Here is a 144,179-nt window from a genome sequence, read left to right as displayed (position 1 = left end):
TTGCTCATTCAGTGACTTCATCTACATTTAATCATGTCTTCTTTTGAGTGTTCGCTCTAACATGAGGATTCTAGTAAAATGACTCTTGGTTAGATAACCACCTTGGCAGTGAACAAACTATCAATACTTCTTTGTGATTGGTTCAATTCTGTTGAAGCGATAAGAGCATGCAAAGTTCAAAAGCATTCAAATTTTGAATTTGTGACACTGACGACAGATGACTATTTTAGCACTATTTGGTACTTGGCAGGTGCTGTTATTGATCCTTTATAAACCAATGTCTGTATTCATATACACACCATAGTGAGAGAATTTTCAAATTTTTTCACCAAGCAAAGACTGGTTAAATGACATTATGTCTGTGATCTCTCTTTTCAGGCACAGTAAATGAGTGGCCTGGTCTGTTGGACGGTTGCGATGGTTCTCTGGACTTGTTTGTTTTTTCTGTCAAGAAATTTCCTTTTTGGCTTTAATAAGACAAGACCATGGTTTACTCATCCACCCACACGTTTTCTATCTCAAACCTCCTTGTTTGTTTTTTAAAGTCAAAATTGAAGAAAGGGAAAAGGGAACACATTTTGCCCATGCGTTGAACAAAGCACTAAATAACTTCTTGGGTTACTATTCAGTTTGCCCCTTCACCTCACCCACACCTTGTAATACATCTGATAGTTTAAAAAAATGTGAAATAAGCGTTTTTGCTTGTAAGCTAGCACAACAGCATCTCAACATTGACTGATTCACATTTAAGGGGTTTTCCCTCCCAATTTCCTGAGGGTAAAAACTATCAAGCAGTATTTTGAATATACTCAGAAATTATGTTTGTAAGGAAGAAAATTGCAAAGTTTTCTGTCTTTTCTTTTCTTGTTCTTGGTACTTTTTTTTTTTAACTTTCTTTTTAAAAAACCATTCCCAGTGTTTAAGTTGCAGATACATTTTTCCCTGCTACCATGATTTCTTATTTTAATTTTATTCATTGTAATTATTTTCCATTGTAAGGGGGTTGTGTGTGTCTGTATACAGTGTATGCTACTGAACAGAAAAATGTGTGTAAGTTGGCTGTAATAAGGCACTAACTGACCTGCAGTGTGTAGGTTGGTTGTGTGTGCATGTATGTGTTTGTGTGGTTGACAGCCCTCTGTTTAATTTCTACAACTTAATCGTTGGAAGATTCCTCCCCCCTCAATAGGTTCTGTTATTGTATGCTAATTTTTTTAATGTTATTTTTTACAACTTGTTTTTAAATACTTAAAATAAAAACATTCAAATTACCAGTGTGGTCATTATCAGCATTGTGTTTTGGAGTTTGTTGTTACCCATTTTAGATAAAATACCACAGTCAGAAAAAATAAAATGCTATTGGACTGATATCACGTTTCATATCTGATACTGGACGTAGCACTGTTGGAACAGATCCTAGTTTGGGTCTTTGTGGTGGCCTCCTGCAGGATGTCACCTCTGCCGTGGCCTACCTTTATTTTGGTTTTGATGGATGTGTCCACAGGCGAGTGAGGGCAGTCTCGTGCTGGCTGTGGACCAATCAGGGCGTCTCTGGCTCCTACGAAGGACAACAGTTCTGAAGGAGATGGCGCCCAGCTCGAAATCAGAAAAGGACGACGGCAAACAGAAAGCTCAAAGAAAACATAAAGACCATGTCGTGAAGCTCCTCATGCGTGGGAAGGTAGGCATGAATCCACAAAATGTGTGGCACAAAAAGAGTGGCTTATAAATAATGTGAGGCTGCTTCAGTAAAGCTTACTTGGTTGGAGGAGCCTCTGAGGCTATCCAATAGCTCGGTGCTAACTAGCTCGGTGTCTAGCTAACTATCAGCTAATGGCTGGAAGGTAGCTAACAAAACATGAACACACTGTTTCCGTTTTTTTAGCGATGTTCCTCTGCATCTGTCTTGGTTTGCTAATACACAGACAAGCATCTTAATCTAATGTAACTGTGCTGCGGTAGTAGCATGCTAGCTGTTAAATCCAATGGTAAATGCTTGCAATATTGGAATGTTAAAGATCATTTGGCGTTAGCTGCTGCTAAATCGCAGCACCAACCTGCAGTGTCTTACTGCTCATAAAGGCAACCTCTGCTCTCGGACTTAGTGTGAAGCGCATTATTTCAAAGACAGTTGATCCGCTGTATGTGTGCTCAAAGTCATTAGAGACACAGTTATATTACTCAAACTGAATGAAACTAAATTTCTCTGCCTAGTTTGTGTTCAGACCCACCACATCTGAAATAACCATACCACTAATACTACAAATGTTAGATCTTTTACACGCATTTATGTGTTTCATGCTGCACGCTGTATGTGTTATTGAAGTTGTCAATCCCTGTCTCCGCTCTCTTGCCTGTTCTGCAGCTGTCAGGACAGTTTTCTCAGCGCCTGTTCAGGAAGCTCCCACCTCGAGTGTGTGTCCCATTGAAAAACATTGTCAGCGAGGAGTTCCTGAGAGCAGGGTCAGTGTGTGTGTGTCTGTTGTACTTAACCCTCCCGTTGCCCTTCATATTTTGTATACTTTTTTCTCCTTACTATTGGTCAAAAACAAAAGATAACCACTTCAGAAGCACAAATGTCATGCACAACAACAAATCCTACTACTACTACTACTACTACTACACACACACACACACACACACACACACACACACACACACACAAAGGCACATTGTCGGCCACTGGGTCACTTTGACCCAGAGGACAACACGAGGGTTAAGTGCCTCACACTCCTGCATTACATCATATAAAGCATGCAAGTGCACTTCAAACAGCATGGGATGGTGTGTGAATCAGGCCCATCAATCCTTTATCCAGATATGAGACTGCCAGTAGGGATGCATTGATACAACTTTTTCCTCCCAGTACAGGTTACCTCAATACAGGGTGTAGATCCATCTCCACTGTGTTTTTATGAAAGACCACATGAGACCAGGGATTGCTGCGGCACTGAACTGATTCAGCAGCCCCCATGACGGAATGAATGTAATTGATAGTGGCAACAAATAAATTTAATAATGCACTGGCTTAATAACTTTATTTACTGATGTCTGTCACATGGCTGATAACTGCACTGCTGATGCAGACCCAGTGAATCAGATTGGTGCATCCCTACCTACCAGTGACCACTGCATTCACAGTGGAGATTTATCATTATCATAATATTATTCTAGTTGAGACATATATTATAATTGTGCATACTCTGTCACCTTTATGGGTCCAGACATATCTTTCTTGGCTTCACCAAATGCGGCCGCTACGTACTGTCCTACACCAGCGATTGTGGAGAAGATGATGATTTCTCTTTCTACACCTACCATCTCTATTGGTGGGAGTTCAACCTGCACAGTAGACTCAAACAGGTAAAGGAGTAGAAATGTACCCCTCAGTGTGTTATATCTAGCAGATTCACATGCAGACATAAAACTAAAGCAATACCATATCCTCCTGTGAGAATTATAACTTGTCTTGTGTTTGCTTTATGTCTTTAGGTCCATCATGTACGTCTGTTTGCAGGTGAGGAAATCTACAGTGACCTGTACCTGACTGTGTGTGAGTGGCCAAATGACCACTCCAAGATTGTCATCTTTGGCTTCAAGTAAGCAACAATAAACACATCAATGAGCAACCATATGGAGCTGTTTAATTTTCAGCCAGAATAAGGTAATTGGAGTATGTTAGTAACGCTCAATAATTTTGTGTGTTTGTGTGGTTCCCCTGGCTAGTACACGCAGTTCAAGCTCTGTTCTGATGAACTTGATGATGAGTGATGAGAACAACAGAGATATCTACATCACCATTGCCTCCATGCCTCCCCCTAAACCTTGTTCTTACTGCTGCCCAGTTCCCTCAGCCACCACCATACGCACAGGTAAACACACACACACATGCATACCTCTACTGACCTCACTGCCTCCGTCTGTCTCTCATCCATCATCTCGGTCTCTTCCCAGGGAGCGGTGAGTGTCTCGAGCATGGCTATGTGCTCAACAGCAGGTACCAGGTGGTGTATCCGTTCCCCACTTTCCAGCCAGCTTTCCAGCTGAAGAAGGACCAGGTGATCCTGTTAAACACTAGCTACTCTCTGGTGGCCTGCGGCATTTCACTCTGCCCAGGTAACACACACACAAACAGCACATTTCTCTGTCCTTGTCTGTCTAAATATTAACTGTCTATGATGAGCCACATGCTTACCAGGATAGGGCGTAGGAAAAGGGTCAGATTGGATCATTGTCAGGAGGAACTGAGTTTGTTGGGATGAGGGAATACTGCCAGACATACATTGAAGATTTTAATATGCTAGTTTGTGTATTGTGGCTCTGTTATACATCCAAGCTACCAAATTAGGTGTCTTTCACTGTGTTACAGTGCTCAAGGTAAAATGACTAGTTGTTATTCCTGATGCATACGTGCCTTCTTGTCAGTTCACATCTGTGAGATTGGCTGATTTTCAGGCAGATGTTCAGTGGTGGCATGTCAGCATTCAGCTCTGTCTCTTTGTATGTCTTTTGCAGGTAAGCAGGGTCAGTCATCGCAGATCCTCTATACAAAGAGAGCAGCTTTGTCAAGTCAAGCCTCTGCGTTTCTTTCCTCCACATCCTTGGCCTCTTCTTCGTCACTACCTCAGGGATCTCCTGAAAGCCGGCAGCCACCCAGTAGGCCCGCTCCGATCCCCTCGTCTCCTAGCCAGTCACAGGCAGCCGTGAGAGCCCGGGAGTTTGCTGCCGACCTCTTCCGGCGGGCCCAGGGAGGAGGAGGAGGAGGGGGGAAAGAAACTGAGGGCCAGCAAGAGAGGAGAACAGCTGATGGTGGTGAGAAACAGACAATGCAGACACCAGGGATAAATGCAGAGAGGAGGAGAGAGGAGGAGGAAAGACGGACTAGTTTACCACAAGCATCAACATCAGGCGTGCGCCACAGTTTGCATCAGTGCCCAGAGCAAGTGATGTCTCCTGCATCCTCTTCATCATCACCACCGTCCCCTCCAACCCCGTCCACGTCCCAGGAAGTCGGCTCCAGCGAGCCTGGATATGTAAATTACTCACACCTGCACTACTGCCTCCAACAGCCAGGGACAGCAGAGCAGAATACAGGAGGTGAGGACACTGAGAATGAGTGATTAAACACATAACTCTAATCAGATCAAGTCTCAAGCTGCTGACTGGCAATTTGTCCCTCTGTGTCTGTCTCTAGGTTATGAAGACGATAAGGTCCAGCTGCCTTTCACAGTCACTGATCTGAAAGGACGGAACCTGCAGCTGGTCACTGGGCCACACAATGGACAGGTGAGTGTTTGTGTCAGTGTATCATGCAGCTTTAAATTCAGATATGTATATATTAAATTGTCAAACCTGGTCTTGAAATACTGGAATCAACAATTAATAGTCAGCTTAAGTCATTTATGTCAGAGCACAGCATCACTCTGGTTCTAGAGCTAATCATAGCACCTAATCGTTGTTTTTTCTAATATATTCCATATTGATCACCCTGCAGTCTTGAGGTAAACGTCAGTTCCTCTACACAGTTTATTTTGTTGACAGTTTGTTGGAGTCCAGTTGTCCTTTGTTGGATGGTTTGGCTGCAGTCATTCCCGCGTGATGGCTTTCTTACTAGTAGCCAAGAGTATTTTGAAGAAGTAGTTATGCTAAGCCATAAGTTTGTCAGGGATTTTGCCCAGGTTTATTTAACAAAAAAGAGCAATCAACTTCTACTCCAGAAATGTTCTGTATTTCTTTAGCGATCTCTTACGCAAAGTACGTTAGTTTACCTGTGTTGATAGTGAAGGACTCCAGAGTCAGCTTAGTTTTAACAAGTGATTTCTCTCTTGCAGACTGTGTGTGTTGAGCAGTTGACTCTAGACTTTGAGTATCTTATCAACGAGGTGATCAGGAGCGATGCTGCCTGGGCCACTCAGTTCTGCTCCTTCAGTGACTATGATGTTGTGATATTAGAGGTCAGCACATATGTGTAACTGCACAATATCATAGTAAATTATACACACTTCCCAACTTGTTTCACATTCTGTATTTGTTGCAGTAATGTTTATTTGATGTATAACAGGTGTGTCCAGAGACCAACACTGTGATGATCAACATTGGTCTGCTGTTACTGGCGTTCTCCAACTCAGACGAGGAGCACTGCAGGTATTTGTTGTCTTCTGTGCAGTTTAACTCTGAACTAATGAACTCAAAGCTTTCCTCCCAGTTATTTTTGATTGTCTCTTTGTCTTTGTCTTCAGCAACTATCATCACTAGGTCTGTTTTTCATTGTTTCCGTCCCCAGGCCAAACACCTACCATTCCAACCTGCAGGTTAGCTGGGACCTAAACACAGGTGTATGTTGCACCGTGGGTGTTGGTGACCTTACAGAGGTTAAGGGTCAGACCAGGTGAGGAACCACTGTCTCACACACTTCAGGGTTTTCCAAAAGTGCACACAGTGTCAAGTTGGGTGAAAGTAGACGGCTTAGGTTTTTATTTTTTTAAATTTTTTTCTCCCTGTTTTTTTTGTTTGTTGTGTTGTATAGTTCTGTTGTGTTAAAGTTGTTGATCTTTGTCTCTCTGTCAGTGGGAGCGTGTGGAGTTCTTACAGGAAGTCTTGTGTGAACACAGTGATGAAGTGGCTGGTTCCCGAGAGCAGCTCCCGCTACATCAATCGCATGACCAACGAAGCTCTGCACAAAGGTGAGTTATACAGTATACACCTTTGCACACACATGCAGTGTCATGATTTCTACCACAGACCCTCCAACACAGACCAAATAGTGCCTCAAAATGTTGGCCAGGTGTCTATGAGGTTTCTCATTCATCTAGGACAAAGGGCAAGTTAGAAACCAAATACAGCTAGATTCAAACAAACAGCTTCTTACTTTTACTTCCAGTGTCCACATCTGTAACAGCTGTATGGGAGTACAGTACATGCTGTGTTTGTTTTTATTCATTTTTAAATAGCTGAATATAAGATGATTACTTTGATTGCTGCACAGGACTGATCTTGTTTGCTGCTCAGTACTTGACCAACATACAACACACATACTATATGGGCCAGTGTCCCCTGTATGCAGAGTACCAGGGTTCTGAAACTGAAGCAGTTAAATGGAATTTAATCCATCCATTCTGTACTGCTTAGTCTTAAGGGTCACAGGGACTAGAGGCAATTCTAGCTGTCATTGGGTGAGAGCCAGTATGGATACCACCAGGTGTCCTGCCATGGAACACCTAAACTAAATCCATGCAAACTTTGTTTTGATTTGCGTTTGTGTAGATGTGTGTAAATTCTAATTTCCGATCTCACTCATCTTCTCACTTGTAGGCTCATCTCTGCAGGTGCTGGCAGATAGTGACCGCTGTACCTGGATTGTATTATGAAGAAAGAAGAGGGCCACAAGTGTCAGAGCAACAGGAACAAAAGTGTGCACATACATGTCAACATGGTCTAATCTTCAGTCTGGAGCCAGACCGTCACCAGAGAGAAACTGCACATGTTCAGTGACAGCGCTTTGGTAATATGTAGTTAAAACTTGTGTCAAATTGAAACTGAACCAGGACTCTAGAGGAAATACTGTAAAGATGATTTTTTTTAGGTGGTCTGTTTAATTTTGCAGGTTTCTTTTTTTATGATTGTGCACTGTATTATTGCAACCACCAAAACCAAGAGCTGGACTGAACAAAGTTTTAGTTTTTACCTTTTGTTTTTATACATAAAGGCATATTGTTATTGTGGTGTGAATGTTTTTGTTTTTTATGTGTGTCTGTAACTGAACGTATGCAATATCTGCAGCTGTGTGATGCTGACAAAGCGATTTCATCCAGAGAAGTGTGTGTGTATATTTGTGTGTGTGTGTGTGTGTGCATGTTTAATGTGTATGTAACATCTGACAGATTCTGCTGCTTCTGAACAAGTTGTTCCCTCATCTGGCCTGGACCAATTCAGTCTAGTTGTGTTCATTCATAAGACTGCAGTATTTAAAGTGAGACCAGTACTGCATCACTTGACTCTTGAATTGTTTTTTTCCCCAAACCTATGTCATGGAAGTAGGGGGTTGTTGGGAGTCACCTACTCAGCTGGTTGACATGCTGTATGTTTACCGGCATTGAAGTGAAACTGTTTTCAGTTGGATATTTTGTCAAAATAAAACATTTAAAAGATTTGTTGTGGGTGGGTGGTTTTAAAATAATTTAGCAACGTTGTACATTTTGATTGTACATTCATGTGGTTTTTGGTTCTTAGATTTTATGAGAACTTTTTGGGGTTTGAGAGAAGTCGGCACTGTGGATTGAACTGAATTATGGGAAATGTAGGAGCCATTGATTTTGGAACTTGATCCATACAAGAGACCAAATGTCAGGATATCTCCATTTATATGGTTTCTCTTTTTATGACTATCTTTAAAACCATCTTGTTTAGGTGTCCAATTTGATGGAGGTACAGTATCTCCATCAAATTTGGTTGAGCAAAGGCCAGCAACAAAAAAAAAATGTCACAAGTGGTCTCATGAAGAAAGAAATTCTGGCACATGTTTTGAGAGCATCCTTTTAGTTAACAGTGAGAATAAAGCTACAAATGTTGATCACAGATTTAAGTACAAAGGACTTCAGAATAACATCAAGAGGACCTCATTTATAAAAAGTTCAGCAACTCAAGCTAGGGACAGAATCCAAGTCTCAATATTTATGATAGTGACAATTGCAGTTACCAGTTGATTTTATTTTATTTATTTTGGAAGGCAGATTTTGAAGTCTGCCCTCATCATATGAATAAATGTAAATATACCTTTTTTTTCTATTTCGTGATCTTTGGTGGGATCTTGATAGTCAGATCATCCTGAAGGGACATCCCACTACAAGTATAATCTTTTCTATTTTTTCCTTTGAGTACCAAAGTCCAACACTTGATAAAATCAACATCTGCTCAGGCCATGTGAGAAACTGCTGGTTGAGCATGTGCTCTTTGGAAAGGGTCCATCTAGAAAGCCACCATGTTCACATGCTTGGTCCATCATCATCATCACAATAAAAATATAGCTCAATACTCTGGATGGTGAACACACCACAACATATTTCTTAAGGCAATAATGGTTAAACACCATACAAATAGATATATGACAGTGTTCACAAAAGGTACATAATATAGGTTATCTGCAATATATTCAACATAGAAACCCAGAAAATAAACATCTACTTTTACACTACAAAAACTTTGAGATAGCTGTAGCTGGTACATCTAGCTGGTACAAAGGTTGCCATGGATACAGTGTAGTAAGTGCTTCTGAATGAGTGCGATAAGCTTTGGCCTTGTCCTGTGGCTGCACTACAGCTATCAAAGTGTGTGTGTGGTGGGATAGCACTTGAGTAGTCAGTGTGTGCAGCAGTATATTTTCATGTATAACATCATGAGCTTGAAAGAATGAATGAATGATGAATGGATAAAAGGATGGATGGATGAATGGATGAAATACAGCAAACTAGGTGGACTCATCACAATGAGGCTCGACTGTCACCATCTCAGTTTTTTTTTTTTTAACAGCTAGCAAAAGTTCATGACAACACCAAAACTACTTCACATGACCTTCATTTATTAATCCACCGATACAGAATATATAGAGTACAAGCTTTTTCTTTTTCAGGCTACTAATCTCTTAAAGGCACAGGGTATCAGTTAGTTGGCCAAATTAATAAGAAATGACATTAAAAAATAAAGTAAAATATGGCATCCTCAAATAGCTGTAAATCAACATCCATGTGCCAACAAAATTCATGGTGCAGTATCATTCCAGATGCTACTAAAATGTATCAGACGATTCATTAAAGTCCAGCTCCCCTGCATAGTCATTGCTTTAAAGGCAATGTCAGTGATATTTTTGAGTTTAGAGTACAATGAAGAACGCTGGAGTCGTCTCATCTCTCCACAGCAATCAGGTCAGTGGTTAAGGCAGGGAAGGAGGGAGTGGAGAATATATTGGACATATTGTTTGTTTGGTTCAGGCTGGACAGGAGTGGCTACTGACGTCTAGCCACTGAACAGACAGTGGAAGGCACAGGGAAGGATTGTAAATGACCAGATGAAGGCTGAGAGAAAAAGAATGGCGGCACATACAAAGAACATACAAAATTGGCAAAAGGGGCTCTCCCACTTTCTCACATGCTAGCACACGCACCAGACAACCGCACGCACAATATCAAACGTCATCTGTTTGCAAACCAGAAGTAGGGTGACAGAATGAGGTGACATGATTTTGAAATGATTTTTAAAGCAAAGGTGGGTGGGATCATACAGACGATTGGCTAAGGTGTGTGCAGGTTTAAAGCTGTCCTGGGCTGCTTGGTGGGTGGCTCCATCGGCTCCTCCTCGTCAACCGCACTCAGAGAGCTGGACTGCAGCACGAGATCTCCGCTCTCTTCTTCGCTCTCCTCCTCATCGTCGTCTTCTTCTTCTTCTGATTGAGAAAGGCAGCGACACGACAATAAACAACCTGATAACAGACGCTAGAGCAAAACTATTTGTGAGGAGAATCACGCTCAATTTACCTTTATCCAGGTCTGGTGAGGTTCTGCTCTTGACAGTGCTGGCAAACTACAACACAGAGTAAAGATTGGACATTTATAAAGATACAGTCTAGCATCAGATGCAGGCTGTGCTGTGTAAGTGGCTGTATGTGTGGGGACATACTTCTCCCATCACCGCAATAGGTGTCTCTCCTTTAGCTTGGGCCACCCTGTGCTCTATCAGGTAGTACATATATTCATCATACAGCAAGCGGATCAGGTGAAAGGAGCCAAAACTGGCAGCGCTGCGCAGAGTCAGGTCCCGAATTACCATAGAACTAGTGAGAGAGCAAAATGTACCCTCAGTATAAAACCAAATATTTTTGTGCTGCATATTTATAGGTCAATTTTTGCCTTTTCCCACTCACCTATAGAAGGACCAGTTGAGCAGGAAGACCTTGGCAGCCTTTGGTAGGGCGGCAGGGTTGTGCTCGTAGGGTTTTAGGACCTGGGAAACGACACCATCCAGCCATGTAGCCCACTGCTCCAAGGAGTTTTGCTGCTGCAGAGTCATTTTAAAGTCTTGTTCCAGCCTCTGGACCACACGGTCTTCACACTGACACACCCAGGATGCCTGCTCCTAAGGGCGGAGACACGGGTCAACAGTGTCAGGGTTCTGCTCTATTTCACTTTAACACCAACACAGGAAAATAAAAGATGGGAGTGGGAAAGTGAGAGAGACGGCAGCACTGACAGACCTGTACGTTGGTGAAATCGACCCGGTTGAGGTCAGAGAGCATCTGGTTGATCTGGGCTGAGTTCTGGAGGACAGCACGGGCAGCCTGGGCCAGGTGGTTCAGGCTGGTGTAGCGACGCAGCGTTTGGGAGAAGGAACCTACACACACCACCTAAAAAAAGTTCAAACTAGTAAACTAAAGCACATCTTGGATTTTCTCATCTGAATAGGACATCACTGAAAACATGTATAAATGTACACAAAGACCAAGGATGCAGTAAGATCCCATCATTCACATTTGGAAGTGGAAATGTGTTTACTGGAGGATGACCTCAAATTTTGTCTTTCCCATCTTAAATTTTTGTGATTGTTTTAAACTGACGGCAAACACCCACAGCAACTGTCTTCTATAGTTGTATGATGAGATATGAATCTAGTTCTTTTCTGTTTAGTCACAGTTTCCAACAGCTGTGGGAGTGAGAGGTAAAACTGCATCAAGGAGTGACCACTCAAAACACATCTGAGATAAACTCTAATGCCATGTCTTTGTCTGGATGGATCTGAGGAATTATTGACATCTGATCGTGTTCAGGCGTGTAATACAAATATGTATTTCTCTGTCTTGATATCTAATCAGTGCATTAACATATAAATACCTTTGTGCGAACCATCTCCTCTGGGATGTTCATCATGGCACCCGTCAACCAGTTCTCCAGACTCTTGGCAAAGTTACGGATGGCCTGAGTTAAGGCACCTGGTGCAGGGGTGGATGTGATGTAGACAGGGGAGAAAGAGAGAGAATGTGTTAATGACATTTAAAACTGAAGGGGTGTAGTAGAGGAAAGACCCCCTGACCTTGCCCCCAGTTTGTCGGTCTTGACTGCCTCACTAAACACTTTTGTATACAGGGCACTTGCAGGCCTTAATAACTCACTAGGGATGGGTCTCAGCACATCAGGGATGAGGATCTCCACCAGAGTCTGGTACAGGAGGTTGTCACACTCTCTTGTCCAGCGCAGCACTGGCTCAAATTTACACAGGACCACCAGGCACGATTTGGGCAGACGCTTCTCTGACTCATTGTGCCTGGAGGAGCACAGGAGACAGACCATTCACAGTCAGTTACAGCAGTGTATTATTTCTTAAATCTGGTTGTTTGAGTGTTTTTGCGATACTTGCAGGTTGAGTGATTCCGTGTCATTGCTCTGGCTGAACCTCCAAAAGGATTTCCACAGTGTCTCCACAAGAGTGAACTGAAGGTTGACCATCACGTCAAGAATGGCCTATGGGAATCACATACACAGTTGGCTAGCACTTAATTTCTGACATGAGACAACTGGCTGTTATCAAAAATGAGTTCTAATAACAATGCACAAGAATAAGGACTATAATAATAAATGTGTGTGTGTGTGTGTGTGTGTGTGTGTTTGTATCCTTTCTCTGTCCACAGCAGCCTACCTCACAATGTTCTCTGTAGAGAGTTTGAAAGGCCTTGAGGTGTTCTAAAAGGATCCCATCAGGCAGGGTTCGATCTTGCAGATCCATGTCCACAAAGTCTGGCAGCGGCCTTGACGCCTCTACACAAGATCCAGCACAGGCAGGAAGAGAAAGAGAAGGACCATAGGAATGAAACAGTTAAGTCTTTCACACGTCACATGTCTTTCACATTTTAGACCCGATCTTCAATTCAAATCATTCCACTGTTACCACAGCTAATTATAACCAACAGTGCAATAAGAAATGAAAGCCTGGGTTTTATCATAGTATTCATTTCTTTTAAATAAAATAATATGATAAGAAACTGTGTATTGTTACAAATGATGTACATTATGCAGCCATTCCTCACCCAGAAACTGCTGATACTGTTGCACCTGGGCTGAAATATCACAGAGTGCTGTCGCCTGCTGTTGACCTGTCCCACCCGACATCCCATTGGTGATCCCCTGTGTCTTCTGAACTGGCTTTATCCTACTACACAGAATGTGCAGCATTAAGGGAGACACAGTGAAAGAGTCACAGGGAAAATGTATATTGTAATTGTTGTGTGTATGTTCTGTTTGGTGCACTCTAAAAATAGGCAACAGTAAAATCATAAGAAAAGCAACTGTTACATCTTGCTGTATGAATGGAGCTTTTACCACAGAGAGCAACATATAATGTGTATGGGTGATCTAATCATTTGCATTAACACACAAGCAAGCGTGTTAATGTAATCACAAGCTGCAGGCAAGTCATTTTTTGGTGATGTATTATTTAATATATAATTTCATACTACATTTACAAGATCTCAAAAGTAATGCTGAAATTACAAATTCATGAGTGGATACCTGTTTTTCTGTGAGAAAGGCTGCTGCCTCATCGCCAAGTGCTGTTGTTCATCCATCAGTCTGAGCAGCGGGGAACCAGATTTGATCCTCAGGCCATAATAGTGGTACTTAGAATTCCCTCTGAAACACACACAAGAAAAAGTTATGACAATGACCTGAGATACTTGTCTAATCACATCAATATATATGTATATGTGTATGTGTGTACCTGGTCCCTAATCTTCGTGTACGTAGCCCCATGAAGACAGATCTGATGAGTTTGCCGAAAGACGCGGCATTAACAGGTTCTAGTTTCTGCTCCTGGCAGTGCAGCAGGTAGTGGTAGTAGAGGGTGCAGCGAGGTAAACTCACCCCCTCGGCCCCCTCGTAGTTATCACACAGCCACTGCACCTGGGGAAAATGGTGGGCCACAAAATGTAATTTTCTGAACCCTTATGTCATAGATTATGACCGAATACATTTTTCAATTAAATACTCACAGTAGCAGGTGGGGCACGAGAATTAGGGCTAGAGTAACTCTGTCCTCCTCCTCCTCCTCCACCTGTTGCTGCTCCCCCCCCTCCTCCTAAAACATAACCTCCCTGAATGACATAGCCTGCTGCACCCGCAGCAGCTGCCCCGCTATTGGTTCCTCCTGTTGCCACAGAAACTGGCTGCGAGGTCACAGATCCAGTGATGTCTGACTCAGAGCTGGGTGTAGCCTCATAGTAGGTGGAAGAGGAGGTGGGAGGGGTCTGGGAGTAGAGGGGCGAGTCGGAGAAAGGGTAGTTGCTCGATCGACTGCAAAAGACATGAGAAGCATACAGAAACATAAATGCACAACAGGTACAGTGTTATCACCAGGAAAGTGTGTGACTGATTGAGACTTGCAACATGCAGCCAAAGCCGTTTGCTCCATACTCACATGGTGGATGTGGTGAAATTTCCATCTCCTGCCCCATCCACATACTGCACCTGGCCAGAGTACACATGTTCCACCTAGACAACAAGCAAAGAGGAGACAGCTCTCACTGATTTTATTTAGGGGAAACATAAAAAGAAAAAGAAAAAGAAACATAATAGTAGCATTTTACCACAGTGTAAGGTTGTTATGGTGAACTTGTACAGTTACAACTTGAACAGTTGTCTATTTACACAGTGGCGTTGTGTTTATGATGACATGTATGCCCAGTATTCACTTTGTTAGCACTGTCATTTGATCCATTGTCAATATAAAATAATAAATTAGAGCAGCTTTAAACCAGACATCTAGCTTGTAATAGCAGTGAGAATGTGTACTGTGCTCCATAAGTGGGTCAACTAGGGAAACAAAAAAGTTGCAGGGTTGTTGTCTGCCATTAAAGTTAGATGTAAGTGGTGTGGCATGACCAACAGCATGGCCAAAATAGCGTACAGCGCTCAAGTACGCCGTGGTGAGAGTAAGAAATGAGCATGAGAGAATGAAAAAGAAAGAGTGTGACAGAGGTGGAGAGACATGCATGGCTTGGGCTTTCTCTCCTACAGTCCTCTCTTGTACTTTTGTGTGTTTTTATGGATACCACAAATCCATTATTAATGAACATATGATGACATAACCCCTACACTTGAGCTGGATGTGTTTATTGTCTTTTCTAAAAATGAAATGTCTTGTTTATGTACCTCCTGGTTAATGTGCACAGACTGTAGGTTGTTGATGTGGCCTGTCTGAATCCTCTTGGCTGTCTGTGACACTGCTTGCAACACTGACCTCTGCTGGTGGGTAAAGTCAGATAAAACAGTGTCAGATAAAAATTAATCAGTAGTCAACCCTCTGTTCGTAACCTGCTCCTACGTGGTCAGACGACAAATTCGTGGAATGAGTAAATATGTCTGCATCTTACCTGTGGTGTGGTCTGCACTGGTTGGACCACCTGAGTAGGAACGCCAGGAACAGGCGGGCTGGAGTCCGACAGACTGTCATTGGAGTGAACAGAACCCTCTAAGGATGACATGACATGAGAGAGAGAGCTTTGATCAGGCAAGCAAATAAAACTCAATACAGTACAATGCCAGCCACCATCACCACAAGTTCAGTACTCACGACATACTGCTTCCAAATCGTAATAACTGCCACCACAGAACATCTTGCAACTAAGTTTCTTTTTTTTTCGCTTGACCGAGGAGACTGATAGTGAGGAGGGGGAAGAGTGTGTCTGCCCAACTCTCCTTTCATCCTTATATCTTGAATGCAGACGGGCAGCCTTGGACAGCTAATCTCCCCAGATGGAGAGAGAAATCCCTCCATCTTGTAAACATGCAGATCAGATGAGACAGGGAATGAGAGATACATGAGGGGTGAAGGATAGAGGGGGGAAACAGAAGATGGGCACAGGAAAGGGCAATATTCACTTTTTTAAATATCCTTCAGGCGAGAAACATTTTGTTCTAAGTATTTTGTACTGCGCTGCCTCATACATCTACCCAGGTTAACTTCTGTAAACATACCAGGCCCATACATTACACTTGGGCCAAGTCATAGCAGAGCTGGCACAATTGTTCACAATCAAACATTCAAATTTAACTTTGCATCAGGATAGCTAATGGAAAATGAGATTTGTACATTCTGGCTCTGACTGAACCTTTGTTCCTTCCTCACTTTCACCTGGCAGTTTGCAGGTTACTACATTTTTATTCATTCAACTTTAAATTCCTTCCATAAGACAATGCAAGAGCAATGATCATTTAATAAATTCATTTTTATTAGAGATTGCATGGTGTTTCCCACAGGCTGGCAGCTGACTAAATATCTTACTACTTACTTCTGTCTGGTGGCTACTTTTAAACCTCAGTGCCACTGAATTTCTGGATTAAAAGGAGAAAAGCCTAATGAGGCTACTAACTGAACAAAATAATGAGTGAACATTGCTCTGTGTAAGCCATTCTGGTCCATGACTTTGTTCAGTTTAATCAGGTTTATCCAATCCTGACAACTGCAACAGGCAGTAACAGGTGCAGACGGGACTTACCAGGGTAGATAACTTTGAAACACTCCATAGACATAGATACATTTTCTGTCAATTAACTAATTAATGAATTAGCTCTTACTTTTCAGTCACTTATTAATCAGCCCTCTATCACATAAACAAATAAATTATTCATCAGTTTTATCTGATCCACATCATTATCTATAGTGGGCCCTAAGGACAAAGCACATAAGGCAGGAAAAGCACAAACACTATGGGAACATTTTGAATGTTACATAACACTTTCTGATCCATTCTGTGTTTTTCCAAAGAAGAAGGTTGTTACAGTATCTAAACCTTGTGTATAGCATAACATATGTTGTACATCATGGACTGCAGTTTTACAGTTGCATCTAACTTTGTAACACAGCTTCATAAGAGAGGATACACTGTAGCATTTGTGCACTTCTGCTTTAAGTGGCCACATTTTTGATAGCAGTCTAGAGTAAAGTAAGTAAACATTTCCATTGAACCAATCATGTTGTACTACTGGTTCAATGGAAATGTTTACTTACTTTACTCTAGACTGCTATCAAAAATGTGGCCACTTAAAGCAGAAGTGCACAAATGCTACAGTGTATCCTCTCTTATGAAGCTGTGTTACAAAGTTAGATGCAACTGTAAAACTGCAGTCCATGTTTGAGATATGGGGGGAATTTTTAATGCGCACTATTATTCAACTAACTCAGTAGTCCTGCTCCATGAGAACGAGACAAGCCTCGGGCCTGTGACTCTCTCACTCTGGGTGAGGGTGCATAGTGTTACTTGATACTAGGAGGCAAAAAGATCCACGAATAGATGACCCCAAAATAAACATACAAATAGACTCCAGTGTTGGGGTCAATTCTCTTGCATTTCCATTAGTTAACAACATATTTTAGAATACATACTGGCTTCCTTAAGAGTGAGCATCTTACTTTTTACTTCAGGACACATTACACCAAAATGGCAATGGCCTGTTCTCATTTTAGCTAATATCTGGAAAAGGTCTAAAGTCTTAGAGCACACAGTTAACTACCATAGATACAATTTTCTGCACCACAAATTGGACACTTAAAGCCAAGTTGATGTAATATAATTATGATAAAAACATTATACCTCCATGTCTCTAGAACACCAAAAACAACAGAGTAAAAGAAAAGTCAGGCTCCATCCATCAGCCATCCACGCTCCCACATTTGGGACTATGCAGCCTAGCAACCGAGTCCATCAGCTTATTTTGTCCTCATAATGTATGCACCATCCAACCAGACAGCCAAACTACATCAGTGGTTTTTCAGTCCCTCTCTGCTGATCTTTATTCTAGCCATCTAATAAGGGACTATTTAAAAGATGGCATGTGACTCATGACCAACAAACAATGAACTAACTAAAAATCTTCATCATCATCATAAATAATAACTATTATATGCAGACTGTTATCCACAAATACAATTAATATTCCTAAAATGTCTGTGGATGTCACTTTTTAGTGCCAAATTGAGCTATTCATGACCAGCCCCAAAAGACACACATTTCTTTTTAAGACATCCTACTATTGACTATTCATAAAATATTGATGAACAAGAGAAAGCTAGGGTTAGGATAAAGATAAGACTATTTCATTATTATTATTATATTATGTTTGTTAAGTGAAAATTATAAACTGTGCAGTCTATAAAATGTATGAAATTGTGAGAAATATCTATTTGAGTTCCCAGAGCCCAGGGCAACATTGTCAATTGCTCAATCAACAGTCCAAAACACTAAAGATTTTATACTTATAATTCATAGAACACCTAGTCAAAAAATATAACAAAGTTTATCGTGACAGGCCCCGGAAAGAAACATTTATGGACAAATATTCTGCACTGATTGAGTTGCTAGAATGTAAAACTACGTGCTAGACAAGTAGCCAGTCTTCAACTAGGCTCGAGCCTGTGGTTTGCACCCTACAGACTTGTGGATCAAATTGAGGCTTGCTCAGATTCCATGGCATCCCATGCTGTCCTGCTGCTTACGTGAGCTAGAAAGTGTGTATTATATGGGTATATAATAGGTATATAATATGAGAGCTAGAAAGTATGTATTATATAGGTATGAGTCAGTCATTCCTGTGCCTCTTACCTGTAACAGTTACTATGATGTACTGAGGCGAGCCGCTCTGACCATTACTCTTCTGGACCGTGGAGTGCTGGATTTCCGGGGTCACATAGTGCTGCGTTGGAGTGGTCAGAACCACTGCCTTCTGGCTCTGGGCCTGGGTGGGCGGCGCTTGAGAACAAAGTGCATCCTGTCCTGTTTTTGAGGCAGTGGCTGATTGGTTTGCAGTTTCAGTGGTTCCAGAGGTTGGTGGGATCTCAGACAGGAAGTGTGCTGTCTTTGCGGATGAGGGTGTGGTGGCAGCAGGTGTTGCTATGGTTACTGTGTTGGCCTGCTGAGGCTGAAGGTCCTCTGAGTATCCGGAAGTTGCCATGGCAACCAATGCTTTGAGGCACTAGTTCTGTGGATTAAAGAAGACAGCTCTCATTAATGAAAGTGCTACAAACGTACATAGAATCACACGTTGTTGGCATATCATTTCAACATTCACCAGATTTGACCAGATAGAACTGGTATGTGTGCTCACGTGTGTGTTTGTGCATGTGTGTGTGTGTGGAACATAAACCAGAGGAGGAAGTAGAGCTTTTGTCTGAGACTAAGCAGCAGTCCAAAGCCTTTCCTGTTTGGTCCAGCATGAAACACAGTACGATTTTTAGAGCCACAAATGAATCAATTAATTAAATTTCAAAGATTAATTCACCACAAAGGTAGTATTTCAGGTTTAATCAAATAACTAAAAATTACACAATGTGCAAATGTGGACAGTCCCAGATATTACCATCTGGAAATAAACTCATGTTAGTCACTGAGCCCACTGTCACTCAGGACTTTAGGCCATCCCACTGGAAGACAAGCCACTCCTGAGTAAACCAACACGGCAAACAGGACAATCAGATGATCATCCGGCACACCGTGTACACGGGAGTGACTCGCCGAATCCAATGTCAGACCAAAAACTTTTTCAAAGTCACAAAACATTATAAAACATTCTACACTTAGGACTCCGTGTTTACATCTCATAAATGTTCTAGCTGAGTGAGTAGTTCCATGTGCTTGTCTATACCTAATGTTTCTGGATTGCTTGCTTGAAAAGTGAGTTGAGAAAACGAGAGTGATAGCTTCCCCCAGCTAGCAGCTCACGTTGACTTGTGACGTTAAAGCGAGCTAGCTAGTTGCTAGCTACTCCTGTTGGATAGTCTGTGATCTAAATCTATGACCGGGCCACCAATCTCGTCTCACTCTAATTTCAGCTGTGATCGTAGAAGTGTAAGAAACAGTCTGAACATTCTGACAAATGGGCTTAAAAAGTACGACTGGCACTACAACACACCCGCCATCTTGTGCTCTTATCAAAGATCTGACATCGCCATAACAACGGTCTGCGTTTGGAAATAAGCTAGCAACCACTTTCATCAACGACACGCTCGACCAATTTCACGCTCACGCTGACGATTGTACAAACAAGCATACGTATAAAGTTTACAGAAAATGAAATGATAATTCTAAGATATTTTACTTTTTCACCTCCAGTTTATCCAAGTATAGTCCTTTTTGGTCGTTAAAGTTTTTTTCCTTAGATTTAGGTTGTTGTTGTTGACCCCGTTGCTTGGTTCTTGTCGCCAGGACTACCGTGACTATGGCGCCTTGCCTTCACCGGGGCAACTGTTGCTACCCTCTCGTCATTGCCCCGCCCTACAGTAAATGCTTATTGGCTGACTTGGGAGGTGGTCGCAGCGTCATTAAAATAACCGGTCGTTGATTGGTAGACAGTCCCTGCCTGTCACTTTCGCTAGAGACTAACGTCAAATTACCACTTCTAGTGTGACTTTTTTGGGATTGTACAGAATGTCAGACAGATAGGTGGGAAATGATGAAATGACAATTAATTCATTTCAAATTAAAGGCTGATACCGTTGCTTATCTCTAGCCCTCTATACACTCACATAAATATATAAATATTGTACAACAAACTGAAGCTGATTTGTGGCAGTGCAGTATCACCAGCTGTCCTCATAAATCTATTCGCAGTGTTCATGTATGTGTGTGTCACAAACGCCAACGTATAGCACCCTAACTAACCTTGGAATGAATGGATAGCAATCTCCATCCAATGCCATGCAGAGCAGATAGCGAGACAGAGATTGTGCTGGTGACACACAGCACGCTCCAACTGATGTAAGGGACAGAAAGGGCAACAAAAGGTTATAGGTGATTAGATAGCCAAGAGCTCTATTGACATAAACTCTGGCATCATTCACTACTTAATCACAACTTTTCTTTTTCTCTACGTTCATTGTTGCCCCTAAAGGTCTCAGGTCTTATCTCTGGGCATGACGAAGAGTGGAGGTGAGTTGAGGTCCTTCTCTGAGATGCTGAGGCCTATATAAGCTGTTCAGAAACACAAACCACACAGACACCTCAAGCAATTCCCAGCCCTTGAGACACCTTTAGCATCTTTTAACTCTCACCATGTGGAAGGCAGCACTCTTGACTGTGGGCTTGTTGGTGGCACTTGTGGACAGGGTCCGCTCCAATGACGGCCATCCCTCTTTCTATGGGGTGAAACTGTGTGGAAGAGAGTTCATACGGGCTGTCATCTTTACCTGTGGTGGTTCTCGCTGGAGGAGAAGCATAGAGGACTCAGGTAAGACTGTGTGTGTGAGATCATGTGTCATGTTTTTCCTAGAGCCAAAATATAATATTAAGAAATTTACTGTGCCTTTTTATCAGCTCTTATTGGAGAAGAGGCCTTTGACCCATGGAACACAAATCCCGTCTCTCAACTTACCAGTGAGCAGGGTCCTGCAGAGTCCAAAGCATGGAAAGATCAAACGTTGGATACGGCATCTGTGGCTGCTGGATTCAGCCGCTCAGCTCGCTCAGCAATCTCAGAGGAGGTGCTTGAGGCTCTACGGAGTGCAGACAGGAAAGGACGGGATGTAGTGGTCGGACTGTCCAACGCGTGCTGCAAGTGGGGCTGTAGCAAGAGTGAAATTAGCTCTCTGTGCTGAAACTAGTTTTAAATATGCATCTGTTCTGTCACTATCACAGCTCTACTCTTTTCCTATGTGACTCCTCCAGTTCTTCACTCTTTTGAACCTTTTCTTGAAATTGCACGTCTCATCAACTCACTGTTCTTGTGTTGACTATTGATACAGGGATGTGAATGTGTACACAATATTTGTTTACTGTGATTATAACAGATTAATATATAATATATATATAATATATAATATGTTTAATAAAATTTTGTGTAGGTGTTACGAAAGTCTCTGTCTTACAAAATATGTACAAAAAAGATATTTCATGCTCACACTTCCACTTTTCCAAAACCTTGTTTTAGAAACATAGTTTTGACTAAGATTTCGAAATGGAGGAAGTGGCGTTAACTCCAAGTACACACAGTGTACTAATATTCTCTAAATAACATCTGGTTCCTGTGACTCTACAGAAGGTAGTCACCGTATATGGGCAGATTTACAAAGCACTGATATCCAGTGCAATAAAGTGCGATATAATACCCGTGAGGCTTACACTGCTGGAGTTCTGTTGTTTATTTCAAAATGGTCATGGTATCTTGCGCCTCGTCCACCCAAACCTGAATTATCTCAGTCATGTTAAGACAGGTGTCAACAAAACTGGCATAAATAAGCGTCACAGTAGTAGAATTTGCTGGTATGCTATAAGTTTGCACTGGTGTTCATGTTAATGTATCCACGCCCTGCATCAGTGAATACAGATCAATTACACAGTAGTTAGATGCTGCAGGAATTTGAAGCTGACACCACCTGGTGGCCAGAAATAAAACACATTGCAAAACAATGCACATATCACGTCTGTTCACAGAATTAGATGTAAGTGATGCATCTATATTAATTAACATAGTTCTCGATAACAGCATACGCTGGCACGTACGGTGTATAAACTGTATAATAATGGTGATATTAGAAGTTATTTATGTCACAGTATGTCACATACACAGTTCCTCGACTGTCCGTCCGGTACGGAAGCCGAACTCGATCAAACTGATCACCCGGCTTGATGATTGCAAGGCATGCAATCTCTGTCACATACCAACTAGCATAGCAACCACACAGATCTACTGAGATCAGAACTTTGTATTTGGGTACACATATCGAAGTCATATTTTATTTAATGTTAGTTGTTACAGTGTAACTGCACTATTGTCTATAGAAATATAGATCTACCACATCGGAGTGACCAGGTAAAACCTTTCGCGGTACTTTCAAGATGATGCTAGCTAGCAATGCTACTGGTAGCTGCCCGGGGTTGATATGCGACTGCTCTGTTATGAATATTAATGCACTCCATTGGCGTCGTCTTTGTTGCTTCAATTACAAATACATGTTTGACGGCGCAATGCGGTATCCTGCTTGTTAACGTAAGGTCGCGTGTTGCAGCTGTTTACTATGTGAATCTGGTGCGTGTTAAGTATTAGAGCGACGCTAAGCTAGCTTGCTAGCTGAACGAGCCAGACATTTGCGCCTGTACCGCCTGGGCCTCATATGGAAAAGGCTGGTTAGGTCGCAGTTGGTAGTTGCTGAGGCTACTTTATTTATGCAGCTGTAACTTACGAGAAGACGAATGCGTAACGGTACCTCTGTGTTCCATGTAGCCAGAAACAGAAAACGTTCACGAGCAGTATTGCTTGGAGCATTGTTTTGCTACATTGCTACAACCTAGACACATATTTATAATGAATGTATTTTGCCGAGATTTTAGATATAAGTAGCCACCGTGAGATTAACGGTTAGTTTATTGACTAGTTGCCATTAGTAGCGGCAGCATTCTGGTTGTTGGCCCCGTCTGTAATCGTTACTGCGCATCGCAATCGTTACTTCTACGTGATTTGAGTAGTTTAACGTACAGAGTGCTGAGATTACAGGCGGGACTGTCTAGTTTTAAGCGTCGATGTGTTTAGTACATTCTTCATAAACAATAATAATCTGTGTGTTCCTGTCGTTGTAGGATGGAGTGGCAGCCAGATGAACAGGGTCTGCAGCAAGTGCTTCAGCTACTTAAGGACTCCCAGTCCCCAGACACAGCGACACAAAGAGCTGTGCAAGAAGTATCCTTACATCTGTCACTGTGTCTGTGTGTGTGAGATAGTGAGGGTGAGAGAATAAGTTGTGAGATTTTACTTCCTCTGCGAGAGCTTGTGTGTCAGTAGTAAATGACAATGAAAACTGACTGGGTGTGTTGTCATGTGCTGCTTGCAGCAAGTGAACCAATGTGACTGATTGTGATTGTATATTAATTCACACTGCCTGAATGTTAAACAGGAGTGCAAGACATGTGAGTGAGATTTTTTGTGTGTGTATGGTTGGAGTCCTTAACAGAGCCTGCAGAAACTGGAGCAACTTAATCAGTTTCCAGATTTCAACAACTATCTTATCTTTGTCCTCACAAGCCTCAAATCTGAGGGTATGTATGTGTACATTAAAAATAAGAATACTGACCACAGAACAGGAGTGTTATGTACTGAATAACCTAGCTAACTTTGCCTGTCCTCTGCAAATATTTATGTGTATAGCCTTCTCTTTTCCATTTAAATAATAATAATAATAATAATAATAATAATAATAATAAATTGATCCAACTCTCTCCTGCCTTCCTTCTCAAGATGAGCCCACTCGCTCCCTGAGCGGTCTGATACTGAAGAACAATGTAAAGGCTCACTACCAGAACTTTCCTCCTAATGTGGCTGACTTCATCAAACGAGAATGCCTCAACAATATCGGAGACCCTTCACCGCTTATCAGAGCTACGATCGGTGGGTGTCTGAGTGAGAGAGGGAAAATGGAGAAAGAAAAAGCTAGTGTTAGCTGCATTTTCTAGCCAGTATGAGTCAGAATACTATGTAGGTGGGTGAATTTTTGCAGGTAATGTGGCTGTGTGGGAGCAAGCGCTGGATTTTCAAGATGTTTTGAATGATTGAATGCGATGGCGAGTTAAGTTAGCACTTACTCCAGTGTTTTTAAATCCTGGGTTATTTGTGAGTAACATTTTTATTCTTTATCATAAAGGTATCCTGATCACAACCATAGCCTCTAAAGGAGAGCTGCAGACCTGGCCGGAACTGTTGCCTCAGCTCTGTAATCTGCTCAACTCGGAGGACTATAACACCTGCGAGGTCAGGCTCACATACCTGCACAAACACATAGCTTGTATGATGTTATTGTGATGATTAGGTTTAAGTCTTCTTCTTTTGATCTTTTAGCTGTCATTATTTATGCTTTTCTCTATCTTTCAGGGTTCTTTTGGAGCACTGCAGAAAATCTGCGAGGACTCATCTGAGTTGTTGGATAGTGATGCTCTGAACAGACCTCTCAACATTATGATCCCCAAATTCCTCCAGTTTTTCAAACACTGCAGCCCCAAGATCAGGTCAGTGAAACACTAGTCTTCTGCTGGCTGACTCAGGTCTCTTCTAGCATTTTGTCTCTCCTCCTCAGCCTACACCATTAGAATCTCATGCGTTTGTCTTTTTCTCAGGTCCCATGCTATAGCATGCGTGAACCAGTTCATCATTGGTCGAGCTCAGGCCCTGATGGATAACATAGACACCTTCATTGAGGTGAGCACGTAAAGATCGTTTTCCCTCCTGTCGTCATGTAAAAACAAAAGTTAGAGGCATTTTTTCCAGCACCACTCCCTGGACTCACTTCTGTCCCCTTTCAGACAGCTTATGTAACAAAAAGGACAGGGCAATGCAGGAATTTATGTTTAAAGTAAAAGGAGAGCGATTGTGCACAGCAGCATGCTGCTAAGCTTTCGTTTCATTTCACTGATGGTGCAGAAGGAGAGCGGCCATGTAATTTTGGCATCAGACCAGTATTCAGCCATTTTTAGGAAAGCAGTGAAGAGTGGAAGTTTATTCTTGAAATCAATACTTTTACAAAAAAAAGTCCTCTTGCAAGGTTATTTTCACAGCTTTCAACTGCATCTTGTAGTATTCCTCAGTGGATGGAGTTTTTTCAGTTGTCATTAGACATCTTAATATGGTAATATGGAGTGTGTCTTGCTGAGTGAGTGCGTTGAGTCACACTTATTATGGAAATGTTTGATAGGTGAGGCACAGTGTTTTATTGTGGAATGCATATCATCTCACCTGGAATAAAGAGGAACTCCACCATCAATCAGAGAAAACTATAAGTAAATATTTTTATGAAATGTTGTATGTTTATTGAGGTTCAGGGACAACAAGCATTGCTACTATATCACACCTTTGTTTTTATTTTTGTTGGGGGATTAATTAATGATTAGAGCATTGTGTGTTGCACTGTCAGGAAAAAAAGGGTTTTTACAAGTTCAGTCAAGACATTCAATCCAGTCAGTCACAAGCCACCACTGCACTGCATGTTGGGCACCAAGCATAAGTTAGTTTGATAATCATCAGCTGGACACACATTTTACCCAACAGTGTCTGCATCAAATTGAAATTAGTTTTTATTGCCTAGCTGGACTTTTATCATTAATGGCTGTGATCAGACTGTGCGATGATAGATGGGGTGCACAGTAGTTACCACCTCTGCTAACCAATTTCCCACATCCAGGTTTTAGATGCACTGTAAATGTGGTAAAGTATGATGACTTAAAGTGCATGTGGAATCTTTTCCCACTCCCATTTCCTGTCTCCCTACATGTTTGTTCACCCTGCCCGTCCTTTTCTCTGTTCTCTCTGCCACCCCCCCACTTTCTCTCCTTCTCTCCTTGTCTCTTTCACGTCCAGAGTCTGTTTGCGCTGGCCGGTGACGAGGACAGCGAAGTGCGGAAGAACGTATGCAGGGCTCTTGTCATGCTGCTAGAAGTCCGCATTGACCGCCTCATCCCACACATGCACAGTATCATCCAGGTGAGGATGTGACTTGATCTAACACAACACCTTAAATGGACATTTAGCTCTCCCTTCCTCCTCCTCCTTCTCCTCATCACCTGTTAATTGTTTTTCACCAGTACATGCTGCAGCGCACTCAGGACCCAGATGAGAATGTGGCTCTGGAGGCCTGTGAGTTCTGGCTGACTCTGGCTGAACAGCCTATCTGCAAAGAGGCTCTCTCTGGCCACTTGGTCCAGTAAGTGCTCACATGCCAACAGGGGGTTGTGCTGGGTTAAGGTGATGCCAAGATCTCAGTAATAATGTGGTTGTCTGTCTCTTTCAGACTGATTCCTATCTTGGTGAATGGGATGAAATACTCTGAGATTGACATTATTCTGCTAAAGGTCAGCCACAAATGAAATGTTCCCACAGTCTGCCCTTTCTTCTTGTCTCTTGCTGTTTACCTGTGTCCGTTCTATATTCACCTTTCTCTCTGTCCTCCAGGGCGACGTTGAGGAGGATGAGACGATTCCAGACAGTGAGCAAGATATCAAACCTCGCTTCCACAAGTCTCGCACCGTTACTCTGCAGCACGAAGGAGGGGAGGGTGAGGAAGGGGAGGATATTGATGAAGATGAGGATGATGATGATGATACGCTGTCCGACTGGAACCTACGTAAGTTACAGACATGAAGACATTAGTAATCTCTCTGATCATGTGGCAGTCCACAGAGCATTATTGTCATTTTCAAAGTTATCTAATGCTTACGATGGCCGCCCCTTTCTAGGGAAGTGTTCGGCCGCAGCTCTGGATGTTCTTGCCAACGTGTTTCGTGAGGAGTTGCTTCCCCACCTCCTACCCCTGCTCAAAGGCCTGCTTTTCCACCCTGACTGGGTCATCAAGGAGTCCGGCATCCTGGTCCTGGGGGCTATTGCTGAGGGTAAGACTTGGCACAGACATGCAGTATACTTTTTATGCCTGTATTGGATAGGACAGTGAAGATAGACAGGAAAGGTGGAGAAAGAGTAGGGGAATGACATGCAGCAAGGGTCTGGCCAGATTGGGAGTTGAACTGGGGGTTCAGGGCATTAAGGCCTATGTGGTATGCGCTGTAATCATTCGGCTATCTGGTCGCCCCAGACATGAAGTGAAACAGATATATGTATATACATATGGGTGGGTTACATGGGTTACACGTCAAGTGGCAAAGGAAACACTGATTGCACATCTGTAATAAGTTTCTAAAACCTTAAATGTGTCTTGATGTTACTGTTGCTAGAAATCTCACTTTGAATATCTGTAACATCCTCCCAGGCTGCATGCAAGGCATGGTGCCTTACTTGCCTGAGCTCATCCCCCACCTCATTCAGTGTTTGTGTGACAAGAAAGCTCTGGTCCGCTCCATCGCCTGCTGGACCCTCAGCCGCTACGCCCACTGGGTGGTCAGCCAGCCCCCTGACGCCCATCTCAAACCCCTCATGACTGAGCTGCTCAAACGCATCCTGGATGGCAATAAGAGGGTGCAGGAGGCGGCATGCAGGTACAGCTCTTACTTTATCACATATGTTCATCTCTCCTGTCTCACTTTACGCTCATATATCCTCCTTACCCATCTAATCTTTTCTAAAGTGCATTTGCCACCCTGGAGGAGGAGGCGTGTACAGAGCTGGTGCCTTATCTGAGCTTCATCCTGGACACGCTGGTTTTTGCTTTTGGGAAGTATCAGCACAAGAACCTGCTCATCCTTTATGATGCCATAGGAACACTTGCGGACTCTGTGGGACACCATCTCAACCAGCCTGTGAGCCCAAAAAACACATTGGTACACAGGCATGTTTTGTGTGTAATATATTGACACGCCAAACTCACACACTTATGGTTTTTAGGAGTACATACAGAAGCTGATGCCTCCACTGATAGCCAAGTGGAACGAGCTGAAGGATGAAGACAAAGATCTCTTCCCTCTGCTTGAGTGTCTGTCATCTGTTGCCACAGCACTGCAGAGCGGTTTCCTCCCATACTGTGAACCCGTCTACCAGCGCTGTGTCACCCTGGTCCAGAAGACATTGGCACAGGCCATGGTGAGTGACACACACTCACGCATGGGCTTGCCTACTGCATAGGCAAATAATGATTTTGCTGCTTTACATAAACACTTTATACCTCTTGACCTTTTCCCTCCATCTTCTCCTCGGTTTGTGTGTCTCAGATGTACAGTCAGCAGCCAGACCAGTATGAGGCACCTGACAAGGACTTCATGATCGTGGCTCTGGATCTTTTAAGTGGCTTGGCTGAGGGACTTGGGGGCCATGTGGACACACTTGTGGCTCGCAGTAACATCATGACTCTGCTTTTCCAGTGCATGCAGGTGAGGAGAGCTTGTGTGTGTGTCTAAATGTATCTTTAAGTTATAATCCCTGGTTGTTTCTATGTGTTTCTAATGTGATGATTTTTTTGATCAACAGATATGTTGTATTTACATTCTGTAATTACCTCTCCATATAAAAGTTTTCAAAGTTGGTGGCGAGGTCCACCACTCGTGCACTGGTTTCATATTACCTACACATATATGGAGGATTCAGACGAAGCAGTGCATACATGTACTTTAGTGCCTCTGTTTAGTTATAGTGCTCAGGTTGTAGTTGTTTTTGTTGTGAAATAGCCACAAGAAATGCACTAATTTTTGGCATTTTCAATCCGCTGGTTGTCAACTTTTTGCACACAGCCTCTTAGATTTTAGGCCTGTTGATGGTGTGTGTTTACATTTCTCTTTGTCTCTCTGTCTCTTTTGTCCCAGGATACGATGCCTGAAGTAAGACAGAGTTCATTTGCTCTACTGGGTGACTTGACCAAGGCTTGCTTCCCTCATGTCAAACCATGTATTGGTAATTATCTCCTTGACTTACGCACATACTTATTCAGTGCACAACACAATGTCACACCATTCTCCTTTTTTATGTGTCTAATATGTTGATAACATTTTGTGTGTGTCCTGCAGCTGAATTCATGCCAATCCTTGGGACAAATCTGAACCCAGAGTTCATCTCTGTCTGCAACAATGCTACCTGGGCCATAGGAGAGATCTGTATGCAGATGGGTGAGCTGCAGCAAATCTGTTTTTATGTGATGCAGTTAAGTGCTTTGTGCAATTGAGTATTAGTTGCTGTGTGTCTCACTTTGAATTATCTGCTCTGTCAGGGGTGGAGATGCAGCCATACATTGCTATGGTTCTGAACCAGTTGGTTGAGATTATTAATCGACCCAACACCCCTAAGACCCTGCTGGAGAACACCGGTGTGTGAATACACAGATATTCTTATGCTTGTAGACAATTTTATAGTCATTTGTCAATACTGACAGTTTAAGATCAGAGTATATTCAGTCAAAAGGTCATTTAATGGTTCACAAGGTATAAGTAAGTGGAGATAGTGTCACAGTACTGCACGCTCATTCTTCTAATAACAGTCCTGACTCATCTCTGTCCTCTTCCAGCAATCACCATCGGTCGACTGGGCTATGTGTGCCCTCAGGAGGTCGCTCCCATGCTGCCACAGTTTATCCGACCTTGGTGAGAGACTGTTTACATGCTTGCTAAGTGTCTTGTTCCCCATGCTGCAGCATCGTTGTAGTGTCATTTAATTTACAATATCTGCACATACACAGTCTGCACTGGTAGTTGGCATATATCACACACTCAGCACATGTGCGCTCTCCTTCTCACCCTCTGTGCACCTACCACGTCACATGTTGATTCTCTCTGCTCCGTTTCCACTCTGGCACATACTTATGTGAGCTTCTCCTTACTTGCATGACACATTTGTTGCATTTTTTCCTCCTTGTCATCACATTGCTGCAGAACACAATCACAGCATTACAAGGACTGACATTCTTTAAATAAATTCTTGAAATGATTGGAATCAACAAAAAGTTGAGAGTGAAAGACTGAATGAAGGCTTTGAGTTTCCTGAAGCCTAAAAAAAAGGTTGTGACCATTTATTCACCCGTCTGAAACTCTATCTATAACAAATGTTATCTCATAGACAGGAAAGTGAGATTAACAGCTTCTGATTGGTGTATTATTGTGTCCGGCAGGTGCACATCTCTGCGGAACATCCGAGACAATGAGGAGAAAGACTCTGCCTTCCGTGGGATTTGCATGATGATTGGTGTGAACCCAGGAGGCGTGGTGCAGGTGAGACATTGCACGCTGTAATATGGAATCTGTATATTTGGCTGTACAGTAAACCCATCAATGCTTAAGGGCTTGATCTTATACTTTTCAAACCTCCTCCTCTGTTTTTGTTCAGGACTTCATCTTCTTCTGTGATGCAGTGGCCTCCTGGGTGAATCCTAAAGATGATCTGAGAGACATGTTCTATAAGGTGAGGGTCCAGGTCATACTGAGGAGTGAGCTCTTGTGTTTGCCCAACTAGTCCCATCCAAAGACTGATTTTAATTCACCATGAAATCCTCACATTCCTCTCCTCCCTCTCCCCCTGCTGTGTGAGTCACTGCGAGGTGTAGAGAGCTCAGGCAGAGCAGAGCATGTTCATCTTAGTTTTCTGCAATGCAACTCAGCAACGCAGACACTACTCTTGTTCTGCAGAGAATTTAAGCAAACATACTCCCCCCTCAGGAGCTCAGGACATAAAGGCCAAAATGCTCTGCCTACAAATTTTGAGTCAAGTTCACTTTTACAAAGACTTCAGCCTGGAGACAGAAGACATCAGGATCAACTCAGTGAACTCTGAAATTCATCACTGTAAGTGGGCCTCATTATATTTATTTATCATTATATATTCTTGAAGTGCAGTGCCAGCTTTAAGCTAAACTGGGTCACACTTCACAATCCAGAGATGCTTATATTGACAGTAACAGAGAATTTATGTAATATTCCTGTTGGGATATTTAACCATTGTTGACAGTGTAGTGAATCCACAGTAGGCCAAATGATCATGGTGATAGTGCCTGTTCTGTATCACACATCATTGTACTGTTTCTGAACACACCAACGCTTGGTTTGCCACAAAATGCTGCCCGCGTTGGTTTTATCATAAGCCCAGACACCCAGAAACCAAACAGCACTCTTATTATAGCTCCTGGCCACAGATTTTCTGGGTTTTATTAAATTTGTTGCAGTTTAATTAAATCCAAATTTATTAAAGCTGCACTGTTAGTCATGTTTAGTATGTTTATGATGAGCGAAATGAAATGTAATGTGAGAGTGGTCGCTCATACTCACAAAAAACAGAATTATCACCATATTCTGCAGTTCACTTCAGGTCTATGAAACCTTTCAAGTCTTTCATCTCATGTATTTGTTCATATGCCTGCAACGTCACTGTTTGGTTTAGTCTCTGATTCTCATTCTCAGGAGCGGCGGGTGCTCTCTCTAACAAAACAAACAAACAAAAACCCCCAAAACCCCGCTAAACTTGTTGTATATTACCTGATCAGTAATGCATTTATCTAAAGAGACACAGATTTCGCTCAGAGCTAAAAGGAGCCTTGAACATTGGACTTAGACTTAACTGGTGGCGAGAAATATGATGGCAAGTTAAATGTTGCTCCATGTCTGCTGCATGTTTAAACACTGTAAAAACAGTTGTTAACATGGTAGACATAACAAGAGAAGCTAATATATCATGTGTTTGTGGTGTTTTTTTAAATGGCTACAAGATCTATTAATGCTGGTATAAAGAATGTGCAACATGTGGGCACAATATAAACTGAAGTGATAAAGGTCTTGAAACTATATTTTGACATAGACACGAGCTAAAAGACAGGGCCACTAAAGTAGCTATTATTGCAGCACCTGCCTTAGTTGATATTGTACAGTCAGGATTTAATTGGAAAAGAAAACTCTTTGTGAACCTGTGGCTTTTTGGGGGTTCTGGAGTCCGCTTTGTCCTTATGGTGATTCAGCCTTGTTACAGTCAAACACTCAAATCGTCTCGAGACTATGTTGCTTTTATAAGGCCTGGTCTTGATAAAGAAACACTTCAGGAAGCTGTCAGAGTATCACATAGTTGATGAGGGAATTATCAAGTCTTAGCCCTAGCTGTAAGTGTATTATTTGGAAGTTGAAAGTTATGTGACAACATGCTTGAAATTAATTTTTCCCTTTTTCTACCCTTCTCTACAGATCCTGCATGGTTTTAAGGAGCAGGTTGGGGAGGAGAACTGGCAGCAGTTCTCAGAGCAGTTCCCCCCACTGCTGAAGGAGAGACTGGCAGCCTGCTACGGCGTTTAGATTCTCTACACCCACCCAAGAGGTAACCCCACACTCACTATCTTTTAAAGTAAAATCACAGTTATACAAAGTTTTATGCTGAACTTAACTTAATTGTGTCTGCTCTTCCTTTTATCCATCCTCCCAGGTGAGCCAGCAGGAGGAGGGTGAATGGGAAACTCATCCATCTGTGTATTGCACTGCCCTGATCTGGGGGGAGGGAGAGGGACGCTATTGGCCGCTCCCCCTGACGGACGGCCCCCACGCCCTATGTGTTTGTCCATAGAGGGAGGGTGGGCGGGTGGGAGGGAGGGACAGGGGGACACCTCTAGATTAACTAGGCAGGGACCCGACACAGAAAAAAAAACTAACTGGTAGGGACAGATAGAGAGGGACAGAGAGAGAAGGACATGAAGGAGAGATGGAGGGATAGACAAGTTGGAAAAGAGGGAGGCAGGGAAAGAGACCAGCACAGAGAAAGTTCAGGGAAAGAGATGGGGGAACTCAATAACAAGGCAGGGAAAAAAAAAGAGCTTCAGAACGGTCTGTTACTTTGGCTGGGAAGACAGGGACAGTGGAGATTTTAATGGGAATCTTAAACTTAAGAGTAGTAACCGATAGCTTGACCGACAGAGACAGACCAACGTACACAGACTCACACACATACACTTGCACATGCTGTACATGCAGTACATGGAACTGACTGTGGGTGGCACTATTATTTAGACTTTTTGAGACCTACTACATGTAGTTAGGGACAGACAGACAGGTGTCTAACCTCTGTTCATTTTCTGGGTGATATCTTTCTTTTCCGGGGAATAGGATTCAATATGAATTACTTCATCTGTAGTCACTGAATTCTACTTATCTGTAAAATAATCTTCGCTATCCGCATCTATGTTTCCTACCTTCATTTTGACCAGAGTGCTGCTTCACAGAGCTATCCATCTATCAGACATATTCCTGTCACATTTTCTACCTGATCAAACGAGAGGAAAAAAAAAAGAGCAAGTGTCTTTTCCTCGTGGCTTCACAGAAACCATTCCTCTAGGAAGGGAGGATTAGGGCTAACACATTTGTTTTCTCACCAGAGGGGAGGAAATCGTAGAAAGAAAAAAATCACATCCTTAGTTGTCTCTTTGAGGTTTTGTGTGTGTACGTGTGTGTGTGTGCGCGTGCATGTGCAAGTTTGTAAATCCTTACTTCGGCATTCTGTGTTAACAGTGTGTGAAATATGTTATATTGTTTTTGATATGGTACCGAGCTAAAAACTTGACTCCCACCGCAATGTCCTTGGCACCTGTTAACTGTGACCAAGTGTTTGTGTATGTGTGCGTGTGTGTATGCTTGTGCAAGAGAGAGTGTGTATGTGTTTATGTCTACATTCGTACTGATATCCATTTGATGCCATATTGATATCTTAAGTAAAACAGTGATTGGCAATGTCATTGTAATCTTTATAATGTTTTAAAACTGGTCCATTTTTTTCTTTTTTCTTTTTTTTTATTTTGCTGCTACTGATGATTTTTGTTTATATAATGGACTTAAATTCGCACAATTAACGCAATTTTTTTTTTTTTGAATTAATGCTATGTTCAGTGACTGTTAGGTTGTTTTTTTTGCACTTTTTATTTTATTTTACCTTTTCTTTTTTGTATGGACATTTTTTTTAACCTCACCCATATGATATGTCTTGACCCTAATGTCAGTGTTTGTCATACTGTGTTGCACTGTGAAATTAAGTGTCTTTGACTGGCAAAAATATCCCAATACTAAATGGCAAATAAAAACAACTTTGTGAAACTGCGACTAATCCGCACTTTTACAATGACTAACCTTGCCATATTGCTGAGGTGTATGTGTGTGTGTGTATGTGCGTCAGATCCTGCATGAGTATGCGCGCATGAGTACCCTCTTTTTGCCTATGAGCATGTTTTGGATAGTTAGATGGCGTTTATATGACATGTGCACAGTAGGGGTGCAAATTATAATTTTTTTGTTTGGAAGGGTATGTAGCCTGCCCCAGCCTACTCTGTGTGCATGCTCTGTGCCTGTGTTCTCACTGTGTGTGTGCGTGAATGTGTGTGTGTGTGTGTGTGTGTGTGTGCGCAGTGGCGTATGTTTTGACATACATTTCAGAGTAATATGATCGCCCTTTACACACCAACACACCACCTCAATTCACAATAAGAGGAGAGCACAGTATCGTACTAAAAGAATAAGAGCTAGGACACTGCCAAAGAGCAATAGCCACTGAAATTTAATAAAAGACAATACATTGAGACAAGCTGCTATTTCAGTATTCAGTATGTGCATCATGATGACGTGATAACTTACAGGCTCTGTAGGACTTTTAAGATGAATCATTGAATAAGAGTTTGCCAGCAAAATTGACTACAGGGATCTATATTTTTTTTCATTGATACTCTGCGAGTGTCTGTCCAGCATGTAGACATTTGCAAACAGACAGACACTGGCACTTGATTTGACCAAGACTGTGACCACTGAGATAATCAAACCAATCATTAATTGCTTCAAATACAAAGACAATCTGGAACCCAGGCCACTTCTATTTCCATAGTATCTTAGTTCAGAACTTGTTCGAGGAAATGTTTTTGGTTGCTTGTTAAATTTAATGTTGTTTTTTTTATTTGTATAACTGATGTTTGTAGTTTCATGAGCAGTTTTTTGTATCTGAAAGATCAGTGTACATTTTCTTTTGATGATGCTGTAGTAGTCTGCTTCAGTGACAGATTCATAAATATAATAAGTTTGAAGGAAACAAGGGTTGAGACATCTTTTGGAATAGGTGCAAAAAAACTAAGATGGGAGCAAAGGAGGGACGCAAGGAGATGGAGGAGGACTGATATTTCTTTTTCTAAATTATGTTTATATAATAAAAAGCATGATATTGTTGCAATTTGGCAGAAAGACTTTGGTACCTTTTGTTTTTCTGTGGATTACTTTTGCCAGTCGCGTTCCCTTTTCATGAAGGCACGAATGGAAATAAAATGCTTTCGAGTCTGTTATATGATTTATAGTTTATGTGTGTAAAATCTCTTGAAAATCCAGCCGGATTATGGATTCCTGAAATAAATCATGTTGTGCATGCTGAAGGCTGGGTGCTAGAGTTGCCAGTCTGATGTCTTTTGTCAGAGGATGGCAGGTTGGTATACACACCCTCGTGGTTAATATGAGTTTAATTGAATAGAGTTACATTTGACCTCTGGGATTTGACTATATGTATGTCAACATGTAAAAACTCTCTCACACACACACTTAACAGACACTACACCTGGATCATCACCTGCATCCACATTTTGAAATTTGATGCTGTACCCAGATCATCTTCACAGGACCTCTGGACTAACTGATTAGCTCAGTGTGTGTTTGATAACATGTCAGTCTGGAGTGGAGGAGGTCACTTCATGGGTTGTGAGTGACAAGAGTGTGAAGAGTTACCAGGATCTGTGTGTGTGTGTGTGTGTGAAAGAGGCAGTGACAGACTGCCCAGACTCCACAGTGCTGCAGTCTGTATTCTGTGATTGCTTTTCAATGTGCAAATCTCTAATGAAGAGATCTAAAGAACCAAACCAACCTGCTAAATTCTTACCTTCACACACATAATGCTAATACTGTGAGGCTACATACGCAATGCAAATGAGCTGCAAGTCTGACAGAAATCTGACTCATCTCAATGTAATTACTGGCCTCTGTTACAGTGCAGATCACCTTATCATACCTACCTTGATATTACTTGTTTACCCTGAAGCTTTGGGTGGAGCTGGAGCAGAGTGTACAGGAAAATCCCTGAGTTGAGTCCTCCTCATTTCTGTGACTCTGTATCCATATCACTATAATTCTCACCTTAGGTGAGATCTTACATTTTTTTTTTTTTATGGCAGGTCACTAACAAACAGATGTACTCAGCATGTTGACAAGAATCAAGTAGCACCAAGTCTTAGTGAAACCATGTTCTTTTCTTTCTTTGGTAAGATGCATGACAGAATCTAAAAAATAATCTGTTGGTAGTGTCTTAAGCTCACAACAGTATTTGTGTAATTACTCTCACTGCCAGAGGGGGGAAACAAAGCTTCCCCACTACAGGCTGTAGTGATACAATATCACCTGAGCAGATACAATATAGATGTAAGGCTGGGTCATGCCGCCAACTGTGTGTTTCTTGCTTTGTCAGTGTAGAATTCACAGAAGTCTGCATGTTTCAGTCATCCAGGTCATTGTTATCCAAGAAAAGCTGAATCAAAGAGGATGACACTTGGATGCTTTAAAGGCGCGTTACGTCCAATAAGGAAATAGAAAAGTTTTGATTGGAATTATGCCGTGTGTCAGACAGCCCTGTAGATTCATGAGAACACATCCTGATGCACGGCCCAGTGATATGCCAAAACATAATTGAGCACTGGACCATCATAGAAATGCTCAGCCACATCATAACTGACATTCTGTTCTGGCAATTTACACATATTCTGAAAGTTTATTTCACATTTCAACCATCAAGCACATTTGAGAGAAAAAATCCTCAAAAAGCTACAAGAAGTGATCAGAGGAAGGTGCACAGTTCTTTCTATCTAGTCAACAATTTGCCTTTTAAATATTTTCAGAGATCACTGACCTTTATGAGAAGCACTGAGGTGATCAAACAAACATCATAACTTAGCCTCTCCCGTATCATCTGTATTTACAGTTCAAGGTGTATGCTACATTACAAAACATTAATATTGAGACAACTACTGCAGGTTGATGAGCTCATGGTAAACTGAAAAGACATGAAACTCTTACTTTAAAAAAAAAAAAAAAAACTACAGAAGTTACAGCAGGAAAAGCATATCTACAGCATATATGGCCAAATGCTGATAATAATCACTGATCCTCAAGCAAGAGTGCATAGAGGCTGTGGACTCCTAATCACTACTCATGGCTCAGAAATGACTATGCTTTAATAAGGAGAAACACTGTATATTGACCATTTCAACTGACAAGTCTCTCAGCTGATGGTCTGCCAGTCATTAATGCCGTTGCTCTGCACAGTCTGTTGTGAAGGTTACAGATCCACACATGTTCTTGTCCTTACAGATACTGTAAAGTGAGTGTCTAGAGAATACTATTTGATCTATTGCAATATGTTATTACACAGAACAGAATTTAAGATCACTATAAAGTTACTACCAGACTCTCATCACTCTTTCCTTTGCCTCTGCAAGATGGAGGTATTGTACTTTTGATTACAGTATCAACAGTGAGGAATCATAATATCATTCCTCACTCTATGCCATTCTTGTGCTCCTTCTGTTTTGTTCTCCATGCATTCTTGGGTCAGAAGTTGCTAAAGATCTCTTGTTTCTTGCTCCAGTCCATGGGGGGCGCTCTCTTCTTTCTGCGGCCGGCGAGGGCCTTCTGTTTAGCCTCAGCAGCTGTAGGACTCAGACGCAGGCCACTGTCCATGAAAGGGTCTGAAACACGCCTGTCGTCCTCATCAGGAACCTACAATGCACACAGTCAACAGCTTCATATTTCATGACTGTTTTGTTGGCTTCCTACATCATTTCTATCTCAAACACACACACACACACACACACACACACACACACACACCTGCACCTCCTTGCTCACCTGGATGCTCATGTCTGAGCTGCTGATTTCTGACTGGGTGGTGGAACTTCTAGAAGACTGGGACGCTGAGCTCCCATTAGCGCGAGGTTTTGGAGACATCTTTGTGATCGGGGAGTCTGTCAGCGTGACATTTATGATCGGTGGATCTGTGGTGGGGAGTTCAGTGGTAGGAGAAGGGGTGGGTGGGGCACTTTCTGTGGCTGATTCGTCCACATAGACCTCTGCGAGAAAACAGAAAACACAACATTAAGCAAAAGAGTAAAAAGGGTTGTGTGTATCTGTCTTTATGTGTGTGTACTGTGTACCTTTGACATGGCTGGTGGTGGGTGTGATCCCCAGTCTGTGGAAGAGCTCGTCCGTCGCCTGGTCGACCATGAGGAGGTGGACCTCCCCCCCTCCTTCTCTTATGAGGGCCACCACCTCTGAGTGCCTCAGGCCCTCTATGTTCACTCCATTCACCTGAGTCAGAGAAAAAGGTGACATAAGAGTGGAGTAAAGTGAAGATGAAGGAAGGAAAGGATGCAGAGAAAATAAATGAGAGCCCTAATGAGACAGACAGGAGACAGGGCAAAGATTAGAGATTAGCCATAACACAACATGATGAGCAGGAGGTACAGTATTTTGTCTAAAAGATGAAAAACAGATAGAATCTGTGTGAGTAGAAGGGAAGTGATTTGCATGAATTCCATTCCCGTCTCCACACAACATTAACTGTACAGCTCATACAGATGGAAATGGAAACAAAATCTTGCTCATATCTTCAAGCCTGTGACACACATGTGGGCATGCATATGTTTTCTCTGTTTTCTCATAAAAAAAGACACAGAAACACCATCCACTCCTCTACACCTCCATTCAAGATTATCCCATGTCGTCTTTCCTTGTTTTTCCTCTTTAAACAAGACCTCTCTCTCCCGCCCACTCTAAGCTTGAGTCCAGCTAATCTGCTCTGATCCAATCACACCTCAAATCAGTGCACAGACCTGATTAATACGGGGAGTGGTGCTGCTGTTTTTCCCACCAATTCCCTAAAATGTTTACATGTAACGACTAAACTGTCGGCCAGATCCTCCACTACCTCCACTAGTCTGTCTCCGGGCCGGATGTCTGCGCTCTCAGCAGCTGAGCCGGGGTCCACAGAACGTACAAACTGTCCACGCTTCGTTTTATCGCTGTGCAGGTTGAAGCCATAGCCGTGCTCCCCTTTCACCAGGTGACATAGTCGGGGTAGGAGGTCAACTGTTGGCTCTGGTGAGGGCTCCACCTGCAGCTATGATAGGAGATAAGACAGAAACAAAAGATGAGAAAACAACAACAACAAAACACGAGAGAATGTGGTATTCAGATGCTCTAGATATAAATCAATCTAAAACAAAATTCCTGAGATTTGTCCATTGTAATGTATGTTTAATTCTGCATGCATTTGCCATGTTGTAAAAAATAAACTGACATAGGAAAGATATTCTTCTACAGGTGCACCTATTAAACTGGTTACTCAGTGTTTATTGGTGTGGCTGTACTATGAGTTAATCAGGAGAAAGTGGCTGCTGGGATGAGCCAGTGGTCTCAGAGCTAAGCAGAGAGGGCTAAGTGGATCAGGCTGAGAGACATTAAGACTGAGCCTAATGATCAATGACAAGAGTTGACACATTACATGACTCACCCGCCTGACTGAACCTATGCTCCGACTACTAGGTACATGCTGGCTGTGTGTGTGTGTTCTGTGCCTGGGCCATGCATTAAGTCCATGGGGGTAGTCAAGGATAGTGACTGCCTAGTCCCACTGCTCTGACTGTGCCTTCATGGATAAGTTGACCTGAGGGCTTTCTGACAGATCTCTCTGTTCTTTCTGCTCCATCAAGAAAGACTCCATGTGCAAACACACACACAAGACACACAGATGAGGCGAGAGCACCCATGGGGTTGTCTCTGTCCATCAGCCACAGTGCAAGCTGTAGTAATGGACCAAAACACCTTGGTGACAGATCACCATGGTGACAGGTCAGGTTGCTGTGGTGATGGGTCACCATGTCTCCTACTGGTTTAAAACATCTCTGTTTATATTGCTGGCCTGTTTACTATATTTACCATGTCGACCCAAATTAATTGACACAGACACACATATCCATGTACACATATCTTTGAGGGGCCCCACTAGTGGCATCATACTTTCCTTACCCCCTCACCCTAACCTCCACCATCTCAACTGAATGTCTAACTTAGAACTCCAAACCTAAGTGATAACCCTCAAATAGCCATTTAAATTTGTGGGGTCCAGTATTTTGGTCTCACACACACACACACACACACACACACACACACACACACACACACACACACACACACACAGGCTGCAAACCATGCTGACCTGGAAATATCTGAGCTGATCTATTTGTGGACCTAAGTGTTTTTTCCCCCCTTAGATACAGTTTTTCCATGTTGCAGTCCATGTTCCATGTTGCTTGATTGACAAAAAATGATAGACTACTCTTCTGGTGACCGATTAATCAAGCAAAAATACCTACATTTACTGTTTCCATTTTTCAATATTTTATAGACCAATCAATGAATTGATTAATTGAGACAGTTGTTAATCAATGAGCCAACACTTTAAATGCTATTACAAAAACCTGCTCTCTGTCTTAATCTCTTTTGTAGAATGGTCCCTAGAATTCATAGATAACTGAAATAAACACTACAAATTTAACAGGATATATAAAAATCCTTCCTATAAACATTTGAAGAAATCAACTGTATACATGGAAGTTAGTGGAAGGGTTTTGATGTGTGTAAGTTAAGTGTGTATGACTGTATCAGACTGCTGCGTGGCTGTGAGAGCAGCCAACATTGTTGTTACGTAAGTGTCTGCTGCCAAAATAACATCATGCAACAATGAAACTGTGTCTGTATTTACATGTACAATGATGTGAATGTCAGTCACAAGATGCAAGGCGCACAAATGAAGAGATGAGAAAGAGACTATATGTGTGTATATGAGTGTGTGCAACTTGTCTGATATGCAAGTGCATGAAAAGTACAAGGCTGCAATGGTGGCAGCCTGGGATTAATATGGCATAATGGCTCCCTAATCAGAGCTGCTGAATTAGAGGCCTAAAATAATCACTCACATGCTCCTCACTGAAAAGGTCTAGAAAGTGATGCCATCATTTGATGTGTGATCAGTACATTGTAATAGGTTTAGCGGGTGACAAAAAGTCTAAAATTAATGGCAGAGGCAAGGGAACTGCAGTAAATCCAGGGTACCTTAAGGTGCTCTTAGATGAAAAACATATCACCAAACAGACTTGTTCTTTAGACAATTTTACTGTTGGCAGAGCAAGGAGAAAAGGCATATTAAGGCCTTCATTTTGTCAGATAGATTAATAGCTAAGAGCATAATTCATGCCCTCATAGAGACTTTGTAACAATAGAAATAATTTTTAGAAGAGGAAGAAAAAAAAAACATCTGCCCTTCTGGGTGGTGTATTCTATGGACCCATGTTACTCCATGCAGAGGAGGTGAACAATATTAACATCTGCACAATATAATGAAATTAATCAGAACAGCCTTGTAATAAAAAATACATCTGTAAAACATTCAAAGTTAAGTTTTGGTCAAGGAGGTCAGCTTATAGTTGGGGCCACAGTTGGTGATGATGTAATAGATAGTGCTGAGTCATACAGGTGCTGCTGATGTTGCATATGACGTTGTTTTATCTGAACCTTTTACCAAAACTGAGAAAGAGATCCTTGATGGCCAGCCAAGGGGTAGCCTGTATTTACCCTGCCTATGGGCTAAACAGATGGCAGTTTGACGTGAGCTGCTGGTCCTAAGGATCCTGGTCCACTTTGTTTGGAGCCCAAACACTGAGCTCAATCTCTGAAAGCCAGTTCCCGCTTATTTCTGCAGCCAGACGTCACAGTGATGTCTGGCGAGCATACCAAGGTTTCTAACTACAGCTGATCCCTTTATTTTAAGGTGTCAGAGGTGTGTTATGTCCCACAGCAGGAGAGAGAGAGATTATGTGCCCCAAGCCCAAAATAAACTAGATTACAATACCCATGCAAAGTGTTTGATTGTGCAACATTGCTATCTTCAAATCTGATCCCTCCTTGTCTGTGTTCTTTCCTCCCTGCAGACACTCAAAGTCTGTTTTGTCAAAAGTCACTCAAACTAAAGTCGAACAGACAAGATGAGTGATAAAATCTGAACTCATGTAGGACAATCAGATGCAGTCTGTTGTCAGCTACAAAGCCCTCAGAGCACTGCCTCGACAGAGCCAACTATCAAAATAAGAGTCTGAGATTCTAACTTGTCAGATTAAAGACCAGACTGTTTTTGTAACTCTTTATCTCTTTATGGCTCTGTATACAAAACAGAGGGAACATAGTTTTAAGGCAAACATAACTCTCAGTGAAGTGAACATGTGGTTTACACTTCCACCTGGTGCATACACTCTCTCTCACACTATCTTTCCAAAGTGATCTTTCAGTTTGACTAAACAATGCTTATAGTGTTTTTGCAGGAAACACAGTCAGCTGAGCAGGGTTTTGTGTTTTGTCTCTGCTGTCTGTGGTCAGGTGGGAACAGCTCTACAGCTGATTGTGTGAGGTGTTGAATCTCAGTATGCACAAAGAGACAACTCTCTTGAATACAATATGTACTTTAAATATTCACACCTCTTAGAAACTACAGTGGCTTGTAAATGGATGAAACAGTGGGTTCAGATTATAGCGGAGTAGATGTTTGAGTGACAGGAAAGCCTAACAACAGGACAATTAAATCCACTGTCACACTGTGGTGGTGAAGAGTTGAGAAATCCTTTTAAACCTGCTGTGATTATGCTATTTTAGTCACTGTTTTATTCAATCATTCGCAATTTAATTTGTTTATTCTCTGCAGAATCCCTCTTCAACATGTATGCACTACAATGGACTTTACAGCTTAACTTTTGACCAGAGGAAAAGGGATTGTGTGATGTTTTGTGTCCATGCTGTGTAGGTATTAACTCTGTCCAGCTGAGTAAAACAGTGAATAATAAATAAAGCCACAAAATAGAGATTTGTTCTTGCCACCCCAGGTAAGTGCCTTGTTGTTTTCTCACTTCTCCTCTTCAGTGCACTTGAAGTCTGTGTTGGAATACCAGGAGCCTGTTTCTGTCCTGAGTTTTTTGGTGCCACCTGTTGAGAGAAGTCACCAGACTCTTTCTAAAAGCACTCCTGTGAATCCAGCCAACAGGCCGGCCAAGCACAGATCCAGATTAGTGCTCGACAGACATCAGGTTAAAGAGTGTACGCTCAGTGTCACACACAGCCTGAACACAGTAACACACTGGTTCACTGCTGGCAGCTTCAGTGACCAACTGACCATTACAACCCCAGAATTGATCTCAACCCTTACCTCTGCATCAGTTGCTGTGCTTGAAGTCACTGAGGACCTCTTGACCTTGTCTTGTGCGGCAGTGTGAGCAGGCGAGTCTGCTGGCAGGAGGGTGAAATGAGTGCATGTGGTTGGGTTTGGGCGACAGGGGCGAGTTCTCTCTGGGTATGGGAGAGGAGGACGGGGTGGGAAAGGGCGAGGGGCGCAGGGAGAGGGTCCCCATCTCGATGGCCAGCTCCTCTGTGCAGGCCAGGCCACAGCTGCGGAGGAAGTCATCCGTGTCTCTGTCCACCACCAGCAGCCTGGTGCGGTGTGACACCTCTCTGATACGATTCACCACCTGCAGAGAGGAGGATTAAGATAAATTAAAAAATGATCAGTGTGGTGTTATTTGGTGCCTGTTGTTCATCCTGAACCAACCTGCACATAGCAAGACAAAGACACCCAGTGATTCCCATTACACAAAGCTCACACTGACCCATTTTAGTAGCCCCCCCCCCCCGTCCTCAGGCAAAGGAAAAAGTGGTCTAACAGGTATAGAACTCATTGTTTGCGCCTCAGAGAGTTGATGTTCCTCTCCTGACTTCTCTCCACCACACAGGCACACACCTCTGATTTTTCAAATGTATTTATTGAGCCATCACTCACTTGATGGTGCGTTTCGTTCTCCACATTCTCCCCGTTCACCTCCACTACCCGGTCTCCTGGTTTCAGCCCAGCCAGGTCAGCAGAGGAGCCGGGCTCCACTTTACGGATGAACTGTCCGCCTTTATTCCGTTCACCGTGCAGGTGAAACCCATAGCCGCGCTCTCCTTTGGTCAAGAAACAGAGCCTGGGTCTCAGCTCACTCTCCATCCCAGCGCGTCAATAGGAGGAAAACAGGTCAAAGTGTCTCAGGGGAATAGACAGGTGCGAGGTCCAAGAGCTGTGGAAAGTGTGTGGCTCTTAATCCAACGTACGGCTGCGCGCTCCAGTGACCAAAACATCATCATCATTTAGCATGATGAGAGTCCATTAATAATTCACAATTGTTCAGAGAGCACAGACCAAAAACCAGGCTAAAACTAATGAGTGTTTAATCCATCATGCAAATGGCCAAGGGCGCAAGTATGGCCGCACAAAGTCGGCGCGCAGTGTGCGTAAAATAGTGGCCAAAAAACCACGGACGGGGGCTAAGTCCCGTCCATCGGAGGAATAATCCAAGAGATCAGAGATTAGAAAGCTGCTCCTCGCACGCAACACTTAATTCTCCTCGTCAGCTGGGCTTGTGTCCTCCTGTCCGACCCGGTGAGAGAGTGAGGAGGCGTCAACAACAGATGCCATAACGCCCCCCACCCACCCACCCAGCGCACACCTGACGACTCGCCTCAGCCGCGCTGTGCTGGCAGAGAATTGTTACCTGCAAGAGTAGCTACAAAGAAATATAATTTGTTTGGTGATGAAATAAGTTGACAGAGGGCAGCCAAGGTGCGCCTGAAATCAACAAGTACCCAACAATGAAATACCAAGGTCATTCGCTCCTGTTACAGCCCCTTTGGAGAGACAGAAGCTTCCCCCAGGAGGTGGAGGTGAAACCAGACTGACTGTGACCTGAGAACGGAAAGCTTCCTTATCCGCCCTCTATCCCTATCTCCACTGGAGATCAATGATGGGACTGTTGCGTAAAAGGGGATTTAATGTTTCATGAAATATAAGCTTTCCGTGTCCTTGTGGTGTGGTAGCACAGGTGTACACTCATTTATCTATTTTAAAAGGAGTAGCTCATGTAATTCAGGGCAACTGGGCGTGTGTTCTTGATATTCAGATCAGGAAAGATGAGACATGCATGAGGCAAATATTTGTGAAGACGGCAGTTTGGCTGCTCTACAGTTGGATTTATGTGACAGTAATCCTCAACACTCCTGATGTACCCTTGAGGCCTGCATTAGATCCATATAGATGGGTAGCTGCTTAAAGGCCAATAGTACCTGGCAGCTCATTGCAAATGTGTGTAACTTTGTCAGTGTGAATGCTCAGTCAGCATTATGACAGATTAAAAACCAAGCAGCTGAAATATTAAAATAGCTAAATTAAAACGTCTAATGTCTTTACAGAGGCTTGAGTCCATCGTCGGAATTCTTTGTACAAGACATTTTGTGGTAGCTAATAGGTGAAACTAATAACATTAACAATGGCTCTGTTCCATTTAAGTGTCCCAGTAAGCCATGGCTGTCAGCCAACATGCACAATACCAGGTGCCCTGGAGCAGGCGCACCTAATAGGATGCATTCCTTATTGTTATTAATTACTTCTGTGCTTTTCTGCTATAACATGTCTGTCACTCTATGGAGAAGTATTATGTCAAACAAGTATCAGCTCTGCATAATCATGCCATTGTTCAAGAAAAACTTCAGAACTATTACATAACAAAGTATTCACAATTCAAAAGATAGGTTCCCAATTTTCAAGGCTGTCTTAAAACAACAGTCAGCTTTAAAAACAATCAATAATCAATTTTAATATTTACTTGAAATAAACTTTGTAAAATGCGCTGAATGAGGACTATGCGTTTTGTCCCCCATCACTTACATTGGAAGTGCATTAGAAAGGGGTGTTTTAATGGCTAGTAAGAACAGGTTGAATGACTACAGCAAGCAAAACCTGTTCTAGTGTTCATATGGGCACCTGGATGTTGTTTTAAGACAGGCATGAAAAACTGTGAATGTATCCTTTAAGCAGTGCTGCTGAGTAGTACCATGTAATGCTGACACACTTAATGTATCACATCTTGCCCAGTTTAGGGCAGCCAAATAACTAAATTGATAAATACGACCAGTTTTCATGAGAAAGAAATTATGGAGAGTAACTACTGTCTTTTAGTGTATTTCTATGTTGTGTATTTTGTTTAAGTTTAATTTTAAGTACATTTCCAGGTACAGTATTTATAGAGGACTCAGATATTGAAATACTAATATGTGCATACAACACTAACAGAAGTGGTTTTAATGTAGATGCACTGAAATAACATTGTTTTTAAGTTTTTGTTTGTTATATTTCTCTAAATATGCAACAGGCAAACTCACCTTTACATCCAGTTTAAGTACATACATTTTTTATTTGGTAGAAAAGTATTAACAGTACAAAAATATTTAATTTCATATCAAATGTAAATTAACAATATTCACAGTGTTTAGTGTATATGCATGTTTTCGGTGTATATGTGTCTTTGTGTCCAACATCTGGTCACAGATCAGAGAAAACCTTAAGTGATGACTGACTCAGTGGTTAACCTTGGCTTTTGGCCTCCTTCTCTGCATGGCAGGGGAAACAGGAGTGGGCAGTGACTCCCTCTTTGTCCTCTGATCTCTAACAGCAGATTCCTTTTCACGTTCAGTTTTAAATGAAGGCGTTGGGCTTGGAGAGCGTGGGGATCCAGCTTTAGGTCTCTTTGTAGGAGAGCTCTTGTGTGCAGACGGACAGCTGTGCTGGTTCAGACACACTGAGCACAGAGGGTTAACGGGCAGACAAACCTGCTGTCCAAAACCCACCAGCAGCCAGTTAATCTCACTCCACAGCTCCCTGCAAAAGAGTGTGAGAGGAACATCTCAAGGCGACTTTAAACCTGCGTTAATTTATTTTTTTTAACAATTCAGAGGCAGGACAACCAAATCCAGGTGCTAAATGCTTCACAATACTCATTTTATCAGTCGCTTTGGTAGTGTAATAATACTTTATCTCAACTTTTTTGTTTTAGTTGCTTGCGACATCAGAAAACAGAGACAATGAGAGTAGTATAGTGTTTTGGTTAGATGCTACTTTTCATATGACATTACTGGGAGGTACAGACATTTCTGACTGTCTTGTCACCTGTCTGTGAACACATCATCATACTGTGACAAGTTCCTGTCAGTCACCAAAGTCAGCGATGTGCCATATGTTTCTGGGTCAATCTTGATGATTCAGATCTTTTCAATCAATCAATTTGTTGGTCCCTGCTAATCAGGTTGCACAGGTCAGTAGTGAATTATTAGTCATGCTGTTACCTGGGCAACCACTCCTTCCAGGGCCTTGCGTGTTTCCTCTGGGTTCTTAGTTGGCTTCCTGAGCCAGCCCAGCCTATTAGAGATCCGATGCACATGTGTGTCCACACCTACAAAAAAGATCAGTACCATCAATTAAAGCAGGCAGCACACATTTAATCTTACTTTTTTTTTACACTGCACCTTTATCAACCTCAAATTCCTTGAAGAAACATTACCAACCATACTTATACTGATTGTAGATTAATAATTCAAATCACTTTTTGAACCAAACCACCAAACGTTACTTCAACAAGTTAATTCACTGTAAGAATTTTCTGTTTTTCTTTGTTCTATGTTTATGTTTCTGTTGGGTTTGGGCCTCCTGGTCACACAAACCAAGCTATTTGAAGACATTACCTTGGGCTTTAGGAAACCTGTGAAAGGCATTTGTTTCTGTTTTCTGACATTTTATAGACAAAACAATCAATTAGTTGACAAACTAATCACCTGTTTCCTCAGTTGCTAATCTAGTAGTAGTAGTAGTGTAGGCAAGAGTTCTCCAGCAAAACGTAATAAGAGGACTTCTGATTTCTGTTTTTTCTAAATTGTTACTAAAAATAAACATGCAAACAAGTAAAGCAAATCTTACCTTCCTACATTAATATGAAAATGCTGTATTAATCCTGTAATATTTGCCAGTGTCCATAACACTGTGGTACAATAGCAGAGAGTGAAGCATTCTGACATGACCTCCTCTGAAAATATATTTTTTCCTGCCAGGAAAGTTTCTCCACATATATATAAGCAACAAGACTCATCTGCCAAAGAAAACTTGATAATTACTGACTGACTTGCAGCCTGAAGTTCAGTCTCCATCTATGTGAATTCTCTCTGCCTTGTTAGACATCACTAGACATTTATTTTATTCCAGTGTTTTGAGCAGCGTGTCCCTACCTATTCCTGACACCTGGTCCCAGGCGATGTCCATAGCTAGGTGAGCCATCTTGGGTCCAACTCCTGGGAGGCGGACCAGTCCCTCCACGCTGTTTGGGATGTCCCCTCCAAACTCGCTCTGCAGCATGGCTGATGTCAGCTTCAGATACTTCACTTTATTCTAGAAAAGGAGAGAATTCATTCAGGTGCAGAGCATGGATGAATGAATGAATGAAAGAGGGTGTGAAGGTGGAACTGATTTCATGTAGTGTAGTGACGTAACACATAAAAGGACAGAGAGTTATTCTGTGTCACCCTCCAGAAGCCGACAGGGTAGATGAGTTTTCCTAGTGTTTCATCGTCAGTGCTGAGCACATTTTCCACAGTGCAGCCGTGTGCTCGGAGCTTCTGCATAGCTGCTGCCGTCACCTGGTCTTTGGTCTGACTGGACAGCATGAGTGACACCAGCACCTGGAACCGTCTCACCTGCGCAGACAGCGGAAATAGCAGGGGGATTAATCTGACCTATTTACTTACGCAGACTTATGGAAAAATCTAAACCACACCTACATGTGCAGGGGCTTCTGTGTCATAGCATTTCTCTGCCCCCATGTTATCTACAGGTGCATCTCGGCCACTCCTCATCTCACGAATGAATCCTAACTGTTTCTTCCAGTCAGGGGGTTCCCAGTGTTCTGTCTTAACCTGTGAAACACTGTCATCCTGGTCATATTCCACCTTCAGCTGTCTCCTCCTGCGGCTGTGTGAAGACAGCGGGACAGTGTCTGTTTCTGTTTTTGGCTGCACAGTGGGCTGTTGGAGGAGGAGTTCATGGCACACTCCTGAATGAGCACAGAGAAGAGAGAGTGAGAAATGCCTTACCCAGCATAGGGATACAGTACGTCTGCATTAATAACTAAATTCAACACACGATCAAACAAAGCATGTGCACACCTCATTGACCATCTCATCCAAAACCGTGGGCATTACTATTCTGCTGTAAGAACCTCCAGTTGTCTGGCAAAGCTTCCTACTACATCCTGGAACCTGGGAGCAGGGATTTACTCCCATTCGGCATTAGTGGCACTGATGTTAGGCGACACGGCCTGGCTCACATTTTGGAATTCCAATTCATTTCAAAGGTGTTGGATGGGGTTGAGGTCAGGGCTCTGTGCAGGCCAGTCAAGTTCTCTCATACCCAAGTGGGAAAAGCATTTTATTGTGTATGTCACTTTGTGCACAGTGCAAGTAGGACAGGATCTTTCCACAAAATCTTGCCACAAACCCAAAGACACTTTGGTCTAAGTGGTTCCCAACCTGTTTAGCTTGATGCCCCTTAAATCAAAGCACTGTCTGCTGGTGCATCTCATGTTACTTTAGATTTGTCTTGCAACCCCAAAACCCCGGGGTGGGAACCACTGGTCTAAATATCATTGTATGATGCATGTCCCCTGGAGGGTTGTTGGTAGGTGAGATATAGTCTGCAGCAGCCTTGGAGGCAGCTTGCCTTGCTCAGTTATACTTGTACATTGGTGGCAGTGATGCCAGTCCCTGTTAAGATGTATCAGTGCTGTGTACAGTGAGCAAATCAAAAACAATACTGACAACTTTCCTAGTCTCTGCGCAGGCGTAACAGTCAGCTAGTAACTAGTTGAATGTGTGATGGTCCGTTCGTTTCTACACAGTGTTTTTACCAGTGTCTGTACGCAGCTGTGTGCAACATTACCCGTTGATAAGGGGGCCGAGGAGGGTCTCAGCTCAGAGATCCTCGCCTCCTCCACCTCCACCTTCACTGCCACAGAGGAAACTGGATCCACATTCCTCCGTCTCTTGGTGAGTTTGGAGCCCAGAGATGCCGCAGGTTTGCAGCCAGCAGATTGATTTCCACTCCGAGTGACAAGAGTCCTGCTCTGCATGAAGTAAGGAGAAGTCATTGTGAAACACTGCGCTACATAACAGACCCTCGTGCAGCTGCAGCGGACGAGAAGCATTTAGATGAAGCTGAAGTTGGTTTCTCATTCGTAGTTTTCTGGTCACGAGGGGGCAGAAAAGTTGAACTTCATTTTATTATTAACGAATGAATTCAATAGTTATATTAGAGATAATTACAATTATTTTAAGCCCAACTGATCAAAAATAATGCTGCAGCTATTAGTAGCAAAAAATACCATATAAATTAATATGTTGATATATAAAAAACTGAATTATAACTATCAGATGTTATGATATGTATCTGAGAACTTATAGAATAGTTGATATAATAGAGTTTAGGGGTGACTAAAAACCAATATCATTTTATTTATTTATATTGATAACAAAAACTGGGCTTTCTGGCTGTCTACATATCTGCTTTATATGAGTGATAAAAAATTAACGTATTAACTATTTTAACAACTGAATAATTGGTTTAGTTAGTTTTTTACACGGTCAAAAATGTTACTTGTCGCAGCCTCCAGATGTGATGATGTGATGTTTTCTTTATCATGCATGACTATAAATTGAAAATGTATAGAAATAGATGTTGAGACAAAAAACACACAAAAAAAAAACACAAATCACATTAAACTCTCTTCAAAATACCATCACTGAAATTAGTTAATCTAAAGATCAGATTCGTATAATTGAATATCTTTTCTGAGCCATGTGCTCCTATTGTAGTATGGTATTGACAGTCCTGTGTATTCTCTATCTCAGTATAGACAAAATTGTCCTTCACTCCAGCTTTTGCTTTGAATTTTTTAACAACATAACCCTATTCTTGTTACTCACTGTTTTCACCATCTTTCATTCAACTGATTCATCATAAACCACTTTTACTGTCTTCCTAATATTGCTGCCTTTTTTTTTTGGATAATTTCCACAATAAAAAGATGAAAACATAGGTTAATACTTTGTCCAAGTATTTGGATTTTTATATACCGTTAATAATAATATAATCATGTTAATATAATCAAAATTTCTTATCTACTCTCTAAGTCACTGTATTTTAAACTAATGCTTATTTTTTGCAACACAACTGCGGTGATTTTGTTTACAGTTCCCTAACAGTGTAACTCGGCAACACAATGAAAACCTAATTATTTAAATCCATAAAACCACAGGAGCTTGAACTTGTTTTATCCTACAGCTCCACTCACAGGCAGCAGGGCGAAGGTGCAACTCCCTCACCCCAATTAGAAACCAACTTCAGCATCGTCATCGTGTTCAGCTAGCTGCTAGCTAACTTTACCGTTGGGTAATGTGTCAGTTTCAGTAATATACATGCTTACATATGTATATGTGTAATATTATTCGACTGTTAAACACTTTTGCGAGGACTGTAAGGAAAATAAGCTTACTACAATGTAGATGTTTTGCTCTTTATTTGCCATAACACAGAAAACCAGACTTATAAACGGACTGTAGCGTAGTTTATAGGTTAGCTCGCTTAAAACTGCATTTCCCATCAGCGAGCGCGGCAAACGTGTTTTTGTAGGAAGTGCCCCTGTCACAGAATTACTGTGCCATCCGGTTGAGGAGTGGAGGACTGAGCTTGGACGAGAACAAGCTTTCAGCTGCGAATACAGAGTCGTTTCAATGCACAGACGCAGACGGCTCGGTGGGCTGCATGTGGACGAAGCTGTGACTGAATGAAACCGAAAGCAACTCAACTTTAGTAAGGTGAGGGGAGAGGGGGAGGATAGGAGGAGGAGTTGTTTTTTGAAGCTACCAGACCTTGAATGCCACAGTGGAATGCTAGTCCATGACACCCAATGTAAAGCGTCGCTAACGGTTCAGTAGCGCCATTGTGCATTTCTACCGATTATGCCTTGTTTATGCTGCATAGTGTTCACATATACAGTTTGCTCTGCTTGTCGTAGGCTACCTTGCACCGCCGTGGTGGTGGTGGTTGTTGTTGTTGAACTGAAACAGAACAGTCGTTGTCCGTCTGCTCACCTCCCCTCCCCTCTGTCTCTGTCTCTGTCTCTGTCAAGTCCACATGACAGCAAATTCTTCAAACCTGCCCCCCCGGGTTTACACATTTACAGGCTGGGACTCCGAACTTCACCGCTGGATAGCAGTGGCTGGGAGTTTTAAAGGGTCTGTTCACTGAAATGACATAAAATGACTTTCCCACATAACTGCTGTGCCATCCTGATGCACCAGTGCAGTTGTTATAGTACAGTGGTACACAACCCTACATTGAAATACACAGGTAACTGTCTTATACTGAGGTCCCAGGGCAGATAATTCCCACAAAGTCAGATTCAAAATATCTGTGGACGTACACAAACTGCCACCCATACAAGTGGATCAAAAAGGAAAAGTCAGGGTTTCGCTCAGTGTGAAAGTGTGTGTATCAAAGCCTGTATCAGACAACCTCTGCTAACGGCATAAAAAAATACACTTTTCCACAGAAAATGAGTAAAGGCAGTCATGTGACATGTAGTGACTGTGTCAGTTGTAAACTATATTAGATCCTGAAACCTTCTTAAGATATCTAGAAATCTTCACACTATTACAAGATTAGAAATAGACAAAAAGTAAATAATGCATCTGCATAGTGGTCTCTCACTATCTGAAGTCAACAGTTAGAGAAAGACAACCAAAGTAAAATAAAATACTTTAAAATAAATATTCAGCATCTATTAAATGTATGCATTTTATCATGTATGGAATAACTTCCTAGAATGAAGGACTAGAAAGTAGAAATTACAGTTAGCCTTGTTACTCTAACTACTGCTAATGTAGATGTACAGTGACATTTACTTTTGCCCCTATCCACCTAGTTACAGTAATAGCTCATTGTAAAGTGATTTAACCAGTTGCAGTGGGTTTTGCTGAGCATGCTTATGTACTCTTCCTACCATCCATCCAACTACTGGCTGGCAAACCACATCAACCACATCCATTTAGAGAGAGTCAGATGTATTCTCTGGCCTTTAGGCATGAAGTTTTGCAGCGTGATAATCAAAGCTAACCATGTGCTACTGTGTTTTTCAGGCCGCCATCAGTCCCAGCGTGTGTAGTCTATTACCGCTCCAGGCTGGGCCATGAATAAACAACCAAGCAAGGAGAGTCTCAAGGACAAGGTGAAGGGGATCTTTGGGCTGGGACCCCCGCGCCCCCCGAGCAAACAGAGTGACACCAAACTGTCTGAGTTTATCATTACAACTGACATCATCAAGGTGTGCAGAAGAGACCACGCACATTCACACACACACACACACACACACTCAAACTTGGCATGCTTTTGAATCTTTTCCCGTCATGTTTTGTGTGGCCTTACAACTCACTTCTCTGTGTTTCAGGAGCTCCACCCAGACTGTGGTCTGAGCAACCGCGTTCGTATGATGAACCACGTCTGTGATCTTGCCAAAACGAAAAAATTTGAGGAGGTGAGACTGTTCCAGTGTTATATTGTGATACAGTAGCACATGCAATCATCTGTGTTTATTAAACTGTGTGCACATATACATGCTCGTATGTGTTTTTCAGCATGCTGTGGAGGCAGTATGGAAAGCTGTGGAGGACATGCTGACGCTAGAGCAGCCACCTGAGGCCAGACATGCTGTCCTGCAGCTGCTGAGGGCCATTATACAGGGACAGGTAATGTATATAGACACAATGCACACGTAAGGGAATCCATAATGCAGATATAGTTCTTGTCTTAAAAACTATATTCTCTGTTTATGTAAAGGGTGAGCGACTCGGCCCTCTGAGAGCCTACTTTTTCAAGGTGATCAGAGACTATCAACCATCCAACGAAGATCTCTCCTGATAGGCTGGAAGTCTTCAAGGCCTTGACGGAAAATGGAAAAGACATCACATACTTGGAAGAGGACATAGGTAAAACTCCACATTAAAATGTTAAAGCATTTTTAAAATGGCCCTTGGTTATAGTATGTTTCTTTGGCATATTTCCTTTTTGTTCTGAATTGTAATTTTATTATTTGGATTCAGGATTGGGAATCTTGATTTCAGTGATGTCAAATGCAGAACGAATACAGGCTTAAAACTGACTTGCAAACACTTCATACTGCACGTCTTTGTCATGTCTCAGCTGATTAGTTTCAACTTTAGATCACTGTTCCCTTTTTGTTAAAAGGTCTTTGTGTTGACATCAACCAATTCTGTAGTTTACTTCTCACCGATGCATCTGCAATTTGGGCACAGACATGACAATTTTTATGAAAATTATACCTTCTTTTGTAGCTCACGAGTCCTGGTAATTGCTACAATGAGCCACCTTTGTTGTAATGTTTACTGTTTACTTGTTTTTTTCCGTTGTTGCTGTTTTCTCCTCTCCTCCAGCACGCTTTGTCCTCCTGTGGATGGACATAGGTCTCACCTCCGACTTTCTCCATGTTCTTGTAAATCTGGTGAAGTTCAACAGCTGCTACCTGGACCAGAATGTCTCTATCATGGTCCAGTAAGTCAGACAGACAAAGGGAGTTGCACTGTTTGGTTTTTCCTTTGTTTGGGAAAAGTTTGTAACTTGCTTTTTCTTGCTTGCTCTACAGAAAAATCTGTCTCCTGTGCAATAGAACAACATCCTCAACAGACATTGAGGTGGGTATTTTCACTCTGCTCTAACTGTAACTGCAGTGCAACATGTTTTCAGGTGTCCACTGAAGAACAATCAACACATTCTTTTGTTCAGTCATCTTGTTAGCATTCAATAGTACACGCTGCCCTGCGCAAAAGTTATAGCTGTTGTCTGCTGGTCATAGACACATAATTTAGTCATTAAAGACCTAAGGCATTCACTGGTTCATTAGAGGCCCACTGGCCCAAGAAATAATGTGAGAACTTTCCACATTTTCATCAGATGCACAAAATATTTGATCCACAGCCATCATATATTCAATAAATGGAAATTCTTTATCATACTTTGGAAAAATAAAACATATGATCTTGCAGTGTTTGCTAAATATGTATTTATAGGCACCATGTTGCCATAGCAGGCAGTCCTTAGGCACAGAGGAAAGTAATCTTATTTCCTCAGTCTTCCTCTGATTCTCAAATGTTACTATAGTTAGTTTGTGGGCCTTCATTATTGATGTGCAGTAACATGTTTACATCTTCAGTTATCTTTAGGTTTTGGAGCATAATAATTATCACTGGCAACACCATTGCAGACTCACACAGTTCTTATTATATTTATACTTAAGTGGAATACCTTTATATTTTATCAAGTAGTAGGAAAACCTCTACATTAATATAACAAAACAATAGGATGAAATAAGAGGATGTTTTAAAAGTGAATATATGACACTCGATTTTAATGAATCAACTGGCAGTCTGGTATATTTAAGTGTACTTTTCTCCTGTAATGATCTTGAAAAATGCAAATGGCTTTATTGTAAACAAACAACGATTATGTAAACATCATCAATAACCATTAACTACATAATTAGCATTGCCAAATTAGTGACATCTACTTTAATCTTGAATTTATGAACCATAGAGGGTTTTTTAAAAGACTTTTATTGTTTATTTCAAATGCTGTGTAAAATAGTTTAACTCCAGAAGTTAGACTGCAAGTCTCTGATGTGATCTGCTGCTGTGTGAAATATTTATATGTGTCATGGTCTGTCTGGTCGTGTATGTTGTGTCCAGGTGGCACTACAAGTCCTGGATGCAGTGGTATGTTACAACTGCCTGCCCTCAGACTCCCTCACCATCTTCATCATCACACTCTGTCGAACAGTCAATGTCAAGGAGTTTTGTGAATCCTGCTGGAAGGTGAGAGAAGAACACACAGACATACATACACACACACACACACACATTTGTCTTTTGTCTGAAGGCTCTAATTTGATTGAGCATAACTCATGATCACCTGTTCTGATCTTTTTCCCCCTTTGCTCTTATTCTCTCTTGTTGTGCTGCTCTCTGCTCCCTCAGTTGATGAGGAAGGTGTTGGGGACCCACCTCGGCCACAGTGCTATTTACACCATGTGCCGCATCATGGAGGAGAGGTATTATTCCAGTTTAAAACATATTTCTGAGTGTGTGGTGCTTTAGTAAACATATATTATTGTGGAGTGTTATTGTGTGTGTCTCTAACTACCCACAATCTTCACCAGGGTGTACATGGAGGATGCACCGTTGTTGAGAGGAGCTGTGTTTTTCGTTGGAATGGCACTTTGGGGCGCACACAGACTCCCCGCCCTCAAAAACACACCTACACTGGTTCTGCCATCTTTCTATAAGGTAACACACATACATGTGAGTCACACACACACACACACACACACACACACACACACACACACACACACACATACGCAGTACATGCATTCTTTCCCTGTAGGCATGTGCCTTACAGTAAAATTGAATATCTGATTACGGTATCTTGGTCAAAATGATTTTATTACTTATATTACAGGAAAACATCACAGAAACTTTTTGTTTTTTTTTATATAACTCACTGTATTATCTGGGGCTGCATTAATTATTATTTTCATCATCCAGTAATCAAATTGTTTTTTTCTTTATTGATCATCTGCTCACAATTTTCTGAAGACCAGTGTGACATTAAAATATTCAGTTTATAATTTGTAATAATTTGTTATATTCATTTTTGTTGCAGATTCATTTTTTCCTCAAACAACTTGATAATTTGTTGATTGCTTGCTTCTAATATTGTCAAAGTTGTGGGGAACAGGCTGGATGCCCCTTTGTTCCATTAGTGTAATACTATATTTTCTGTGAAGCAGTATCCAGTGGGACTTGCGGTTTGTCCACTTCTAAGGATTAAGAAGAACTTAGATAAACAAATAATCAGTAAACATACGTGAATAATGACTAAGCACAGGGTAGTCTAGAAAAACATGAGTATACTTGCTAATATGAATGCAGAAAAATGACTGTTGTTGTTTGACCTCTGCCACTCAGGCCATGTCATGTGCCAATGAGGTGGTGTCCTATGAAATCGTCCTCTCCATCACCAGACTGATAAAGAAGTATGGCAAGGAGCTGCAGGTAGTCACCTGGGACATCCTGCTGGGCATCATAGAGCGACTGTTGCAACAGATCCAGGTACACACAGATACATACTGTACATGTGCACTACAGTATGTAGTATGTATGCACCCACCACACACACACACACAGTAAAACACCAGTTTTTATTTGACCATTTTTTCATGCATCTTCACAGACAATAGGCAGCGCAGAGTTGAAGGCCATCGTCTATGAGCTGTTGACCACAGTAGAGGAACTGTATGAGCAGAACGGTTACCATGGCTCCACTGAGAAGTTCTTCAATCTGGTGGAAAAATGTGCTGACAAGAGACCTGTAAGTTCTTTTCTTTGTCAGTCTCTCTGTGTCTGCCTGTCATGTCATTTAGTCCTCTTACATACTGCTGCGTCTTTATTAATATCTTGCCTCTCTGTGTGTGACAGGATGCTTCAGTGCTGACCCTCATCTCATACAGGGCCCAGTCTATCCAGCCAGCCAAAGATGGCTGGATTCAGAGCCTTCACCGCCTCATGGAGAAATTCTTCAGGTAGCACGGGTGCATGCACACAGGATGATGATGATATTGAATACCTCAGAGTCCAGGTTTTGTTTTTTTGTTTTTTTGGTGTCTCTCTTTGTTAATCATTACCACAACCCCTCCTTTGTCCCATCCCTCCTGTGTCCTAATCTTTCCCGTCCATTTCCTTTATACCGCTGTCTTTCAAAAAGGAACGAGACTCGCAGTGTGATAAGGATCAAAGTGCTTCACATCCTGTCCTTCGTTCTCAGTACCAACCGACAGCTGTACGAGGTCTGTACATACACACACACACACACACGCACATTTTCATTCTTACTAACTGTCAGCGCCTCCATTGCTGAGATGCATGCCTATGAAATCTTGTTTTATCTGTCGTGTCATAGCTAAGATGTGTGTTGAACAACTGTTCTCTGGAGTGGTTGCCTACATAATTGTTAATTGTATGTCTGTCCTGTCTCTGTCTGTAAAATTCCTGTTCAGCTGTTTTTCTGTTGTGCACTGATGTGTGGTATTTGATGTCTGTATTGATGCAATTTTGTCAGATGAATAGACCATTAAAGTTCCTCAAAATCATCTTTCTCTTGTTTTCTTCATTGACTTATTCCAGGATGAGTTGATTGAAATGGTGGTAATTCCCCAGCTCAGTGGGATAGCTGAAGATCGAGACCTGGCCGTCAGAAAACAGGCCACTCAGCTACTGGTAGATCTCGCTGAGGGCTGCAACACGCACCACTTCACCAGCCTGCTGGACATCATCGAGCGGGTACACAGTCTCACTTTTACCCTTCAGTTATCTCCATTTATAGCCAAGATGAGATAATTGCAATGTTTGTTTTCTCTCTAGGTCGCCAGTCGCTCTCTGGTGTGCTCAGGGCCCCTGGAGGTTTCTGAGAGAGACCCCACAGCAGAGTCTCCAATGGAGGATGTCAGGACTGCTATTCTGGGCTTACTGGAAATCCTTCAGGTAGATATTATGGGCTAGATTCACCAATGTGACATAAAAGAGCAACTTAAAACCGAAATCTTTTTTTGGCTTCGTCAGTTCACTATGACATCATTGTTGAGTGTGGTTAGAGGTGCAACAGAGCTCAATTCTGACCAACAGTCAAAATTTTTGCCAAGAGAGAAACACTGTTATTGTTGTTAAGATTGATAGTGATAACAGAAAAAATAATATGATTTGATGATCTGAGGTTTGAGCGTTCACTATTTTTATTCACATAATATGTTTTGATGTTGTTTTTACAAACATTTGAAATGTACAGAAATGTTTATTTATGCAATTTAAAATTAATTTACATTAGTATTGACAGTAAATGTAGCGGGAAGGGATTAAGTATAATATAACTATTAATGACTAACAACTTCTCTTGATTTTTATCTTTTAACTCAATATTATCAAGTTATGCAAAAAACAGCAGATAAAAAATGTTTTTGTGAATCTAGTGGAAACCCAGTCTAGCATGAACCTTCTTCTTTTTCTATCTTGGCAGAGCAAGCTTTACAGCCTACCAGCCAGCCATGCTAGTCGTGTTTATGAGTTGCTTATCAGCCACCTGCAGCTTCACTACAAGAACAAGTACTGCTCAGCTATTGCTTCCAGTATTAGACTCCAGGTATGGGTAAATCATTTTTCTGCGCATATTTGTGTATCTTACTGCATTTGTAATGTGCAAGCCTTATTTCCTTTTAACTCTCTCTCTCCCTCAGGTGTTTGACTTCTTCCTGATGATGCGTGCAGACTCTCTTCACCGTCTTGGAGTCCCCAACAAAGACAGGGTCATTAGGTTCAGCCCTTACTGCTACTGTGACACAGGGTAAGAATGTGCACATATCACTCTTGCCACAGCTCTTACCTGCAGCTTTTTTGCTCATTATAATTCAGTCAACTAAATGATAAGAAAACTATTAACTGTGCATTTTGTTGTTTCAGGGAGCCAGAGAAGCGAGTCAGTGAAAAGAAGCCAACAGGCTCAACATCTCCTCCTGCTGGTAGCCCAGCTCCCCCCGCTGCTCCCCACCCTTCAACAGCCTCGATACGCTCAGCCTACCTGCCCTACGCACCTGCCTTCAGTGTCCTCCTGCAGTGCCTCAAGATGGTACACACACACACACACACACACACACACACACACACACACACACACACACACACACACACACAGATACAGATTTCCCTACTGTCCCTTAAGCTATCAGACATTTGTTGGTTTTTCTCCTGCAGGAGACAGATTGGAAGGTGCTGAAGCTTGTTCTCGACAAGCTGCCGTGGACGCTGCAGTACAAAGTGCTGCTGCTGACGTCACCATGCAGCTTGGACCAGCTCTGTTCTACACTCTGCTGCATGGTACAGCAAATAGTCTGTTCAGATGTGAATTTCCTCAGCGTGCACATGCCACTATATGTTGCTCATTTCTTTGTCTCTGTGCTTGTAGGTGACGGATCGGCTGATCTCAGACCGCTTGAAGAAGACCCCAGAGGGGTTTTCCCGCACTGATGTACAGCTGGCGGTGGTTCCTGTCCTCACGGCGATCACCTCCTACCACAACTACCTGGAGCAGTCCAGACAGGTACAAACCATAGTCTATAGGAAGTAAGTAGATTTGTTTTTTGTAGAATATTCTACAAGATCCATAATTGGACAACATCCCATTATGGCTGGTTTCTGTACACCACACACAATCTCATTTCTCAGATTTACTGGCTGCCCCACACACACACACACACACACACACACACACACACACACAGATAGTCACATAAAATCAGCCCATACAACCAAATTAACATTAGTTAATTTCCTTTCTCCTCTGCAGAGAGAGCTGGTTCAGTGCTTGGAGACTGGCCTCATTTACCGCTGTGCCAAGCAGTGTGTAGTGGCCCTTACAATGTGCACAGTGGAGATGCCTGACATCATGATCAAGCTCCTACCGGCTCTTATCGTTAAGCTCACTCACATCTCTGCCACTGTTGCCATGGCATCACCTATGCTTGAGTTTCTCTCCAGTGAGTGCCAAAAGCTTTTCTCAAATCTTCAGTTCATTGTCTAAAATTTTCCTTAACATTATTGAATTTTCAAGGTCATTTAGTCACATCAGATTCTTCTGTTCTTTCTTCAATTCTGTTTCATAGCTCTGGTGCGCCTGCCCCATCTCTATGCCAACTTTGTAGCTGAGCAGTATGTCAGTGTGTTTGCCATATCCCTACCCTACACTAATCCCTCCAAGTAAGTGCTCACACACACACAAAGACATGTATTCTCAGATGCACACACACATTCTGACATGTTTGTTTCTTCCATTCCCATAAGGTTCAACCAGTACATCGTCTCCCTGGCTCACCATGTGATTGCCATGTGGTTCATACGCTGCAGACTCCCCTTCCGCAAGGACTTTGTACAGTACATAACAAAAGTATGAGCTTGTCTGTCTTCTTACTTTTACTGACTTTTAATGATTTTTATTTTGAAATATGACATCACCGCTGACATTGTCAGACAATACCTTAAAGCAATAGTTTGACATTTTGGGAAATATGCTCAGTTGTTTTCTTGCTGAGATTTAGATTAGAAGATCTGTACCTCTGTCACGCTTCTGTGCTGAATATAAAGCTACAGCCAGACGGCAGTTGGCTACGCCTAGCATAAAGACCGGAATCAGGGAGAAACAGCTAACCTAGGACCTGATGTCTTGTTTCCACTGAGAGAAAACAGAAAAGAAACAGCTTCCGGCATAGACTCCAGGAAGTCATTGTGTTTGGCCAAGAAATAGTCCCGCACATAAAAAACCTATAAAACAACAACTTTGAATTTTTCTTCAAATTAAACTGAAGAGACATAAGCTACCTTTCGACAGAGCAGGACTAGTTCCTAAGCTAAACTAATGCCTGCTGGCTCCACAGTGGTATTGATCTTCTTGTCTCACACTGGGAACAAACAAATGAACATATTATCCCAAATGTCTAGCAAATGTCAAATGTCAAACAAAATTTTCCTACAGAATACAAACAGCGTGCTTGTGCCAGTACACCTGAGCATTCACTGTAACTGCAGTAAATTTCAGTTTTGTGCTTCTGTGTCTTGACATTCATGTCTTTGTCTTTTTCTCCAGGGTTTGCGTTCCAACGCTCTGCTGCCATTTGATGACGGTCATGAGCAGAGTCCATTTCGCGCCCGCAGCACCAGCCTCAATGAAAGACCCAAGAGGTAAAGCATACGTTCACCCATAGTTATAAGTGCTGAGGTACAATCCAGCAACACCACACACTGCCCATGTGGCCATGATTGTGTAAGAGGGTTGGGGTTGCCAAGGTAACAGGGGACTCAGCATGACTGGTACTGTGGCGTGACGGTTGCAATGACTCCTCTCAGGTTGCCATGGTGATCATTGGTTCATTTAATTTAGAGTTTATGCTTCTTTTTTTTTAACATTTTAAAATTTGTTGTCTTTCTGCCACGATTTTTGTTTATTTGAAATCAACTTTTCATCATATTTAATGACATGCAGGTGGTGGACAAAATAACATGAACACCTAGATAATATGATATCATCTAAGGCAATGCCATTGCAGTTTATTATATTATTGTATTATATTGTCAGTGTTTTTGTGTTACTGTGCCCACCACCTTTTGGCTTATAAAAGTGCACATTGAACGATGGCATGGGGAAAGAGGGTTTTCTAATATAGACTTTACATGTACAAAAAGAGAAATACACATGGTCCTTCACACAGAGGTGTAAGGAAGCTTATCTCAGGAAGGCGCCATTCTCATCTGTACACGCTGTGAATGTTTGTCAGTTGTCTGTGTCTTAATCACCGTAACATCGTGTGGTATGGCAAAAGAATTTGAAGTAAGTAAATAAAACCGATCAGATGTTGGCTGTGATATGCAGTTTTCTTGCCAACTGAAAAGAGAATGACCTATACCAATAACAGTAGTGTGAATGAGGTTGTGTTTTAAAACGTAGTCTGCTTTACTTTACTATCTCTTAGTTAAACCAGTATTTCCACAGCGTTTCATTGTGCATATTCTAAAGACACTAAATAACTACTAAAATGTAACCAATAGTTTCTGCGACAGCACTGCACTCTCTGGGTGGGCTGCTTCTCCATATGTCTTATTTTTTTGCTTTTGGGGCTCACTTTAGCTTTTTATGAAGTCTCCTCCTCTGCTGTTCAGTGAAATATGTTTTAGTACAGCCTCTGTACACATCTTCTTTCAAGACCCCGTACAGTTGTTCCCACACTTAATGGTTTATTTCAAAAAACCTCATAAAACCCTTGCTTGCAATCAAGCAGACTCCCCATTACAGCATTACTGCCTCTCTCTTCAGTTCCTACTGATCTTCAGTATCATCTGACTTTCAGTGTTCCATATTGAATCATCATTCACCCAGTGATCTGTCCTGGTGCTGCTCATTGCCCACTGTTGGGTTGGAGTTCTGCGTGTCAAAGTCCACATATTTCAAGTTGGTCATATGTCATATGTGTTATGATAACACTACTGGTTATGATGTCAAGATTAAAATTGGAGGTCTCCAAAAGTCTTGATTAACTTTTCAGTCAATATATTCAATTGTTAATAAGTGTAGTATTTACAGATGTGTCCAACCTGTGGTAAATAAGTCCAGACTTGCTGAGCTCCAACCCTCAGATTTAACCCAGCATTTCATTTTCAGTTGAATTTGTTGTCTTTCTTGTTTTTTAACTTCCATTATGTCAGGCCCGTGCTGAGTCCATCCCTACTATTTTACTTCTCCTGTACTAGTCCTTGGCTTCACTATGTACCTGCTGTGTGAAATAATGTTTATTTTGTTGCTCTCCTAAATACTTTTCTGTGAGTATTTTCCTTTCTGATTAGCAGAAGCTGTTTTACCCTCTGCTGTAGCTTGTCTGTTTTCCTTTTAGTTGATGTTTAGCCTTTTTTTCAGTCCTCTTTTTCTTACGCCACTCTCCTGTAATCTGATTCATAGTGTTCACTGCTGTTAATTTTCACCTTGTTTTGTTTTTCTTTCAATTCTTCATTTGAACCCTCCCCTGCCTCCTGCGATTGGGTGCTGCGTTGTGGTTGTGGTTTTGGGGGGTGGTCGTGTGATCCTGGATCCTTCCTACATTGCTCCTGACCCCTCTCCTCTCCTCTGACCCCAACCCACCCCCACCTCTCCCTGCCCCCCTCGGCCCCCTCTGCGTGGTGTGTGCCCCTTGGTGACCTGTTCATGTTGCTCTGTTGCTCGGGTGATGATTCCTGCCTCCTGGTATACCTCCTCACACCACACTCCCCCCCTACACTCCCAAACCACTACCACCCTCACGATGACCCACCCCCTTACTGCCCACTGCCACCGTATTGCTGACCTGGGCCCGTTTTCCCTCACCCTTCGCCATGGGTACCCATCACCGCCCAGTCTGCGGGCGGCAAAAGTGGCGAAGGCGGCGGCGGCGGTAGCCAATAGCAGCAGCTCTCCTGTTAAAGAGCTGAGGGACCTGTCAGCCATGGACGCTTTCCGTTCCCGCAGCATCAGTGTCTCCGAACACGCGGTCCGCAGGTTAGAGAGCCTTATGGGTAACCAAACAAAAAAACAAAACAAAACAACAACAACCCAAACACTTGTTGCTTCCTCCATGGGATGGTTGATGGGGTGTAGGGTCATTGTTATGTGGGTCCGTTGGGCGGGCGTTGGGTGGTTTGTTGCCAGGGACACCTGGAGCGGGTGGTGCATGCTGGAGGAAGGTTTGTGTGTCGACCTTTTTGGTTTGTTTTGGGCTGCGATCATACACATGCTGTTACAGATTTCCTTTTTATGATTTGCTTTTGCATGCCGTGTTTGCAGAGGACCTCAGAAAACATCTTGATCCATGTCGATGTATTTCTATTTAATTTTGCTCTAACACAGATTCTGCTTTTATTTTCATTTAATTTTCATTTGTCTTTGGTTTTACTTTGATTTTGGTTGGTTGTTTGTTTTGCTGGGTGTTTTGCTAACCGGTTTCCATTTGGCCTAACAATGAATGAATGGCAGGAGAGGCTGGTGCAAAGCCTCCCTCTTCCTGGTGGGAGGGCACCTCTGCTTCCTCTGCCAGTGACAGGGACAACAGCAGCACAACAGCTTTGTTTCCTTGCTTGACATGTTTTTGTTTTTGTTCTGCTCCACTCACAAACCTACACTGTGCTGCTATGACCATGGCAATCTCCTAGTGTGGTATTTTAGGACTAGCTGGGCTGATGTGAACTTTGAATACAGTTTGATTACATATCACCACACACATACACACACTCTTCGCCTCACTTATCTTCATACCTTTAATGCTTATCTATGCTTGGCTGACCTGCTCGGCTGACTGATGTATGATCTATCATTGCAGTTGGCAGACACGGCCTCAGCGCCACACTCTTAGATATGTCATACCACTCCTGCCCAACAGATGGCAGTTAAAGCCCAACACTGTACTGTTTATCAGTACTGTACTGTATCGTGAATTAATTTCAGAGTGAAACAGAGAACTTTAAGAGGCTGAACAACTGCAGCGTAGATCTATTTAATCTGCTTTAACTGCTAAATGGCTGCAAATCTGCTTTTCTTTCAAACAATTAATTCAATGTCTCTTGTATGTTAACACCTGAGTGACAAGTTAGATTGAAGCCTTTCTCCTGATGACACTGATTTCACCTCAGACAACATGACCATGTTGTAAGCGTATAGACATACAGGTGACATGTCTTCATAAACAAAGTTAATGTGATATCAGGAAATTAGAAGTTTTAAAATGGTTATTCTTGTTAAGCTGAGCTTGTGTTGTGCTGCTCATACAAACATACTGACTATTGCAGCTGCACTAAAAAAGCACAGCACAGATTTTTTTGTAAAAGCAATAAAATTTAACTTTAGTTTGAATTGTGCACAATAAATAAAATTAAGAAGAATTAATAGCAATGTGGTAAATAATCTTAGAAAGCAGTGAGCACAGAGCACACTGTTTCAGTTGTTAGCATGGTCATGTTTGGAGTGTGAGTCCACTAGACATTGAAGTGAAAAATGATGTATTGTCAGCAGAAGAATGGTAAGTGGAATAGTTGTTCATTCACATGCTGGGACTTGGTCTGAGTGAGAGATTTCTTCTTGTTCCGTCTGACAGAAGTATTAAAAATGTACCCATGAACCTCTCAGACAACAGATCCACCAAGGACAGATGCTCCTATTGTTCTTATTTCTTACTCCCCATAATTGTTTTCTCCCCCATTTGTTTTAATATAAGTTCCTTTTATTTTACTTTTCCTTCATCATTCTGTGGGGATGATGCATGAAAACAGTCTGCCTGCTTTCAATGCTCCTCCCTGTGATAAACAGAGACATCTCAGTTGGGCTCAGTCATTCTCAGAGTGTTGTTGTTTATCGCTCATGTTGAGTGTGTTTACTTCTGAGCAGCAAGCCAGCATGGCTTTCAGTTCACGTTTAGTTTCTTTCCAGCACCAACTGAGACTGATGTTAACATCTGTAAATATTCTTTTAACCAGATTTGCCTATAAAGTATGCAGTAATGGTTTTTGTGGATAGACAGAGGTGCTGCTCATTCTGAACACTGAATACTAATAGAGAGATTTGGTTTCAGCTGAGACGGTAGTGCACAGTTAAACACTCATACACAGCTTCATCCTGCTGGTATTTGTACACCCCTGTGGCTTAATCAGCATTAGAACATGTTACACCATAGATCCCTTCAGCCTCCTTTACAGAGCTTACTTACATTTTACAGAGCTTACTTACAGATTACTAATGTGGTATCACAGCTCATGTGGCCACTCATACCATGTCCCAGTGTGTGTCTGTTTGTGTGCTTGAAAAAATGTAATTATCTTATGGTGAATTTTGCTTATATACACACATATGGATGCATGTGTGCATATAAATGTTTTTCTTGCATGTGATGTGATGTAATGTGTGATGTGGGATTTTTATGATGTTCTGCATTTCTCACTTCACCTGTGTATCAGAACTTGCATGTCATGTGTTGCACTGATTATGTGTTTAAAAAATACCAGGAGCCTGTGTCCTCTCCTCTCGCTCCTTTTCCCCACCCTCTGTTGTTTAACCGTCTCTCTGTTTCCCGCTGTAGGATGCACACCTCAACCACCACCTGCAGCCTGGGCTCTGCTGATGAAAATGCGGTGACACAGGCAGACGAGGGGCTGAAGACTGTCCACCTGGAGCTCACTGAGACCTGTCTGGACATGATGGCACGATATGTGTTTTCCAACTTCTCTGCACTGCCCAAGAGGTTGGCAAGAGGTTTTCTTATCTGTGTGTGTTTGTGTGGCTGGCACTTTAAAACATTTTATTGGTTTTGGAAAAAAGAATCGAGAGAGGCTGTGGCAGTGATGAGTTTGGCCTCTGACTGTCCTCTCAGGTCTCCCATTGCAGAGTTTCTGCTGGCAGGAGGTCGCAGCATGACCTGGCTTGTGGGCAACAAGCTAGTGACCATAACAACTAGTGGAGGAGTCCGGACACAAGCACTTCTAGGCCTGGACATGGCTGAACGTCTGGGAGGAGGGGGGGAAATGACCAGGTGAAGCAGATTCACAAATAACAAAAACGATTCAAGAATTCCTCAGATTTTAAATCATTAAATCGTTTTGATCTCCTGGTCCTGCAGGTCCGATCCATCACTACATACCCGGATAACCAAAGAGGCTCCAGCCAAACTGGAGTCACAGTCAAGCCAGCAGCACAACAGAGCCACGCGAATACGGGTCCGCTCCATGTCAGGTAATAAATATTCAGATGACGTGACTTAACACTTAGCCTCAGGACTTTCACACATTGCTCAACAGCTGAACCTCTCCCTCATTATTTTAGACTATGACTATAGTTTTGCTATTGAAGAGAACTTTTCTAGTGTCGTTGGGACTACACTGAAATACCACTCTTGTATAATAATTGTGTCCAACAGCTTTTATAAAGCAGGTAAAATGAGTTGTGGTCCTCCCTGCTGTCTTGAATTGAGAAATAATCAGGCAGATTTTATACTCCACAGATCTGAAGCCATGCTTTTATCTCTGCCAGCCTGTGTTATCGCATCTCTTTTAGAGTACTCCTGATACATATTATGTAAATGAAGATCAGTGGCATTATTTATCATTATTCTATATTGGGTGATAGTACATTCAAAGGAAAATGCAAAATTATAGTTCCCTGCTGTAATCTTCTACGCGTTAACGTCTGTACTCTGTGTGCTTTTGAATTTGTGTTGGTGGATCTGCAAGATATAATGTGTCATGACTAGATGTTGATGTCTGTATGTTATACATGTGTATTTTAATAATGTCATTCGTTTTGGCTTTGTCCGTCTACCTATGTTTTTCTGTATTTTTCTTCTCAGTCCTTTGTGTGTTATTATGCTGTGTCTGATGTTTTATTACAGCTGACCTTCGTGATTTTTTTCGCCCCACTGAATCTAAATATCTCATCAGATAAGCCCTCTGTTTCAAACTGTTCTGAACATCAATTTAGGAATACAATGAGAAGAGCTAATAAATAATAATGACAATGACCTTCCTCTGACTGTCTGACTGTCTGATATTGCAGGTGGCCACGCTCTACGTGCTGGTCCTGCTCAGAGTCTCAGTCCTCTTGTGTCCCCCTCTGAGGGCGAGTTAGCTGCTCCTCTCTCTCCCTCTTCTGGTCCCACCCTGGACAGCCTGGGTCCTCCCTCCTCTGCCTCTGCTGCCCCATCTGCTCCCCCACCTCTCAAGGACAACCCCAGTCTGGCTGAGTTTGTCCCCATACTCACACAGGGCTGGGCAGAGATCTTCATCCGGAGACCATCTGGTATGTGAAACACACATAGCAACAAGTGAATGAATACCAAGTCTGTGAGACTTGGTATTTGTTAGCTGTGTGGTTTGTGACTGTCTTTTGGTCATTTGGACATTTTGGTCAGCTAACTACATATTACCTATACAAAACAGTACATTGGACTCTTTTCTAAAGCAAACAATTTCTTTTCAATATATTTTTTTCTCTCTTGTCCTGTGAATGTATAAAAGTAGTATAAAATGAAAATCAATTTTTCTTAAAACCTGCAGATGATAACATGTGCGAACAACCCTATTTATTTTGGTTGGGTCTGAGATTGGGGTGATTTTTAAAATCAAGAAACAACCCATTTCACAAAAGACAGACTGTTTTTCAGCAGAGTAGTCACAGAAATTGTCTGGTAAGGCAGAGATTCCTGCTTGCAGCTGTAGTACCACATGCAGATAATGACAAAATATAAACTTTGAGGCAGCTTGGTGGTCACTGTAATGAATTGTTTATCTCGAGCATGTTCGGTGTTTTTGCCATTTGATTTTTATACTGTATGAATGGCTTGAATGTGAGTGGCTGCCTGAAGGAACCTACAGTGTGCTTTGTTAAATGGTCAGCACTAATTTAAAGCACATATGTTTTATTTGTAGTTAATGTGATGAAACAGTCAAAATCCCTGTTATGGTCCTTTACGACATGTCTGTTGCTCTGTCGTCACAGGTAACACGAGCTGGCTGATGTGTCTGGAGAACCCACCCAGTCCCTTCTCCTCTGAGCTCGGCAACATGCCTTTGCAGGAGCTCTCCAGTGTCTTGATGGCAATGGAGGGAGTGAAAGAGCCTCCCACCCAGACAGCCAGCGCTCCTGCCAGCACCACCGCTCCTGCACCGGTGCCCATCTCCGAGCCCTTAACCCAAACACACACCAGCATGGGAGGGAAGCCAAATGTAATCCAGCGCTCCAACACTGGTGAGTAACAGTCTGAGGATAGTAAAGTCTGTGATTTGTTTTTGTCTTGTTAATGTGTGTTGATGATGGTGGTTTTAATTGATCTGTGCAGGTGAGTCCCAAAATTTTAGGATTGTAAAAATGTCATTGTGATATCCATGAAATAAACAAAACCAGAATACTTGGCTACAGAAGAGAGAATCTTAATGGACTAATGAATCGGACGTTACGCATGAAGGCATCCCTCCTGTCCGCCTGACTGCCTGTTCTTGGTCATCTGTAGTAGAGTAAGCTAAGTGCCTGTAAGTACTGTGTTTGCACCAGAGGGTGATCAACTAGCCAGTTTTTACTCGGGTCAGTGATCGTCAAAGATCACTGCTTTGACAGGTTCTTGTTTTACAAGTCAGTTTTTTTTTTTTTTGCAGAAGCCTCCTTTTCAGTGATACCCAGTGTCCTGTGCATGTGTTCATTTTCTCTGTCTCTGGGGCTCGACATGCTCATCTTTTTTCTTCATTCTTCCTCTCAACATTTTTTCTTCTCTCATTGCCTTTGAGTTTTTTTTCCCTCTCATTCTCATTGGTTTGTTTTCATGTTCTTTCATCTTCACCACCATGCTGGTTTGTGATTGGCTGCGGTCTATTGTGTGGCGGGATGCGCCACCGACCTATCCTCTGGCGTCCCGCCTGCAGTGGGTGGCTCTCTCTGGTCTCTGGGTCTGGGCTCTGCCCCCTCAGGCCCTCCGGCCCCTGGCAGGTTGCACAGGAGCATTTCCTGGGCAGGTACTGTCCAACACGTGTGACCCTACACCTCCCCCAACCCCTCCAGAAAACACCTGGTGTAGTGTATTTCTGTTCACTTGTACAGTGCAATACAGTATTCTGCCGGCACAAAGCTAAAGTGACATTTGATCACCACATGGCTTTCATTATATCCATAATACATGGAAGTTATAAATGTTGGCAGCGAAAGCCGTACATTATTTATCACATCGCTGAACAAGACTGAAAGACCAAAATATTGTTTTCCCAGTAAAATGTTTCAAGATAGTTTGATATTTTAGGAAACCACTTATTTGCTTTCTGATGAACATAAGATGAGAAGATCGATTCCACTCTATTTCTGTCTGATCATTATAAAGCTACAGCCAGGAGAAAGATTACTTGGCACAAAGTCTTGAAACAGGAGGAAACAGTTAGCCTGACTTTGTTCAAAGCTGTCTATCAGCAAATTAATATTTTATATCATGTTTTTTTATCCGTTAAAAACAACAAACCTAAGTATAAAAATGACAGGTTGTGGTTTTGAGGGATTATGTGCTGGAATACTATGCTATGCCACGCTGTGTTATGCTAAGCTAACTGTCTCTTGGCTCCAGCTTCACATTTGCCAAACAGATATGGGAGTAGTATTGATCTTCCCCTCTAACTCAGCAGGGAAGTGAATAAGGGCATTCTTCAAAAAGTCAAATATTCTCTTAATTAAAAGTAAGAGATTGTGTGCAGGATTTTTGTTGTTTTTTTTCTCACCTTTTTTATGCTCAAAAACTGTGCAAGTGAAGGAATTCAGCATTTCTGCTTTACCCATCAGTTTTCTATTAACACGGGAGGGAGGGACCTCTACAAGTGACGCTGAAAACATACCTGCTCTTGGATCGATCAGTCCAATGTCACCTAAAGATGAATCATGATTTTTTTTTTTGACTCCTTCCATGATTTGTTTTTCCATCCTAATAATCTTCTCTAACTCTTCTGTTTTTGAAATATACTCCCAGGTTTTACCCTTTGACCCCCTGATGTTGCCAACAGGAAAGCCCAGACCTCATCCAACTGTTGCACTCTTCTTTGCCTTACTGGTAGACCAGTAGGACGACAAAGACTTTTTCAGAGCTGCAGTTTTGAAAGCCAACACTCCAGTGTCAGACAGACCTGACTGTGTTGGCCTCTCTTTCTTCTTTGAGTGTGGGGGGAACATTATTAGGGAGATACAGGACTGGAGGGCTTGGTCTGGGCTGCTGTTGCTGTAGCTGCAGCATGTTTGGGCTGCAGTTTCCCCTTGGGATTAATAACGTTTTCTGTCTATAACCAACACACCAACCAGACAGATGCATGCACGTATTGATGGAAATCAAGTAGAAGAAGTGGTGATGGATAGATGCTGCCTGCTGCATTGATCTGTCTGTGTCTCTGATCTCTGTGTTTGTAGGTTGGATTCACTCGAGGTCATGGTCTTAATCTCTGCTCATACTGCTCATTGTGTGTGTGTGTTTGCCTGGCTGCCTTTGAATTTGTTTGATCATGTAGATGCATCAGATTCTTTTTCATGTGGCAATTAATTTGACGTTTTATGTACTAGAGTTGATATCAAAATTACTACTGACAGCTGTGATGAAATCTTTGATGTTTGTTGGGGGAGTCTTACACCCGTGTTTGCTTTTGTGTTTCTCTGATTGTTTGACTAATAGTGGACAACTCTGCACTGTTATGTGTTACTTAAGTTTTTGTGTGTGTGTATATATCCACCTATCACCCACGTGGTTGTCAATGTGTCCTGCTCTAGACTCTGTGGTGGTACTGGAGGAGGGGTCAGGGGTCACCGCAGCACACACCCCATCTGATTGGCTGGAGAGCGAAGAGTTTGAGCCAATGACTTCAGATCCCATCTTCATGTCTGCTGACGTTCTGAAGTTCACAAAGACTCCACCTCCTGGAACGCTCAGCAGGGTAGGTAGTTGGCGCACATGCAAATAAACAAAATACCACATATACTGCAGCGTGATAAACAATGCAGATAAATCAATATTTATTCAACACAGCTTGTTGTGGCTGCACTGTCTCTGCCAACATTTAAAAGCTTTAAGGAGATGAAATTAAAGTTTATCAGAGCGTCTCCATCACCTGCTGCTGTTTGATTATCAGCAGGTTTCACCACCCTTGCTGCCGCGCAACAAGTGGCATGCCGGCACAGCCATATTGGCACATCTTCCAGTGTTTGTATTCTGCCCTCATAGAACCATACTTTGGTTTGGCATGTTTTAGCTTTTTGCTAAAACATGGCAAACCCATGTTATGGTCGTTTAAAAAGCTTGAAATCAACTCCACTTATTTCTCTCCTCCAGTCCTCCTCCACCTCCAGTCAGGATGATGAAAAGTCCACTCTGGAGGAGGTAAGTGAGGGAGCCATTCCCATCGATCAGCCCACAATCGGACCCTCCACTCCGGGCAGCCAGGGGCCCGAGCTTCCCTTTCAGCCTCATTCTCAGTCCCAGGGTCATGGACTTAACAAGTCCAGCTCATCTCCGGAGCTCCAGACCTTACCTGAAGCCTTCACCAAGGCTGCTATGGAGTCAGAGACTGCCCTGGCGGACATGTCACGGCCCAGAGTGCCCTCAGATGGAAAGCCTCAGCCTCAGCAGCCTCATTTTGAGAAAGAGAAGGTGGAGGGAAGCACAGGAGGAGACGTGAATGGACTGGGAGGTCAGAGTCAAGGGGGTGAGGGCCCAGGTGTGGCGTCATCTCAGAGTGGAGGGGCAAGGATGAAGTTGGAGTTTCCAGCAGCAGCGGCGGCACAACCTGGACCCATCTCCCCCAGCGGAGGCCACCGACCCCGGGGTCACACCATCTCAGTATCTGCCCCCTCCTCCAGGAGGGAGAGGAGGACGGAGAGGGACTCATACCACAGTCGTCCTGGACCCGGCAACACCGAGAAGATTTCTGGACTGAGCCCCAGGTACTCCATGATTTACACAAGAAACTACTGCAGCCTCTGTCATCCGTCTCTGCCAAATCTCTAACACAGTGTATCAAGTCATGTCAGCAAGCTAATCTCTGCTTCGCTGACAAGATAGAAAGTGGCAGCCTGCCAATGAAGAAAATTCTAATTACACTCTACAACCCACATTTAAATTGGAAAGATTGTTAGAGATGATGAAACTGAAGCTTGAAATCAGTTCTTACAGTCTTTGAAAGTTAAAACCTGTTATAACTTCCTCCTAGAATCATTGCATAGCTTTACAGTTTCAGATGTGTGTTACAGTCCATGATTTACATTTCATCACATTTCTTTTAGGGGGGTAAATCACAAGTTTCATCACAATATGATATTATATAGATTCAGTGGACAACAATTTGATGTTTGCTGATATCACAAAGTCTGCAACAATATGATTTGATTTGATTTAGGAGCCAGCGATCGATATGAGACGATATCGTGCTTTCTGTCTGGTTGACATTTAAATGAAAACAACCTTCTTTAATAAATTAGACCTGTATTGCACTTTACATTTTTCACATTCTATGACAGACTGAAACTGAAACTGAAACTGAAAGAACATTAAATTCCTGTTTGTATACATTAAAGCAAGATATTGTGTAAGCCTGAGTATTTTATCTTGGAGTGGCATGGCTTACACACAGCATACAACTCGTCAGTTGACCCGTCCTTTTTCCAAAATCCAAAATGTTTCCAGACCTCTGATTTACTGCCCAGAGGGGAGACTACATCTTAACTGACTTCTCTCTAGCTGTTTGCCATGGTGCAGAGAAAGACGTGCCGGGGAATTTCAAAATAAAGGCGCATGTTACAAATGATCGTCTGACAAATGATTATATTGGGACAGACTGTGATTATATTCGTTATGTTAGTGTTGGGTTAGTGTTCAGACTGTTAAGTTGAAGTACTGTTATTCCAGGATTAATGAACTTGTTGCCAGCTTAGACACGGTGAAGCCTGTCATGTCAGCTGCCTGTAATCATCTTAGAGCTGGGTATGAAGACGGTCTTTGGGTCTTTCCACAGAGAAAGGGCTGGAAGTGAGTTGATGTAGGTAGTTTGAGGTTTTTGTTATTTTTGTCTGCTTTGGCTACACAGGAGCCCACAGCAGCCTGTGCTATTGAGCTTAATAAAAAGTTGTGATGAAACCAGCTGGCGTCTGCGCTTGCTTGGCGAGGGACGTTATAATATGAGCGATGACTGATCGATGTTTTCATTTTGGATCAGTGCTATTGGATCGTTGATCATTGAATCCATGTATCGATGTAGATGGATGTATTGTTACACTCCTAATTTCTCTATTTGTATTTTTATAGCTGGTAGATGTTAATGAATAAAATGTCACAAATCATTTGTGTTTTAAATGACATATACAGACAAAGGCAAATATCAACAGGTGGCCAATAAGCCTTTTTAAGATTATTGTGCTTGTGCCCACCAATTTTTTTTACCCCTCTCAGTCACCCTCTCTCTGTCTCCACTAGTTTTGTCTTCCTCCAACTGTACCACTCTCCTTTCTTTGGGAATGAAGCCAACAAGCCGCTGCTGTTGCCCAAAACTCAGGTTAGTTGACCTCTCTGCCCGGCTGACCTGGACTCTGCTCCAGCACCACATACACAGTGTTATTTACAATGTTTTCTCTCTCTGGCAGGTGATTGACCGGGCTGTGAAGGTTCTGGACCAGATGCCCCCTTACGACACCCATAAGATCGGAGTGGTGTTTGTCGGAGCTGGTCAGGTGAGACCAGAGACGAGAAGCTGTCTTAATTTATAATTGCAGCCAGATTATTCTTATACTCTCTGACTTTACATCGTAACCCTTTTCACCCTCCTCAGGTTAACAATGAGGTCTCCATCCTGTCAAACGAGTACGGTTCGAACCGCTACGCTGCCTTCCTAACAGGCCTGGGCAAATTAATCCATCTGAAAGACTGCGACCCTGACCAGATCTTCCTCGGAGGACTCGACCAGTATGGAGATGACGGAGAGTTCACCTACTGCTGGCACGACGACATCATGCAGGGTTAGTGTGTGTGTTTTACAGGGAAAAGAATGACATTTACTGTATGGTAATTATTTGTTTTCCACAGGCAGTCTGCTCTGCTTGCTGTTAATGAAATCATGTCTCTGCAGCCATCTTCCACATAGCCACACTGATGCCGAACAGGGAGAGTGACAAGGGCTGCTGCAACAAGAAGCGTCATATTGGCAACGATTTTGTCATGGTGGTGTATAATGACTCTGGAGAGGAATACAAACTGGGCACCATCAAGGTACATGCATTCCCGCTCAAGCAAAAATAAAAATCTCACACCTGCAGTTCATATTTGTGCTTCAGCTCCACTATCTTGTCTTTTTTAGGGTCAGTTTAACTTTGTAGAAGTCATTATAAAACCGCTGGATTATGAATGTAACCTGGTCACCCTCCAGTGCCGCAAAGGTGAGCTGATCACTGTGTTTTTTCTGGTCTTTCTCCTTGTTTCTGGCAGTTTTGTTTTACTGTTATTCCTCTTCTTGCTCTCTTTTAGACCTGGAGGGGTTAGTAGACACAACAGTGGCAAAAATCGTTTCAGACCGCAACCTTCCACTCTTAGTCAGACAGATGGCTCTGCATGCAAATGTAAGTCTTCCCCTTATCTATGCTTCTCACACCTTGACACACACATACACACACACCTCACTCTTTGTTTTTCCTGCAGATGGCCTCTTTGGTGCATCAGTACAGAGCAAACCCCTCCGATGCGTATGCCTCCAAGTGGCTAGCGAGATTACGACACATTAAGAGGATCAGGACCAGGGTAAGAACAACGCAAGATAAAAACTTGGGAAATGGTCCTCCTTCATCACTGTCACCGTTATCAATACTTTCAATTTCCTCCCCTGAATTTCATCCATCTTGTCATCTCTCTGCTGTGACTCAGGCTCAAGAAGACATTCAGTCTCGCTCGACTCCCGGCATCTCGCTTACCCAAGGACACACTCAGCAGAACAAGTCGTTTCAGCAGAGCACTCCAGCACCAAACCCAGAAGCCTCAGGGCAGAGGAAAAGACTTGTATCAACAGTGGATGATTTCACTGATTTTGTTTGATTACATTTCTTATCTTGGCAGACACGCACACGCACACACACACACACACACACGCACACACATACACACACACACACACACACAACCACAGACAGGGTGTGTTTGTGTGTAAATGTGTGTGGAATAAAAAGTGACCACGAATAAGGTTGGTAATGTGGGGTTGTGCTGTGTTTGAGTTAAAGTGGCTACAGTTATTTTTATAATAACAATGTGTAATCATTGTAATCACGACAATGTGACAGTGTGACACTGTGAAAGGCACTGAACTGTCACCTGAATTTGCAGCTTTACAGCGAGTTCCAGCTCATTGTTTATCTGTCCAGCACGTTTCTGTTTTTGTTCACTCCCACTGCCCTCCCAGCGTCATTTTCAGCTACAGCAGGGAGCTGTTTTTGGAGATGAAGCTTTAAAAACCCACTGTGCACCATCTGCTCAGCACCAAACGGCAAACAGGCATTACAGCCGTTAGCAACTTTTTCATTTGCAAATATTTGCCTCAGGAGCTAAAAGAGCTTGAATGTTGGACTTACATTCATCAGGTGAACAGAAACATGACTCCAGATAAAACAGATGAATGACAGTCTGTAACTGTTACTGATGTGAAACTTTTTACTAACAAGTTCATCATATCAACTTAAAGGGTCTTGATAAAACGTTCACAATTTTTTTCTGGTTCCCTGAACTGGCTAAAAAGAATCAGTTATTGCAGATTTAAATAATATTGACTGCTCAGTAGCAGACCATAAACCTCAATCACAGGGCAGGAGAATAAATATTAGTGATGTTAATATTTGGAACTGAAACCACTTCATTATGCACAGTTCAGCTGTCAAACTCTTTATTTGACTTTGTCAAGTGCAAAAGCATGAGAAGTGCTACAACTGCAAAATACAGATATAAGATATAAAAAAGACAAATTTGTAACACTGTTAAACAAAATGCATCATACAACACAAACAGGCAGCTAGAAGACATGAAAGTGGGCTTTGGCACTATATTATTACATACTACACAGAGCAGGAATACGAAAGCCAGTGGAGGTGTTGCCTGTTGACTGCTGAGCTTTCTGTGGTTTCTAGTTGGCGTATTGTGAAAAAGCATTTATTTTAAATACATTGATAGCTTTGGCTGTTGTGTTTGAGAGTGGAAAACTTTGGAATTTTCAACGCCAGTGCTTGACATGAATACGCCACTGTAGCACAGACAATACTGATCATGAAAAGCAAAAATATATACACACCACAGCGCACCAATATATACAGAAATGTACACACACAGAGAAGAAGATGGGCCTTTTCATCGCCTTTTGTGAGATCCTGAAAACTGAAATCTTCTGCAATTTATTTGCCAGGAAATAGGTGAGATTAAGTTTCAAAATAAAATCATCTGGGGTGAACACTTTGCTTTATGCAGTGTAATGGTGGGGTCTGCTTGGAAGAGGGAGAAAAAAAGGGCCTCAGTCACACTTTGGCACATACCCATTAGTACCTCTGCAAAATTGGTCCTCTTTCTGGCTGAGAGGGGAAGGAAGCTGAAGTCCAAAATGGACTGGAAGTCGGTGGTGGGATTTAATCACAAAATACATAATTTCCTTTGATGATTGAAAACATATTTTACCTGTAATTTTGGTTTCCCTGGTTGTTGTCTCCAGGTTTTGGTGAAAGGGCGGGTTCCCTGAGATCTGCCCACTGGACACAGGAAGTACGTAGGTACATTGATCAAAATAGGACAGAAACAACAACACTACAAGGACCAGACAAAAGCACAAGACAAAACTGCAAACTACTGATTCAATACCTTGATAATACTTACTAGAATGTTTGTATAATGTAGCTGTTAAGGTACAAAATGAAAACTTGACACATGAGAGTTAAATATGGCGTGGATATCAGCTCCATCAGAGGATAAAGTGCTAAGTACAACACAAATGAATTAACTCGGCATGGTAACAACTCAGGATACATAAATGATGCAAAAGCTTTGGCAACGTTTATAGTTAAGATACAGTATGAGTGAAGCTTTCTCTATTGGTTTGGATACCAAGCTTATTACTTTACACCACACCTCACAAAAAAACCAAACAAAAAAAAAAAAAAACAATCTACATCTGAACAAAAGTGCTTTTAAATCACAACCATATTGAACACAACACAATAAAACAAAACATTTAGAAAAGATACTCAGACTGGGAGACATAATAGCTTTATGATGGGAGAACTTGTGTAAATGTTCAGTACTGTTTATAAGTGAAGGCAAAACCTTTTTTGCTAAACTCTTATCTAAAACCAAACTTCTCCACTGAGCACCATCTTATCCTTCTTCTTCATTCCCTCTTTCTAACACTCTTCAGCTACTTTGCTCTGCGCTACAACCACATGCTACTCCTTGTTACTACTCATGTCCTCCCTTCACCTTTCTCTCTCATCTGGACCAGTATATGGAGAAGATGGTTATATCTGCACCCTGAAGAACTGGCTGCTGGGATCCCAGCAGTCTTGTGTGTGTGTGCGTGTGTGCATGCATGTGAGTGTGTGTTTGTTTCCTCTTGTTCAGTGGGCTGAAGTGTATGACACATACGTGCGTCTGTGCCTACAGTGTTATTTCTATGCATGTGTTAACCTGCATGTGCGTATATCTGTGTGTGCCTGCATGCAAATTTGGGTTCAAAACCATCAAACATGACTGTTCTCAGACAGGCCACAAGTACCCATGGCAACCAAAAAATATCAAATATAAAAATATGTAGACAGACAACATAACTAAGAAATCAACACATTTTTTCTGAGATATACAAAAAGACTGACTGCTTTCAGTTTGTGAAGTCCTCTGGTGAACACGCTCGTGTGTTCCTGTCAGCGACCCCACGTGACCTCCAGGGTCACGTGGGGTCAGGGGTCAGTTTTGGTCCCGGGGAGATAAGAGATAAGATTGTTTACATGTTGACCTTTACTTGGCTGTTTAAACCAGCTCACCTAGCATCCGGTGACCTGCACCTTGCTTCTGAGAGAAGTGAACTGGGATTTGGACGGATCACTGCTGGTAAACCGGGTAAGTCTTATTTTATTGCTTTCATTTCCCCAAACTGCTTGTCTCTGTGATTTTTCATGTTTTCTTCCTTTCCTCTGGGTTTAGAGAGGGGCACCTGGGGACAAAACCTGCTGCCCCTGTCCTCCTCTCGTCCTTAACCCAACATTTATTCCTACATTCTTTTTCTCCACCTTTCATTTCTGCTTGTCCCTCCATCCAGAGCCCTTAGGATTTGGGGTGTCCAGAGCTGTGCCTGTCTAAGTTGGGGTGCACCTTATTTTTGAGGGGTGGGGGCTTGCGCTTTCGCTTGCGTGTGGGAATGGTGGTCGTGTGAGCTGGGTGGTTGAACAGGCTGGAGGAGGGGAGGGTCTCTCTCTCTGTGGGAGGGTCCCAGTCCCGGGTGATAGGTGTAGGAGCAGGAGTGGAAGGCAAAGAAGGTGCAGGGGTGCATGGAGGTGCAGCGGGTGTTTTGGGCAGCGGGACGTGGGTTGGGGGAGTGTTTGCTGATGAGATGGGGAGAGAGGAGGAATCAGATTTATCTGTGACTGGTGTGGCTGGAGGTGCACTGACTGAGGGTTTGGCTGATGACTGAGGAGCAGGGGCATGTGTAGAGGCAGAGGCAGGTCTGGGCTTTAAGAAGGGAACAGGTGTGGCTACAGGAGTCTTTTTGGGGTTGGAAGCTGTATTTGAAAGTTCACTTTTATCCGTCTTTTTCCCCTTCTTGCTCCCTTTGTGTTTTTCTTTGCCATTCTTTCGCTCTCTCCATCCAGCAGAGTCCTTGTCCTCGCCCTTCCCCCTCTGTCCTGCCTCACTCCTCCCTCCCTGACCGCTGCCTCCTCTCTCTCTCCCCCTACGCCTCCTTTTCCTCTGGGCTCGCTCCAGTCTACACTCGATGTGGTATAGATCCTCTGTTGCCATGGTGACACGGTCAAGCTGTTGCAGGAGGGCGTCCAGGGTAGGAAGCAGCCTCCTCAGAGAGGCTTCGGTCTCTGCCCTCTCCCTCCAGCTGGTACCTCCCACCACCACTCCTGGGCCCAGCCCTAAACCCAGGCCCAACCCGAGCCCCAAGCCGATCCCTGGGGCTTCTGTCAGGCTGCAGGGGCTGGAGGAGGAGGGGCGCCATGAGGCCTCAGAGCCGGCATCGACACTGTCTGGTGTGGGTGGAGAGTCAGGACCATCCAGTGGTGGCAAGCACAGGGACTTACAGTCGCTGGTTGAGGATGAACGGGATGGTGGCAGCTCCATGCCCTCGAACCGCACCTTGTGACGAAACTAAGGAGAGGACAAAAGAGAAGATGGAGGATCTTGTCATATTTTGTCCCAGCAAAATGTTTATAAAAATGGTTCAAACTATTGTGTTTCTTTGCTGAGAGCTTGTTGTACATATGAAAATATACCTCCTTAGCCCTGCTGAGTCCCATCCACATTTTGAGTCGTCTGAGGAACAGCTCAACCATCTCGTAGTCTTGGAGATCCACAGCTGGTCGGTACAGCTCTGCTCGTGCACGCCGGTAGTTCCTCAATAGCACAGAAGTGACCAACCAAAGCAACACCAGCCGAAACACAGCGAAGCTCACATGGAACACAAGCTGAGGAGGCTGTGTTAGAGGGGCCAGTCATTGTCCAGTCAGGACGCCACGATAACAGGCCTCGCCTACCAGCACCCAACAAAGACAGACAGGCGGAGCTCACGCTGCCGTAGCCGTCCAACACAGAGTGGAAGAGCTAGAGCCAAGGAGACAGAGCGGAGAAAAAATTTTAACAGATGATTCCTCGCAGTGCTTCAAAAATATAGGAAAAATAAATAATAAAAACTATGATAAATAAAATATAAAAACACTGAAATCAATAGGAGACTAGGACTAAAAACAGCTGAAAAGAAAAGCTACAGCGTTGTTCTCTTCTTCAAGCTCCTGGAGAACGTCTTCAGCTGAGTTTTGGAAGGTTACGTTTGGAAAGAGGTCTGTCACAGACATGGACTGATGGATCCAGGCAAATTTTTGAAACCAGGTTTTACACTGTCCTGTTTAAAACAATCAACCCTCATGACCAAAAGTAAAGCACTTCATAAAAAATTTTTAAAAATTTAAAAAGGCAACAATTTTAAGAGAAGGTTCTCATCAGTGACACAATAGTAGTTTTTTTTTAAATTTTTTTGTTGAAATTTTTTTTTATTATCATTATCCATCATTTATTATTATTATATATATATATTCGTATTCTTCCTTCCTCTGTTACTATTAGTTCATGTAACAGTAATTCTTGCGTTTTGACAGAGCTGTCTGAAAAACAGGTCTCATGTCTCAAAGGAGCACGCTGGTTACATAGAGGTCAAATAAAAGGTGCTGAGTATCATTGTGTTATTATTATTATTATGTACACAGTGGAGACGGTTTCTTTCAGTAAAGCTGTTTGGCAGCACAGTCTAGAGAGTAAGGCTGTTATTGTAGTTGTTCTAATAAAAAAGATGAGTGTGTAGTATGCAGTCTGTACTGACGTGAAGGTTTATTGGACTGTACAGAAAGGCATTAGAATCAAATATAACCAGTGAAAGGTGAGCAAACACATGCATGGACAGATTTTGAAAAGATCATTTACTAGTACATTGTGTACTATGTACAAGCTTATGTTATGTTTAGTGTGTGTTTGTGTGTGTGGGAGAGGCTCAGTGAGAGAGAAACAGAAGGAGCAGACAAGAGAAAAAGTCTGACCAGGTGTCCTGTGTGTGAATAAGCCAGCATCAACAGCAGTAATGCCAGGGCCACTCCCAGGAGCTTCCCAGACTGAGCGCCGCAGAGCTCTGCCAAACACGGCCCACTCTCTGAGAAACCGCAACTGGTGGGACGCCTGCATGATCAGAGAGAGAGAACAGGAATATTTGTGTGAGAGAATTACAACAAAGTAAAAATGTATCACAGGTATTAGATGAAAACTTACAACATATTACAACTTGGGCTTTATTTTCATAGTCGTGGCCATCACTTGTAGCTGTTACACTGTACTTATTACATCAGAGTTTTTCAGCAAAAGACTTAAATCCAGCACCTACACACACTGGGAGAAATTTGAGGTGTCTCGCTCAAGGACACTTCAACAGGAGGAGCTGAGACTGAGGATCAAACCACCAATTTTACAAGTGATGGACTATTGACTTTACCACCTGAGCTACAGCTGACCTAAAACAATCACCAAAGTAATCACTACTCACTTAAATATTTGATAAAATTAGCAGTGTCTGAAGAAACAAACTGTTTACTTTATCTGGAGGTAAAACTTGGGTAAAACTATCTGTAATAGTCTCTGAATACCACCCAGTACTTTCCTGACTTCCCTACCTCGGCCTGTGGCTCAGAAGCCCATTGGCTCAATGAAGACATAAATCTTTCTAAAAATATCTCACAAATTTATAGGTTCATTTTTTAAAAGGAAAATAAATTTCTTAGACAGCTGGACACTGTAGTTTTTTTTAGAAAATGTTACTCAAACTGGTGTAAATATTTGTAGAGGGACTATTTTCAGCCGGGGATTAATACACTCTTATTGCTGCAACCTCAAATAAAGTGCAGTGCAATGATGTGGCTCATTAGTGTGTTTGTAATAGTGACAGATGTTAACAATAGACAGTGTAATACTTTGACCTTGTTTTCTCTTCTAAATAAATTTGGCTAACACGGGTGCTTGCTTGTGTGTCTTGTTCCATCTGACTTGTTTTTAGTGATGACTAATGGCTAAATACACTGTTGTTATTACTAACAGAACTGATGACCAAAACTATTAAATAAAACCAAAGTTGTAATAAACAAGACTTATCCTTTAATATGTTTATAGTCAGCCCTGCTCCCCCTTTGTCTGCCTCTCTTACCTTTAGCACCAGTATGAACAGCAGCAAAGCAGACATGACTGTGTACATTTGACTCTGCCTGGCCAGGGGGTAGAAATCTGTGAAGGCGTCCCGTGGGTGCTTCATGTATGAGCCCCACTGCTGCTTGGCCATGGTGCAGCGGCTCAGGTGCAGCCCACACACAGATGCCGCCAGAGTCAGTTTGCAGATGCCCAGGACTCTCCAGGCTGAGAGCAGGTACCTGTAGCCCTCTCTGAGGAAGCCCAAGATCCCCCGCACCAGGAAATACAACACCAGGATGATTAGGACGATCTGGAAAACAAGGCACAAAGTTTCGTTGCAGATGTGTGTTAAAACAATGATGTTGGGGTGAAGGATTGGGTTGCAGCTTAGGGGTAAATAGTAGATGCACTTATTATTATAGTAATTATTGGCAGTGACAGAGGGGTTGTCAGGGGTTACCGTGAGAAGGAGCTGCAGGTCCAGGCCTGTGATTGGCCACAGAGTGATGACAAGGAGGTCAAGACTGGACTGGGCACGCTCAGAAACCGGGAACTCAAACAGGAAGGAGAAGACGGCCAGGAGGTTTGTGTTGATGTTGTAGAGCGAAAACTCCACAAACACAGCACGAGTCCTGTGAACACACCCAAAAAAACCACACAATTAATGGACTAAGATAACATCAGGAGTCAAGATTTTTCAGAGTCACTTCCTGGGACCAATTTTAATATCTAATAAGGGTGTTTCCATCACAGGAAGTTTTATTTCATAGTAGAGATAAAAAAGCACTAAGTCATTTTTATTCAGAAGATACAGTTCAGTGTTCTGTCAGAGACCTTCACCACCCATTTTTATTGACTTTCAGTTGCTCCCAGCTGAATATCTGCGACCTAACACCACATGTGGTATTAACAGGATTAAAGTTTTGTTTATGCCATCAGTAATTATTCTCAGAACAGTTGTTGAAAGCGAGCCTTCATTATTAGAACATTCTTCACTGGATTGTTCTCCATGTTTTATTTCAATGTTTGATGTTTGATAAATTTTCCTGTGCAACTTTTTAATGACTACAGGCTGTAGGGCAAATTGCACTGCGGGGAATTTAAAAACTCCACTCCAGATTTATAAAGCCTCGAGCACGCATGGTTCTGTTTTATTCCAATCGTTGTGAAATTGTGCACACATGCACATGAGCCTGATTTCCACTCCCTTACATCTGGCCCCTGAACTCTGGAACAACCTGGTCAATAATATGAGAGTAAACTCTTTTGTGTTTATATTGAATTTACTGCCTTGACCTATGCACTAATAATAATATCTGGCTGAGCAGTGGTATGTCGTTATGCTCAGTTTTGGTTTGTACTATAGCTTTGATTTAAAATGTCTTCAGTCCTTCCCTGTTTATTACCTGTAGTCAAGCCAGTGCAGCTGCTGCAGCTGCTGTAAGGAGGAAGAGGCCTCCTCCAGGCTTCTGTTCAGCTCATGGACCACGCTGCTACTGTTATACATCCTGGAAAGGTGAACATAACACATCAAAGAAAACCAGATGTTAAACACATACTACATCTAACCAATAAGTTAACTTAATGCCTGCCTTGTTACAGTTAGGTTTCCAGTCCTTTTCTTACCAGTTAGCATCACTAGCACCAAAAGCAGTGACATTTTCAGATTTAGTTGGAGATGTAAACCAGCCCCTTCCTGCCCTGGTGCCACCTACAACTAAAAAAAAAAAAAAAAAAAAAAAAAAAACTACAGTTGAACAAGATCAATTAATCAATCACTCTCCATAGAAAGATGAATTGAAACGTGAAAGAGAATGAGTTCAGCACACAGATGTTCAGAGATGGCTATAATAACACCTGCTGGAGTACCTGTGATTCTACACATGAAAAATTGAATGCAGTTGACTCAATAAAATTGAAAAAAAGACAGACACAAAGAAACAAAGAAAAAGTACAAAGATATATATTTTTCATTAGTCCAGAGAAGATAGAGATTTTCTGTCAGACCAAGAAGCTTCAGTGACCATCGCTTCAATCTTACCCTGTGTGTCGCGGATTTGTCGGAGCCTCACTGTACCGAGTAACACACTTCCTGTGTCTCTCAGGAGGGCAGAGTCATCCAGTAGCCGTGGCAACAGGGAGTCATTGAGCCACATCAAAACATCATTTCGGCTAAAAGACAAATATGGGTCACAAACGTTGTTGTCAAACACACTAAAAGAAAATCTTAAGGGTATATATTTGACTAAAAATTGCTTTAGCACTAGTTCTAATATCTAGTTCTAAATCAATAAAAATTATGGACACCAGAGACTTTTTCCTTTGAAACTTGCTCTCTCTTGGTTTACATAAAATAACAGAAGCAGGTCGAGTCTTGAGAGCAAAAACAGAATGAAAAACTGGGGAACAGTCATGGGAGCGGCCAAAAAATTATTTTTTAATGGCCTGACAAACTGTTTGTGTGTTTGCCAAAAATAATACTCAAGTCTTACTAACAGACAATTAGAGGGTCACTGAAAAATGAGAAGTTATTCTCAAAGGAACAAACTATTAAATAAGTCTAGATTAACATTTTCAACGAAAAAAAATCACTTTTTTCAAATGAAACCAGCACAGTACCTCAAAGAATGTGGTCAAATTATGAACCTGTTGTGTGTGTGTGTGCATGTGTGTGTGTGTGTGTGTATACCTGCTGATGTTGTGATACTCAGGTGTGTGCAGGGCTTGTTGTAGCTGAGTGCGCAGTCTCAGGCTGTGTGTGTCTTTGGCTGAGTCGGAGTAGTTGAGAAGTAAAACCACCAACAGGAAAAACATGTAAACCAGGAAATTCTGAAAATGAGAACCAAATATTTTGTTATCAAACAAGACATAGAGCTTTAAATGTGTACAACAGTACAAATATAAAAACAGCCTCCAGCATCATCTCTCTAACTCAGTGTATCTGCTGACTCACCTTCAGCATGGTGTGCAGCATGTGAACCTTGCGAGCCTGGTGCCGTGCCTGGGACAGAGCAAAGCCCCGTGGGGACCTCACCCTGGGGACCCGCTGGACCACTCTCTCCACACGGGGGAACTCCACCAGCACGTCCTGGTCCTCTGGACGCAGGCGACGCACGCACACTGCATAGTAAGCTGCCTCACACAACACCTGCGGGACAGGGGGTACAGGGGAGCGATGGAGCAATAAGGTTTGGAAATTGTTTCAAAGCTCAAGAGGTCCTTGAATTTAATCAACTCAACATGGATAGTATGATTCATACTGATCAGCTGAAATGAAAATAGGAAAAACTCAACTGAGATACAAAGTGTTAACATGACTACACCCAGATGGGAACTCAGTCAAAAGAAATTGTGGGTGTGTGTATGAAATCAATTTCGTGTGTATGAAATTCTCTTTTCAGGAATAAAGAAAAACAACCTCATTTTCAGCCTGAAGTCAGTGTGTTTTGAATCCCTCCTAAGTGTTCCCCAAGCACGAAAGTGGAATGAGAATGAATGAATGAGAATGAGATATTCTTTAAACCTGCCTCCACTGATTTTTTTGGTCACTTGGGGGAAGCACAACAAACTGTAAACATATCACAATATTATCAACTTATAAAGTTGTTATGGTAAAAGTGTTCTTATTCACACAGCCCGCAACATCAGCATTAACTCATCAGTCATATTTTTGACTTTCCATTATTCACTCCTTTTTTGCTCTGATTTTGGGCTCCTAAACTCCTAAGCAGGGAAATGTCTGTCTCTTTAGCTGCTAAATGCTCCACTGTGTTCACCAGCTAGTTGCTAACTCAGTCTGCTATTTGGTGCTGAACAAGTAGTAAACATTTTGTTTATCAGAGTAGAAACTGCTGCTCTCTGCAGCAGAGAATGGGATTGCTAAGAGTTGTGAGAGTGAACCAAAATAGTAAATGTGAGCTGAAAGAAGATCACTCAATAGTGATGAGAGAAAGTGCAGAATCAGGTGGTAACTTAATGTGGGTTCATCACTACAAATAAGACCTTTCAGATTATACGTAATGATTTGATCCATTGTAATGGCATACAAACTAACAAAACACATGCACCATGATGTAAATGTAGAAAATAATATGTATGTGTGTGGTTTACCAGCATCACTGAATATTAATGTGTGCTTGTTTGTTCACCTTGATGGGCTCCAACAGTAGACAGGAGCACAGGAAACTGGCAAAACAGGAGATGAGCCACATCATGGCCACACTCTGACTGAACCCGTGGCCCGCCCAAATTGAAACTCCATTTGCTAGAGCAATCCCTGCCCAGCTGCCCCACAGGGCGGCACATCCACACCAAGGGGGGAACCGTCTGGGGCGACACACGTCTGTCACAACTGGAGTGGGGAGAGAAAAGTTCGGGGGGGGGGAGTGAGGAAATTGAATTAAGAGAGCTTTGTAAAAGGAAAAGAAAAATGAAGGATCAAGACCAGAGAGGAAATGAAGGTCCCAGAGATGAAACACAGAGGAACGATCAAGCAATATTAAGTAAGATATAAAGCAAGGGACCTTCTGAGAGTATATGCATTTTTAATTCAAAGAATTAACTCTTTAAATGTGGAATTTGCATTTTAATTATACTGACCAGATAAGATTTGAAGGTTATTTCACACTTGGCAAGTTAAATAAGTTCTAAAACGTTTCAAGTGTTTACCCAAAGGACTCTTAAGTCTTTTCTTTCAACAAATGGAGTCACTAACAAAACAATTAAGTTTCCCAAAGCAGAAAAAATAATGGCATAAGAACTTTGGACCCCATGCTGAAACAAGTGTGCCTTTTCAATTTATTTTTTCTCTGAAAATAAAGGACTTGTTTTTCTTATTAAACATTTGGGCAGCAAAATGAGAGCATGATGCATATACTCTGGTTCTATATCAAAACATATCTATAATGGCCTAGACACACAGCCACCAGCACAGGGCTCATTACTGATTAAAAGTCTTACTCATTACTCATCTTTCTTTCTTTCTCTCTAAAAGTGATCATCAAACTTTGCTCTTTACCTAATGAGGGTTATCAGTCTTATCCTAAAACTGGGGTGATTTATGTCCCCCTGTGACACTAACCAAAGAGTAAAGCATGCAGAGTAACAGCACAACAGTTTTGCAGATAATTGATCTATGAGGCAAACAATTTCCAGATGACGCTTGGAGTCCAATTTGTAGTCCTTTTACACAGACTTTATTATTGTGATGGTATTTCAGATTTCCTGCAATTGGCAGAGTAAAGACATTTGTACCTGTACACAATTTACAATCGACTAAAAAGACCTTGCTGTCATTTTGCTTGATAGAACCATCCTGGACCAAAGCAGTGGGAATGTTAACACAAAGAGGAAACCACTTCCATCCATCGATTTTACTCCTCCTAGTTTCAAACAAGCAGAAAAGTTCTTTATCAAAGTTCTTAGGACTTAAAATGCTTTTAAATTTAAGGGAGAACCAGATCTTATGTTTTGGTGTGACGTGACAAAATATCATTGGTCATGATGAGTAATGTGTCGTCTGAAGCAAAATGTAGTATCATTTGCATTGATCTGAACATTTGATCGAATGTTACACAAGATTTTTTCATTATGGAGGAATACAACAAGAAAAAAACTGGTGCTGATTTTGTTTCCTATCACTTCACATACATCTTTACTGCAACACTTATAAACATGGTACTACCTTAACCTTATAAATGAGTTTTCACTGAACTAGTTGGTCTACAGAATTTCATTCCTGCTCCAGTTTGGGGTTTAATTTTCCCTCCATTTCAGTCAGTTTTATTTGTTATTTGTTTATTTGTTATATTATTAGTCATATATTATACATCTGTTATAATGTTGTCAAGTTCTCATTTAAATTGCTGCTGGAGATTAAAGATTTAAAAAATTGAATGGACAATTGCCACAATTAAGGCAAATCCTTGCATCTGATTGGCTGATCGTGCTCTGACCATGAATGTGGTTAATCGTGATCTCTTGGAAGCTCGTCTTATGTTACTCTTTCACAGCTTTAAGTAAGATGTTTGTTAAATATTTTCTCTTTCTTCTCTCTCTCTCTCTCTCCCTCTCTCACACACACACACACATTTTAACACACACCTGTGTTGGAGGTGAAAGCAGTTTTTGGTGGGTCCCTTCTGAAAGATTCTGGAGGAGGCTCGTTCAGTTTCTGGAGGAGAATCACTTCAGTCTTATCTCCTAAAATGCTCGACCTGACACAAAATACAATGCAATTAAAATAAAGCAAGTCTGCAAATATTCCAGGTGATGCTGCTAATGCTTTCTTGTGTTGCTTTTTCAGAGATCAAACTTACAGATCAGCCATTTCACTTTCATCTGCCTGAGGAAAGAAATTCTGCCCATCTGCCAGGATGTGTTTGATTAGATCCTCATCTGTGAGTGAAAAGAAGCAAGACTTCAGTTTGGACTTCATTACTCCCACGGGACACAGTGGAATAATACAACCACATTTACACTTATGTTCTCAAAAAAACAAACAAACAAACAAACTACAAGTTTAAACATCAGGCCTGTGCAGCTGGTTTAAAAGGCTTCCTGCTGCAGTTACCTGAAGAGGTAAAATATTTGTTGCGTTGGTCAGTCCCCTCATCGTCATCAGGGTTAAAGGTCATGTCGACGCCCAGGTGCCTGCTCCCCTGACCCCTCTTCAACCTGGGCATACCTGCTCCGTGCCCCTGCCCCTCCCACCACAGACACATCACTCAACAGCTCCGGCCAATCCCTGTCCTCCATCTCCTCTTCTGCCATGCCCCAGCTCTCCATACTGAAATACACAGTAGGGGATGTTTATAATAAAGTGTGAATTCAGCAAATGACTCAGTTACTCTAATAGTTTTTTTTTTTTTAATTATTTCGCTGTCTCTCACAAAGTTACCAAATAAAGAGTCATTTCTCAGAAAACAACAATGATTAGCACTGGACTGGTGCTGAGACAATTACGGCTTTTGAGTTTATAGTTGACAAGTAACAAGGGAGAATCACTTTTCTCGTTTGACATACTAGACAGGAAAATGTTCTTTTTCCTTTCCAGTGTCTCTTAGAGCCTAATTCACTAAATTACAAACAATTTTCGCTTTTCTTCTTATTTTTAATGCTCTTTATTTTTCTATTCTCTCTCATCCTCCTCACTTCATCTGATAGCTGGCAATTATTCTTGGCATTTGTATTCCAATAAGTAAAGTCATGCATTATCTAAAACAACTGCCACTGCCACAGAGTAACTCACCTTTTGGTTGATGGGGTGGGCAAATCCACATTAGTTTCATCTGAGTTGGTCTAAGAAATAGACAGATAGATAGATAGATAGATAGATAGATAGATAGATAGATAGATAGATAGATAGATAGATAGATAAAGAGAGACAGACAGAGAGAGAGAGAGACAATAATGATCTCACACATTTTTCTTGTGTTTGACTGCAGTGTTCCTTTTTTTAAAACAATCACTTGGCCAGAGACATGGGATTCATTTTAATTTCATATCAGTTCTATAATAAACTAAAAAATACATGAGGCATCTGAACTTTAACTATAATCATATGAGACACCGTTCAATTTTAAATCCCTGTCTCTTCCCATCAGACTCTACCTCGCCATTAAAAAAGAGGAAGGAACTTCCAGCCATGGAGTTGTCCAGGAAGTCATCAATCTCCACAGACTCCTGGTCCACTTGTGGTGGTACCTGCTCCACAGACACACACTGATGTTCACACACAGACACAGACACACATTTGCACAGAGAGAGAAAATATTCAAATTCAAAATGGCCTCTGGGAAGGAGCCTTGATCATGTCTTAGTTTTGGGCAGATTTGTGTTACCTTGCTGCGGCTCATTCTGAGGAGCGTGAAGACGAGCAGGTAGAGGGGGTAGGCAATCAGGCAGGTCACCACACCTGCTGCCACCGTCTCTCCATTTAATGAAGAAATCCTTGACACTGCCCGCGGGCTACAGCACAGGAAGGCATTCAAATGTTAGAGCAAGTCACCATTTGCAATGTGGAAATTCACACACAGGCAGGGTTAGGGTTAGGAGACAAAAGGGGAGGAGACAAAAACATAAACGACACACATTCCTGTACCTGTATCTCTTGTCTACCACGATGCTGTACCACAGTGAGTTGGCCATTAGAAAGAGCTGCAGTAACAAAGCGCAGCAAGTGGCTCTCTGCAGGCGGGTGAAGGGGCTGCGGGGGGGCCTCTCCCACAGCGACAGCCACAGGTGACTCTCACACAGCGCCCGCTGCAGCTCACACCGCACGAGACGGGGGAGCTGACGAAGCACGGCCTCCTCTGAAGGAGACAGGGAGGGGCACAGTGGAACTGGCATCAAACTGGCATCAACCACCAACCATGTTTATTATGGATGATTCACTTGCGGTTTCTTACCTGATGCCTCCACCTCAATATCTACCCGTCCATCAGTTCTCTCATTGTCGACTGACAGCCACTCCTCAACCAGGAAGTAGTAGCTGCTTCCCGTCTGCAGGTCTTTCACCAAGACGTACTGTAGCATCCATGCAGGAGACAGACCTGAAGGACGGTCATGAAACGATAGTTTGCTCAAATATCAGCCGGTTAAGCTCTTCATGATTACATTGCTGTGTTGTGTGTGCGTGCATGTGTCTTTACCTTTGTTGTCATGCCAAATTCTGATTTTCCAGATACTGCCCAGGCTGGTGTCCGTGGCAATGTGGAAGATGTCAAGAGCATTGCGTGAGAAGGCTCCTCTGCTGTCGAGATGGCGGTGTCCACTGTGCTTCTCACGCCCATACAAATCGATTCCCACATGGGCTGTGGTGCCTACAAGGACAGACAAAGACTCACTACATCAAACTTTATCCACACTTAATAGTTATTGGTATTTTAATAATTGAATTACCCCTGAAACAGTGGGGTCATTCATTTGTAGACTCTTTTCTCTGTCATGTTTGCTATCTGTTACTGTAATAACTTCATTTTAAAATAGATCAACAGGACGTTAATCAGCAAATATTCTGATGATTGATGAACTCTAGCTCACCTGACCCACGACTCCAGCCAGTCTTGACCTGGATCTCATACTTGAAAAGTCCATCTTGGCCACAGAGTGGAACCACACCAGCCCGGCGAAGATCCAACTGGTCCAACTTGTGCAAGATGGCTGCTGCCACAACATAGCTTAATAAGCCCAACACACACACCAACAGCACGACCAGGCTTGGTGCACCAGAACGCTCCTGAGAGAGAAGGGAAACGGTTTAAGTGTGTGAATTTGCACAAAAAGACTTGAGTGGAATTTTTTTTGTGATACTGACTGGAACTTTAAAGCTGATGGCGTCAGCTGGTACAAACAGCCCTGCAGCGAAGGCTGTGAGGTGCCTGGTGTGGCAAACAGCTCTGCTAGCGTTGGTCTCTGCTAGAGGCACCATACCATCTGTCCGCCACTGCTTCTCACTCTCACTGAAGTACTGACATAGGGAGGCAAACACTCCGACCTCCAGACGAACACCCGCAGTCTGAGAGGTGGTGCTGCAGGGCGTAGTCACGTTGATGTAGTAGTCCAGTGTAGTGTCATAAGACCTGTGTAACATAGGGCAGAGGTGACACTGGTGCAGTCACACAGAGCAGGAAGCAATATCCAAAATTAAGGGGCCTCCAGTTTAGTGGACAGACAATAGACCTGCCCCAGGTGCGGCAAATACAAGCATCAAAGTCTAAACTTACTTTGTGCATGTGCACACATCATATTACAATACAGTGAATGAACACTGGGCTCTTACTCTGGCGAAAGGAAGAAGGTGTATTTCCTGTGGTCCAGATCTTGCCCCCTGGTCATACTAAATGTGATAAGTTTTTTGTCTGTGCAGTTCAATTCACTTGGTTGTTCGTGGGAGTGAAGATAAGCTGTGATGTATGGCTCCTCTTCATCCTCTTCATCCTTTTCTCTTTTATTCTTCTCTCTGGCATCTGGAGAAGAAAAGGAAGAGAAAATGAGAATAATTCCACTTGGTCAATACACTTACAAATAAAAATATAAAATGGCAAGAAAGAAAGAAAACTAGGGCACCTGTTTAAAGCTGTTAGGGACAATGCTATGGCACCACAATGACCATAACCAGACAGTTACAAAGTTCACAACGTGAGTATAGTGAGTGCCATTCAGCCTCTTTGTATCCATTATGTTAATAGCTCTATAGACAGCATGTTATCTCCCTGTATGGTCCATATAATAGCTACTGTGTATGTCAGTAAGCCAGTTCAAAATTCACATTGCCACTTTCTCATGCTGCAATTAAATACTGAAAAGATCCATAATTATATACAGTAGCATGCAATACAATGACATTAGATGTTCCTTTCAATTAAAAGCAAAGGGTTGCCAAAACCACACAGAATGGTTCTTTGTTGATCCCTGAGAGAAAATTGCAGCATCACAGCTGCACAGATATATGATGACAGTACAACAATGACAGTCAGAATGACAAAAAGGCAAGGCTGCAAGGGTCCTATTTCATAATACAGTACAAGATAACACTATCTAATTAGCTTTAAAATACCTTCCTGACTCAGTGTCAACAAAAGCGGAAGAATGTAAACCCAACCAATTTGTATGTTTATTCTATTAGATTATACATTATTTTGTTCAGTTGTTCCTGTTGTGTGTCCACTCCTACTGAATGCAGTGTGTATGTGATGAACATCAGAGCTCACCCTCCAGAGAGGTGAAGTTGAGCTGTACAAACAGCCCTGCCTGTCTGTTGGTGTTTCCTGTGCTGACTCTGACGATGACGTAGTCACAGTGGCTGATGTTAACGGCTCCAGCTGTGGGCAACCCTCCAGTAACAGAACCTGCAGCATAAACTTCTCCACTACTACCATTGTTAATGGCAACAGTTATGGCCAGACTGTCGTCCAGTCCTGAGATTGGGATCTGGGTGCCATTTTCAGTTCGAAACTCCATGGATGCCACCTCGGTGGTTACATCGTAGTTAGGCACATAATTAAAGGGGAAGGGGTTGGGCTCCACCTGGAGAGAAAAAGAAGAGAGAGAAAACCATAAGAAGAGGTGAAGTGAGATCTGAAAGAAACTGATCTGAAAGAAACAGAAAAAGTTAAAAGACAAAACAATAGCACTTCAGATAAGTTGTTCCTTTTGCACCAGGAACTTTCATTCTGCCAAGTTTTTTGACAGAGATCTGAAGACAATGTTCAAAGGGAGAATTTTGTACTCGATTTAGAAGTTTCCATCATGTTAGATGTTTTCTGATGTTACCTGAAACAGTAGCTGCATGATGTTGTTTCCTGCAGCAGCTCTGCCAAGACTGCTGTTGAAAGCTCGTGGGATGGAGAACCGCTGGCACTCTGGACATGGAGGGATTAAGGGAAGAAGAGAAGATTCAACACAAATGTATGTTGGTAATGTCCAGTTTCCTAAAGATTAATAGGTGATGAACATTTTCATCTATAGGAATAACTTTCATCAACTACTGAGACACTAAGCACACATGCCCACCTGGACTGTTGTTGCCATGGTAGCAGAGCAGGCTCTGGGGGTCGGCCAGTTTTCCTGTGGCAGCAATCTCAGCTCCCCTCAGCACCAGCGGCTCCTCGTTGAGCACCCGGGCGTGCATGAGGATCCGCATGAGGACTGAGGACAGGCTGTAAGCCTTCGCTGCCACTCGCAGAGGGTGTGGCTCTGGTGAGGAGGGTGACAGGTCTGACTGATCTTCACCAGAGGGGGTGACAGGGGGCGAGGGGGAATACAGATTACCGAGCTGAACGTAAGACTGGGAGGCTGACTGGCTGACTTGATGGATCAGATCACCTAAAGGGAGGTAGATGATATAAGATAAGGTTAATAAGTAAGGACAATAAGATGAGGAAGAAAGCGGAGAAAAAGTTGCACAGTTTGTGTTAATGTAATTTATTTTCTCCTGTAAATCTTGAAATTTAGAGTGTGGGTGGGTGGTGGTGTGTATATGGCGTTAGGGGCTTTTCAAGGAATGGAGTTAATGAGCCAATCGCTGTAATTACATGACAGATTTGCATCAAAGATCTATAGAAGATTTTCACCTTTTCCCTAAAATACTCAAATGATGTATCATGCTGAACATGGAATACAGAAGTCAAAGACTTTGTGGGCACTGAGGTTCACTAAACGATTTAACACCTATAGAACAAGTAACAAAATACAGTAACGCCGTAATTTCCGGACTATTGAGTGCACCTGAATATAAGCTGCACCCACTAAATTTAAAAAGAAAAAAAAAAAAAAGTAGATATATAGGCCGCACTTGTCTATAAGCCTGCAGGTGTCTACGTTGTAACATGACGTATTTACACATTCACGCTGCCGTCTCCAACGTCTCACCATCGATTCATTGATGCCAAACTTACATGCAGCAGCTCTATTTCCTTTTTCGACAACCAGATCGATTGCCTTTAACTTAAAAGCTGCATCATATGCATTTCTAAGTGTGTTTTCCATGATGAGGGTGTGTGCATTAAGCAAAATGAGTGCGTTTGATCTAATTTGAACAGTTTCATTGGTCCACTGCGACCTGTTCGGTAATTTCACTGGTCTGATGTGACGAGGCTAAATGTTTTGCCAGGTAAGTTTGTCAGCCCATAAAAATCTATAAATTAGCCACATCATTGTTTATGCTGCAAGGTTCAAAGCGTGTGAAAAACAGTAGCAGCTTAGTCCAGAAATTAGGGTACTACGAGCAAGAGTAATAGTACCTCTATGGTAGATCTAAGCAGCTAAAAGTTATGACGGCTGTTGTTTTGTATTGTTTCCTTACATAGATCAGGTACGTGATCTGGATATAAGCGACAGCAGTGAGAAGGCTTTGCTCTCCACTTAGTAATAAACATACATGAATAAATGCCTTGTCGATAGCTCCTAATTAGTGTTATGGTAATTTTTTTCATTCAGATTTTGAGACTAACACTGTTCTGAAAGATGGAAACACTCACAGCAAACTTTCTTTCTTACCCATGATGTTCAGGATATTGTCAGCTATCTCAGTAGGAGTGATGGTGCCCTGTTTGGTGTCAGTCTGTAAAATCTCCAGCATAGACTCCAGCTTGTTCAGAGTGCTGTTCTGACACTCCTCACAAATGAACTCACGACTCACCGCCTGGAAAACAAACATAGAACTCATCCTTTTTTTTTTCCTTCTTGGCTGTTTCCTACTTTTCTAGTTTTGTTTTTCTTTTCCTGGCCTCTGTCCTTCCCACCTCCCCTCCCTCTCATCCTACTCACTGTGCACTGTGCCAGAGCAGCAGAGGTCTGCTGGATGTCATTAACAGTGGTCAGGTCCAGAGCTGTCAGAGCTCTGGTAATGTTGCTGCGCACTCTGACTCGGTAACCACGCTCATGTTGGGACACGCTCGCTGACTCCCTGGTCTGCTCATACTGAAAGAGAGTAAATACAAAGTGTGCTATACATAGATATGCTTCATGTATTATAAACTGATGAATGAGTGGGCTCATACTGTAAATGCATTAATTGATGTCAGGTGGCCAGACCTCCCCTACCTCATTTAAGACTGTAATGAGAGCCAGTGATAACTCTCTGACCCTCTGGGAGTCTCCCTGCTCCAGCAGCTTTTTGACTTTGCTGTCTGTCAGCTCAGACAACCAATGGGGAAGGCTGCTATACCCGGAAGGCGGATCTGGCAGCACAACTTCAATGGACCTGGGCACAAACAAAAAACAAAATATTGTGTTTCTAACTTAGATATATTTCTTGGCCCTGGGATGGACTGGGGATCTGTACAGGGTGTACCCCGCTTCTCGCCCAATGTCAGCTGGGATAAGCTCCAGCACCCCCGCGACCCTTAATGGATAAGTGGTATAGATAACGGGTTGGATGGAGGTGATGGTTTAATAAATTGGGCTTTTAAATCCTCAGAGCTCACGACCTGCTAGTGGGCCAGTCATTATAAAGTCATGCTCAATTTACTGTATTTTACCAGAATAATGTACTTAGTATCAATGCTGCTTTCCAAGGAATCCAAGGTAGATAGATTAAAAAAAACATGAATGTAACCTCTTAAATCTTGCAAAGTAAAGTCTCCAAAGCTACCAGATATGTCAGATTGAATTTTGTGGAAATGTGCAGCCATTAAATGTACACTGTTCTGAGTTTGACTACTTTACTTGTATAGCTTCAATGAAGAGTTGGAGCAAGCTAATACAGACTATATACTGTATGTGATACTGTCTGTCTGTGGAATGAGATAATTTTAACAACAACCCTAGAGTTAGTTGAGGAGAAACACAGGAGAATCTGGGTTTTAACCTAAGGCTACCAACTAACTTTAAAATACTTTTTCTGACATACATGCAGAGAAACATGACCAGAATTCCATTTTGGGAAGGTACAATATTGTACATATTGAGCTTCTTATCTTTTACAGAAGCTGCTGCTAGATCCCATAATAATGTGGCAACATGTGAGAGGCTAAATTCACCATTCAACACACTTGGAGCTAAAAGTAACCACCACAGACCTAAACTTTATTAAGAGAGCTTAACAAAGTTTAGCTCTGTGGTGAAATTCTTTGACTTTTCTATTTGCACAGGAACGTTAGAAGTTAACAGAACAAAAACCTTGGAGATGGCAGGGATTTATTGTACCACTCAGAAAAACTTCAGTAATGTGCAGGCTTGGCAGGCTACGGCAGTCCTGGGATGTAAACAAAAGAAAAATGTCTGAATCTTATTAAATTGGCCCCACTTCTCTCAGCCTCACTGAACTAAGTAGTAAATGTAATTACTTGTTGAGTGCAGTGACAGCAGCTCCCTGATGATCTTCCACTGTGATGGACACGGCTACACGGTGTCGAGCTGAGCTGAAGCCTGGGGGCAGGAAGGCAGAGTGCTCTGGACTGCTGCCTTTGTACACGCAGAAGTCCTCACAGTAGTCTTCTCTGCAGCGTGTCACCAGGAGGCTGTAGAGCAAGGGAGTCTCTGAAACCCCCAGATCACTGTAACCTGGAGGCAAACAAGAGAGAAAGATGAAAAGGACTAAAAAGAGAGAGGCAAAGATGATGATGGTAAATAGGTGATGAGTAAGTGTGCTAGAACTGGACATATTTAACAAATATATAACATGGACAGAAAGGCAGAGAATGAAAGTGTGTGTCAGGTGTGTGACAGTGAGGTCACACCTTCCTTCTTCCTACCTGAGCAGTTAAAGTGTACCCGGTCCAGCAGTGTGCGCACTCTCCAGCCCTCAATGTCTCCATCCCCGTACTCCATTCCTGCTTCCCCTCCCCCTCTCAAGTGACACTCCCCACCGGCTGGGGGCATATTATGATGCAGCGTGATGGAGGCAGCGCCTTCGCCATCCAGACTGCCGTCAGTCACGTGCAGGGTGAAGATGTACGAGTCTCCAGTGGCGAAGGACACCCTGACGCAGCACCAGATTCATGCCGTCACTTCCTGTGGTGGTGGAGGAGGAGTCCAGTACCAGAGTCTCATTCTGCAGCGTCATGGCACTCCAGCGCTGAGAGATGTAGAGAGAACGATATTTTACCAACAGCAAACTACACTTGGTAATTTCCTCAGATACATGAAGCAATTAGACAACCTATAACTTAGTAGAAGGCAGCTTCATGTTTCTGGGTTAATGCACAACAAATATTTGGTTATAAGTCATAAGCAGCTTTAATAGTTAAAAAGGAATAGTTGAACATTTTCAGAAATACATATATTTACTTTCTTGTTGAGATCAAACAGAGTCGGGCTAGCTGTTTCCTCATATTTCTAGTCTTTGTGTTAAGTTAAGCTAAAAGGCTGCTGGCTGTAGTTTCAAATTTACAGACATGAGAGTGGTATCGATCTTTTCATCTATCTGGCAGCAACAGAGTGAATAAGCAACAAAACAGAGGTTCTTATCACTGGTCCCAAGGGACATCAAGAAGACCTTGTAGGAGTCCCCTAGACATCTCCAATATCAAGCTGTATAAAATGAACTCTGACTGACTTTGTGTGTATATATTAGGAAACTTGTGCAATTATGTATTTCCCAGTAAGAAAATATCTCTAAAGTCAGACATACGTATGTTATCTTGAATAATATTGAGAAATTAGTCTGTGCTGTGTATTGTCGTGACTAAATTACTGTAATATATTACACTCCCCATCTGACCTGTGGCTCATCTGAAGATGGTTCAGAATGTTGCAGCCTCAACACCCCAGTGCTGGCCTCTCTCCATTGGCTGCCAGCAGAGTTTTTTTCAGACACATTCCTCTTTTTATTCTTTCTTATACACATCAGTAATCACATTTGACCAGGTGCAATGATTATGAGAATAAGTAAAAAATATTTTATTCCAACTTTATGGGCAAAAGTGTGAAATGTTTGTTATATAATCGTCCATAAGTCAAGTTCAGGTCTCACAGGTTGGCTAACCAGTGTCTCCTGAATGTTTACAGAGCTTTGCTCATTATTGATGGATTTATTTGATGTGCATTTATTTCCAACTTTAGAATTGCTCCCATTCAACAGAAACTTTAAATAAATAATAAATACTATCCCTTTTTAATGTTACTTATGTTTTGTATATGTTTTATTTTTGTTGCTAAATGTTGTAGCTAATATCAATACAAATAAATCTTCACTAACTTTATGTGACCACTTCCAGGCAGGTTTTACATGAAGACTGAAACTTTTGATGGAAACTTGTTTCCAGCTGATGCTGATGCTGAAATATATGCACGTGAGAACCACATGTAGTTGGACATGATGCATAGTGTGGCAAATTAAAAATGATCCCTGTGTAGTATGGAAACTGAAGTGTAATGAAATTATTTTAGAAAGTGACCTAGGTTAGAGAGCAGCTGAGCGCAGTCAGTTGGTATGTGCAATTTGGGGCCCAGTGACTCAACAAGTGTTTTGTCTTTCAAATTGCTTCCCTGTGTTAGTAAGGACATAACATATTCTCTCTGGCTCCGCATGTACAATGACCTCATTCTCACACCCACACACACTGCCTGCATCACAAATCCCAGGGAAAGTCTGAATAAAGGAGAGATGAGGAGAGGTGGAGCAGGAGTAAGAGAGGGAAGAATGGGATCTGGAAATGTTGACTTCACTGTCGCTTCTGTGGTGCAGTGACCTCATTTTGCTGAGACATGGAGAGTCAGATTTAGTTGGTTGTGTGCTTGTGCCTCTGTGTGGGTTTGCCTGTGTGTGTGTGCCTGTGTGTGTGTGTGTTTACCCCACGGTGAAAGCCCTGGCAGTTGGTGCAGGTTCCCCTGAGGTACACATATGAGTTCTGGCTGACCTCGTAGATGGACTGGGCCTTACAGGACACACACTCCAGATACACCATGGGAATGTGGCCACTCTGGACAAGGACCTGTCACACACAGAATCATACACACAATGTGAAACAATAGCATAGGATACAGTTTCTCCAAACAGAAAGCTATTTACCCAACCACCCAAAAACAAACAACAAGCATTCATCTGTTCTATTTCAGATTCTCATTCACTCTTTCTCTCTGAGTCACATGTGTCACATGTGTGTATTGATACTCATATAACCACTACCACACACTATGTGTCATGGCTTGTTATGCCTAGACCACATTTAGACCACATCTGCTTTCTCCTTGTTTATATTTTCTATTTTGTCTGAGTCTAATTGCGATTTACTGTTACATCTGTTATGTTTTGTTTGTTCTCATCTAATAGAGTAAAGTGCCAGTGTGTTTTACTGGCAGCAGCTTTAGTACCTAGTTGTTGAATTGCTAATCAATCAACCAGAGATGTCAAGATAAATATTTTAGAGAATAAATAGATAAGCATTAATATTAACTATTAGTACAGGGAAAGAGAGAAGGTTGAGGTGTTATCATGTGTAAGAGATAGATTATTGTTATTATAGTGAAAAAACATTGTTGATAAGTATGAAATTAGTAAAAAAGTCTGTGATAAACAATCCAAGTGAAATCTCTCCACACATGGCTGTATGAGAGACTGTATGTGCAGATACATGTACATTCTTAATATTTGTGGCACCGATACGTGATCACTACATCAATACTGAGCCAATCAAACAAAGATGACCACTGCTTTAACTACAGCTTCCACTGTGCTCCACCATGAACAGTCTTTTCCACACTACGATAAGATTTTCTTCCTTATAGGTATGAGTCACAAATCAAACAGCCATTACTCAGATAGCAGAAGTTGGCTCTTGGAGTTTCTTGTTGTAGCTAAGGGCAAAGGAGTGAAGCACTCAGTACAAATCACTTCTAACATACTGAGCAGCACTTAACATTGCTGCCAGTATAATACATGAATTTCCCTACAATCCTAACTTATAACTGAAAATCATATAATGTATTATACCAGGAGTACTTTGTCTCCAACCATCTGAGAAAAGTTCAGTTATGAGAAACAGCATGCAGCTCTTATTTTATTTATGGTTCCCGATCTTTTCAGCTTATGATCCCTTCAAATGAAGCAGTGACGACTTGGAGCTACTCATCACAGCTGGCACACCACCAAAGACTGATTTTTTTTTTACCTCAACACCTTTCAGATTAGTTCATTAGAATAACTGTTGGAGACCTCAAGAGATATCATGTAACCACGGACTCAAAACATGCATGTATTCATGTGTACATGAGACTATACACATGAGAGATGTGCACTTACAGTCTGTGTGGTGGACTCTGGTGCCATGCCATCTTTGCTGATGGTCAGTTTGAAAGTGTATTCAACGCCCGCCTCCAGCTCAGAGCCAGAGATTCCCAGCACTGGTCCACTGGAGCCTAGGCCGAAGTTCAGACTGGAGCAGTGCTCTGGACCCTGCAAGCAGAAATTGAGGCATAATTGTAGCAGATAATTGTAGAACTGGGGAATTAGACTTAATGAGACTTAATTTACTTATAGTAATATTGATATACAGTAACTTCACTGTTATATCAATATTGACTACATTACAGTCAGTAAGACAAGATAAATACATTCATGTGGCTCAATCAGACTGTTATTAAGGTACGTTATAACTTAAATCTTATTGGTCAAACATTTTTTAATCTTGGTAACAAAGCTGATACATGCTTTGTAATTCTCGCTCTACTGCATACCCCAAAATAAGGACATGTCACAGCCTACCTGTATCATGATTTTAAAGTCCTAAGAGCTTCCCCCTTAATGCATTCATTTATTAATACTCATCACGAAATGTAACATCCACAAATTGTGCTCTCTACATTGTGTGCAACTAACTGGGGCTGATGTGAAATGAAGGGGACCCTACTTAGAAGTTACACAAAGTGATGGTTTCCAAAGTGGTTGTTACAAACTGAACTAAATGGTTACTAGTTATTGTGCAGCCTGTTCTGTACACCGCTGCAACACCTGCACATTTCACAGTAACTGCTCAGGTTGGGTGTCTAGTTTAAGAGATAGTATGATGGTGTACAGAATTACTGAAATCTGTAGGGAATACTACACTCGTGCACACAAATTTTAAATTTGTGAGAAATATTACAATTTTAGGCTCAGGTCTATTATGTCAGCACCACATTAACGGACAAATGACTCCAAGTGGTCCCCTTTGTTTGTACATTGTTTGTGCATATCTTTTCAAGTAAGACAACATAATTACTTTTCAAATTATGATTATTTATTATCCAATGTGTAATGCTCCTACCTTGTGAAGTAACATGTCTGTTTTGCTTGCACAAACGGTTTGCAAATGAATGAGTCACTATAATGGTGTGCTAAGACCTATGCTTAAAAAAACAGTATTAAATTTCTCAGAGTGGGGACAAATTTTTATATTGCCTGCACAAACATGCACAAACAAATCAAAATGGTTTTATTAATATCATATGGAGTGCCAACTTCAAAGAGGTGATAACTTAGACTAAACATGTGTAACTTTGTCCTGCACACTTATCTTGTTAATCAAACTACATCTGAATTTTCAGATGAGATTTTCTATGAGAATTTCTATTCATGTCCAATAAAAATAACGTAAGTCATTTTCTGTGTTTCATTCTTCTACATTTATTACTACGGCCCTATGGGCCTCTAAGGGCCCTAAAGTGTCTAAAGCTTCCAGTAAATTAACACACATCTCATTTGTTAACCATAACATCTCACTGATTTAGATTATCGAAAGATTCTTTGTAAAGATCTTATGAAGATGCATAATCCTACACTAAAAACTATCACATGTAGTATTTCATTTTGTTGGCATTACACAGCTCTCAGAGAAAAGAAAGAACAGACCTTTTGTAACCATAAATATTTTTCCTTTTAAACCAACTCTGTTGTGTTCACACTTGTATTTGTTTTCAAGGTCAGAAAATGTAGGACATCTGATCAGCTGTGTTGTTGTCTGTCTGTTTTCTCCATCTCTTCAGCTGTGAGTCCTTCTCCCAGAATGCAATACATTTTGACTCTTTCTGGTCAAACTCAGTGCCCCTCTGTCACTTTATCAGCATCTTCACACAGCTCTGTGTGTGTGTGTCATGTGTGCATGTTGTTTATGTGCAAGTGTGTAATTGTCAGGGTGGGGAGCAAAGCGCTAGCTGTGGAATGCTGAGTTTATCTCTAAACAGTTACATAACCCTTTAAATGCCTGTCCGCTTACATGTACAGTATGCACACACACACACACACACACATACACCAACACGTCTTGCTGGACACACCCATCCCATTGCATTTTATATTGTGGTCTTTTGCTATGCAGGCAGAATGTGCTCCCAACAAGCCAAGGAAGCAATGAGTGTGAAAAACACTAAATTAATTTGCACACACACACACACACACACGTTTGTTCCACCATCCCTGCGAGGACATAATACATTCTCTAACCCCTTACTCTAACCTTAACCATCACAACTAAATGCCTAATCCTTATCTTACCCTCACCTTAACCTGACTGTAACCCAAACCCTTACGCCAAAACTTAACCCTCAAAAAGCAGCCTCTACCTCAATGTCCCCATGGGTTGATGTGTAATCAGGTTTAAGTCCTCACCAGGATGTAAGAACACAGAATACACACACACACACACACACACACACACACACACACACACACACACACACACACACACACACACACACACACACCATGTTAAAGAGGCACAGTCACAAACTGAGTCCTCCTCTTCACAACAATGCTGCCAAGCATCTCTGAAGGCAGTTACAGTACTCAGGACCAGATGACCATTACGTAATTTTTCCACACTCTCCTTTTCAGAATCAAGTCTGTCCTCCAAGCTCTGTCTTATGAATTCACCATTAAAAAGTCTGAAAGTGGAGTTTGGTTTGACAATTCAACACTCTTTTATTTCTATTAGAGTCAGGCCAAATACTGAGAAAACAGTGAGAGACAGAGAGAGAAAATTCTGTCTGACCACAGGAGCAAAAGCAGAACACAAGAGAACTCTGTTGTACTCTACTGAGTTCTTCTGTACTTGTAGACTTGTTCATTCACTACTCCTTATTCTTTTAGGAACTTATGGACCTTGTGATGAAGGAATTATTTATGTAAAACACCTGCCACATACTATAGCTGTTTAGTTAGTTATATATATGCACTCAGTGTAAGTTTGCAGTGTATGCCAGGGTGAGTAACTGCTAGTCCTTTTTGTGTTCCCTGTTTTTACTTTGTGTTACTACATTAACATAGAACAGAATGACAAACAAATAGATTAATAGAAAGAGAGACAGATCCAAAAATAGAAATAAATCAATGTAAATGACTCCAATATAAGTAAAAATATTCAAATGAAAATAGTACAGATAATATAGGGTTTAGTGACAAGGCAATTATGACTACTGACACACTTTGGTGACGAGAGCTTAATAATATCACAACTTTCACAATTTACACACTGATCACAAACCTCTAACCACACTCCTGTTGAGGACTTGAGTACATATTAATGTATAGTGTAGTGTACAGTAGTTTGCGAGCGTCTCCAGCTATTTTTTAGTTATAATGAGTGAGAGGAGCTTTTGTTTCATGCCTGCACTTACCTTTGAGGTACTTTGACACTCCCAGTGGTAGTGGAGTAGTGACTGACTGTCTGGGTCCATGTTGGGGTCATAGGACTGCTCTGCACTGAGCTGCAGGTCCTGTGTCCTCGACCACACCCTGTAGGTGCCTCCTTCTATGATGGGCATCAACCTGACAAGGAAAAAGGGTTCAAATTAACATTTAAAAAATACATTTCTAACTGAACGTGTTAAACCCATCAGCTTATTGTTCTACTACAACTTCAACAGTATGCAGGAGGTAATCATCAACTCCAGAGAAGTGGATTATGTGGAAGAGTTTTGAGAAGTTTTAATACTTTTTTTATGGCTAGACCACCAATAGAATCCATTGTAACTGTCATGAATTCAAAGTGACTGCAATGCCAAGTTTAATAAACATTATTGGTGGATTATGGCTTTAATTTCATACTGCATCAAACTGTGCTTCACTAGCAGAATTATTAATCGCTTAGAAACCATAATAAAGGGATGAAAGTATATAATGTCAAGCTCTACAGGGAAAATGTTGTGTTTCTCTACTGACCTGGCAGCCATGACACTCAGCTGCAGACAGGCAGCCTTCCTTAGCGGCACGCCTTCATAAGACAGAGAAAACACCAAGCTGTAGTTCCCTGTTGCCAGCGCCATCTTAGGCAATGACAGCTGCAACCGGCGCACATCCACCTCCACCGAAAGTGACCGAGAGGGCTGAGTCACCACTCCAGAGGGAATCCGGTCATCTTTGTCATTATCACAGGAGGGTGTTGAGAGTATCTGCCAGAGGTACTGAGCTCCGTAGCGTACACAGCCTTTCAGGTCCACACTGGCCTCCACCAAAGTGGGCTGGGAGCGCCAGATGGCCAGGCGGGGGGCTTGGACCACCTGCACTTCTGGCTCCTCACACTCTAATACACTGATGTTTACCTCCACCTGGGCCAACACCCAGCTCACCAGGTTACTGCAGTTCACCTAGCAGGGGAAAACACATGGTGAAATCACTGCACTGGGAAGCTTTCGCATAAAGCATCTGCCAAATTGATTTATCACATGTTTCAAGGATCAATGGATGGATGGAATAATGAGATTCAAAGGAACATACCTGAACCAGGTAGTGCCCTGGGTATCTGTACTTATAACCCACAGTTGTGGTATTGGTGTGAACTGGGGTAGAACCATCAGCAAAGTCCCACAAACACTCCACAGGATTAGACCTGGGTGTGATGGAGGCCCTCAGGGTAATTGTCTTATTGATGAAAGTGTCCTGAGGTGCTGCATACAGGACAGCTGCTGTCAGCAGGTTCTGCACTAGGATGTGTTTGGTGATGTTCTGACCAAGCAGGGCATTGAAGGCCTTCAGGTAGATGGTCAATACACCTGGCTCCTCTGGTGTGTAGGACACCTAGGGTTGGGTGATTCATTAAGATACATCACGGCTTGTGCAGATTAATTGCTGTTTTGTAATATATAAGTCATAATTACAAAGGTTTTAATATTTAAGTGAGCTGACCTCTTTGCCAATATGTGATATCTTGTGGAGGTGGTGCAGATCAAAAGTCCACAGGAAACTAACAGGTTTGCCCATCTGGATGCTGGCGGAAAACAATCTCTTCACACCGACAGGAATTGCCGCACTGCTACCAAGGATGGAAAGTCCACGCACTGGCTCCATCACTTCAACCTGGAGGTGCCGCCTCTTAGAACTCACCTGGATTGTCACATGGCAGCACATAAACAGAAGTCCCCTGTATTAGCATGACAAAATAATCTTCATATTGTCAACATCAGTATTCCTAATTTCTGCGTGAAAACCACTATGTGTAGCATTTTCATATGATTTAACTTTCAAAATTATTCTGACACAGTATATTTTTGCAGAAAATGCATGTGTTTCTTTCATTCCTTTGTTCTCTGTGTCTTCAAGTCATGTCTGTGGTTGGGTGGGTGTGGTTTTGGGTGGTGGCACTGATTTAAGTGAAACTGTGCTAAAGGTAAACAGTGAAGGATGACAACAAACGTCAACAACGTGGGTACTCAATCATATGTCTTTGGCACACACACATTTATTAATACTACTACTATTTATTAAGCCACTACTTTTTTAGCTACGTAGTTACTGACGCCTACGTTGTTGCTACAGCAACCCATGCAGATAGATTGTTTATATCTAGAAACAAATCCAATCTCAAATATGCAAATCTGCAAATAACAGTGTCAACAGTCAAATGTGATATGCCTGCAGTCTGAATAAAGCCTTTGATAACCTGAGGTTGCTACTGAATGAGTAGCGTCATTGTATTGTCAGCATAAATGTGTAAATGTGCCCATATGTCAGGCAGTGATAACAAAACATTATGTATGAAAGTATGTGCAGACTCGCAAAAATAGAGAATAATTTATTCATTTGTAAATGCCACCACAAGCTGTACATGTTATCCTTTTAAAAGCACAAATGTGTGATACTGAGGAGTTAATTCTATGTGACAGTCTTGTGACCAATAACTGTTTTTAATGTTAAAAATGTATCTTTTACCTTTTTAGTGAAAAGTGACCATCCAAAGCATTTATATTACATTACATTATATTATATTATGCTATCGATCTCATTTGACTTTACCTGATTGTGAGCAGTGAGATTCACCATGTAGGTATCCACCCTACTGAATATGTGGACGTAGGTTTGGTTGGGTTGAGGGATAACAGTGGCATCTCCACTGATGCTGAGGATCAGACGCACGTCTGTGCCCGCTGCCATGGAAATGGTGAACTCCACCTTCTCGCCGACTCCTGCAAGGTTTGTACTTGCTTTCAAGTCCAACCCCTGAATCTTGTCCTGAACAAAGAACTCCCTGAAAACCACTTTCCCACTGATATCATTGGTAGCATTCAGAGTAACGTTGGCTGTCTTTGGCTCATGGAAAATCAGAGAAGTCTTCCTTCCTCTGTCTGTTTTTCCATCTAATAGCCACATCCATGTCACATTGGTTCCTGTCAGTACCTCACCCTGGAGCGAGACACTGACATTTGTTGCTACATAACTCTGCTCCGTCACATTGGTAGCAGTGAACCTTAGTCCAGAAATGATTTCCTGGACACTGACAATCTTTGACACAACCTTTGAGCTAACTTTATTGAAGACCTCCACACTAACTTGTTTTTGGCCAGGACTGCTAAAGCTGTGGGTCTTCCAGGGCTTGTCCCACTGCAGAGTATCTCCATTCACAGACCAGCGGTACTGCAGGTCCGAGCCTTCCATAGTCACAACTGTCAGGTTAGTTGGGTCATTGACTGCAACTGGGTTTTTGCTGATCTGCAGGTACACCCCTTTGGCTGGTTCCAGGAAGTGGATGGTTCTGTTGACAGACAGCTGACCCAGGAGGTTGGCTGCTCGGAGAAAAATCTCACATGGACCTGGTGTAGAGAAATTCACCTCCACACTCTTCCCGCTTATATTAAAGCTTGAGCTGGCTGGGTGCAGCTCTCTGATGAGGTTCCAAGTAAAAGTCATATTGGTTCCTTCCTTTAATCCTGCTTGAAGGTGGACAATGCTGTTTGTAGCAAAGCAGCATCCGTCTTGTCCTGTGCCTCCACCTCCTTCGATCTCCCCCCCTGCTAAAATCTGTAGTCCCTCCAACTCACGTTGGACAAACAGGAAGATGCTTGCTTGTGCCGTTCCTACGTCATTCTCTGCTGTTACAATGATGTTGAAAGTGCCAACAGAGCGGAAGGTGTAGAACATGGTGTGGATCCCTGGTATTGAGGTGCAGCGATCACACAAGATCCAAGAGAACCGAACACCATCTCCTTCCTCCATTTGGGCCTCAAAATAAACCGAGGCATTGAGGGGGACATTTATCAAGCTGGCATTGACGGTCAACCCACGGATTGGTGCGAGCACAGCAACAGGTATAGTAGTGTGATTCCTGCTAACTGTGTTAGCAGCTATCAGTGTGATATTGTAGCTTCCTGAGATGTTGTAGGTGTGGTGGGTATTCTGGCCTGTAAGCACATTGCCATCTCCAAAGTTCCAGGTGTACGTGACATTGGAGGCCAAGGAAGAAGTCATGAAAGCATATGGTGCTTTAAGTGTAAGGTTATTGTACTTAGTGCCGTTATGTTGAATAACAATTGGTCCTACAGGCATCAGAACCTCAATCACAACACTGGCATTACTGGTGGAGATGTTATTGAAGACAGTAACTGTCACCATGTAATGACCTGGGTTTTTATACCGCACAATGTTCCCAGAACCACGAATGAGCACGTGGTCTTCTTCTCTCCCAAAGTCCCACTGATAACTGTAGTTAAACTCTGGCTCAGCTTTGACCTGGAACCAGATCTCCTCTCCGACAGCATAGTGTGATTTCTCAAGGATAAGGCTGATGTTGGTCAAAGCTGGCTGCACACACACCCAGTTGAAGAAGTTGGCCTTGGTTGCTCTGTTGACCCCGCTGGAAAGAAGCAGTGATAGACGGTAGTTCCCACTTGTCAAGTAGGTGTGTGAAACTCTGGGGTTGCCGTGGTGTGTTTCATTGGGGCTTCCGTCCCCAAAGCACCATTCATAAAGATGAGCTGATTCATTACCGGAAACCCAGGCTTGAAAGTTGACAGGGGTTTGCTCTTGGACACACCCAGATGGCTCCATTCTTATTACTTGGAAGACAAACACCTGGACTGGTAAGATTGTCCAACCAAAGCTCACAGCGTTCGAGGCGGTCACATTCACTGTGTAGTTGCCATCTTTGTTGTAGCTGTGTGACACGTGAGGTTCAGATGTAGTGTAGATCTTCCCATCGCCCATGGAGAATGTCCATGTGATGTTATTACCTGAAGCAAGGTGTGCCCACACTTTTGTAGGACTGTGAAGCTCTGTTGGAGAGGAGCTTTGAGCTGTTAGATCCTCAATCTCCTCATACACAAACATGTCAGCACAAGCCTCTTTAGAACTGATGGTGTTGTTTACTGATACACAGACATTAAATACACCACTCTGTGCATAGGTGTGCGGCACCCGGCGACCTTGCAGCGGGGCTGAACCATCTCCAAAGTGCCAGTCATAGTGAATTCCATAAGCTGAGGGCAGAGGGTGAGCCTCAAAGTCAGCTGATTTGCCAGCGAGGAGGAGTCGTGGCTCTGTCTGTATATCGACATGAGTGAGGATGCTGTAGACGCTCATGTTGATGCTCTGACTGTTGTTGTCATAACGATTGGACACTGACACCAGTGCAGTGTATATTCCTGTATGGAGAGAGGGAAAAAAGGGAGAGCAAGGAGAAGGAGGTTAAATTAGTGATATGCCATTATCTACCCGTAGTCTTAAAACATTTTAACCTTGCATAAATTTAACACAAAGTCAAACTAAACTGGCTGCTGCTCCTTTACTCATGACTATATACTGCTGATAATGAGATGGGTGAGGCATTACCTGGCTGAGAATAGATGTAAGTCACATTGTTGCTTAGGAGGACCTGATTGGGAGAGTCTGGGCAGAGGAGGGTATGGTCATAGGGAGGCTTGAATTCAAACTCCTTATATCCCCCATCACCAAAAGACCATCTGCAGTATAACAAAAACAATGTTAAACCATTAAAAGATGAGCTTCAGAAAAATACATGGAGCTTAGATGAATACATGCACTGATGAACATTTCTACCCACCCACACACACGCACACACACACACACACACACACACACACACACACACACACACACACACACACATTCACACACACTCACAGTCACTAGCTGGAAAGTGGGAATCTTCTCTGACGAGGCAGTAGAGGGTTTGGATAGGGAGAAGTGGAAACTCAAAACTCAGAAAGCCTCTCTGGACCAAGAATGGTGAGAGTGGAGGGAAACTAAGTGAAAGAGTGCACCACAGTTGGGAGGGTGGGAATGTGAAAGAGGGAAGGAGGGAAAAGAGCAAAAGAGAAAGAGTGGAAGAAAAAGAAAAAAAAATAGTACAGGGGAAACAGCCGAGCAGAGGGGAAAATTCTTGTCAGCAATCTGCTCTAACCACATGGTTATAAATCCAAGGCTCTGCATGGTATGACTGCTGCTGTGCTATTATGGCGCACAGGAAGACAAAAACAGAGAAAAGAGCAAAGAGAAAGAGAGACAGACAGACAGAGGAGAAGAAGCGAGCAGCCAAACACAAACAGATGCACTTTGTTTTCTTAAAAATCAAAAAAAGAGAAGACGAAGAAAAAAAGAGGCTGCTTTTTATTACAACTTTTGTTTTAAAAATAACCCTTGAAGATGTCTATCTTTAATTCTCTCCATCTATCCCCCTCTGTTTGTACCGGAAGGTGGCAGCCACAGACATGTCCACGAGCACAGAAGTGGTGAGAGTCTGAGTGGAGCCCTGAGGTACCACATCTGGCACACCATTCACTGTGAGGTTGGCCATGGGCTGCAGGCGGTCCACCGTCACGTTGAAATGCTCTGTGAGGGTGCTGACGTGGTTCATGGCGGTCACCTGAAAGAGATGACACACTATCAGCAAGACGGCTGAAGACAGTGGGTAAGAAGTTTACATCTTGTGTCACTAACTTAGGTCAGACAAAATAAGCTGCTTGAAAACATCTTTTAAGTTTTTTTAAAAGTCTTTTTAAAATCTTTTAAGAAAATGGCTAAACTCCATGTTTTCACATGACAACAGGTTTCACATGTTGATTGTTGTTTGTGAAACTGTATGATAACTAACCTTCAAGTTAAACCTTACTGTCCAGACATTACGCACAAAACAAAAGGCTGAAATAGTTTAATATGCATACATTTTGTCAATGGTTGTGGACACCCCATTAAAAAACTGGGCATCAAAAACCAACCTGTCACATATAAATTTAATCAAAACAATTAATATATCTGCAGGTATGCATGAAACAGAGAACACAGTTTGGCAGTACGACAGCAATTGGACTCATGCTGAATCTGAACGTGACTCACTGTGAGCTTGTAGACAGCAGCATGCTGGTAGATGACATTGAGGACAGTGTTGTAATAGGTAAAGTACGGCTTGTCATCCACTGTCCATTTAAATGTAGGACTGGTGCCTTCAAGCACTGATGCTGTGTAGCTCTAAAACAAACACAAACATATGTACATACAAATGAAAACATGACAAAAACAACATATCAATATTACACGGTTCATACAGCTTTAGACAAATTAGATTTAAGACTTTTTAATGGCACTCAGAAGGCCAATTAAGGCCAATACAAAAAATTGGAAAAATAAAGGGTGCAATAACATCCGTTGCTCAGGTTTAAAGACAAATTTGTCCATATATGTTTTTTGAAATATAAATGGCTGAACAAAATGGCTGGGACATCCACCAGCTAGCGTGAGGAGGAGCATGGAGCTTAGGGCATCACTTTGCCAGTGGATGTAAGAGTGAACTTTGTTTGTGGCAACTGCAGTGTGTGGACCTCTGTCTGTTTTAATCTATGAACTGAATGAATTAAATAAAAACAAATAACAAAACTGGCGATCTGTCCAGGGTGTGCACCAACTCTCGCCTGATGTCAGCTTGGACTGGCTTCAGCCCCCCCGCCCCCCCATGACCCTTATGGATAAGTGGCATAGATAATAGATGAATGAATGAAATAACAAAATCAAATACTGTCACATTGACTCTACTTAAACAACAGGCAGTTTGTAGCTACAGATACCACCCAGTTCTTGGACATTACAAACAATATCTGGATCTTGTCCCTTGCACCAGTTAACCCTCCAACAACAACAACATCCTCTCTCTCACACCTACAGCATAGATCTGAGTTCTTTGGCTTTTGTCTTCAACTTTGCCTAAAATTCCTGTAATTCACAGAGCTTTTCTTTGTATCATTTTCTCAGAGTGTTTGATTTTGTGATGAGCTGTGCCATCAAATCAGCACTTGTTGAGGACACACAGCCCAGTTAGCTAAAGTTTGCAGACAGGGGACCTGAGGCCTGAAGCCTGTACTACCAAGCAGGACTTGCAGTTAACAATGTAATTTCAGGTTTAACTCGTTTTCAGTCATTTTGCTGTTCTGGTCTTAACATATATCCACAACAGAGCCTCTCACAAAGAGCTTATGACGCTAAATAATCACATACTTACTGTTATATCTTCACTTGAACTGAACAAAGATGATTTTGTCCATGCACTGTTGAATATTTCCCACGATTATAATGAACATATCAGTCATATTGACCTCAGACATTAACTCTCTCCTCTCTCTCCTCGTTTTGGCAGCAGAAACAGTCTGACATGTCTGTAACTTTTTTATCTGCATCACATATTCGGAGTAACTCAGAATAAATCACCATCAGACAAAAGAGCAAAAACGCTCACTCAGTAAGTAAAAAACATTTTTGTATTATTTACAATAAATCTTCAACCTGACTTTGGTAACTGGAATTTATTTCTAGAGTTTCTATTCTTGTCATGTGATTATTGTTAACATTTCGCCTTGTTAAATGTCATTTTAGGACATCGCTAGAACTAAATTAACCTGCAGGTATCAGCGTGTCTCCTCTGATCATAGTAAGTACTGTAGTCATGTTTTTAGTTCTGACAACGTTACTTGAAATTAAAGACTCCGCTTCTTACACATGAACACGCTCAGGAAATCCTGGGTTGACTTAACAAGTTGATTACCAGTGTCGTCTGACCGATTAGCCAGACTGTGATTGTTAAGTTTAGTGAAGCCAGAGAACAAAAAGATATCCAGGGTTGAACTCGCTTCGCCAGAAAGATATGTGTAGGCCTTCTTCTTTTGTTGTGGCAGACTAGACGCAGCTGACGTATTGCTGCTGCTCTCATTCAGGATAATGTGAGATGAGGCATTTGGTAAACTGTTTATTTTATCTTATTTTTAATATGTTACATTTTACTTTGAGATTTAAAAACTGCAATGTCAAAAAATAAACAAATAAATATAATCCAACCTCCCATGAATTTTTAAGACTTTGTGATACTGATTTGAGACTTTTTAAGCCTTATTTTCAGATTAATGAATTTAATGCCTTTTAAGACTTAAGACTTTGAGGATCTGCTGGAACCCTGTCTTAAATAAGAACTCTTGATACAACACCAATTAAATATACTTATGAGCAAACACACACACAAATACACATACTCACCACAACTGACTCCATCAGCACCCTGTGTGCTGGGTGTGGCTGCACCACCAGTCCTCTGAGAGGCTCTTCCAGGTGGACAACCATAATCAGACTGGCCTCCGTCACGTTATTGTGTGCCTCCAGCTCCACCTGCACTGGACTCCCCAGCTCCTCCACTCCCAGGTTCAGATCGAGCACTGCATACAGACTGGGCTCGGCGACCCCAGACCCTGAACTCGGCCCAGAATGACAAAGAGCTGGGCTGGATGGAAACTCTGATGGACATTCTGCCTGGAAGGTCACGCTGCGATTACTGCCCCGCCGAGATGCCTTTGTTTCGTAGCGAGACTGGACACTGAGCAGCAGGCGGGTGTCGTTGGGCTGCAGGTAGAGGGTGCCATTCCGGGGAAGTGGGTAGAGGATTGTCAAGCCCAGAGGGGGCACCACCCGCAATGGGCATGATGCTGAGGCTGGGTATGATGGCTCAGCAGAAGTCAGCTGAAATGTATCAAATTATTTGTCACAATTATTTGTCAAATATTACAGAAGTACAAATATAGGACAAAATTTGATGCAGACACTTAATGGGTGTCTATTGATTAGCATGAGAAGACACTGAAAGTACATGAAAAAATAAAGGAAAAATTTACCTCTAAATCATATTAATCTTTATAGAAAGATTTAACATAGCCAGCATGTTTTACATTCTTATGTGGCCTCTTCATGCATGCTGATATCTGCCAGATGCATGCTGGGATATGACATACTGCTTTGATGTCTTACCAGCATGCTGTATAGTCCAGGCTCGGGTAAACCAGCAGACAGCTGTGCTCCCTGCAGCTGGGTCTCGCTGTGTCCCACAGAGAGTACTCTGATGGGACAGACTACTTCCTCCAGCCACCCTCCCTCACCATCCTCCACCAGCACCTCCACGTCAAGCGCCGGGTCAGGCAAAAGATTAGTGTTAGGGTTGCCCATGCTATCTGGTGACTGTCTGGTGCCGTTGATCCAGAACCACTCCGACTGGTTGAGGGCTAAAACAGGTTGTCGCCACGTTCGAGTGTGGAGAAGACTGGCAGCGGAGCAGGGAGGCGGGGCCAGCATCATGCTGCAGGGCAATGACATCCCCACGGGAAACCACGAAGTCCTCCTCCTCCAGTTGTTCTTGTACCTGGGAGAGACAGGGATCGGGAGAGTGTAAGTCATAGGCAACTACAGACCAAAGTCGGGTAGATGAATGTGAGATTGCACATTACCAACTCTGTCTGCAAAAATGAATCGACTTCTTTACTGAATCAAAACTTATTCAGCTTCTTTTGTAGCACTGAAACAGCCAGCCTTGCACAACAGCTGCAAACCCTTAACTGTTTATCCTATCTGGCTATAAACACCCTCAAACTAAAGCTGGCAGTCAACAGCTATTTCTTCTGGGCTTTCTGTATTTCCAAAGCAAAAACACCAAAAACCCTGTCCTTGTTTAAATAAGTTTGGAAACAAAAGTAAATCCTCTCACCACTACATGTGCAGCTGCTCCTGCTGGTAGAGTGAAGACCACCTCCTTTTGTAGGGTGTAACGGGGCCTCAGTGCCCCAGGGGGCAGGCGGTGACCCTGGGTGCAGTTAGGACAGGAGGAAGGCTGGCAGGGACTAGAGAGGGCCAGGCACCGGTGCTGGAAGGGACACCATTGCTGTAGTCTGGGGCAAGGGGGTGGATCAATATTCGTAGTTTCATCTGGGACACAAACAGCAACTGGAGCGCAAGCTGAACTTCCACAACCTGAGACACAAGATGAATTTTGTTTTAATCAGTCATTCTTTTAATTGTAGTTAGACCATGTTTCACTGGTGATCCATACAGAGTGTACCCCACCTCTCGCCCAATGTCAGCTGGGATAGGCTCCAGCCCCTCTGTGACCCATAACGGATAGCGATATAGATAATGTATGGATGGATAGACCGTGTTTCAAATGAATACAGAGCAGACCAAATCTAAACTTTTCTTCTTCGCTTCACTTTCTGTTTCTCATTATGTAGTAGAATGACCCTGAGTGAACCTTACTGGATTATTACTGAGGCATCACTGTGTAGCAGCATTTTAATGCTGTATCTGGTGGAAGTGGAGTTAATTTTCTCTACCTCCTTACTGTTTAATGTAGAGTTAGCGATTTTGAATAGTTTTGGCTGGTTTAATCTAGAAAATTGTTTTATAAACTAATTATGTGTTTTGCTTGCCAAAGTGAATATACCTATTAAATAAAAAGCACAATTTAGCAGAAGTAGTGGGAGTAAAGTATAAAAGTATTTTACTTTCCACCACCTGATATAGTTTATTCATATATTCATATATTCTTATCCCTGATTCTTTCCCCAGCAGCTATATCTTGAATAAAAATCAGATTTATCATTTTCATGTTAAAAAAAAAAACAAAAAAAAAAAAAAACCACAGAATGATACTTTAAGGAGAAACAAGTCTGAATCTGTGCTTGTAACTTTACATCTGATGAGTATAATGGTGCAAAACTGCAGTTAAAAGCAATTAATTACTGGATCAAAGGGATGACAAACAAGCAAATCTCTCCAAAACAATGCCAAAAAGGTGTGCACTTGTGTAATGTGAATGTAAAAGATTTGTGTTTCTGTTGTGTATTAGTAGCGAGAACATAATTAGTGCGCTGGGCTGATATCCATCTCCATCTCCGAGTGAGGTAAGGCAAACTTGCTTTCTATAGAATTAATAATCTGGTGTCATTGTCTCCACTGTCTCTTGCTCCTGCATTCACCAACTCCAAAGAAAGGTTTTACAGAAAACGTGCTCCCATGCCTAATCCCTATGGATTCCTGTTTCTCACATCTTTCACATGTATTCACTCTCTGCTCCTCCGTCTGTTGCATATCTCTGCAGCTATTTCTCAGTGGAGATGCACAAAAAAATACAGAAAGCATCCCAACCAATCCCAAAATGTGCCATGCAGTGATGTAGTAATGTGTTGTGTGTCTGGATGAGGACAGGAAGGAGCTCAGAAGGGAAGTGACCTTGATTGGTCTTGTTTTTCTTCTCTTCTGTTTTGCCCCACTTTCTATCTCCATTCAAACTTCTTTCATGTTCACCTACTTAACAACTTTAGACAAGGTTGGTCAGTGCGTGTCTGTGTGGATGTGTTTGTCGAACTGGAGGTGTGGGTGCAGGTGGCTTATACGTTTTTTAACACCTGCTGATACTCACCAGGAATGCGTGGATGGTTTTACCTGCCAAGTGTGTGTCAATGTGTGTGAGAATGTGTGTTACTGTGCTTTTGTGTATGACTCACTGGGTAGCAGCAGGTGCATGCCAGGATAATGACAGTGAGGCCTGTAGGTCTGGAATCGGATGTGGATTTGTGAGCTGAGTTCCTGAGTGACAAACTCAAGGGAAGACAGACGACCTGCCTGAACAAAGCTCAGAGCTGGGAACAACAGTACCTGAGTGAGAAAAAAATTGGGGAAAAGGGAGAAAAACAGGCAGAAAGTTTGACAATAGAAGGTTTGAGGAGAACAGTGCCACGCTTAAATAAACAAGCTGAGAGGCCTCCTCACCTCTATTCCATTGCTGGGAGGTTGTGGAGCAGAGAGCGGAGCGGATGAGGCACGGTACAAAAGATTATGGGAAGTAAATACAGCCAGTCCCACCATGTAGATCCCTGCATCTGGAACACGCACTGTAGAGGCAGAAACAGAATGTAGTCAAGGTGACAAAAGAGGGGGGAGGATTGGAGGATTTAAAAAGAGGTGAGAGGTAGCGAAGGCAATTTATAAGAAATGATGGAGCAACTTCAGTCAACACAGACGGAGAGAGGGATAGAGAGAGAGAGAACAAACCTCTGAAGAAACAGGCCAAACAAAACTAAGGGAAGAACACTTTGGCACAAAATGTATCTGCTCATTGCAGACTTACACAAACGCAGAGACAGAATCAAAGATAGTCTGGACCAAAGAACCACAATTAGAACATCAGGCAGACAGAGACACACTCACATAAAGAGAAACTACAATCTGCCACACATCTACACTGAATTTCATGCTGTGGCGCTGAATTTCTGTTCACTTTTGAAGGCAGTTTTAAACTGTGCTGGTTTCTCTGACGACTGTGTACATATCTTTAGAGGAATTCAGCCTCATTAGGGCCCTTCCTGTGGAGCAGATGCGGTCAGTCCCTGTCGAACTTCTACTTGAGCTACATCAGCACCAAGTGAAGTGTTACATTATATGTTGTTTAAAGTTAACTGCAGAATATGGTCTATTTATCAGAGGGCTTTCTATTCACTGGCTTTGCAAATCTGTAGCAATTTAAAATATAAACCACTGTTTGAAAAGATCAATTTTGCACATTATATGTATATTCAAAGCAACACTTGGGAGTCAAAGCCAGTCAAAAAGAGACTGTTTTTAATACCAGCTCACTCACATTATGTTGGATGTGTTTACAAGATGTAGTAAACACTTTGCAATTTGTGTTTGGACATCTAAAATAGCAGCAATTTTGCTGCAGCAATCAAATGTTCTTTTTACAAGTATGGATGTCCCACTGTCACATATAAATAGTATTAAAGACTTAATGAAGTTTGCTCATTTTCTGCAGCTTTCAGAATTTTATAGTCTGTGAAAATTTTAATGAATGTAGTCTTTTATTCCTTGACAAATGCTTTATATACAGATAGATATGATGACAAACTGACATGCTTACAATTATATATGTGGACTTTTGGGGAACAAAATGATTATATTTACTATGTAGAATTGTCAATGTCAATTTTATTTCTATGGCACATTTAAAAACAACAAGGTTGACCAAAGTGCTTTACAAATGAGTTTTAAAACAAACAAGATAAAAACATAGATCAATAAAATAAATAACACAATAAAAAAGACTAAAGACTAAAAACAAGCTCCAACAAAAACACACCACAACTACCTAGTCTGACAACGTGACTCAGTTCATTGACATGGAGCAATTTGTGTCAGTGCCAAGTTTGCTCCAATTCTAAATGGTACTTGAGCCTTGTGCCTGTGGTCAGTTATGAAGGAGGCTGTTTGCTTTTTGTTTCTACGCTTGTTTCTGCCATAATGTAATTTATACAGAATTTGATAGTGAAGAAGTTTGAAATTCTCAGCTCCTCGCCCCAAACAACAAAAGCACACAGGGTAGGTATTTAAACTGCTTCATATCTTTTGTGTGCATGTGTCAGTGTGTCTGTGTGAACATATGGAGCATACCTTGAGGCGTGTACTGGCAGACATAGGCACGTCTGGCATTGCATTGGTGTGAACTGGTCTGACCGCGCTGATCGAGGGACACGCACACGTTTCTGCGGGAGATTGAGGAACGAGGTGGGAAGCCCTCCTCCCCCTCCTGTGCCTCTGAGCCGTTCACCCAGTGCAGCTTGCCTGGAGAGTTGACATCACTCAAGCCCAGCCACACACCTCGCTCCCTGGGGCAGGAATAGGCAGGTAACACACAGATTAACACAGCAACCGTTTAGATTTGTGGCTGGTGACAGCTGGAAAATCTAAATTCTACACAGAAATACCTACACAGGAAGACACACATACACACATCACCAAATGTAAGAAAAAAATTCACATGAATTGATCTGAGAAGACACAAGTAATTCAAGGTTAAATAATGAAAAGATGAAAAATGTTCTCTATGCCTGTCCTTGTGATTGTAACGTCAGACAAGGAACAACACAAACCTTCTTACAAAACATCTAGAGTTGAATTAATGTGGTTCTCAATAAGTGACACTGAAGTTGTTGAATTATGTGCCAGTTTGCCACTAACAATCAATGACTGCAGGGGAAAGAGACCATTAAAATGGGTCCTGATTGAACCCCAATGGGATCTTGCAGAGGAAATGTCAGATACTTAATACGTCCCTGTGATTACGACAGATAAATTGGATTTTCACTCCATGAGTCCACTAATGGACTGCACCGCCACCACCCCAGTCCCCTGAACCCCCTTTCCATTTTTCTTTCTGTCAAATGTTGTTAACTGAAAACAAAATGGTCGCTGTGTGACAGATAGTGATCTCAAGACAGATGGCAGCAAATGGAAACAAGTTCCATGTCCAAAAATTCACCTGGACAAAAGCAATTTCTCCATCTTGTTTTCTTTCTCTCTCGCTTTCTCTCTCTTTTTTTTTTTGGTTAGACACTTCTACACTGGCTGACTACTCACATCTGTGAAAACGACATCTAAAAGAGTGGACAGAGGTTAAAAAATACAAGCAGAGAGGGAACAAGAAAAAAGGGTCTTTGTGGCAAAAAAACAAGGCCTGTAAAAAAAAAAAAAAGAAGTTCCTTATATAAGCAAGGGGGTGGAGAAACACATGAGCAGAGGAGGAGAGAGGGGATAAGCTCCATCTGCGGCAGGTTTTTTCTTCTGTCATCTACTTCTGTCTATGAGGGCAGGGCCTCTACCCTCAAATTAACACGCACACACCATGAACTGTGGACTCCTCCTCCCAGGGTGTTAAAGTTACAATGCAGCTGTGCTTTTACAGATGTGTTTTTTGCGACCTTCTCCGACCTAAACACCAAACACTGGAGGCCTTCAGACCCGCGCAAGGCAAGAAATTTTTTTGTCACGGCAGACCCAAATCCAGAGCGACATTCACATACAGTGCAGTATACAGATGTGCGGTACATACAGCAAAGACGCATTACTGTTTTTGTGGAGAGTCACTGTATACTGTTATCAAGGCTAAGCCTGACATTATCATCTGTTTGTATTGCTATGCAATGTGGAAGAGCATTTCAGTTTGATTTTATTGTTTACGCGGAACAGAATAGACAAACAGAAAGGACAAATAAACCACAGACCTTAGTCAATGAAGCTAACATCAAAGTATGAAACTTGTTAACAGTAAATAATGAATAATAAAAAGTACTGCCCTTGCATGAACAACACATGCACATACAAACACAAAGAGTCACATTCAGATAAATAAGCCTGAGGGTTCACACAGACAGGAGCGGAGACGCAAGAAAAACACATTTTGCACACTCCCCCATCCAAACCATGTACTCTTCAGATTGTCAGTGATTGAAAATTCAACATCTGTTTTGAGTATTTGTTGTCTAGTTCAGTGTTTCTTTGGCTGTTGTTTCTGCAAAGAGATGGCAACATGGTGAGAACTATTAACTTTGTAATGCAAACAGGGATGATGTTGTGTTACAGACCAGGCAAGTTTTCTTTTCTATATCTGTCAACTCTCTGCATGGCCTGAAATTGTTTTTCTGTCTTAGTCTGGGGAAAACTGGTGTCAGAAATTAAGAAAAACTGAGGATATACTAAGAATGAAAAGGAAAATCACACAGAGAGAAATGCTGAGACCCCACTTCTGCTCTCCATACAGACACAAAACACTCACTGTGTGACTTTGTGTGCCAGCAGGTTACGCAGCGCATCACTCCTGACTATTGCCAGATCCCCACCGCGGTCTGAACACTGTTGTCGAGCGTCTGTCCAGCTCAACTCCCCTGGAACTATCTGGAAACAGCGTGAGGACTCGGCGTGGTACACCCCATCTTTTGGACAGTGAGGGGAGGCTGGTGGAGGACAGACATGAGTCACATGATTTCCCAGATTGTTTGAAGACAGACTTGCAACATCATTTAAAGATATAATAACTATTTTATGTTAGGATTTGTGATTTAAAATCTTTTTGAAGCTTTTACGATCAGAAAACACCTAAATATTGTGTATTGTGTATGAGTGCTACAAAGGCCTGTACAGAGTTTGGTTGTGGTTCTTGCAATCAGTTTTTTTTTAATAATAACAATGGATCACATGACTTTGTGTTATGTGAGAGCTCTTAGTGATGAACCCACAGAGAATGTGGTTTTGATGATTCATCACAGATAACCAAGTGCAAATTAAGAGGCATTATTTGAGAAAAAAATACCATTAGCTCACAAACCCCTATGATGGATGTGACTCTTGAGTTTATGAGACATTTATCCTTTTAGTTCTTTAGATAAAACCCATAAGAGCTACTGTTCAGATTTAGATTTCTGATTTATTTAAGCAGAGCCAAAACTAACTGACTGCTGATTACAGTGAAGAGTTCAGACCCAAACATTATTTTCCATGCTGAAAACTTTCTAAATATGTCTATCAACTGAGAGTCATTAGCTGCTGCAGAGCTCATGTGTATCTGGGTGTATCTTACCTTTGGCAACTTCAACACCATCCTTTGTGATCTTCCAGTCTACATCCATGCCAACAGCACCCCAGCTGACTAATGATAACTCCAGGCTCTTATTGGCCACAGCAAGAGGTGGACAACGCAGCTCCAGTTTGGGAGGAACTGTCACCGTCACTTCTCTGCATGCAGGGAGCTGAACATGCATAGATATAAAACAAAATATTTCAATCACAGGTCCCTATGTTGAATATACACCTACAGAATACTTTTAACATTGATTAAACCAGCTGTTCTTTTATCATAGTATAAAAACACATAAAACACATGTTTTGTCTCTCACCTCCTTGTGTCCAGCCCAGGCCACCACACTGACTGCATAATGTCCCGGAAGTCCGTATTTATGAGTTGCTGTGGTCACCCCTGTTCCTGTAGTGTTGACCCGAGACGAAAGGTCACCAAAGTCCCAGGACAGCGTCACTGGAGTGACAGAGGAGGTGGCGGCGAAGCTGATGAGGTTGTGAACACTTTGCAGTGGGAGAGGCTTCAGTGAGATCGAGAAGTCCACCACAAACACATCATGAGCCAGAGTCCATCCACATTTCTGCAAAATGAAGGAAACCATGTGAGGAAGAGTATTTAAAAGAAAAATAAAATGTATTTTACTGTTAATTGTTAAGATGTTTGTGGTTTCACTATTATTTTTTATGGTTTTAAATAGAAATGTGGTTTTAATGAAACGTATGAACGGCTCCAATTTAAAATAAACAAATCTTGATTTTCATTTCTGGATAACTGCTCTTGAGCTCCTCTGTGCAGCAGTCCTACAGGAAACTGAATCTGAGGATGAAGGGAAGTCATTCAAACCACAGAGGGAAGTTGTTGGTGGGTTATAGGAAGGTTTAGAGGAAATCCTGAATGATGTGTTTACAAAAGAAGAAACAAACCAAGAGGAGGGAGGTCTCCACTAAGAGCTGCTCTTTACAATGCAAACACTTGACATTTGAAGATCTTACACTGCAGTGATCATTATCTGGGAACACGGTGTGCTACGTACCTTCATAACTTGGGGGTTTGTACAGGCAGCAGAACACTGAGATTCACTGATGAAGTTGGGCTCAGAGTTTGTGCTGCATAGACACTCGTGTCTTGCTCCCAGGCCCCCGTAGCGGTGCGATGCAGCAAAACACACGCTGTTACATTGTTCTCGTGTGAAGTTTCCACGTGTGGAGGAAGAGAAGATAACAAGCTCACTCCGTCCCCCTCCTCCACTGCTGCTGTCCTCAAGACAGGCTGCATAGTTCAGACCTGAAGAGGAGACAGAGAATTCTAAGGTCACTTTATGTAACTTTAAAACTTTGATATTTTGTGTTGTATCTCGTTTGTAACTTTAACCAGCGTCAGAATCTCTGTCAAACAACAGAGATCAAAAGTCAAATAATGAGTATTTCTCAATGTTGATCTTCATCACAGTAACATTATTTGTTCTGATCTAGCAAAGCACTATAATTACATCTATCACTGACATCACTGATCGATTCTTTCCATGAGTGCCACAGCACAAAGTTCCCACCACACTACTTCCTCTTTCACGATGCACATTTTTTTTGATTTTTGCGACTTTGAAAGTGTTAGTGTGTATTTGTTTCATACCACAGGTGAGTAGGCTGATATTGAGCAGGGGTTGGTTGCGGAGTTCAGGAGGGTGGCTGCAGAGCATGGCATCCGGACGTCGAACGCGTACCCCTTTTTCCTGGAGCCAGCTGACCAAACGGAACAGCTTACAGTCACACTCAAAGGGGTTACTGCTCAGGTCACTGGAGGAGAGGAAGACATGGAAGAATAGAACGGGTCAGTAGTTGTGAAACATGACAGCTCTCACAGGGACAAGAGGGGCTGAATCCCACTGACACCACTGTTAATAATACTGTATGTGCTGAAGTCACTGTGATAAACTATAAAAATCTGACATTTGCTACTTTCTGCACCATGTTGGTCAAAGTGATGTTTGACCTGTTGGCCACAACAGAGATGACAGTCTTAATGTGATAAAATATCCTCAATCAAAAACCAGGTGAGGTTTTCAATAATTTGTTGCCATGAAGTGCTGAAATAATACAATTTTGTGATATGATGTAACTCTACATGGATGTGACATTTATGTCACTTTTTGACCCTTTGTTAACAAATAATGTGAAACCACCGTAACACAATACTCCATCAAAAAGACTATTTAATCTATTTAAACAAAATAATGTTACAAATTTCAGCTTTTGTATTAAAAGAATATTCCAACATCTTTGGAAAATAAGTTAATTGCGTTAAATGATAATAAAACAGTTAGCATAACAGTTAGCTCCTGCCAAAAGCTGAAAAATACACCTTACAACAAAAATAAAGTTACAATTACATTACAAAATAAATTTTGTTTGGAGTAAGAAAAGTATGAAAAGGCCCTGAGTAGCTTTACAGCTCCAATGCGTTAGTCAGCTGTTATGTTATCACTGCATGACACCATTATGTAGTTAGCTGTAGTCTCGCCCACAGACTTTTTCCTCAGCAGACTAATCTGATCTCTCATGGCAGAAAAAAACACAGGTGTTATTGATAACATCTGATGATGGCTCTGCTCCACTGAAGTATGACTAAGTCATGACAGTGACCAATACTGAGACCCTGCTCCCAGCACAATTTAATGGAAAACAATCACTACTGATGTTATTAGCTACACTTGTGCTTTTCCTGCTGCAACATATAAAAATGTCAGCCATAAAAAAGGTGTATTCTTATATGATGTAAGAGAAAGAAAGAGCCAGGGAAAGGGGTAACGGCATCTGGGCATGAAGGGAAATTATGGGAAAAAGGAAGAAGCAGCAGCAATGGGAATGACAGATGAAAAGGAGAAAAAATATTACCTTCACTCAATTACAGACTCTGTACAAGAACAAACTTTTTTGCATCTAATGACCTAGTGAGGAATAATTACTACTCACCACCTCCAACTCTGACCTGAAACAGAGCTTCATTCATCTTGTGTGTAGGCTGAATAGCTGGAAATGTGCTGCTTATTTAAGCATGCATGATTAGTTGCTGGTTCATATGCTTCTATGTGTTTGTGTGCGTATAAATAGGATCCAATATGTTTGATTCATCGTTTCATATTTATCTATTTACTGGAGAGACAGAGGACAGAGATACAGAGACCTGTGAATCGTGACTACTTACATTTGAGTTAAGTTGCATAGGTTGTCGCATATTCTCTCTTCTATGGTGGTGATGCGGTTGTTGCTCAAATCGCTGATGGAAACAAAACAGACAAATTACTATTGACATTAAAACAAGAACAAGTCTTTTTCCTTCACTTTTTTGACTGCACTAATTTGTGACAATTACTATCATACCGTCATTTTGGCAAGATTTATGCGGTGTGGGTTTGTCATTGACTGAGAAACTCGAAGCCAATAATTGAGTCATTGCATGAATGTAAAACTGTTTCTCCTACATTATTGTCCCATTGTAAATAGATGCAGTCACGCAAAATGACTTTTGGATTTGTGTTTAGCAAGAAAAGGGCATTCTCACATCCTCTTTACACAAAAATGACTCATATCACTCAGATATATAACACAACACATCACTGAATGATTAAATCAAAAATCATGTCAATGCCAAACAACTGAAGTGCTGAGTAACAGATAGCATTTCAGATTTATGATGTTTCCACCCCTCTGCTCTTCATGTTTTGTTTCTATAGCTTCTCTCTTTCTCGTCCTTTTACTCCTCACTCCCTCTTCGCTCTTTCCTTCTCCACTCATGGTCTCCTTCTCCCTCCCTCTCTCCTCTATCCAGTAGGCTACATAATGGGGCCGTTGTGTGGTGGTTTTGGAAGGAACTGATGGAAACCACCAGAGTCCTCTCTCATCACACACACACACACACACACACACACACACACACACACACACACAAACATGTGCTTAAACACCCATTCAATGGGTGGAAGAAATAAGGTAATGGATGGAGGGAGGGAGAGATGGACAGATGGAGAGAGGGAGGTAGTGGGAGCCTGGAGCAGTAAGCTGTAATTGAACTTAATCGTGCAGTGATTGGTGTGTGTGCGTGCATGTGTGTGGGTGTGTGTGTGTACAGTATACAGTGTGTGTATTTTTTGTGAATGCTCTCTGATCCAGCTAGCTTTCTCCTGGGATTTCTGCCTACTTAAATCCAGACTAAACCAAGCCTTTCTTGTTCATCTTCCTCATTCTCTCTTACTCCTCTCCTTTCCTCCACTCAGAACCTTGACTTTGCCAGGTCCTCATCTTCTCCAGACTTTGTACTCACAGGACTGACAGAGGGCCACAGCAGAATACCCCTCTGGGGAGAACATTGATCCTATTCTCTTGAAGATACCTGACACAAAGATGATACATAAATATATTAATTGTTGAGATGGCTCAACAGAGATCCAGATAGATCAATATATTGGGTATAGGTGAACTTATATAAGCATAACACTGCATGTGTACTCACAGCTCTCGGAGGCCGGTGAGACGATCTAATAGGCTGGTATCAAGGGAGGAGATATGGTTCTTGGAAAGATCTCTGCGGAAACAAACCAACATACCCACATTTCAAATGCATGTTAGGGCAAGATGATGACTGCATACACATTCACTGACATACACACACAGTATCTTAAGAAGTTACAAGTAATCTACCATATAATGCGATTGCATAAGTGCTGGGAAATGAAACATAAAAATAGCAAAGGAGAGCGAAAGTGAAACATTTAGCTCATGAGAAAGTGAAGTGGAGATAAATAAAACCAGACACTCTAAATATGAAAGTGGGTGTGAAAAAGAACACAATACTAAGGACAACAATAGAAATAAATAATAGAAACAACAATAGAGAATTTTCTGGTTAATACTTTCTTTGCAGTGACACATGATACAGCTGTTATCAGCAAAAAATGTCATATATCAGTTATAAATTTTGTAAGATGAACAAAAATAGCTCTGTTAAAAATAAGTGACCCTTGACTTTTTCAGTTCATTCAGTCAATGTTTTGACCAGGACAAGGTTCACTGAAGTATAGACATCAATGAGACAAATGAGCTTTGTTGAAACAGATTACAAGTAATACAGTTATAAAGTAATCTAAAGTTAAAGGGCCACTCTTTAACAATAATACTATAAAGTTGGGGAAGTCACAAGAGACAGATTAAAAAAAGAACGGCTAAAATTGATGCAGCAGAGGCCAAAATATCCTGACTGTTACTCCCTAACATGGGTCAAGCTCCAAAAACAGTGGATCCTGCATTTCCCGTAATGCAACCAGTATAATTTGTATGACCCTCCCTGCTTACTAAGTGCCCAATTCTTTGAAACCCCAAGACCCCAGTTTATGATTCAGACTTTCTGTTAAACATTTACAGTCTCAAAGCCAAAGCTGAGATAACCCAGATGATGCGATTTTCTCAAACTAAAGAAAGAAAACTTAATAGTACCTCCACGAGGAGCAAATCACAAATGATGCCATGCAGCTTTAGAGCCTCTATGCGAATTAGGACATGTGAGTTGCCTAATAATGATTAGCAGTCTCATTTGGCAATTTATGAGTTACTGAGATTGATTTTGTAATCACACAACATGAAATAAACTTCTGTGTGACAGGTGACAAATGAAAGTCAGAGGACGGCTAATGAGAAAAAGCTACCGTAACTGTCATTCGCTCACATTCACATGTTCATGCACTGCACCTCATGAAAGCACAGGCCTCCTTATACAGTCTCCTGCAAAACAGCACATCAAGGTAACGGCAGTTTTTGCCCTTCTTCTTTTTGTTCTTCACGTCTGCTCGCACATTGTACACAATTGTTCACAAACACACTTGCACACATTCTTCACCCTTTCACAGTTACAAGATTGAATCGGGGATGAAAGACTTTGGTGCTTGGCAGGAGATCAGGATTTACCCAAATTTAATACTGTTCCATATTACCTTTAGCCACTTTTCATATTGCAGAATTTGGGGAACAGAGATGCAGATGAGATTGACTAAAAGTTCAGGACATTTATTTCACAATTGCATGTAAACACACTACATCACCTTTATTATTGTAAAATAAAACAAATGCACATTTTGAGGTCAATACTGGTTTTAATATTAATATTAGAATATTAAACCAATAATATATTTCATTATATCTCTTAAACCTAGTCACCATATGTAATGAATGGAAAAATAACCTCAAATATGCCTTTCACATTTCACATCAGCTGACAAACGTGCCAACAACAATATATCTTCGATAAGTTAATATCAGCCAACATATAAGCCTGATTTACTGGTCCAGGTCTAATGATCTTATATATGTATAAATGCATAGTGTAGACTACATGCACAGCGTTAACACAGTGTTAAGTATGAGGAGTGTACAGAAACTAAACACCAGCATATCATTATTTGATTTATCCACTGGTTTTTCAGTGTGAAAACCACTGGATAAATGAGTCAGGAAGTGAGAAAACTCAATTGGTTAAACTGTGTAGGTGAGTTGCCAAGACAAACAAGGACAGCAGAGGAGGAAGCAGGACAGAGCCGAGCTAAGTTAAGTGGCTTCAGTCTCCTCTGTGAGCCTTCACAGTGAAGCCTCAGCTGCACGTGAGAACGACGAAACAAAAGGAGAAAGAAAGAAAAAAGAAGACAGGGAGCCAGATGACAAGAAGCCAGAGGTTGTGAGAGGACAAAAAGCACAGTGTGTTTGTGTGTGTGGTGGTGTGTGTGTGAGACGACAAGATAGTGCTGGTTTGCAGAAAAGCAATAATCTAGTACTGAAGAACTTGTGCGAGCCTCCTGAGCCATATTTCTACTTTCAGTGTGCGCTCAGTCGGTGCTAATTAAAAATCAACAGTTTAAAGCAGGGAAATGTGTACGCGAGTTTGAGTGTATGGGAATGCACTCGCCTCTCTCCTCTCTCTCGCACTCTCTCTTTCTTTCTGTGTGTGTGTGTGTGTGTGTGTGTGTGTGTGTGTGTGTGTGTGTGTGAACAGAGCAGGACGCCCATTCCCAAAAGGAAACATCTGTACATTCCAGACAAGCTGTGTAAGAAAGATGGAGACCAAGAGAGAGAGTGTGTGTATGTGTGTGTGTGTGTGTGTGCGTGTGTGTGTGTGAGAGAGAGAGAGAGAGAGAGAGAGAGTCCTCCTCTGCTAAACCCATCAGCAGATGAAACAGGACAGCAGAAAGACGCTCCACCTACGAGCTGATCATTCACACATTAAGCTGACACCTCTTCTTATGTAATGATCTCAGCATCAATACCAGGTGTGTGTATATTTCTCGACTATATAGCAAAACTTTCTTTCTGAACAAATGGGCAACACTGCATAGACAAGAGGAGATTAAGTAGAGAGACGAGAGAGAGAGAGTGTGTGTGTGTTTAACATGACAATATAATATGACCTTCACCATGTCTATTAGCAACAGGCTCCCGTTCTCTCAGCTACCTCTGGCCACACATGGTTTTACTTACACACACACCCACCCTGCAGAGCACGCTTGAGCTATAGGCCTGTGCACAAACACACACACACACACACACACACACACACACACACACACACAGAGCACACATATGGTTCTGTTTTACTAACGGTGTGGCCAATGATCTAACCACTCCTTATAAGGCCTGTCTGGTGCCACTTATTCTGAGCAGGAGGATGAGAAAACACACACACACACACACACACACACACACAGAGCCCTCACTGACTACTCGGGCAGAGAGAATGACAGAAAATATGAATTGAGGGAAAGATAAATCTGAAGAAATTGAGGAAATAAAAAAGACAAAGAAAGCCACTAAAGAAGACTGATATCCATTTGATTTTATCCGTCTCCAATCTGCACAAAAATGAGTACCAAAAAAAGGTCTTTGGTGTTGAAGTTTGGTGATGAAAACTCTGATGTAGGTCTGATCATACAACAGATTGGTATCTGCTGCATCGTGTTGGCGAAGTGGTCCAAGTCCCTGTAAGTGAAGGCCAGTGCTCCACTAACCCACTAAACACAGACTGCTCTGTGGTCGCTTTCATCCCCCTCAGCCTCGCTGCCTGATTCCCTCCCTCCCCCACACACTTCTATCAGTTTCTTTCCCCTTTTTCCCCTCTGTTGCTCTGCTGCTTTGTTTATATTCGAAAACCAGGGCAGACCTATAGGAGTCTGACAGGAAGGGGAGCGGGGCAAAAGTAAAGGAGGAGTTAAAGGTGATGGAGTTGGAGGAGGAGAAGGCAGGTGTGAAGAGGAAGCAGAGGAGAGTGGGGGAGTGAGCAACACAGGCCAGGTTCTGGAGAACAATCGACCCACTGTGGGCTGCCAGCCAGCACCTCGTGCCTGAGACAGGGGTGAGGGGGTGGGTGAAATCTCAGGAGTAGCTGGGTACTTTCCCTACTGCAGGAAGAGGGGGAGCATGAAATCAGGGGAATGGGGCGAGGAGCTGGGGAGAAGGAGTTGTTTATTGAAGAGATTTAGGTCTAAAAAGTTTAACATTTTGCTACACAGTCTGGCTGGCTGGGTCACAAACACTCCTCTCCTTTCCTCTTTAGAACATTCTGTCCATTTTTCCAGCTGCTGCTGCCTTCGTTGTCTGGTGTCCAGCTGGCAAGTGAAGGGCAGCTGAGTGCAGCGGTTTAACACACTCACTCAAAGAACGACGCACTCGCATATACACACTTTTACATGCTGTCAATACATGCATGAAAAAACAAAAATCCTGTAACGCTGTCCTACACTCACTGCTCACTGTTTTTCTGGTAAACGAAACTGTGCAAGTCCCACTTATCTTGAACTCATAAACTGTGGGCTTAAACCAAAAATGGGTCTCAGGCCTGCAGTACCTCTGGGGTGTGACTACAAGATGGAAAAAAAAACAACTAGTTATTATTTCGATGAAGCATAATTCCAGTGAAAATGGGAACTGGTTTCATTGATGTTAAAGTAGAAAAACTCATAACATAACTCAAAATGAAATACCAAAGTCTGTAAGTTTGACTTAGTTTTCCCCACTTGCTTTTATGAATTGACACATAAAATAACTGAATGGCAATACCAGGAATTAAAAACAGTAAAGAGCCCTTACAACATGGCAGCAAATGAAAACAAATGTTTGGAGTAAACATCGACATAGTGGGACCTGCTTCTACATGTTCTTGTCTAGTTTTATTTCCGACAGTGTGCACGCATCATCCGGCAATCCACTGTTAAGCCAGGCGTCTGGCAAAGAAACATAATGTAATGTGACAAGCGCCAGTAAGCTGTCATCAGCAGGGATTTCTCAATCAATATCAAAATATGAGCCATCATATTGAAAGAGAAGTCACAGAGTGCTTCACAATAAAGGATAAAATGAAAAGAATATCAGCACATGGAAATAATATGATAACACCAGAAACTCACAACAGACTAAATAGGACAGTAAAATTGAGCACACAGGTGTGTAGATGGATAGATATTAGCTTCTTTTTATGCTAAAAAAAAATCATGTTTACACCTGGTCTTAGCGTTTTATTAGCTACACTCACACTCATCCTACATTTTGTTTTTGTACCAGCAGGAAATGGTATTTGTTTGTTTTTTTCTGTGTCTGCATTGTTTAAACATCTGGCCCATGGTGATTTGAATTGAAAAATGAAAATGTAAAGGAGGGCTGCAATTTACATTTCATCCTTGGCAGGACAGACATCTGCAAAATGATGAATAGTAGCAATCGTTCTGAATTCAATTAATGTCACCTTTGTGCCACAGATCAGAACACATTACGTGTTGAATGCAATTATTGTTTCTTTTATGTTACATACCATGTAACTTCAATAGTAAACTGCTGTCCTTCAAGTTATGGCAGGATTGTGTCATCAAAGGTAAGAAAATTACATGTTAAACAGTTTTTGTATTTTCTTTTCAGGATTGATAGAGAATCTGATTCCACACTTCATGTGCAACATTCATGTGCAAATTTCCACAAGGGCAGAAAATTAAAATGTGAGTAGGTGTGCTTCAGTGTTTCCATCAACTAATGTTATGATAATATTTTTAAGAAGTAAGAACAAGATTACGTAATTAAGATGTAAACATACATACAGTGAAAATGCTTTATGTTATTTTCATTTCTGCATTTGTCCACACTTTGTGGTCTTGACCTTATTATTCTTTAATTCTTGGGCTTTCTGGTGAAGTGGGGGCCTGAAGTGCATTCACTAGCAAGCAAGAATGTGCCATAAACCAAGACGAGAAGTCAACTGCCATGCTAGCAGCGCTGTGAGTCTGTACTGGGGCACAGCGGTGTGTTGCACTTTTGACAGCATGCTAACAGGCTAACAATCACAATGCTTATGCTACAGCATAGTTGCTCACAATGTTGGCAGAATGGGAAGAGAGAAAAAACACCTCTTATCCTTGGGAGTGTTCAGGCATTATTCCGAAGTGGTTAGCCTCAGAGCTTACCTTGTAGTCCAATTAGCATGAATTAGCAGTTTGTTACCAAGAAAAACCACATATAAAGAAATAGCTCCTACAAGAGAGCTGAATGGTTAGTATTAGTGTTAATGTTGGGTTTTAATTTGATGTAACTGCTGGGATAACAGCATTTTCAGCCATTCTGCCAACAGTTTGTTGGCATGTCTGTAATTCTTTTTACCAAGTGGGACATACTGTGTTAGAAATTCACTATATCTCTAACAAGGGTTTTTCCCACTCAGCTGCTTGTCATTATGGTTTAATATGCAGCATAATATTTACCATGGCTGTGTCTGAAATCATTGCCTCATTTCCTTAGTCACTAGTCCCTACAAAATAGACTACTCAGTCATTTACCCTATGGTGAGCACTACATTTAGTCGCACAAGTCAAATATGATGAATTGCATTGTGGGAGTGTAGGCAGAATGTTAATTTTTGCATCTTAGCACCAAACACAAAGTACAACTAGGGTTGGTGGGAAAGTTAAATATTTTGTGATCAGCCAAAGTCTTGGACCAATTTAAATTTTGATAATTGAGCTGGGATGAGTAGTTAAGGGATTACCATAGTACACTTTATCCTGTGAGGAACATGAATGTCTGTACCAAATTTCACTGGTAATCCATCTAATATTTGTTAAGATAAAAAAAGTGGTGGACTGACCAACTGACAGACATTGCCATCCATAGAGGCATGCTGCTGGCAGGGCTAAAAATGAGAAGTTCCGCTAAAACAAACAACTAAAACCTGTGTAGTGATACAGTGCATGTGTATGGATTCGGTTGCTCTGGTAATGCTGGATCACTCTGCCAGTGCAACACAAACATGGTGATGATGCTGCTCTTGTTCTTTGCTTGTTCAGGGTTATGCAACAGCAAATTAAGGGAATGTCTGCATCCTATGTATATACTCTGAGTGGAAGTCAGTCTTCTGACACATGAATAGTTTAACAATGTTTGAAATCCACAAAAAAAAAAAAAAAATCACATGCAAGTACTGCTGAGTGAAACTGACACAAAGAAAGTGCATATGCATATTTCAAGCCTTGAACCTAGACAAAGTTTTTATGCATCTGGCCCCAGGAAATCAAACTGCGTGTGCAGGGAGTTGTAGAAAACAGCACTGTCCTCTAATTATCTTATGTTTGTAAAAGCGGGAAGCTCCACATAAACTGATGCAACAAGTGAAACAGAAAGAGCAGAGAGAGCAGAGAGCACAATAATGATAATAATGATGAAGTCTGTCACCCAGAAGTTAAGTAACCACACCATCGAGACAAGCAGAGCTTCAACCACCCTGACAGCACCCAGAGGTCTGCTGCTGGGCATAATCCATGGCAAAGACGAGGACTTCTTCAGCTTGTTCCTCGCCACCATGAGCTAGGTGACAGACTGCAACACTTCATCTCTTTCTATACTGACTCTATTCACTGTGCTCTCTGCTCTCTGTTTGTTTTGCTTGTTGCATCAGTTTCATGTGAGGCTTTCAGGTTCACGGGCATGAAATAAATGAACTTTTGTTTTTTTGGCGACTCCCCACCCTCACATATTCACAGACAGGGATCCTCTATGGATTTACAAATGGGAGGATGTATTCACGTTATGTGCATTTTCTGATGTTTGACTTCCATTTTTCCTTTAATTGTGACAAGGGTGCATGAAAAACAGCAAAGGACACGCACTGCATATACATTCCTGTTTAGTACTGCCGGCCAAATGTGCCTTCCTTAACGTGACAACTGAGATGCAAAGCATGCTTTTTGTTATGAATATAAATTATGCCATGACATTGACTGGAAGTGTAACATTCTGCTGATTTGCATTTCATTTTAATTTTGGCAGCATTGTAATTCCACTGTTTAGAGGTTAAAAATCTATTTCCATTGTCACCCCCAAAGACATATGTTAACATTTAGCCCATGCAGGTCAGAGTGTTATTATGGGATAGCTTCATGTCTGTGACCTTCCTTGCAGCCAGTGAACAGACTACACAAACAGACACTGCAAGTCTGTAGCCTTGGCTGTTTATATCTAAATGCAGGGAACAAAATCCAATTATCACTCCCTCCAGTTTTCTCTGTAGATAAAGTAACAATAGGGAGACAACAGGTTAAGTTGTTTTGTCAAACCAGAGAAGAAGTCAAATGTTTCCTCTGCAGTGAATACCTGCCAAAGTTTGTTTCACTTTGTCTCACTCTCTCTCGCTGCCTAACACAACCCAGTCCAAAGGGTACAATTTAAAATTGGCTGCATGCAAAACGCTCCTCTACAGGGCATTGATTATGTAGAGATTTAACAAGTAAAAAATGGCTTGAGCCTACATAATCAAGATTGAATCTCAACAGGTTTCTCCTCCTTACACTTTCTTTTCTATTTTTCTTCGTCTTCCCATTAAAATACAATGCAGAGATTACACTTTACACAGAGGAGTAAGGAGAAGCTTCTTAAAATATGTCAGCCAGTCTTTGCAAGTGCGAGCATACTTGTTTGTGTTTTCGTCAGGAGTATCCACCAGTCTGCAATGCTTGCCAATGTACTAGATGAATCACTAATGCAGGACTGATGTAGAAAACCCTGGCCCACTTCATTATCATAAAACCCTGAGCTGAGAAGACATACATCAGCTGGCTGAGTACAGCCATGCATCATTTAAAGCTGCCATAATTATTACTTTAATTAAGACATCATGTGTAGGGTTTATTAGTATTTTAGAGCATTTGTGGAGTCACTGCCAGTTTTCTCTTTTCCTATTCACAACATTTTACATGCTTTTAACCTTAACTCGTGTCTGTTTGGTCTCTTTAGCACAGCTGTCTCACAATATGTTTTTCTGTTGCACATCAAGACTCTTATATACAGATTCAACCTGCTGCATGTTACGCTGCCTGAATGCACTCAGTTATTCAATGGCCTTACTTAAGCCCAATAAGAGTAATATGTAATATTAGTAGTATGTCTACTATACATGTGTGTCACATACTGTCTCTCTGTACAAATAACTCCTGTTACCATCAAGACCCACTTAAACTGAGTGATCTCAAGATGCTGTTTTCTGACATGAGCATTATATCCAAGGTGTGTGCATGCCTAGTACTCAAAGCATGCATTTTGAATGGACTTTTTTTTTTTTTTTTTTTGCTCAGTTATTTCTGTCAAACCTTCATTGCTTATTGTAGAGCATGGACAATGTGATTGATGTGAAGACACATTTCGTGTACTTGTTTTTGGGGTAATCTAATACTGTCATTTTCTCACTGTCAAATCTCAGCTTAAAATTTACTCAGATGCTGATTGATGGTGCGCAGAATGTAATATAATTACAGGACTGACGTGAAAAAAGTCGAACTTGTAATAAGAGAGACCTTTTGAAAAGTAATGCTTTACAGTTAGTGTGATGTAACATCTAGAACAGGCAAGTTTCAAGTACGAAGAAATTAGTTTCAGACGATTTAAAAATGAGGGACTACAAACAGTTTACTCTGAAGATATGAAAACAAACCATCATATCTCCAGCAAAGTTCAGCCAAGACAATGGGCGCTTAAAAAATAATAACACTTGTACTTTACCCTCTGTGTTACCCTATTAGTTTCCAATATGTATATCTGTTTCTTTTTTAGGCTTTTCCATCTGTGAACACAACACATCTGGCAGAGGTCTGGCAGGAAGGATAGCAGCCAACTATGAGTCTCTGAGTATGACACAGCAGGGTATTTTGGTTGGAAGTTGTTAGTGAGAAAAGAGTTGCAGTGCTACAAATTTTAAACAAGAGTGTAAGAAAGCTTCAAAGACAAAGGATAACTTCAGTCTAGTGGATGTTGCATCACCTACACACACCCACCAAAACACCAACTCACACACACAAATAAGGTCCGTCTTCAGCCTGCTGTGTAACCACCACTTCACTGGAGTTAATAATGAACCAACACTTTTCTGTAACCAGCAGTTAAAAATTACTACTCACACTCACTCACACAGAGAGGGGGGTGGGGGGGGGTGGGAGCTGTCTCATTTTCTTCTTCTCTCCCTGTTTCTTCCCTCTGTGTCTTATTTATGACTTTCTGGAATGTCTGTGCTTCTGGGAGTGATGTCACTAGTTTCTATTGCCATGGTAACACAACAAATTTCCCTACACATATGGTCCGTACATTCAATCTTCCTCTCCCACTTCATTAAAGCCAGCGTGCATGTGTGTGTAAGTGTAGGTGGTTGTATGGATGATAACCACCTCTGGCAGGAGGAGAAGTGGACAGACAGAACGAGCGAGAAAGATTTTCAGATTAAGTCTTGTCCGTCTGACAGCTGCGAAGCCTCATGACCCAGTGCAAAGCCAAAACTGCTCCCTGTACATAGCACAAAAGCACATCGCCACGCCTGCAGTGTGTCTGTGTGTGTATGCATCCTGCTGCCATGGTAACACTACTATATTCTCCTGTGCGGGGCAGATAGGACCAGGGCGTGTGAGACCATGAGTGTGTTTACTGTTCAGGTGAACGGTGCAATGCCCAAGACAGCCACAGTCTTCAACAATGTTACAGAAAGTTCATTCATTTCATTTTTACTCTACTTTGCTGCTTGGCATAAATAATGACTAGTTTCTAGCAGCTCTGTAAAACTGCACGTAAGAACAGTATTTCTTTTAGCTAATTGCTAAACAGGCTCATGAGGTGTGATATTACAGCGTGGATAAAAGTGTTCATATGGAAACAGTATATAATATTAGTGGGAAATATTGCTTTAGACATACATTCAAAAAAATCTTGGGCTTTGTTAAATTCAGCTGTACAATTTTCTCTATAGCTATGGTTAAAATTCCTCTAAAAATGACAGTAATTCCCATTAATTGTACACTGAGTTAAAAAATAGATATATTATATTAATAATATAATCTGGCCCTGTAAAAACAACATTTCATCATAGTTGTATTTTTCAAAGGGTGAAATGACACTTGGAATCTGAACTGTGCTTAATGCTAACATAGTAACATGGTAACTTGGTAAAACAAAATAGCAAACACAGTGTGCTAAGGAGCCACTGTTAGCATGTTAAAACCCTTAAAATCCTAAAATCCTAGTAGGGCTGACATGCTAACATACTAGCATATTGGCATGCTTTACTTTCCATGTAAATTCTAAGCATGCTACTGTCAGCACAGCTGAGCCCAAGTACACCTGGGGCTAACAAAGCACAGAATAGGCTGACGATGGCTGACTCAAGTCTGAACTAGGCCTGACCTACTCTGTTCATGCTCACAATATATCATAAAACAAAAATCAAGTCTTTTGTATTTTCTTTCCTTTTTGAATTCTTGTCCCATCACCAGCAAAGCACCTGAGGATGTCTTTTTATGAAAAGTCTTCTAGACTTGTAGTGTATATATGGAGGGTCAAATGACTCAGCACACATAAGGACTCCATTATCATCTGTATGTAAGGATATGCCTTTATAACCTACTGAGAAAGGCGGCCAAGCCTTTAAAAGGAAAATGATGTCAAAGTTTGAAATACTAAGTGGTCATGTTAATTAAAGAAGCAATGCATTAAATTACATGTTGCCAAAGAAAATCTGTGCACTCTGCTGTTTCATGCCAACCACTTGTTGTCCACTGTGAACTCATTTGATATTCAGCTCAGTGTACAGTACTTTTAGACAGATGTTGACTGAATCTCATTCACTTTCTCAGTGTGGTGTCCCAGGACACACACGCTACCAAGGACACTCACAGTACACAGATGATTTGTGTCACAGTAATCTGCATACTAAACAAAGACTATAGAGACTTTAAAAATCTGAGTCTATTCCACAAGCATTTCCCAGAAGTGACTTCAGAGTTGCATAAACTGTCTGAATGAAGTGTTAAGAGATTTTTATTATGTGTGTGGGTTGGAACAGATGGACTGGTGTGTAACGGGAACACTTTTCTCCAACGGCACACTACAATATGTTAAAACACTCCGCTACCACTGGGTGATTTTTTTTTTCAGGGGTGTGTCCATAGCATTTAGATTTGGGGCCAGACAGGGGCACGGACTGAGAGGAGAAGAGCTTGTATTTAACAGAAGATGCAACACTGCTTTAACTTAAATGTAGGTCCTTTCTTATTTGTCTCCATTTTCTTGCATCACTGATACCATTAAAAATTAGAAATCAGCGAAGGGAGAAGCAGTTGATGGCAAACATTTGTTGCCATCAGTTCTTTAGATGAAAATCTGTTGCTTTTTACTGAAAAAAAAAGAGCTATGATTTTGTCGTTGCCAACAGGTGTGTCAGTAAGCAGAAGACAAGCACAAAACTCAATTAAGCCCACAGCATGTGTGTTCACAGCATTAATGAGAATGGTTTATTTCCATTTCCATATGCCATAGCAAAAAGTCTGTATAGTAACATCTCAGTATGTTGAAGCCTTGATCAAATTTTCTAGTCAAGATTTAAATCAAGTTCCAAATTAAATTTACAAACAGCATGAAAAAACTTTTGCCACTGCACATTAGGAAGATGATTTAATTCTTTTACTTAACACAAATTAATTTAAATAAGTTCAAAGTGTGATCCTTCCTAAATGGCTTTCACTGCAGTGGTCAAACAATGAAACACATCACTGGGTCAAAAATATTCAGCAGCAAATTATTCCTGATCCTCTTATGCCTCTCTCTCTCTCTCTCTCTCTCTCTCTCTCTCTCTCTCTCTCTCTTACACACACTCACACACACGCATCTTTGGAAATTTTCAGAAATGATCAACAGATTAATCAATAATGAAAATGACTGTTAGTTTCAGCCTTGATTTGCAACAGTATTATCAAGAATGTACAGTTTAAGCATTTTCTTAGTCCACCACCTCCTCATAATGAAATGAAAGCAGGAGTAGCTAAGTCTATAAACACGTTGGACTGAAGCAGCATGAGTGAGTGACTCAAACTGATAATTGTCAGGCTGTGGTATGGACACCCATGCTGGCCTATTATTCATTAACAACATCTTTCCTAGTTGATGTTTAAAGCACAATCTTGTTCTTTGAGCAGTATGTTAACTAAAAAAGATGGTCCCCCAAGGTCTCCAATTCACAAACAGAATTGTGCCAATAACAACTGGAGATATCGTGCAGAGAACTAGTCATATTTACTGAGATGGAACCTAAAGACTTAAGTTTTCTTTTGTACAAGTTCTAGGCCATATCTCTAGCCCTGTAACAGTCATGACACAAAACAACTTTTTAAAAATATAATTACCAGTATAAAATAATATTGATATATGATGTTGGCATCTGTTTGACAATATTTACTGCTAGACATGTGAATGCACTTTGTAAATATTTACGGTAGTCTTAATGATCGGGCACACTCTAATACAACACTCCAATACACATGACTCCTGCACCCTCATCTCTCTGCCTCAGACAGTCTGAAGGCCATTACTCATACAAGACCATGCAAGTATGTGATCTTTTCTTTTTTATTCTTTAAATGACGAGTTGATAGGTAACACAGGCCAAGCACTTTCTGCAGCATAATAAAATTAATATTGTTCACTTCTCCACTGGATCCAGGCTGAATGTCTCTTCGCGCTGTGGTTGGCCATGAAATCAGAGTTAATTAAAAGCAAAATATCAGATTTTAATTCCACCCTTCTGCTGACAGGGTGGGAACAGGTGACAAGAGGCCAAATTAGTGAGTACAGTATATTCGCAGGCGGTCACCTCCACTTATGGCTTCTGCTCGTTCAGTGGGACCACGGAGGTTTATCTACACTGATGCAATTAGTGCTCCAATAGAGTTTAACATGATTAGAGACAGATCCTGCAGCAAGATCTGTCTTTAATTAAGGTCGCACCTGACAGGGCACTTTTCCTCTCTTATGCAAATACTATCACTAAATGTCAAGTGACATTAAGGAAACCAGCTGAGATGAGTTTTTAAAAAAAGTTTTAAAACAATAACAAATATTACCAAAACTCATGCTGCTTTTAGTTGAGAGGAATTTCAGCTGAAACATAAGTTTTACGTGCTTCTGAAAACCTCATACTTACTCACACTCATACTCCACAATATTCATATATGCTTATTTCTTCAAGCCTCTGAACTAAGCAGGATAAAAAAAATCATGTGCATTGATTACAGGCCTGGTAAACAGGGTCAATCTTAAACAAACAAAAGAGGGTAGTTAGAGGGGAAACAAATAACTGATAACATATGGCTTCCGTCAGCGGAGAACAGAATGTTCTCGCTGCAGCAGCACCAGAGGCTGAAGACCGATCTGCACCTCAAACACCAGGTTCACTTCTCTGGTGACCAACTACTAAAGTGGGACACACACACATGCACACATAAACACAAACACAGAGTCACCAGTAGCATGGCCCACTGATAGAAGTCTGATCCATGGAAAAAGGTAACCTCCAGGTAACCTCCAGAGTGGCTGCTTTTATTTTTTTTTGTATTTTTTTGTTTTCTTTATTTTTAGTTAATATTTTCTCGATCTGTGTGTCTGAAAAACTTACACTAGTCTGCTGTGAAGGTTCTGAGCTTTTTTTCCAATTTTGATTGGAGATTTTTCCAGACTATTTTAATCCCATCACCACATCTGTCAGAGTCTTTATGCATGACTAGGGCTGCAACTAACAATTATTATTATTACTATAAACTTATTTTATCAATTAATCATAATGTCAAGAAAATAACAAATAAAAATACCTTGCACACTTTCCCAGAACCAAAGGTGACACACTTTTCTGGGTTTGTTTGAACACACAAAAATGACCAATTTCCAGGAATATAAATGACATTTTTGCTTCACCAGTGACTCAAATAATTAATCACTTATCAAAACTGTTGCACTGATAAAATGTGAATCAGCTAACCCATAAATCCAATAACTGTTTGAGGTCCATGCATGACAACAACAAAACAAAAGCACAATTAAATGAGCCCAGAGGAACATAACTGGTATTCTCTCAGTTTTGGCTAATGGAAAAATGGGGATGTGGTGTAAATAACAACATGGTGAACCAGCCTGTACCAGCTATTGGTGTTTACAACCAACAGTGGAAACAAATTAACTGACAACTGATCAGTCGAGTAAAAAGACAAAGTAAGACAAAGCAGTCTATTACACGCTTCACCTAGAAAAAGTATGGTTGTTTTTTATCTCAAGGAATGTGTGATGAATCTCTTTCAACCATTAAACCCTGGTTACACTGAGTTAACACACTCTCCGTACATCCCTCTCTTGCCTAACTTGTGTTACTTACAGCACGTTGGTGGCCAGCGGGATGTCTGCCGCCGCTGGGGCCCTTTCCAGCCCGACGTTAGAGCAGTTGACGACGCAGGACGACTGTGGCCCCGCCAGCGCGCAACTGCAGTTGACGGGACAGGGGCTGCAGCTCCTGCCGCCGTCCCCCTGCGGCCCGGAGCCCCATGCCTCCAGGCAGCAGAGCGCCACAAGCACACTGGAAAAGAAGCTAAACCTCGGGACGCAGACGCCATGTTTTCGCTTGGATAAAGTCTGTCCATTTCCACAAGGCATAGCTCACTCACATCTCATCGCCTCTGATGGTGTAAGTCCTCTCAGTCTGGGAAGGAACAAAATACACAGAACGACGCGCGACCTTTTTTCACGGCTTTCATGTGAGGAAACAAACGCAGAAGAAGGGATGAACTTTTTTTGACACCGTTACGTCCCCCTGCGTTTTCTTCGGTCTTCTGGTCGGATCTCCTTCCTCTGAAAATCTATCGGTGCTTCTCCAGAATCCTTTGAGGGAGAAAAAAAAGTTTTGGAGAACTTCCTCTCTCCTCCTCCTTTCACTTCATGCAGTTCCCTGAACCACCACTAAGACCTGGCACACAACTGTATTGCCTTGCATTGTATTATGCTCCAGTATATATAAAGAGTGTTAAATTGTTAAATTACCTAAGTATCTTCTCTTAACTTAAAACTTAAATAGAAATATTTACAAAAAACTAAATTAAAACCATCCATATTAAATTAAGTAAACGTAATACTATTTGTGGTCTCCGTTCTGTTTTCATGGTTATGGTTGGACTAACCTGGAAGAGCCTCAGGACAAAGATTAACAGTGGAAATAACGGTGCTTTCGTCCCAATATAACGAATGATAATGAACATGGGAAATAAACACCCATGAAATAAAATGAAATATAAAATATAGAGGAAATAGAAACAGCATACAACAGGCAGCGTTAAGACTGTGGGCACAGTGACATGTTTTTGTTTCTCACTAATTATAATAAAAGGCTGCTAATTTATATAATTTGTTCTACAATAATGTCTTTCTCAGGTTGGTTCTGGGGCCAGACGAGGAGACATGTTGAGGGCCTCTGTCCAGCTGTGGGGCCTTTGTAACATTCAAGGTTCAACTGCCATCCTGCCTGAAATACAGAACCTCTCTACTATGTGCAGCATTTTGTGTGTTGAGTCTGTACATTGTCAGTGTGTGTTTTTTCCTCTTATCTTCAATGGCCAGGTACCTGACAATGTTCCCATTTCAACAAACAACAGCATTTGTTTTGTTTAATATATTTCAACAATTTTCACTGTTCAGTACAGCTGTTTTTTCTCTGCTGTCCTCAAAATTGTGATGGAGGTTATAGTTGGCAGGTCTCTTTTGATATCCCTCAGAAAGTCTGTTTCTGGGCGTGCAGTGTTGCTCAAAAAGCTCAGCATGAGGTTGAGGCAAGTGAACGTAGAATATCCCTTTAAACTCAGTTCACTTTAAATTAAATCAAATC

General features: G+C 41.9%; 9 protein-coding genes across 12 annotated transcripts in view; 5 read left to right on the top strand and 4 right to left on the bottom strand.

Moving 5' to 3' along the window:
• The window catches only part of khsrp (KH-type splicing regulatory protein), a 7,883-nt gene extending 6,612 nt beyond the window's left edge, over positions 1-1,271 (top strand). Inside the window, 1 exon segment of the mRNA XM_018664671.2 lies at positions 379-1,271. Within this exon segment, the coding sequence (XP_018520187.2) occupies positions 379-387 (9 nt within the window). The 3' untranslated portion in view covers positions 388-1,271.
• A 236-nt stretch (positions 1,272-1,507) lies between these two features.
• On the top strand, positions 1,508-8,147 carry dcaf15 (DDB1 and CUL4 associated factor 15). The gene is made up of 13 exons (XM_018664669.2): positions 1,508-1,681; positions 2,366-2,463; positions 3,225-3,363; positions 3,493-3,599; positions 3,727-3,872; positions 3,955-4,116; positions 4,516-5,097; positions 5,195-5,286; positions 5,832-5,954; positions 6,062-6,144; positions 6,284-6,388; positions 6,568-6,683; positions 7,312-8,147. Exons 1-13 carry the CDS (start codon positions 1,586-1,588, stop codon positions 7,365-7,367), a joined length of 1,905 nt encoding a protein of 634 aa, XP_018520185.2. The 5' UTR covers positions 1,508-1,585; the 3' UTR covers positions 7,368-8,147.
• Positions 8,148-8,518: 371 nt separating this feature from the next.
• Positions 8,519-20,297, bottom strand: rfx1b (regulatory factor X, 1b (influences HLA class II expression)). Of its 4 annotated transcripts, none has more exons than XM_018664672.2 (18): positions 20,135-20,297; positions 18,635-19,010; positions 15,407-15,504; positions 15,186-15,278; positions 14,452-14,525; positions 14,027-14,327; positions 13,756-13,937; positions 13,548-13,667; positions 13,067-13,191; positions 12,679-12,797; positions 12,400-12,503; positions 12,155-12,306; positions 11,877-11,974; positions 11,243-11,392; positions 10,913-11,124; positions 10,669-10,822; positions 10,527-10,572; positions 8,519-10,435 (listed from the first exon to the last, which is right to left on the bottom strand). In XM_018664672.2, exons 2-18 carry the CDS (start codon positions 18,981-18,983, stop codon positions 10,284-10,286), a joined length of 2,529 nt encoding a protein of 842 aa, XP_018520188.1. In that variant the 5' UTR covers positions 18,984-19,010; positions 20,135-20,297; the 3' UTR covers positions 8,519-10,283. The 4 variants fall into 4 exon arrangements, with proteins under 4 accessions (XP_018520188.1, XP_018520193.1, XP_018520195.1 ...); XM_018664677.2 differs by having other exon boundaries at positions 13,067-13,188; XM_018664679.2 differs by having other exon boundaries at positions 13,067-13,188; positions 15,186-15,275.
• A 782-nt stretch (positions 20,298-21,079) lies between these two features.
• rln3b (relaxin 3b) lies at positions 21,080-22,309 on the top strand. The gene is made up of 2 exons (XM_018664682.2): positions 21,080-21,254; positions 21,341-22,309. The coding sequence occupies exons 1-2, from the start codon at positions 21,080-21,082 to the stop codon at positions 21,619-21,621; spliced, it is 456 nt and encodes a 151-aa protein (XP_018520198.1). The 3' UTR covers positions 21,622-22,309.
• Positions 22,310-22,628: 319 nt separating this feature from the next.
• LOC108875641 (transportin-2) lies at positions 22,629-34,492 on the top strand. Its single transcript, XM_018664683.2, has 24 exons — positions 22,629-22,835; positions 23,600-23,699; positions 23,980-24,055; positions 24,255-24,404; positions 24,658-24,764; positions 24,885-25,018; positions 25,127-25,208; positions 26,364-26,486; positions 26,588-26,706; positions 26,794-26,854; positions 26,955-27,126; positions 27,239-27,391; positions 27,766-27,991; positions 28,081-28,252; positions 28,338-28,532; positions 28,661-28,819; positions 29,249-29,336; positions 29,450-29,548; positions 29,650-29,745; positions 29,944-30,019; positions 30,544-30,643; positions 30,759-30,833; positions 32,597-32,726; positions 32,832-34,492. Exons 2-23 carry the CDS (start codon positions 23,601-23,603, stop codon positions 32,702-32,704), a joined length of 2,670 nt encoding a protein of 889 aa, XP_018520199.1. The 5' UTR covers positions 22,629-22,835; position 23,600; the 3' UTR covers positions 32,705-32,726; positions 32,832-34,492.
• A 2,666-nt stretch (positions 34,493-37,158) lies between these two features.
• LOC108875583 (Na(+)/H(+) exchange regulatory cofactor NHE-RF2) lies at positions 37,159-45,257 on the bottom strand. The gene is given in 7 exon segments (XM_018664594.2): positions 37,159-38,185; positions 38,315-38,535; positions 38,620-38,773; positions 39,393-39,584; positions 43,716-43,796; positions 43,798-44,034; positions 44,343-45,257. Coding segments are annotated over 7 exon segments (1,260 nt in total). The 5' UTR covers positions 44,550-45,257; the 3' UTR covers positions 37,159-38,017.
• Positions 45,258-46,743: 1,486 nt separating this feature from the next.
• nthl1 (nth-like DNA glycosylase 1) lies at positions 46,744-50,637 on the bottom strand. The gene is given in 7 exon segments (XM_018664650.2): positions 46,744-47,252; positions 47,717-47,730; positions 47,732-47,823; positions 48,650-48,809; positions 48,944-49,114; positions 49,199-49,470; positions 50,355-50,637. Coding segments are annotated over 7 exon segments (1,275 nt in total). The 5' UTR covers positions 50,620-50,637; the 3' UTR covers positions 46,744-46,951.
• A 1,472-nt stretch (positions 50,638-52,109) lies between these two features.
• On the top strand, positions 52,110-78,825 carry tsc2 (TSC complex subunit 2). The gene is given in 43 exon segments (XM_051070779.1): positions 52,110-52,288; positions 53,612-53,796; positions 53,920-54,006; positions 54,107-54,217; positions 54,309-54,383; positions 54,385-54,457; positions 54,923-55,040; positions 55,132-55,180; positions 56,231-56,356; positions 56,519-56,592; positions 56,701-56,827; positions 57,512-57,655; positions 57,777-57,914; positions 58,022-58,125; positions 58,308-58,389; positions 58,727-58,882; positions 58,964-59,083; positions 59,613-59,735; positions 59,830-59,936; positions 60,053-60,218; positions 60,344-60,466; positions 60,555-60,689; positions 60,936-61,125; positions 61,252-61,345; positions 61,430-61,532; positions 62,229-62,323; positions 64,524-64,664; positions 67,231-67,392; positions 67,522-67,680; positions 67,768-67,880; positions 68,700-68,942; positions 69,642-69,890; positions 70,559-70,648; positions 72,426-72,589; positions 72,985-73,595; positions 75,121-75,199; positions 75,288-75,374; positions 75,473-75,659; positions 75,770-75,909; positions 75,998-76,076; positions 76,165-76,256; positions 76,336-76,434; positions 76,558-78,825. Coding segments are annotated over 42 exon segments (5,718 nt in total). The 5' UTR covers positions 52,110-52,288; positions 53,612-53,661; the 3' UTR covers positions 76,726-78,825.
• On the bottom strand, positions 77,547-143,954 carry pkd1a (polycystic kidney disease 1a). Its single transcript, XM_018664648.2, is given in 61 exon segments — positions 77,547-81,024; positions 81,150-81,336; positions 81,338-81,477; positions 82,464-82,526; positions 82,528-82,599; positions 83,615-83,905; positions 84,056-84,227; positions 85,002-85,103; positions 85,222-85,312; positions 85,637-85,767; positions 86,285-86,424; positions 86,549-86,743; positions 87,744-87,946; positions 89,698-89,810; positions 89,913-89,991; positions 90,167-90,288; positions 90,290-90,382; positions 90,845-90,894; positions 91,207-91,317; positions 91,437-91,563; positions 91,697-91,907; positions 92,004-92,147; positions 92,247-92,417; positions 92,638-92,833; positions 92,912-93,176; positions 93,377-93,563; positions 94,308-94,623; positions 94,870-94,958; positions 95,110-95,421; positions 96,595-96,739; positions 96,865-97,017; positions 97,141-97,300; positions 98,385-98,601; positions 98,793-99,003; positions 99,005-99,115; positions 100,833-100,973; positions 102,281-102,433; positions 105,631-105,781; positions 106,175-106,599; positions 106,730-107,029; positions 107,138-107,335; positions 108,245-110,865; positions 111,053-111,183; positions 111,931-112,106; positions 112,577-112,708; positions 114,758-115,234; positions 115,520-115,792; positions 115,794-115,907; positions 116,250-116,512; positions 118,045-118,195; positions 118,310-118,431; positions 119,987-120,201; positions 122,148-122,325; positions 122,949-123,117; positions 123,265-123,525; positions 123,979-124,229; positions 124,575-124,738; positions 126,147-126,218; positions 127,263-127,331; positions 127,452-127,523; positions 142,683-143,954. Coding segments are annotated over 61 exon segments (13,971 nt in total). The 5' UTR covers positions 142,958-143,954; the 3' UTR covers positions 77,547-79,977.
• Between the last annotated feature and the right edge of the window lie 225 nt (positions 143,955-144,179).

Source organism: Lates calcarifer, linkage group LG5 (genome assembly GCF_001640805.2).
Source record: "Lates calcarifer isolate ASB-BC8 linkage group LG5, TLL_Latcal_v3, whole genome shotgun sequence".
Lineage (NCBI taxonomy): Eukaryota > Metazoa > Chordata > Actinopteri > Centropomidae > Lates > Lates calcarifer.
The sequence above is the reverse complement of the archived record's forward strand: the minus strand, read 5'-3'. Positions and strand labels throughout refer to the sequence as shown.

Coding starts and splice junctions, on each gene's coding strand:
- dcaf15 (XM_018664669.2), top strand. CDS start 1,586: ATGGCGCCCAGCTCGAAATCAGAAAAGGACGACGGCAAACAGAAAGCT. Junction 2,464..3,224: donor GAGGAGTTCCTGAGAGCAGG/GTCAGTGTGTGT, acceptor TTATGGGTCCAG/ACATATCTTTCTTGGCTTCA. Junction 6,389..6,567: donor GAGGTTAAGGGTCAGACCAG/GTGAGGAACCAC, acceptor TCTCTCTGTCAG/TGGGAGCGTGTGGAGTTCTT.
- rfx1b (XM_018664672.2), bottom strand. CDS start 18,983: ATGGCAACTTCCGGATACTCAGAGGACCTTCAGCCTCAGCAGGCCAAC. Junction 13,938..14,026: donor CTCGTGCCCCACCTGCTACT/GTGAGTATTTAA, acceptor CATTTTCCCCAG/GTGCAGTGGCTGTGTGATAA. Junction 13,192..13,547: donor CCTTTCTCACAGAAAAACAG/GTATCCACTCAT, acceptor CATTCTGTGTAG/TAGGATAAAGCCAGTTCAGA.
- rln3b (XM_018664682.2), top strand. CDS start 21,080: ATGTGGAAGGCAGCACTCTTGACTGTGGGCTTGTTGGTGGCACTTGTG. Junction 21,255..21,340: donor GAGAAGCATAGAGGACTCAG/GTAAGACTGTGT, acceptor CCTTTTTATCAG/CTCTTATTGGAGAAGAGGCC.
- LOC108875641 (XM_018664683.2), top strand. CDS start 23,601: ATGGAGTGGCAGCCAGATGAACAGGGTCTGCAGCAAGTGCTTCAGCTA. Junction 24,765..24,884: donor AGGACTATAACACCTGCGAG/GTCAGGCTCACA, acceptor TCTATCTTTCAG/GGTTCTTTTGGAGCACTGCA. Junction 26,487..26,587: donor ACATGCACAGTATCATCCAG/GTGAGGATGTGA, acceptor GTTTTTCACCAG/TACATGCTGCAGCGCACTCA.